This window comes from Adiantum capillus-veneris, chromosome 23 (genome assembly GCF_014529385.1).
Source record: "Adiantum capillus-veneris isolate H3 chromosome 23, ASM1452938v2, whole genome shotgun sequence".
Taxonomy (NCBI): Eukaryota; Viridiplantae; Streptophyta; class Polypodiopsida; order Polypodiales; family Pteridaceae; genus Adiantum; species Adiantum capillus-veneris.
In genome coordinates this window covers 66,008,144-66,152,322 of record NC_140953.1, presented here as the reverse complement: position 1 = coordinate 66,152,322, position 144,179 = coordinate 66,008,144, and the positions used below count along the sequence as shown (strand labels likewise).

The window sequence follows — 144,179 nt, the reverse complement described above, 5'->3', positions numbered from 1 at the left end:
TTTAGCTTAAAGTTGGCTTGTTATCAAGCCTTGACCACTGATCACTAAATACATAGCTTTCAAAGAAGCTTATTTTGCCTCATTCTACTCACTTTTCCTTCATGGAAACGAAGCTTCATGACATCGGGCTTTTGCCTGTTGTTTACTGGTTCTAACTCTAGTATCAATGATTCTTACCAACCTAGATTTTGACAGGGTTCTCTCTTTTGTTAATTTGTTGCATATCATCATTAGCTTTGAGGAAACTTTGATGATAAAGTTTTGATAGTAACTTCTCTTTAAACTACCCAAAAGTGGAGGTAGTTGGGTTATGGTTAAGTTTCTGGCACTCAAACTTAAGATGTGGTTGATGATCTGCTAGTTTGGATTTGGCTCTAATAGCTTGGATATAATTGACTTAAGTTTTAGCTCATCTGCTTACAATACTTTGCTTGGGCTTTCCTTAGTTATTATTATAGACTCTCTATGAGCTCTCCTTAATTGACTTTTAAAAATACTCTCTCCATATGAGAAGTTTCCCAATATGTGAATGGTTCCACTTTGGCCCATACATTATGTTGTAATTACAAATCAAAGCATTGAATACAAAGTTATCTTTTAGTTACAAAACAAAGCATTGCATAATTTGTTTTTGATTAACTCATGGATGGATTGACATTTTTCACAATACATGGTTTCTATATAAAGTAGTTTTTAAGATCACATGTTAGAATTTTGGCAGAACTACTTTTAAGGAAATGTGGGAAAAACTTGAGATTTGACAAAATTTTAATATTTAGGACAGTAACTAGTCTGATAATTTTTAAGTTTGACATGGATAACAACTGATAGGCTTTTTGAAGCTTGCCATACATAGCCAAGTCTTAACATATATGTTGTCTTGACTATATGGATGCATGTGAAAATTCTATCTTGACTTAAAAAGGTTTAGCGCGTTGTAGTTTCGACTTTGAAGACCCCTGATGATTCAACCAAAATGATCTCAAGAATTCTGCTAGTTTTGTACAAAATCATTAGAATGATACCTCATTCTTATTATGGTGTATATTAATGAATCAAAGACCGAGTCATTTCTGTACAAATCCTTGCCTAGTCACCTAAAGCTAGTTGTTTTTTGAACGCTGTGTTCTTTTGTGTATATGTAACGAAATTATCTTTTCAACACACACGTCCCAAACACAAGGCTCTCCCAAAAAACTGGATGGACTAGGACACTGGCTTTAGATTATTCTTGTCTATAGGCTTTAATTGACCCAGTGTCTATAATTCCTTGCTAGGTTAGGTGGTCTTTCCTTGACTATAGACTAGGTTCCTGCTCACGGCTATTGTAGTCTTTTGGCTCTGCCGGTTTTAGGTTACAGGTTAATCCAAATTTGATCACCCACTTTTAATTCTTGTGATTTTAGGTACATGCTATTATTGAAATGACTGCAGTTATGTGGTTTTTCCATGTTCTTGAGTAAAAATCATAATATACATCATCTAAAGACTATGAATGACAACCGTAATTTTTTCTACTAGCTATCAAAGTCTTAAAACTCCTACTAGAGTACAATATTCCTTGAAGAATTTATCAAATATTGTGTTGATAAGAATGGCTTTACTTTATTCAGAGGCACTTTGATGTGGCACATCACTATACTTGACTATTTTACTCTCATCAACTTGATGAGGGAGTAGGCCCATACTCATGGGACTATTCCCTTAACATTGATTTTGGTGCCTGGGTAAGGGTGGGCATGCACATACACACACGCACACTTGGTCACTTCATTTGGATGTGAGTGATAAATCTAGCTACACACACACACACTTACACTTGAGCTACTAGTAAAGCTGAAGGCTGTATTATCTGGTGGAGGATTGAGTAGCTACTTGGCATTTCCTCAATGAGTGATTCTGGCTCATGATATGCATGATGAAGCTGGTAAATTTAATGTACCAAAATGTTTACCATAACCCCTTACCTTTTGATCTCCTCTTAAGATATAATGATCGAGGATTACCATAAGTCTCTACTTGGCACTTCTTACCTATGGATGGAGTGACCTCCTTGAATGGTACTCCTTGCCTTACAATCTAACCCTAGTGGGACCCTCCCTTACTTAAAAAGAGTAATAAGGGAGGGATGCAATGTGAGTTCTCATTTGCTAGCAAAAAGTGAGCAACCGTTTTGATGCATCCCACCCTCATCACGATGGTCTCTTGCCTAGTTGTCCCCCTAGTTCATTTGCTTGGCGGGCATTTCTTGGCCACTTACCTTCTCTCCCACCCCTCGGATCCGCCGATTGGTGTCTTGGATGTGATGAACGATCTTGTTTGCTTATTATACCTAGTTTGGGATTCAATGCTACACACACACACACACACACACACACACATAGTCAATGCTTGCTGCTATGGGTTTTTAGATCTGCACATTTTCCCCTTGTACTACCCTTGATGGCTATACTACTTGGGTTCAATATGTTTGCAGGTTCTTTCCTCCCCACACACACTGTTATTGATTGGATTTGGGCATGACTAGGGTAGTGCAATGCAATAAAGATCGAGGAGCTTTCTCCTACCTTTTTCCTTTTAAAAACAAGGTGAGGGATTCTTCATCCCTCACTTAGCTTGGTTACAATTAATGAGAAAAAAGGAGTGCTCACCAAAAAATTGTTGAAAACCACTTCAAAATTTGATAGAAAAGAAAATCTCTCTTGACAGTCTTTTTAATGGAAAAAATGTCAAATTTTATTGGGTTCCCGCAAGGAAACCTTGTAGCCTTGAAAAAAATACATGGAGGGTCATGAGAGGGGAGCCCTAATTGGAATTGTCTCAGCTTACAATTCTTCCATTCGCAAATATGCAAATTAGGAGGATGAAAAAACGGAAATACTTGACAAAGGATTTGAGAAAGATAGTGTAAATATATGTGAAAAAATATTGCATAGATTTTGAACTTCCTAGGCTTTGAAAAAGCATAGAGAGGGTTCGTGTGTGATTAGGAAATGGTTTTTTCTTGGCATTTGAGGGAAGCCATACTAGCTACAATAGGATTTGATGCACACATGCCCTTCTTAATGCATTTTTTTATTGTATGAAGGTCAACACGTTAATGAGTCTGTCTATTAGAAGAAGGGCTTGTTTAAAATGAATGCTCTCTGGCACTGCAAGCTCTAGGCAAGAAGAAATCCCCTGGTTGGATCAGGCTAACAATGGAGTTATTTAAGGAATTATGGGAGGATCTTAGGGTCCGGATAACACGCAGGGCTAACAAATCCCTCCTCAAAGGTGCTCAAATGAAAGCATTAAAAGGGGCCTAATTAAACCAATTCCTAAACAATTCTACTACTACCAAATGAAGCACTAGAGGCCCATTGCTATGATGTCAGTGGCTTATATTATTATTGCCAAATCTATTACTCTCATACTATTTGGGGCCTACTACTGGCTCTACTTTCTCTTTCCATTACACAGAATCTCCTCAAGATGCTTCATCATCTCCAATTAGCATCTCCAATCAACTCACGATTTAAAACCATTGCTAATGGACATGATTTGACCTCAGCACGTAGGAGAACAAAGACTCAAGCTTAACCACTAGGCTATACGCCTGTGTTGCCCTATGGTTTCCCCTTAAGCATTAAAAAAAAACAATCCCCCCTACCCTAGCCCCGTACCCTTTCTCCTTTACCTTTCTTTTCCCCACCCTTCCCTTTTCCTTTCTCTCCTCCCCCCCCCCCCCCCCCCCCCCTAAACTAATTAATTAATAGGTTTGTGAAAACAACGTTTTGGCTCCCTACTCCCCTGCTAGACAAAGCGACTACCACCCATCGACATGGATTTATTAAAGGAAGGTTGATCTATGACAATATTCTTGTAACAATGGTCTAAATTGAATACGCAGCATTCTCCAAACAAGAGTGCGTTCTCCTCTAGCTTGACTTGGACAAAGCATAGTACCGGATCACATGGTCCTTCATAAAAGATGGCATGATTTTTTTGGGCTTTGGCCCATGTATATGTCGATTGGTACTCACCCTTAGTGTTGGAAGATACAGGCTGAGCTTCTTTTTAGAAATAGAATTGTGGGAGATTTTGCAATTCAAAGGTCAATCAAGAAGGGTTGCACATTGGTCCCGTTGCTATTCGCCATCGGCTCTCACCCTCTACTTGTAATGCTTGAAGCTAGTGTTGCAACATGGGAGATTGAAGGGTTGTCCTTACCCAATAATAAGCAAAGTCCTAGTGTATCTTTTTGCGGACGAGTCGCTGTTTTTTTGGAAAGTCTGCACTTAGGTGTTCCAAAAAGTCCTGGAAATTGTACAAACTTTTGCCACTATCTCAGGATCAAAGTGCAACGATGAGAAGTCGAATGATTTCACTTTCAAAAAATGATTCATTTAACCCGTCTGGTGGATAGGAGGAATTTTGACAAAAGGACAAATCTTTTGACACTTGGGAGCCTCACTAGGGTTGGCATAACGCACAAACAAAAGATTCTAGTGGGTTTTAGACAAACTAAAGGCCAGATGGAAGTATGTGTTACTTCCCTTTTCGAGCAAGTTAAAGTGATTAATTCGTTCATGCTCTCGTATATTCCCTTCACTAGGTAAATCCTAAAGATGGCCAAGTGCAACTTGAAAGAATTCTTAGAACCAGTAAAAAGGTTCTTGCGGAAAAGAACACTAACCATTCGTTGCCCTAGCAATGGGCGAAGTGGGAGGCGGTTGCTACGCTAGTGGAGCAAGAAAGTATCGGGATGATTAACCCGGTTGTTCATGCAAAAGCCCATTGTGTCAAGTTTGTGGTATCAATTACAAAGCAGGACCAGACATGGGCTATTATGAAGAAGGATATGATGGAAAAAACTAAGTTTGTCTCCCAAGGAGGGTAATGGAAAGGGGTAGAATCTCATGACAAATTATTGACCCCTAAATGGTCCACCTGACGACTAGGTGGCTCAACAGGAGAGCTTGTGATGAGTAAGTATAACAAAGCAATGGAGGCCCTAGAATGGGATGAGGTTACAAGATGTTTCCAAAATTCCATAACAAATCGGTCCCCTTGAATTTCCAAAGTAGATGTCGCACTCTTGAACCCATATTGGAGAGAAATATCCAAAAAAGTGAACAACAGAGGTCTTCGATGGTCAGCCCATGTTTTGGGATATCAACAATAAGAGATGGAAAGAAGTAGACCAATTGGCTACTGAATACCATTGAAATGACACTAAAACTGCTGGTGAACATGATTGTGGAAGGGTTGGGAAAGCCTGTGATGCCTATTTGCGAGTCAAACCTCGAGTAAAAAGTCTAGAGACGACCCAAATGTAGGTAGTTTGGTATCCCACATACCAAGAGTATAGACCACACTTAAATGTTCAAGATTGATTGGTTCTCCCCCCTTAACAAACAATGGAGCTTGCAATGGTCGTAATCAAAATGGGTAACATCTACAAATAACATGTGGAACCCACAGTGGCCTTATTCGATGAAGATATTCTTGTGGAAGGTGTTTGGGGGGCATTGCCGATAGGAGTGAAGGTCATGGCCAAAGGTATTGGGTCAGATAGGTGTTATGGACGTAAAAAGGAAAGTGAGAACCTCTCTCACTTATTCATCAGGGGATGCCCAACGATTTGTGGCCTAGAAGGAAAGTTATGCAAATGGGTCCAAGGGACCTAGAAGATAGGGTTATACTAGCACAATCTATTCTTTGGAGGGATGGTGATGAAGGGTCAAGCGATTTTGATCTGCACACAACCAGTCAGGTTTTGCTTTTTTCAACATGTCTAGAAGGCCAAGAACTGACAAGTATTTGAACATGATCGCTCTATTGCAAGCTAAACGGAGATTATCCAAGAGATCAGGGAAATGGCTTTTGCCATGGAAAAAAGGAAGTTTTTGAAAGAGTGGAATCACGCCTTGCCTCCCGCTTTGAGGTGATATTGGATGCCAGCTTGCCTAGGGCAACCCTTTTAATTTGATATGTCGATAGATATCTCAAGGCTTGCTACGGGCTTGAGGATGCCTCAACTCACAATTGTGAGTCTGGACAAGAAAAAAAAAGAAAAATTTCTCGGGTGAATTGAGGAGAGACCTCTGCTATGGGGGTGCACCCAGGGGAGGGGGCCATGGCTGGGCCTCTAAATTTGCATGGCCCCGACTCTCACTGTGAGCTTCACTTTTTCAAAACAAGGCTCATAGGGGGCTACACACAACCATATGAGGAAGCAAACTCTAAGGGTGCATATTTTTGGCTTCGAATGAAGCCTCTCTTGAGAGCTAGTGCTGATTTGTTGGGAGCAGGAAATGCTTACCTAATTCGAGGGCTACAATGGCTCATCAAGTCCTTGTGCGCATGTGGGGGGACGTAGGGGCTATTAAATCGGACAGAAGGTCTTCTTGGGGTGGTAGCTCTCAATTTTGGCAATAAAGTCTCAAGTGCAAGTGGGTTTGGAATCGGTTAGCAATTCCATTTTTTTGGTGTGGATGTCTCTCTTGCTTTCCTTCTGTGTACGATGGTCCGGTCACTTGTGGAGCAATGGGGAGGATGTCTTGGTGTTCGTGTAAACAGAGACTTTGTTGCATACTAAGTGTTGTCGACCTTCGAGGTTTGGATGTGATCCATTCTCGGTTCTACCATCATGTATGTGCTTCATGATTTATGTGCGGGTATTGTGCAGCAATGGCTTGTTGGGCCGTGGTCAAGTAGGTTGTCTGCGGTCACCTAGTGTAAAAGCCCAAGTCAGCTTGTTGGTGGTTGGTTTGTCCTCGTAATTCTCTATGTCATCCCTGGGCCCTGGCTCTATTCGAGCAGGGAGGTGTTGTATTTCTTTTTTGCTATTATGCTTTGACATAGTTCTCCACTCATAGTTGTGAGCAACAAAAGAATTTCCTTTCTATAAGAAAGGGGAATAAAATAGGGTACCTATCAACGGAAGGTGAGTATATTGAGATGTTCAGTTAGTTAGTTTAGTGTGATTAATTAAAAATGGGAAAGTACTCAGTAAAATAGGAGCCTCTTCTAGTTTTTGTGTATTTTAAAGTATGTAGTGCGCTAAGGCTTGTAAGTAGAAATTGTATTGGGCCTTCTAGTATTCTTCACCAAATATATCGCCAAGTTAGGAGTGTAATTTTACGACGTTTTGTCATTGAAAGGCCAACCTTTTGAAGGAATGGGGGCTCGTCAAATCTTGATAGTGCATGGTGATACTAACAACCAAAAGAAGGTGGAGAAGCCTCAGGACTAAATGGTACGGGGTCTTGAATGAAGACCTCACCATGGGATCCACGAACGAGAATTGCATGCACAAAAGCAGAGGCACGCTCGGTCGTTCGATGTTTAAAATTTAAACTTGGACATATTTTGTAAACTCGGACATCCGAGGTGTAAACTTAAACAAGCATAAGTACACGTGAACACGCATCCATTTCAGTGAAATGAACACGTGTGCACGGTTAGCTCACTGGGCTGCCACAACTCTCGTTTAGATTTGAATCCCTCGGGGTGACCCATCGTCATTTTTTTCTCGCCATCCGATCGCCTCGAGATCCCTCCCAACCTGTCATCCGTCGTTGATCCCATGGCGGGGTCTTCATTCAAGACCCCGTGTCATTTAGTCACGAGGGTGGAAAAGGTGATATGAGGTAATGGGCATATGATTGCCTAGAAAGCCCAAGATAGACAATGATGTTGCCAAAGAGAAGGGTGGGTGAGTGATGCCAGAGGCACACTTTGTAGGTCATGAGCGGGAATGCCTTTACCAAAAAAGAGAGAGTGAGAGAGAGGTGGGTGAGGGTTTGTGCGGAGTCGTGAGAGGAGCTCTCTTGCACATCCAAGAGAAAGCTTTCATGGGTTTATTCTTTAATGGGCCTTATGTGCCCACAAAAGCTCAAGGTGGCATCATGTGGTGGACCTTGGCACCAACATGCTCCCTTCTCACTTTCTCCATGAACGAGGATGATCTAGGTATGTTTTGTCCAACCCTGAGATTACATCGCTTCAAAAGAGGGTTTTTGGCCTACATGAGGCCTTACTGGCTCCCTACTCGACGCTTTGGAACTTTTGGGAGCAACGATTAGTGTCACATGGCAACGATTTTCTTCTTTAGAAAGGCAAATCAGCCACATCATGATGCAACTTGTTTTATTCCTATTGAGAGGTGCCTTAATTAGAGGGTTGGGCTCTCTCTCTCTCTCTCTCTCATCCTTTTATGTTTTATGTAGGAATCTGTCTTCCTTCACTCGCTCAAACAAAACAAAGGGTTTTTCCTTGAATTTTTTAAGGGCATGCTATGGAAATGTCGACACTATACACGAAAATTACAATTTTGATGCCCAAATATTGACTTCAAAAATAATGTACGCTAAATTTAGAGGTGAGAGTTGTACTTTCAACCAATATTTCATGCCATAACTTGGGATATGTTATCGCCGACATTTATGCATGAGGTAAACGTATTCATCAATCGATATTAACACAAAAAATTGTGATTTTACTTATTACAATTTATTGTTACACGACAGTTCCTAGCCTTCCAGATGTGCTTAAAGTAACAAAACCTGACAATTTAAGTGTTGATGGTTGGCTCATGAACACTTTCCCACCCAAGAAGAGATCGTTCTTACAGAACCCAATCTTCCATGTCTTTTGAACCCACTTGTATGTCTTTCCTGCCAGGCCACAGATCCCCGGGTAGTCCTTAAACAAGTGGGGGAGGTTCTCACTTGCTGATTTTCATTGTGGGACCAATATCTGGACCAATACCTCTAGCTAGGACCTTCACCCTAGTCGACAAGGCCCCCTAGACTACCTTCCATACAAAGACCTTCATCCTAAGTGGCCATCTTGGGCTCCATATGTTCTTTACAACTGTCACCAATCTTGCCTCCGGCCATTGCTGGCCCCATTGCTTGTTCAGGAGGGAGAACCAATAGAGACTATGAGGATGTTGTACACCTCCTTGGTATGTGGTTTACGAAAGTGTCTATCTATGGGCCACCGCCACGCTTTCCAATCAAACCTAGACTCATAGGTCGGTAGGCAACAACTGTCAAGCCGTTCTAAAACTCTATTTTTGTCAGCAATCTTTTAGTCCCATTGAGATTGAATTGGGAGGCTAGTTGGTCAGATCCTTTCCAATCATTGCTACTGTAGTCTCGAAATTGGCCCGAATCCTTTGTTGTTCATTTTTCTAGCCACCTCCCTCCAAGTAGGGTTCAACACGATGCTTCCCACCTTAGAAAGCCAAGGGGACCATTGAGACATCGAGTTGTGAAACATATATCCCAAAAAATGAAAGAAAAAACACAAAAATAATTCACATGAATCTATTGGCCAAATATTTCGTTTTTCCACTACGAACTTATCTCATGTTCAATGAGATTGTGGAAGCTTTTTTGAATCTCTTAAAATTAGATACAACACGGAATCTCCATGAGGCGGACTTAAGGAAGCATCACATACCTTATCTTATAAGCATACAAATACCCACTAAGGCTAAGTGTCGATCAACTTTCCAAGGGAGGTTGAGCCCAACACCTTGATTTGGCATGGAGGCCACAACTTCTTGGGAGGTCACCCATTGAGTATTAATTCTACAACATGCTTAATGATAACTAGTGTGACCTGCATGTTGTTGCTACGACCAAGAAAAGCATGGCCATTGGGTCTCACTCACACACACACACACACAAGGAGGGTGTACTTCAGTCCGTATAATCACTCGAGGAAGATGGAAATTCCCTCTCTAGATCTTGAGATTAAGACTCGTCGAGTAGTTCTTTGATATTTGTTTGGATTGTCCTTATGACAATAAAAATTCTCTTCTTCTCCTCCCTCCCTCTCTGTCCTCCTCTCTCTCTCTCTCTCTCTCTCTCTCTCTCTCTCACTCTCTCTCACACACACACACATTTTTGAGTTTAATACTTGTTGACGAATAGATCTTTGGGATCTCTCTCAGTGAATAAGAAAATAAAACTATAATAACCTTTGAGTGTGATAGATTGGTTATCACAATTTCCTCTTAAATACCAAGTTTTAAATTCAAAACTTGTCAGCTAGAGCTTTTAGGTCTCTTGATGTATCCCTATGATATTAAAACTTCTCTCTCTCTCTCTCTCTCTCTCTCTCTCTCTCTCTCTCTTCAAGTTTTGACCAGATGGATCTTTGAAGTTTTTTGAAAATCTTTTTTTTGGTGGGTTGGAATTCTCTTTTTTTCCTCTCTCTCTCTCTCTCTCTCTCTCTCTCTCTCTCACACACACACACACACACACACACACACACACACACACACACACACACACACTAGCGTTCAAGCTCTCCGTTACCATTTCTATCTCCGTCCATCAATCTTTATCTCCCTATGGGAAAATGTAGGCTCGTACGGAGCTGCAACTATTTGTATGTGTGGGTGAATTGTCGTCATATAGTGACTCCACAAAGATGACGATTCTCTCTCTCTCTCTCTCTCTCTCCAAGTTTTGACCAGATGGATCTTTGAAGTTTTTTGAAAATCTTTTTTTTGGTGGGTTGGAATTCTCTTTTTTTCCTCTCTCTCTCTCTCTCTCTCTCTCTCTCTCTCACACACACACACACACACACACACACACACACACACACACACTAGCGCTCAAGCTCTCCGTTACCATTTCTATCTCTGTCCATCAATCTTTATCTCCCTATGGGAAAATGTAGACTCGTACGGAGCTGCAAATATTTGTATGTGTGGGTGAATTGTCGTCATACAGTGACTCCACAAAGATGACGATTCTCTCTCTCTCTCTCTCTCTCTCTCTCTCTCTCTCTCTCATTATACCTTGAGATCAAGATTTATCGAGTAGATCTTTTATATCTATTTGAATTCTTCTTATGACAATAAACATTCTCTTCTTCTTCTTCTTCTTCTCTCTCTCTCTCTCTCTCTCTCTCTCTCTCTCTCTCTCTCTCGTGCGCGCGCGCGCACACACACACACAAACTTTTGAGTTATGGACTTGTTGGATAGATGTTTGGATCGCTCTTAGTGAATAAGAATAGTAAACTATAATAATCTCTAAGTGTTGTAGATTGGTTATCATAGTTCCCATAAAGTTCTAGGTCTTAAGTTCAAGACTTGTCAATGAGGTCTCTGAATGTATTCCTATGACATTCAAACCTCTCTCTCTCTCTCTCTCTCTCTCTCTCTCTCTAAATTGTGCAATGTGTGGAAGCGTCGAGAGCTTGGATTTTTTGAAGCTCTTAAAGATAAAGTATAAAAGTAACCATCGAATTTGAGGGCTAGAGTTTCTTTCACTACAAGAGGTTGTGTGCTCTTGTGACGCTTTTAGCGACAAAAATACACTGGGTTTTTATAACTCCCGACGTTGCTAAAAGCATCGCTATCAGCGTCGATACGGGGACGTCGCTAAAAGCGTCGCTATGCTAGTCGCTATATGCATCGCTATAGACGTCGCTATATAATGATGCCTATAGCGACGATTATAGCGACGCTGCAGAGCCATCTATAGAGACGCTTATAGCGACGCTGCAGAGCCTTATGTAACGACGTTCATAGCGACGCCCGAGAGAATTTTTTTTTGGTGGCAGGGCATTCACCCATCAACCATATTGAATGTTTCATATATATTCTTCACCTTTGAAAAAAAGTGCAAAGGTAGATATAGACCCAAAATAGTCACCCACAAGACAATATAACCATTAACTCGATCATCCATAGTACGTATTGTTTGACAAATAAAAATACAAAGTGACAAGCGTGAATTGATGAAAGTAAATCAATGACAATTGTACACATAGGCAAAATCCTTGATTGTTAAACTTTGCAAATGTAATAGTTACAAACCATTGTCATTATTACATGGTTTTCAAAAAGACGTATAAAAGTCGTCTCATGATACATAAGCTATGACAAAAATAAACTAATGCTATCTAGCTATGGCTAAATTGACGTCGTCTAATCAGACGTCTCATCGCGTCCAAGCGGCGTATTTGTCGGATTCTGCAAAAAAAACAATAAGATAGCTTTTTGTAAGTATAAACATATAGCGACGTTTATAAAATAATACAACAAATAGAAAAGAATAAACCCTAATACTAACCATGCCACCGTGAGAACTCAGAATGTCTATAAGGGCGTTTAAGCCCTTCCTGCCTGCGTACTCACGCTCGTACGGTGTGGGATCACGTCATCTAAACGACCACTGTCAAAATATACAAAGAATCCATTATGTTAGAATTTAATACCCATAAACCCTAAACTATCAAACATAGAGAGCAATGCGAAAACACTTACAAAATCGGCCTCAAATGATGCCCACCCGCCGCTCCGCAAGTGGTGCGAGCTCCCTGCCTCTACTCGCGCTCTGGCTGCCTCCTTTTGTTGCTTCCACTTGTTGAGATTTTTGTGCGTTGCTTTCTTCGCATTATTCCAATCTTCTTTGGCCAGCCAATCTAGTCTGTTCAACCATGCTTGATTGTTCTTTGCATTTTGGAACGCTTGTGCTTGCAGTATTCGCGCATTCGAACCTTCATCACGTCTTCATTGAAGCGGTCCTCCCATGTTGGAACGGGAAACTTGTCATGAAACATGCTGATGACTTTGTCTTTTAAATCATTCGGTACTTCACTCCAGGTGTGTTTAGTATGTAGTGTCTAAACACCTGAGTGCAAAGACCGCGCATGCGCGAAATCACCTTCTTGCCTTCATCATCTAAGATGATACCGCCGCTGAAGTCGACGGAGTAAGGCAAGCCCTCTCGCCGCTGACGCGTGAACGTGGGTGTCCCGGCAGAAGTCTCTAGCGGTGTGTCAACAGGGGTACGGACGCAGGTGTCTCCACTGGAGTCTGAGCCCCAAAGCGAGGAGTGTCCACTGGAGTGACTCCTGGTGGAGTAGCTAGTGGTGTGTAGCTCTTAGGAATGGCAGTCAGCCGCGTAAAACCTGATGTCGATGGCAATGTCGTGGCTGGTGTTGGGATGTGCAAAGAAGAGGAGGGTAAAGAGCCTTGTCGAACACGAGGCGGTGTCGAAGCATCAGTGGCGGCACCCCCACAACAACCGCCACCGCCACCACTAGAGCGCCGACGCCTAGACGAGTGTGAAGATCATCTCGTCGACACCGAAGCTTCGAAGCACGTTAAGGACTCCGAAACAGAGGGAGATGCGGATGGAGTAGGAATGCGCAATGGTGCGCCAGAGCGATGACGCTCCACGTACCACTGTCTCTGTTGGGGTGACAAAGAAGAAAGAAACTCCTCATCATCCATATATGCATTAAACACACGAACATTTAAACTTAATATTGAATGAATGGAGTAGAAAACATGGACAAGTAGATAGATAGAGAGAGAGAGAGAGAGAGAGAGAGAGAGAGAGAGAGATAGATAGATAGAGAGAGAGAGATAGAGGAGGAGGTGCTCGTCGTCTCTGCTTGTGAGAACATACCTAGAGCATACGTACTTGGAGTGGACACAAAGACCATTAAATACAATGACGCAATGACCTGTTCTTCTTCTATTCAACTTGAGTGATGGAAGAGTCAAGTCGAAAACTCAGAATTTTCAATAGAGAGAGAGAGAGAGAGAGAGCGCACACAATCAAATCTTGCGTGTCGAAAAACCAGGTGGTGAAGCTGCATGTGGCCATGGATTGCCCAGGATGTGAGCGCAAAATCAAAAGAGCGTTATACAACATGGAAGGTACTTAGAGAGCCAGAGTTTTTACAAAACGGAGCAAAATTGTTCAAAACGGAGAATCGTACATGAACTTGAAGGTGCTTGTAGCTTTGGAATGTTCAAAGGCTAGCAGCAACAGAAAGCGTTCTTCTTCTATTCAACTTGAGTGATGGAAGAGGCAAGCCGATAACTCAGAATTTTCAATAGAGAGAGAGAGAGAGAGAGAGAGAGAGAGAGAGAGAGAGAGAGAGAGAGAGAGAGAGAGAGCGCACAATCAAATCTTGCGTGTCGAAAAACCAGGTGGTGGAGCTGCATGTGGCCATGGATTACCCAGGATGTGAGGAAAAATCAAAAGAGCGTTATACAACATGGAAGGTACTTAGAGAGCTAGAATTTTTACAAAACGGAGAAAAATTGTTCAAATACAATATTTATGGCTTTAAGAGATCTCTCTCTCATCCTCGCATAGCTCAGCATAACTTCCTATATCTATATAGAGCTCTCCGTTTAAACAGATGTCCTCTGTTTCATTTTGTAGATCCTCTGCATGCATCCCATAAAGAGTAGCAGCTTGATGTTCGTCTATACACGCATTTGTTACACAATTCTCACTATGAACATACCTGACACATTTTATGCCAGTCATGTGACATCAAACCGGTAAGCTTTCCTTCTTTAGTAAAACACGTTCGGAGCGAGTGCATTACGCCAGTGGGGGTCCGCAAAGATCGAATGGTCTCTTTTACTTTGCGTTCTTGGGCTCCTGTGAAAATCCACGGTGCTTTAGGGAGTTTTATCGATCCATGGGACGCTGTTTGCGGCCAATATTGCTCCATACGATCCACATTTCTAAGGTCAACTCTGGCTCCCAAAGTATCTTTCTTGCCGGTCAAATGGTCCCATAGTAGATTACCCACATTCTTGAATATGTGCATTGGATCGAGCAAGTGATTGATCATGAGTGGGGGCCAGTATGGTAGCTCGTACCATAGAGATAGTCTCTTCATCCCTGGGGGCAATTTGTCATGACACTTCTGCTTCTGCTCTAACCATGCTTGTGCAGACATCCTCAGTGGATCTCTTCCCAAAAAGCTGTCACGTAACACATGATTCTCTGGAAGATACGCTTGATGACCTTCGTAGATTTGATTCTTCAATGAGGGTGCCTTACGTGCATTCAGTCTAGGTCCACATGTGACACATGCTCTGTATCCGCTTTTTTGAAGCCCTGCATGTATACACATGATAATAGAGCAGCTTGAGAAAAAACAGGATTTACAGTGTCTGAGTGAGGAGTGTAAATAGATCACCTGAGCATTCTGTTAGTCCGGGATAGTCATGCATGGTCCACATTAGAATGCCTATGATCAAAGCATTCCGTCGACCTGTGTGTCGGCTCATATCCACCACTTCTATGCCAATCTACAATTGTTGTAGCTCTTCCAATAGTGGATGAAGATACAAATCCATATTCTTCACTTTATATCGCCCCGACACAATCAAGCTTAGCTATAGGTGCCCCTTCTTCGTAGTCAACCACGGGGGAATGTTGTAGTTGATGATGACAACGGGCCATACACTGTGAGATGTTGATCTTTGACCAAATGTATTTACGCCATCCATAGCCAGGCCTAAGCGCAAATTTCGAGCTACACAATCTGCACGAATCCGTAGCACACCATCCATCTACATGTTTCCAAGCTGCACAATCTGCACGAATCCGTAGCACACCATCCGAAGATTTATTCTCCTCATGCCATGATGCTAGGGCGGCCATGGACTTACATTCGAAGAAATGCATGATGCGAGGAAGCAGAGGAAATGTCACAAAACCTTTTGCAAAATTTTTGTTTCATGGAAATCTACTCGATATCTCTCGGAATCACATTTCGGACACTTCTCCATGTCTATGTATTCCCCTCTGAAAAGAATGCAGTCACTAGGACAAGCATGGATCAAATTGTAATCCATCCCCAAGTTTCGCAAAATCTTTCTTGCTTCCTCTAGGGAATCTGGCATCACATTATCAGCTGGTAGTATGTGCTCTTTGAGCAATCTACACAATTGTGTAAAAATATATCAGATCACATTTAGAGTTTTATTAAAGTAAACTAATTGTAATAGATCACCTGAAAAGCGGTGTGACGCTAGTGTCACTCCATCGAAACTTTGTCTGCATGTTGAGAAGAGCCAGGAGCGCTTTCAATCTAAACACACGTACTCCATTATACAATGGCGTATCGGCTTCACTTTTCATATCATCATAGATAAGCCTTTCTGAATCCATGATCGTCTCGATCATTTCATCAATCTCGGGCTCAAACATTGCCTCGTTGGGAATGTGGTCTTCATGATCATCCCCCGAGCTGTCAAACATTGGGCTCAAACATTGCCTCGTTGGGAATGTAGTCTTCATGATCATCCCCCGAGCTATCAGAGGCTACATCTTGTGCCCTCACATATGCTGCTTGACCAAAGAGCCTGTGAATACGTCTATTGGGTTGCAAGATTGCTGCATGTTGACCAGCATCAGAGTTCGACGAGTTATAATTGGGAAAAAATCGATCTATAATAGATGGATCGAACTCTCCAAATTCGCGAACGTGCTGCAAAGAAACGTGTCTTGTTCGTCGCACAGCATGCTTGCAATGATTACAAGGACATAAGATCCTCGTTGAGAGATAGGTGTTTCGGTTGGACGGCCCCACATCCTCGTCACTACTCATAATGAGGGTAAAAATCTTATAACCTGGACAACAAATTTAATCTTCTATTGGCATTCTTCGTCTTCTCTCTCTCTCTCTCTCTCTCTCTCTCTCTCTCTCTCTCTCTCTCTCTCTTTGTTCACACTGTAAACTACCTCACATTCTCTAGTCATGTCCAATCCCCACACACCTCGGTCTAGAGGTGCACGGAGATCAGAACCACCGGGTTATAATTTCGTCTTTATTGGTCAATGCCTATATTTGTGGGTACAAGAAATCTACACACCCACGTCTACATGATACTGCATGTAGTGGACAAAACCCCTTTGCCTCTTCTCTAGCTGTAGCATTTCACAACATCTTAACATCTTTTCACAGTAGATATTTGTCTGTAGCATGCAGGTACTCCATTCTTACAATGTAGCTGATGCCTGCTTTGCAATGTAGCTAATGCCTACTCAAAGCACTTAATTCTTACTCTAGATTTGACGGGTTGTGTAGTGTGTGTGTGTGTGTGTGTGTGTGTGTGTGTGTGTGTGTGTGTGTGTGTGTCTGACCCTTGGAATCGTCATCTTACATCACTAATTTTTGTGTAGGCTGAATTTTCTCTTCCATTGGCTGATCATGACGGCTTATTGTATGGTAGTAGCAATCGAACATGCAGGTGGAATTGCTAGTCTGCATCGACTATCGAGGCTGTGAGTGCAGGAAATTTTCTCATGTAGGAAAACGGAGTCTTTTTCCATGTTTTTCATATGAGCAAGTGTTTTTCATACAATGCTTAACATCATGAGCGCACCTTCATTGACATGCACTAATATCTGACCTAAATCTAAATAAATCTAGTCCATCAAACATAAATCTAGATCTAATTTAGTCTTAAACCCAAAATAAACATAAATCTAATCTAATCTAACGTAAATCTAAATCTAATGTAAATAAACATAAATATAATCTAATCTAACATAAATAAACCTAAATCTAAATCTAACCTAATCTTAAACTTAACATAAAAATAAATCTAAATGTAATCTAACCTAATCTAATTTAAATTTTAACATAATCTCTTTAATTTCTCTCTTTGTTTTCTCCCCTTACTTCTCTCATAAATAAAATAAACTTAATCTAAATCTAACTTAAATAAACCTAAATCTAATCTAATATAACGTAAATCTAAATCTAACGTAAATAAACCTAAATCTAATCTAATGTAAATAAACTTAAATCTAATCAAACGTAAATCTAACTAAAAATAAACATAAATCTAATCTAATTTAACTTAAATAAACCTAAATCTAATTTAACGTAAGTCTACATCTAACCTAATCTTTAACGTCTTTTGGGATAGTTTCCTACGACGTTAAAACTCTCTTCTTCTTGTGTGTGTGTGTGTGTGTGTGTGTGTGTGCGTGGGTGTGTGTGTGTGTGCCAATAAAAAGAGAAAAATGGTATAACCTTTCTATCACCCAAGTGTGGTAGATTGGTTATGCCATTTCCCTCTTGAATACCAGGTCTTGAGTTCAACTCCTCCTCGGCTAGATCTTTAGGTCTTTTAATTAGTTTCCTACGACATTAAATTAAACTCTCTTCTTCCCGGGTGTGTGTGTGTGGGTGTGTGTGCACGCCAATAAAAAAAAGAGAAAAATGGTATAACTTTTCTATCACCGAAGTGTGATAGATTGGTTATGCCATTTCCCTCATGAATAACAAGTCTTGAGTTCAACTCCTGTCGACTCGATCTTTAAGGTCTCTTGGGATAGTTTCCTACGATGTTAAGACTCTCTTCTTCTTCTTCTTCTCTCTCTTTGTTTTATATCTTTCTCTTTCTCTCTCTCTCTCTCTCTCTCTCTCTCTCTCTCTCTCTCTCTTTTCCTCTCTCAATGTGTGTGTGCATTCTTTGTTTATGCATGTGTGTGTGCATTTTTGGTTTATGCATGCTCTCTCTCTCTTTTTATCTCTCAATGTGTGTGTGCATTCTTTGTTTATGCATGTGTGTGTGTGTGTGTGTGTGTGTGTGTGTGAGAGAGAGAGAGAGAGAGAGAGAGAGAGAAAGAGGGGAACGGAACATGAGAGTGAGGAGAGGGAAGGAGCATACCTGGCTCTCCTTCCTCTCCTCGTGTGTGTGTGTGTGTGTGTGTGTGTGTGTGTGTGTGTGTGGAGAGGAAAGAGAGAGAGAGGAAGAGTGCGTTACCTTGCTTGCTCGAGCGCGCGCCGAAAACTCAGATCTGAGATCTGAGTTTTCGGATGCTCTCGGTTATTTTTTTTACCCCTGACGGCGTCGCTATGAGCGTCACTAAATTACAAGTAATTTAGCGACACCGTGGTTTTTCACATTTGAGCGTCGCACTCTGAGCGTCGCTACTATTAAGTATCTCTTGTAGTGACCTTCAGAAGGAAAAGTAGAGTCACCCTTTAAATGACACATTGATGTCTACAGAGCTCATCTCTCTCTCTCTCTCTCTCTCTCACACACACACACACACACACACACATTTTCTAAACCAAAGTAGAGTCACCCATCAGATTTGAGGACTAGAGTTTCTTTATGGCCTTCATAAGGAAAAGTAGACTCACCCTTTAAATGAGACATGGATGTCTCGAGGTCTCATATCTCTCTCTCTCTCTCTCTCTCTCTCTCTCTCTCTCTCTCACACACACACACACAAACACACACACACACACACACCTATCAATGTCTCATGTGTGGGTGTAATAGATTTTCAATAGGTGTCCCCATCCTCTCTTGGCATAGCATGTTCTCGAGGTGGTCGAAGTGTGATTGTGGATGTACTGGGCAATGAACTTTTCGAAATCCATCATGCCCTTCCATTTGGGGCTATTTAAGATCGCAAATATTTACGATAGACCACGATTTAGTATATTTTTTAACGCTAAAATTTCAAATTCTTGACCAGATTTCAAGCTTACTTTGAAGAAAATCGGCAAAATTTTGCAAATTTTAGTGTAAATGCCATCATTGTTCAAATTTTGACCTAGAATCCAAAATAATTTTATTGTGTTCTTATTTATTTTAAAATTTCTTCTATTAAAAAAACATTTTTGGCAATCCCTATTCAAGACCTCTCTCTCTCTCTCTCTCTCTCTCTCCATGCTCATGGTGTCCCACATTAGGTGTAGGTAGAGCTAATTTACTTTAAGAACATCAGACTTTGAGCCTTTACACAAAGCTACAATGTGCAATATGCACATCCTTGATGCTAATGGGACAATGATACATGAAAATGCAAAGTGTGAGGTTTTGGCTCAACATTATGTGATGCGTGGAAGCTTCAAAAGTTTGGTATTTTTTCAAAATTGATTATTGAATTGAGACATCCTTCAAATTTAAAGACCAGGTGTGTATTAGTGTAGAAAGAAAAGGAGAGTTCTTTATGGCATTCAAAATGCAAAGTAAAGCCATCCTTCAAATGAACAAAAGTTATCACCCTTCAAATTTAAATTTGAGCTGTGGAGTGAAACTCCATGGCCTTCCCTAGGACTATAAACATTATAAATATAGATAGAGTACTAAGGTTTTTGACTTTACATTGCCATAACTTAGATGCCAAAACTCAGAAGTCTTTTCATTTTAAATCATCTATTTTATTTGTTTTTGCAGTACTCTCTCTACTCTCTCCAACTCTCTTAGTACTCTCTCCAACTCAAGAGAGTTAAAATATATTATCAAAACAATATATACGGGACTCCATGCTCACAAAGAACATGTACCATTCTTTGGAGTAGCATCATTTGTAGAGTGCGTCTCAATCGACCATTTTTTTGAATTTGTGCTTCATCAAATGGGAAAGACTCTTCCTCATCATACATACTAAACACAAACAAAACATAACAATTTGATTCGTAAGAGACATGTTGAGAACCTAAACAAGTACAAGTAGACAAAGGTGCAACCAATTTGGTATCTAACTCACACAAAGTTTGCACCAACCCTCTTGGAATGCCTCTATCCTGCTCACTTTGAACTCTATCTTGCTCACTTTAAACTCTATCCTTCAAAAATGAATGATCTATAATACCATTCCAAACCCGCATAAGTTGCACATATGCAACAACGTATCAAGTACAATTTTTAAGCTCATATTTGTCTCCTTAGTGCACGCTAGGAAGGATTTGTAAAATGTAAGCTACAAAAATACATTTCAACAACCTCATCATCCAATGTTTCCCCTAATGCTTAGGCATAAAGCATAATACAAGCAATTAAACACACAAAAGTAGCGAATCGATTGCCTTGTCAAGACTCATATGGAGTCATAGACTCACAGGGTGTGCAACGCAAAAATTCCTAAGTTTCGCATGTGATCAAAGACCCCCTCTACACATGTTCTAGTTTTGAATAAAACAGTCACTCTTTCTTCATAAACTTATATGTTTAAAATATGATTAAAAATCTCCTATTGTGAGTGTAATTCTACAATTGATAAAAACTATAGTATACCCTCTTGTCACAAGTGTGTGACACCAACGTATCCACAAGGTGCACCCTCCAAGTATAGAAACAATGCTTTAATGGGACACCTATTTAGTGGATACATAGCACACATGATAGCTTCAAGACAAAACTAAGATAAAAAATCTTGGCTTTTTGAACATAGATCATGCATCTTTGTAAGTGTCATATTTTCCCCCTCAGCAACACCATTTTGTTGAGGAATATATGGAACTATGCATTGGTTAAGTTTATCACTTGACTCGCTATAAATGCGTTGAATTCCTTGGACATATACTCCCCCTTGCCCCCCAATAGTACAATATGATACAATTTTATCCATAAGTATAAATTTCTTAAATCACATAAACACTTCAAAAGTTTCCCTAATCTGATACACCCATGCATGGATGGACTAATATCAATAAAGTTCACAAAGTACAAATGATTCCCAAAAGATGGAGTATGCATTAGACTACAAATGCTAGTTTGGACAATCTACAATTTGTGACTAGCCCGTATAAAAGTGTCCTTAAAAAACTTGATAAGCTGCATTGTACCCAAAATACAATCTTCAAATACATGTTTCAATGGTGCTTCAAGATGGGACAACAAAGCAACCATATCAGCAAACGTAACAAACTGCAAAATTTAGATAACCAAAATGTGTGTGCCAAAGTTTTGCAATTAAAATAGCCTTCAAATAAAAAATAGCACAAATTTCTCGTAATCAAGACTCAAGAAAGAGATTTTAGCTACCGAGCTTCTTGTTGTATGTATGTGCATCTACAAATGTGTGCTTTCATGCCAAAAAAAAAAAAAAACTCCCTTCTTGATCCATTGATAATTCATTCCCCTTTCTTATAGAAGGGCAATGTTTATGGAATGATAGCCTAATGAAGATTTTGAACATCATACGATGAAATAAATGCCTTGACAAGGGCAAGTGGCATCAAAAGCTATTGTTGGCTCAACTTCCTACTAAATTCAATAAGGTGTAGTTTTGGGAGTAGTCTTACAATTATGCGATTGAAAGCTTAGTTGTTTCAGGTGCTCTTGTGTGCACACTACCTAATTGTGTGTCTCTCTATTTTGAAGAAATCTTTTGTAATGTAGGTTTATAAATTTTTCCTTCCAAAAATTGTGTGTAAGAGTCTTTACTGCAAGTGATCAAGTAATCATGGAGTTGCAGGGTAGCTCCACTATCAACCAACATACCTATGCCTATTGGGAGATGTCATGGCTAGACTCGAGCATGACTTGAATTTGTAAATTTTTGGTTATGCTAATATAATTCACTCACAATTGAGAGTTTTGCAAAAAAAACAAGAGTCTTTATGACAAATCATAATTTTTTTTTTCCATACTCACAATTGTTAGTGGAGATGTTAGATTAACTAAGTAGAGGAGTATTGCCATACTCACAATTGTTAGTGGAGATGTTATATCAACTAAGTACAGGAGTATTGACTACTCTCAATTTTTAGTGAAGATGCTATATTAACTAAGTAGAGAAATGTAAAAATAACCTAAAGCACAGCTTGTGCCTTGAGGGAACAACATTCCCAAGGAGGGGCTGTTGGGTTACAAACTCAAGATAGTTTATAAGATAGATACAATGGAGGGTAGCACCCTAGAAATGGGTTAGAGAGCTTCCTTCCAGACTTCAAAGCACAAGAGTTTTCCCGTGGCAATGAGAACATCCCTGTTTTCTTGTTCAACATCTAAGAGTCTAGCTATCCAGTGGTTTGGGTGCAGAGGCGAGATAGGAAGGGGTTGTATCCAGTCGTTGTAATTATTTTTCATGATGATACCCACACAAGAGGGAAATGGTTTGTACTACTTGAACCAACTCAATAGAGTTGCTCCTTTTCCCAGTATATATTATCATTTCCATCTTTTATTGGATAATCTCATTGAAGCCAGTAGAGGAGAGGTAATTTTCAAAAATATGATGGTACCTAGTCCTCTAGACTTGTTTAAAATTGCAAAGGAGACAACTTTCTTGTAAGTAAGAAGAGACTAGTTTTTCAAAATCTTCCCTCCCAAGATTAACTCGTTCTTGAAGATATAATCCCCTAGGTCTTCTAAATTCACTTGCAAAGTTGGCCTACTAAGCCGCTTATAGTCGGGGGCATTCTTTGTGAGCATGTGTGAAAGATCTTCACTTGTCGTTTTGCATCTTAAGCACCTACGTGATCCAATTCTGTGTCTAGAGCATTAGTGTCAGTCATAATAGTCCCTCATTGGATGGGGCCACTTCCCCACCTAGATTCTAGACATTGCTTATGCCATTATTTATTGAGAGGGGAGAACCAATCTATCAAGCATCAGGTTGAAGAAAATTTCCTTGGTTTGCAGTTTAGGAAACGTTTTGATCATAGTCCAAAACCAAGCTTTCCACTCAAATTCAGACTCGCAAACAGCATCAAAACTTAATCGAGATCTGTGACAGATCTATTAATTATCAGGCTTTTAATTCCATTGAGGAGAAATTGAGTAGTCAACTGGGTAGATTCTTTCCATCTCGTAATGCTACCATCCCAAAACTGAGCAAGATGACATTAACATTTTTACTGATCTTTCTAGAAATCTCTCTCTAGAATGGATTTACTAATTCCCTTGCCACTTTAGACTAGTGTGTTATGGAGTTTTGAAAATATCTGGCGGTCTCCCCCCACTCAAGGTTCTTTGCATCTCTAGAACACTTACGAACCAGCTCACTCATGATGCCATCCAATCTCAAACTTGCCCATCGAGGTTCCTGTAGCTTGCAACAAATCACAAAGTTACAACAACCTTATTTACCATCCTCATATGGTGAGAGAAAAAAATAATTCACCGAATACTCTTTCTTGTCAATGTTGATCTATAGAGTGCATTTAATATCATAGGAATTAATCCAATTCACTTGAGCAGCCAGTCAAGGCTCATAGAAAACCACTTCACCTATTATATGTTGGTGTTTAGTTTTTATATATATCAAAGGTTTCTTGCTTTGTAAGTTTTTTTGAGATAGCAAAATTGGATGATATGTGTGCAAACCAAAGTGGCTTGATTATTGAAAACCTTTCCTCCCATGACCATATCATTCTTGTCAAAGTAGATCTTTGACGTTCTCTACACCCATTTGTAGATTTTGCTTGCAAGACCTCTCGTGCTTGGGAAATCCTTGCATACATGGAGGGGATCTTTGATTGCTGCTTTACATCCTAAGAACACGTCTATTTATCCCTTTGATCCTTGTGGATAATGTCACCATAGCACCTTCTAGATAAAGAACCTCATTGTGCTAGGCCATGGAGGATCCCAAATGTTCCTTGGAACTACCTCCCACTAGGCCTCACGTCATTGCAATCTCCATTGTCTGTTAAGCAACAAGAACCAATATGCTTTGTATCTTAGTTTAATGAGGTATAATCTCTTTATTTGTGGCAAAGCAAAATTCCTATTATTAGGCCATTGTCAGGCTTTCTAGTCAAATTTTGACTCAAAGATAGGCGCTAAAATATTGGTCAGATCTTCAACCACTCTGTTGATCAGTATCCTTTCATTCCCATTGAGGTCGTACTAGGTTATTAGTTGGTCTGCTTCTTTCCACTTAAGGTTTCTTTTGTCCTAGAATTGAGTTACATGTAGTAATACCTTATTGTCAATTTTCTTAGCAATTTCTCTCCAAAAGGGCCTTAGAAAATTACGTCCAATATTGTTGATTCAGGGGGGACAAATGGGTGATGGAATTCTTGGAGTATTTGGTGAAATCTCCCCATTCTAGTTCTTCCGATGCTTTGGCAAACTTGTGCACTAGCTCACCCATGTTCCCGACTAGTTTCAAAATTTCCCAGGGTGGTGCTAGTAGCTTGTCCCAATACTTACCTCTTTCCATGAGCTTTACCTTGTCTATCATATCCCACTCCATGCTAGCGCAAGCCTGATCCTGTTTCACTATTGCAACCATAAATTTGTCACATTAGGCCTCCTCATTTGAGTAATTATTGCCTTCATTGTGTGGACCATGTATGCCTCTGTTGGTGTGTAGTTGTTGGCAGTCTTTGAGAGTACTGGGTAGTTTAAAATTGAGGGCCTCCTACTCCTCCATGCATAATATGTTTCCTAGGATTTTCCTCTTGGTATTGGGCAATGGGTTGGGTTGATCCTGAGGTGTTGTGAAGCATTCATGTAAGTGGTTTCATTTTGGGTCCATTTCTCAAACCATTGTTTTCTCCGTAATGGTTGGCTCTTCAAGATGAGAAGCACTTGATCTGTTATTACTTGTACATCCTTGTAGTAACCCTTCGCATTGGGTTCTAGTGCTGGTAGAATCTTCTGTTACCATATACATGTGGTAGTGATGTGTGTGAACACACTAGGACCGCCGGGGCATTTTTTCCCTCTTTAGGAGGTTTTTTCCCCCGTGCATTGTATATACGCCCATCACTCTAGGGCTATCTATCTTTCCATTGCACACTAAGGAATACACTCTCTATTGTGTACCTTGAGCTTCCTTCGTCTTCTCCAAGCTGTGTGTGTTTCTCTGCAACCCTAATTCCAACAATTGGTATTAGAGCAGGTCACGTCCTCCCGGGCTTAGTCGCCAGCTGCTCCAGCACACGCCTGCTCACTTTCTCCGATTTCAGTGAGCTTTGGCAAGGGTTCGCAGGTCGACAAATATTTTGGGAAAGCTCGAAGAGCTTGGTCTGCTCAGAATTTTGATTTGGGCTCATTTCGGCCTCCGTTTCCACTACGGGCAGTACTGCACAGGTTATTTCGTCATTTTGTGCAGATTTTTTGTCAGTGCCGTTTTCTGCATAACAGGTGCCTTATAGTCTTCCACGGTTTGTGCTATATAGCACAAGTTGTTCCCGCTCCATTTCTCCTATTTTCGGGCAGTTTTCACATCAGGTGCAGCATTTACCATGGCTGACAACAACAACACAGATGTGTTCAAGATGTTTACTGCTGAGGACAGGTTGGATGGGGACAACTACCCTATGTGGGCTTATATGATGCAACACGTTCTTGTGTCAAAAGGTGTCTGGAACATTGTGCAGGGCATTGATGTATGTCCTGGTTCTGAAGATGTAGGCGATATTGAGGATGTTGCAGGTCTTGCTGCAAGGATTGCAACTGTTAGAGTTGTTTTGCCTACAGCAGAACAAGCTCGTTGGGATGTTAAGGATGCGCAGGCTCATGCATTGATTGCGTTGTCTGTGAAGCGCACCATTATTCCTCACATCCGTTCAGCAAAATCTGCAAAACAGGCTTGGGATATTCTAGCAGGTCTTTATGCAAGCCGCAATGAGGCTAAAATTGCTTTGCTGCGTAAAGAGCTAGAGTGGAAGATTATGCATGAGGAAGATGATATGGACACTTTCCTTGCTAGTGTCAAGGATATCAATGAGCAACTCATTTCTGCAGGTGAAGTCATTTCTGACAGTTCCCTTGTGCAGACTGTTCTTGATGCCTTACCAGATTCCTACCAGACTTTTGCTAGTACTTGGAGACTGATGACCCAAGGAAATCCTGAAGTTGTCAAGTTTGATGCATTATGCACATTGCTGTTGCAAGAGTCACTTTCTAGAAAAAACAGGACTAGGCAGCGTGCAGTTGAACAGGCTTTTATTGCTTCTCAAAGAAAGGGTGGTAACAGTAATGCAGCCACTTCTTATGGTTCTGCTGCGAGTGGCAAAAATTCTGTTCCTAATGCTTCTGCTGGCAGCACTTCGTCTGGCAATTCTGGTGATAAGGGCAAAAAGAAGATGCGTTGCCATTATTGTAAAGCCAATGATCACTTGATCAAGTCGTGTCCTAAGTTGAAGGCCAAAGAGGCTAAGAAGAAAGAGGGTGGTTCCACTGCAAATGCTGGTTCCACTACAAATGCAGCCATTGTTGAGTCTTCTGTGAAAGGAGATTGTGATGCTGATGTTGATGCAGAATGGGCTTTTAGCGCAGAGTGCACTTACAATCCTGCTGTCCATGATGCATGCTTGTCAGTTGCTGCAGATTCACATGTGTGGTATTTCGACAGTGGTGCTACAAAGCACATTACCTCACATCGTGAATTGTTTACCTCTCTCGAGTCTGTCCCTCATGGGAATTCAGTCACTTGTGCCAACAACGCCTCTTATCCAGTTCAGGGAGTTGGAAAGATTGTGCTCACTGCTGCTAATGGCAGTTCCTTCACACTTGTTGATGCACTTTATGTACCTGGGATCAAGAAGAATCTATTGTCTGTATCCGCACTTGCTAGACTTGGACTTGTAGTCAAATTTGTGGATGACAGATGTACAGTTCATGATCTCAGTTTTGGTGATGAAATTGTTGCATCTGGGCTTTTGTGCCGTGGGCTGTATAAGCTCACTTTGTATGACAAGTGTGGACAAAATTTTGCAAATGCTGTTGCAGATTCAAGGGCTATTTCAGATGCAAAACTTTGGCATGCACGTTTTGGTCATCTGAATTTTGCCAGTTTGCTGCGTTTGCAGAAATCTGATATGGTTGCTTCTTTGCCGCCTCTTGAAGCACCTATCAAACATGTTTGTGAAGGCTGTATTCTGGGTAAAATGCAGCGTTCTAAGTTTCCAAAGGATGGTTCAGTTAGGGCCACATGCAGGTTGCAGCTTGTACATAGTGATGTTTGTGGGCCCATGCAAACTCCGTCCTTGGGCAATTACCTGTACTTCGTGACTTTCATTGATGATTACTCCAGGCATGCATGGGTATTTCCGCTTAAAGCAAAGTCCGAAGTTTTTATGTGCTTCAAACAATTTTTGGCTATGGCTGAAAATGTCTCAAAATGTACTATGGGCACCCTCCGTTCCGATCGAGGGGGGGAGTATATGTCTCATGAATTTAATGCATTTCTGGCTAGTCGTGGGATAAAACACCAATGTACAGTGCCTTATACACCTCAGCAAAATGGTGTTGCTGAGAGGAAAAACAGGTCACTAACGGAAATGGCACGATGTATGGTCAAAAGTCAAGCTTTGCCGCATTCTTTTTGGCTTGAGGCCATCATGTGTGCCACTTATGTACTTAACAGGTGTCCTACGAAAGCTTTGCAGTCTATTACTCCATATGAAGCATGGCATGATAGAAAACCTTCTATTGAGCACATGCGTGTTTTTGGTTGTTTGGCATATGCTTTGGTGCCACAAGTGCAGCGCAGAAAATTGGATGATAAGGCTGTCAAATGTATTTTTGTTGGTTATAGTGCTGAAAGCAAAGGTTACAGGTTGTATCATCCGCAAACAAAACGTATTTTGGTTTCACGGGATGTAGTGTTTGTGGAAGATTCTGTTCAACCCTTGCTGTCATGTACTAGAGACAGTAATGTAAGCTCACAGGACATTTATGACACTTTGTTGCCTCTTTTCAGTGGTGGAAATACGAATGTAAGTTCCAATGAGGCAAATGTACAGCCTATGGGGGTTTCTGAAAATGTTTTAGAACAGCCTATTACTGATGCAGATGTACATGATGTACTTGATGAGGAAAGGGCTGAAAATGAGCAGGCTAGAGGTATGCCAAAATGGCTGGTGCACACTTTGCGTGACAGTAAATTGGATGCACCTTTATCTAGTCGTACTCGTTCAGGCTCTCGCCATGCATCTTATGCATCAGATTGTTATGCTTTGGCTGTGTCTAGTTTACATGATGTTGAGGAGCCTCTGTCTTTTGATGAAGCACAGAATTCAGAAAATTGGATTGCTGCCATGAAATCAGAATATGATGCACTTATAGAGAATGACACATGGACTTTATGTGATTTGCCTCCTGGCAAAAAGGCCATTGGTACCAAGTGGGTTTACAAGTTGAAACGCAAGCCGGATGGTGAGATCGATCGCCATAAGGCTCGACTTGTTGCAAAGGGTTATGCACAACAAAAAGGCATAGATTATGAAGAGACTTTTGCTCCCACTTGTCGTATGACTACTGTGCGTTTTCTATGTGCATTGGCAGCTCATTTTGGTTGGGATGTACATCAATCAGACATTGTTACTGCTTTCTTGAATGGTGACATATTTGAGGAAGTTTATGTAACGCAGCCTCGCGGTTTTGTCATAAAAGGACAAGAGGACAAAGTGTGCAAATGTAAGAAGGCTTTGTATGGGTTGAAGCAATCTCCTCGTGCTTGGTATGAGAAAGCTGACACTCATTTGGTTAAACGAGGCTTTCGTAACAGTCCAACAGAAAGCACATTGTATGTAAAGCGTGAGGATGATGTATTTCTCATTGTGGTTCTTTATGTTGATGATTTGCTGATCACTGGACCAAATGAGAGACATATTGCTGAATTTAAGGCTGATTTGAATGCTACTTTCAAGATGAAAGATTTGGGGCTGTTGCATCATTACTTGGGTATACAGTTTAAGCAGTGTGATGGTGGTATTGCCTTGTGTCAGAAAAGTTACATAGAGACATTGCTATGTAAGTTTGGACTTGAGGATTGCAAACCTATTGCCACTCCCATGGAAACAGGTTTGAAGTTGAGTCTACATGATGCTGGCGATCCTGCTGATGTCACTCTTTACCAAACTGCTATTGGCTGCCTCATTTATGTATGCAACACGAGGCCAGATATTCAGTTTGCAGTCTCGCAGGTCAGCAGATTTATGCATAGCCCAGGGTCTAAGCATTGGCAGGCTGTCAAGAGGATTTTCCGCTACCTTAGTGGCACTTTACATCTTGGCTTGTTTTATCCCAAGGGGGGATCATTGCCGCCAGACTTACATGCTTTTTCGGACTCAGATTGGGCTGGTTGTTTTGACACGCGAGTGTCCACAAGTGGTTTTTGTTTCATGCTTGGCAGTTCATGTATATCATGGTTGAGCAAGAAGCAACCTACTGTGGCCACTTCGAGTTGTGAGGCTGAGTACAGGGCAGTCTTCACAGCTACGGTTGAGTGTGTATGGCTCAGACGCCTTATGGCTGACTTGGGTGTTGGACAAGACACTGCCAACACTATCTACACTGACAGTCAGAGCGCATTGGCAGTTGCGAGGAACCCAGTTTTTCATGCTCGCACAAAGCACATTGAGGTGCATTACCACTATGTCAGGGAGAGGCTCTCAGCAGGAGAGATCAGCTTGGCTTATGTGCCAACACAGGACAACCTTGCAGATCTTTTCACAAAGGCATTGTCTCGTGAGAAGCTTGAAGCTTTCCGCAAAGCTTTGGGCTTACTCCCCTTTGTGGACTGATCCTGTCCTCAGGGCATGGCACTTCCCTTTACTCATGTGCCAGCTCTCGTTCACCGCATCACTCCAGGGGGGATTTGTTACCATATACATGTGGTAGTGATGTGTGTGAACACACTAGGACCGCCGGGGCATTTTTTCCCTCTTTAGGAGGTTTTTTCCCCCGTGCATTGTATATACGCCCATCACTCTAGGGCTATCTATCTTTCCATTGCACACTAAGGAATACACTCTCTATTGTGTACCTTGAGCTTCCTTCGTCTTCTCCAAGCTGTGTGTGTTTCTCTGCAACCCTAATTCCAACATCTTCTTTCTCTATAGTAGAGCTTCCTATTTCCTAAGAGGGAGTGCCACTATATCATGTCCAAATTTTTTGACAAGCTCATATGGCTTGATGATTAGGAGTTCGGCCAATTCTAGCACTGTCATACTTCATGCACTCCTTCTGTGAGCCTTCTAGCATATCCTCAATCCATATCCTTAGCTCATGTCTAGCATCTGTGTGCTCTGTTTCTTCTTCAAATTCATGGAGACCTCCCCTGGATGATGTGCTTAGGATGTCCACTGGGGATAGATCTGTACTCTCAAACTCTATCATCTGTTGATTATGTGTGATAGGCACAATAGTTTTTTTTTGTAGAGCATTGATCTCTAAAGCTTTAGCTTGTACCTCCATCTTGTTCATTTATGCCTGCTGGGGGGTTAGCTCTCCTATGCTTTAGCTAGTTGGTCCTTGATCTCTTTGATTTCTTGCTCCCTTTGAGAGTTTGTTGCCATCAAATCCACCATAAGGAGCTACTACTGCAGTTTCTTCGTTTCCAACTCCTTCTTCAATGCTTTAATGTCTTCAACATTAGGCATAGGTGCTTGAGAAGTCTATGTAGGTGCATGTACATATTGGTTTTCTAAGTGGGTGGACAGGGTTTCACAACATCATATGGATCGCAAAGCTTGGATACTTATTTTGCTCCCCCTCCAACACGGCAAATGTTGGTGCAAGATTGAAGGCGGTGTGCCATTATGTAAGTGAAGACTTTTCCGTTTTCTTTGAGCAACTTGAAGCCTATTGGAGGTAGTTGGAGATTGCCACAAAGGTGAGAGGCAATCAATTTTTGAAGTTACCAAAGTTTCTTGAGTGCTTGCATCCGAGGATCAAAGATAAGGTGGAAGACGATGGTGATACCTATGAAGACATGGTGTATCTGGCCAAGATAAAGAACAAAAAGGTGAAGCGAAAGCTGGAGCTCGGTTTGTTGAAGACTTCAGATTATGTGCCCGTTGCAAAGCTAGTAGAGTATTCTATGGTTCAACCAAAGGCAGTGCCAGTTGTGCAAAATGTAAAACCCGTTAAGGTAAGGCCAACATGATTATGTTCCTTGGAGGTTTCCAGTTTATGTTGTGCATGTGCCAGTGATGGATGAGCTTGTCAAAGAGGATAAGCCCCTCGTTGAAGTGAGCCGGTGTGCCAAAGAGGTAGCAAATGTGGGGCTTCTAGAGCAGATTGAGGAGGTTGTTGTGGAAAGTGAGCAAAGCCTAGATGAGGGTCAAGCATTTGTGGAGCAACAAGTGGTTGAAGATGTTGATATCGAGGCAGTGTATGATGCTGATGAAGATGGAGAGGCCAGTTCCAATTTATAAGAGACAAGAAAAGAAGATAGATTGGATGAGCCCACATCCTATGGTGAGGAGACCGGGTCTGATGAGCGCGTGATAGTAAAGGTAAAGCAGCCTGATTATGGAGTCAAGGTGGTCGGCTTCAGGTAGAATTTAACATCTAGGGAATCAGATAATCAAGCCTCAAATGGCATGCAATGGAAATGAGGACAAAAAAAGGAGTTTTATAAGGTATTTTGAAGTTTTCAAGTGGGGAGCTTGGAGGGCCATTGGAGGGAAGATCCCCATGGGACCGCCACATGGCATTGCCGCATAGTACCACATACGAGCACAGGGTTAATCATCTCGGGCTTCATATCCCAGGGCGTGACATAATTTGAGGCATGAGCACGAGAGAGAGAGAGAGAGAGAGAGAGAGAGAGAGAGAGAGAGAGAGAGAGAGAGAGAGATAGATTTGATGGTGTAGCCATGGCGGAATGCCTTTCGGCGGAGTAGTGGTTGTGTGTATGGCATCCACGGGCGGTAGTGGGCGCCCTCTGGCAAATTTTCGCACCGCGGTAAGAGTCGCAATGGAGAGCCCACAAATGTGGCTAGAAGAGGAAAGTGTGTAGGTCTAAGTCATGACTAAAAATATGAGCGAAGCAAGTTTGGATGTGACCAAAACTTGAGCACTCTCTAACAACTTGAATTTGTAATTGTTTGGTTAAGCTAATATAGTACACTCACCATTTGTAGTTTTGCAAAAAAAAAAGTAGTTTTAAGGCATCTCTCTCTCTCTCTCTCACACACACACACACACACACACACACACACACACGAATCCTAACCCTGCACAACAACCCTTCTCTCTCGTCGAACCCTAACCTTGCCTGCAAAGCAGCCCGCTGGGTGCGAGGGCGGCACCTGGCTTCACATGACTACTCGATAGCTTCGCCCTTCCACCTCGCCAAGGCAACGTCGCAGCCCTGCAACCCCTGGTCTCCCTGTGTACCTGATTCTGCTCTATGACCCTGCTCTATGTGCGACCCCGCTACCCCGCTCTGTATCTCGCTCTACAGTCGCAGATTCCGATTCCTCCTTGCTCTACAGTCGGTCGATCCCAGCCAGTCAAGGTTTTTATCACAAGGGAGGTTTCCCACATAAAGGGATAATTGACGGGCGCACACAGTCCCACACAACAAATCTATGTTGTAGGTTCCATGGCAGAACGCAAATGAGCACCCCCGACATCAAGATGTACTCATTCTTTTGTGGTCCCCCCTCAAGTGGATCCGCTGGACCGCATCCAAGCCGAACTCAAGGAGTTGAAGGTAGAGAATTCCGAGCTCAAAATGCACCTCACCGCCCTCAAAGCCCAACTCCCATCTCTCAAATCTCATAAACAAGCAGACACAGATCGCATTTTAGCCAAGGCCAAGGAGGTAGAGCACACATTTACCCAAAATATGGCCTCATTAGCCACTCAAACCCAAGAGAATGCTTCCATTGTCTCCTTCAAAGTGGAGGAGTGCTTGCAGGAGCACCACCATCGCGAATGTCTTGCATTGACCGTTCACATTGGTGGCTTGCCCTCCACTTGGTGGGAAGAGGGTGACAACTTTCTTGACACATGTACACTAGTCAAGCTCAACGAGGCCATCCAGCCCATCAAGTTCGATACCTCGACCATCGAGTGCGTACACTGTGACCACCGCACCAACCAAGGGAGCCTTGTCTTCAAAACCAAAGAGGACCGCACGGCACTCCTAAAACAAACTCACCTTCTAAAGGGTACAACCATATGGATTAGTGAAGCTGTAACGCCCATGCAATTCAAGATGAAGAAACAAGAGTTGCAAAAAGTAAGAGAAGCACGGGCTGCAGGTAAATGGGCCATCTACCGTGATGGTAGAGCCATCATTGAGGAGTTTCGGGCACAAAAAGGCCCATAGTATTCTCTTGGATACCCCCCCCCCCCCCCCCCCCCCCTTCATTTTTCCCATAGCCACCTTTATCACATAAGCAACATGTGTTGCAGTTTTGTTGTAAACACCCCCAACAACTTTTCTTCCCCCTCACTTTTATTTTCTTATTGCCACACTTGCCTTAGCCGTTGTAAATTTGACACCCTCTTTGTTAGAGGAGTGCTTTTGTATGCCCGTTTTTTGGTCCCATGGGTCATATTTGACCTCCGAGGACGATAATGAATCTCTCTCTCTCTCTCTCTCTCTCTCTCTCTCTATGTCTAGGTTTAGAGACTTTGGATAGATCTTTGAGGTCACTTGGGATTTTTTGTATAACATCAAACCTTCTATTCTTATTCTTCTTCTTCTTCTTCTCTCTCTCTCTCTCTCTCTCTCTCTCTCTCTCTCTCTCTCTCTCTCTCGTGCACGCGTCTGAATCACTTCCAATTGAGGTTATGGATATGGAGTCTCTCTTCCAAGGGGTTCACCATGGAAAATTTATCTCACCACGTAAGTGGGGGGGTATCATATTTATATGGGGGGTGGGGGGGGGGGGGGGAAGAAGTAAGAAAAGGAGAAAATGAGAGGAAGCTTTTGTGTTTCAAAATTCATGGCTTCCCGAAATAGTTTGGCCTCAAACTTGTGAGGCATTAGCTACAAACATACATGCAAGGACTAACACTGCTTTGTATCAATTGCTTGTTTTGTGATTATAGTTCATTTGTTGAGGGATAAAAGGTATAAAGAGTTTGTATAGATGCAAATTTACACAGAGAACCTAACAAAACTTTATAACCATATTTTTTGAGTGATTTAGATGGGTCAAAATTGGACGAGTAGCTAGAGTGCAGGCTGAATGGGTACATAGTTTGAAAGTCAAACTAAGACACATTGAGGGTACATCTAGTTATCAACCGAAGTGGTTAGTACGTTGCCAGTCACTATGCTACACGCTTTTTGACTAATTTTACTCAATTAGATTATTTGAGACCTAAATTTTATATGTAACATAAGGGTATGACAGTTTTCAGCATTGATTATTGTATAAGCGTAGAAAGGGGGGTCATATTCCCTAATATGAGTCATATATATGGGCTTTATCAAAGTTGTCTGCTCGTAAGTGAAATCCCATTTTGTATATAGAGTGAATCCCCCTGGAGTCTCTCTCTCTCTCTCTCTCTCTCTCTCTCTCTCTCTCTCTCCTTGAGAGAGAGAGAGAGAGAGAGTCATGGAGTACATTGTTAAGATGCGGCAAAACCCCTTCACATTGACTTCCAAGAATTGTATGGGAAACAAGTAAAAAAGTCCAAAAGACGCACAAAACAAAAATCTTAAGTTCGGGATGGATGAAAGACATTAAGAAAGGGTTTGGAAGATGAAATTCATTACACGTGATTCATCCTCAATAGACCAAAGTAAATGAGGCTTTTTTATAACGTCAATGTATCATGGCTTCGTAGATTTTTGAAGCTCTGAATCATGCTACATACATTACATCACATATGTAGCACCCGACTACAAAACCATTTTCTTGTCTGAACGAGGGAGCCCACACCCACCCTTATGTACTCGAGCCCATCCCCTTGAGTGTGACCAGTTGCATTATTGGCTCCATCTAGCTCACCTCTCATTCTCTATGATGCGAGATTGGGCATTGGGACACCAACGGGGAGTCTCATTGACTATGCACTTTATGCCCTCCTAAAGGTCATGAGTCGAAGTATTGCACCCCACTTGAGTTCTCAGCTTTTGATCACATTAGAGCTTGCTTTCCCCACATTTTCAGCCATGAGATGTCTCTACACTCATTACTCTCCCAACCAAGATGAGGACTCTCTATTGCAAAGCTTATTTTCCCAATTCTTGATCATTCAGCGTTACTTATTATCAACTCCACACACCCACACTAGAGGTCATCTTTGACCTTTGAGCCGGATAATGAAATGGGGCACTTGAAACCAAGTCTTGAGAGAGTGCAAGGGAGAGGTGCCACATGGAGGGCAAGCGTGAGACTAAGCTATTCTTATGAAAATGCTGATCCAATTACATACAATACTATAACAAGGAATATCAATAGGTCATGGCTTTATATTTAATCCATCAAGGAATAAAATCATGATTTAAAGAAACATAAAACTCTATTTTTTGAAGAGTGGGTTTGGAATATTTTAATTTTAATCAACTGAAAACAATGGTGTGATATTTCAATTACATCAAGGTGGAATATTAATTAGAATCTTTGGACGTTGAATATTTTGATCATTATTAATTGGTGGTCTAGTGAGCCCAAATTTTTTTTGCAAAACTCACAATTGTGAGTAGATTATATTAATATAACAAAAAAATTACAAGTTCTTGTCATGCCATGATAGCTTCCTAGGGTCATCATTACATCGGCTCACAAGGAGCCACCCTTTGGCAAGAGATCTAAGAGAGTTAGTCATAGCAATGCCTAAGGCCTTGTTCCCCTCATCTAAGTCATTCTATTTCCCGATGGCAATAATGGGTGGTCTAGCGAGCTCCATTTTTCCTCGGAAACATCGAGATTCAAGAAAACCTAGAAAACCTTGAGATTCAAACCTTGGTTACAAATTTTCCCTCAAACGACAAGACTAAACTTAATTTGAATAACACTTTCTTTATTTACAATTGACTATCTCAATTTTGCATTTGAAGTTTTCTATTAAAGATAGCCCTGACCAGGATGCTCTTCTTATCTTGTGAGCCAATATTTATACCCACTTCAACATTATTTAATACAATTTCAAAAACTATACCAATCAGTCGCTCTGGTAATTTCTTTGCAATTCTTAATAGGTGAATATGTTAAATAACTCACATTTTTACACTATTTTATGCTAAATTCTTATCGGAATGTTTCCTCTTTCCTATTGTCATGATCGGCTAGTTTCAATTTCCAACGGTCCAAGGCTAAGCTGAGGCACACTTTTCCCAAACACTTTAAATAATAATATTAAATATTATTAGCAATGGAATTGATATGTACCATATTTGACAATTGGTTTCATGAAATTGGTGCAAAACCTTATCAATTTAGCCCTAGGGTTTTGCACCAGAAGCTCTTGAGTTTAAAACATTTTGGAATCTTGAAATTGTTTCTTGGGGGATCACTATTTATAAATTGTGTATATGGCATGCATTCAAGGATTATTTCTGTTTATGTGTGAATGTTTGACAAATAAAATACACCCCTCTTTTATTCATTCTATAAGTTTTTTTCAATACCATTTTATGGTACCCTTTGGTATGTGAAAATTTGAGAAAAATAAAATTTAATAACCTGTACTCACGTGATAATCACATAACCATTAAGTGAAACCCCACCCTCGACAACGGCCAGAGTGCTTATCGATCTTGAACTCAAGAGTTGACGAATAGATCTCTAATGTACATCTTGGGATTGTTCCTCCGATATCTCTCTCTCTCTCTCTCTCTCTCTCTCTCTCTCTCTCTCTCTCTTGGTAAATTCTTTATCATGTTTTCCTAGTAGGTCTTGAGTTTGTCGGGATTAGTTCTATGAGATCTCTTGGGATTGTTCCTACGGTGTGTGCATGTGAATAAGAAGAGGAAAATGCAATAACCTTTGTATCACCCACATGTGCTACACTCATTATCCAATTTCCCTTTGGAGTAATAGGTCTCGAGTTCGGACAGAACTGTGAGGTCTCTTGGGATTGTACGTAAGGCGTAAAAAATCTCTTCTCATGTGTGTGTGTGTGTGTGTGTGTGTGTGTGTGTGTGTGTGTGTGTGTGTTGAGTTCAAGACTCGTTTAAAAGAACCATGAGATCTATTGATATTGTTCCCACAGCGGAAAAAAGACTAAGACCAAGAAAATGGAATAACCTTTCTATCACCCACTTGTGGTAGATTGGTTATCCATTCCCCTCTTGAGTAATAGCACTTGAGTTCAAAACTCGTCGCATAGAACTATGAGGTCTTGTGGGATTGTTCCTACGGTATTAGCTCTCTCTCTCTCTCTCTCTCTCTCTCTCTCTCTCTCTCTCTCTCCACACACACACACACACACACACCCAATGAGAGGAATTGAACTTGGCACCCACACAACCTTTAGAGTGTGACTAGGTGAAGACCATGTTGCCCCAAATTTCAATACAATTCTATGATGCTTTTCATGGGAATATCAGCCCCAATTTGGGGGTGGACCCACTAGCTTGTTCAAGGATAATACAAAAATCTTGTTAAGGAATATTCTATTTTACAACAAAGTTTAATAATCAAGGTTCTTCAAATAACTATAGTTGGTTGGAAGATTATATTTGGAAGTGTCTAGCAAGAGATGATAACAAGGAATGGGTCTCTCTCTCTCTCTCTCTCTCTCTCTCTCACACACACACACACACACACATACAAACGCGGTTTTCTTTGGTGTTTAGCTAGAAGACTAATTGGATCCAACTCCTAAGCAAAGGAACGAGCAAGGGGGATTAGGAGAGTGTGGCGATAATCATTAAGGGATTAATCAAGAGTATTTATAGAGATTGTGGGCGTGAGTGATGTCTTCTACGTCGCGAGAGAGAGACTGAGAGTCTAGACAGAGCGCGATAGAGATGCTTAATGGCATGCATGGGTTCGGGCTTCTGAGTATGCATTGAGTGCTCTTCTCTCTCACACTCATTATATGGCTTCCCATCACCAGCTTGCCATTAATGCTTCAACAGCTACCTCCTCCTGCTCTACTGCTACGTCCATCAATGGCAAGCACTACTACTCTCTCAGATCTTCTAATGCAGAGAATGATGTGGCCAAGTGTGAAAGCCAGGAGGAGAGCAGGGATGATGCAGATCCCAAGCTGAATCATGACCTTGGTATAAACAATGAGGAAAGCTGCAGTGATGGAAGCTCAAGTGCAGCCAATCATGAAATCAATCACAGCAGTACTGGAGAGCAAGTGGAGGTCAAGTCAAGCAGTAGCAAAATGGATGGAGATGTCAAAGGCGCTGATGGACATAGCCCCGATCCATACAGCAATGCCGATGTAAATGCCGGCACGGATATCAATCCTGCACCAGCGCCGGAGATAGCTAGTGCAGTGCCAGGAAAGCTGAGAATGAGAAGAAAGAAGTTTCTTGGTGTTCGCCAGCGGCCCTCGGGGCGTTGGGTCGCAGAAATCAAGGATACCACACAGAAGATCCGCATGTGGCTCGGCACGTTCGACACCGCCGAGGAGGCGGCACGCGCCTACGATGAAGCAGCCTGCCTGCTGCGTGGCTCCAATACCCGCACCAATTTCCTTCCCTCTCCGTCATCTTCATCCCCTTCCTCTTCGCCACTCGCTTCACGTCTCGCCCATTTGCTTCGAACACGCCGCAGCCAGAGCAGCAGCGCTCCAGGGTCCCCAGAGCTGCCAAATATATCGGCCGCCACCATGCAGGCGCCGGCTATGCAGCCTAATCCAAGCAGCCCAGGGATTGTAGCATCATCCCACATCAATCCATTACTGCCTCCTCCTTTCAGGGGCTCTAGCCAAGGCCTCCAAGGGGGTAGACATTTCCCGAATCGTTTCCTCAGTCACCCGTTCTCGGGCCCGACAGCAAAGCAGAGCTTAAACAGTCATTTCCTTCATCACAAACATCAACAAAGCCTTCAAAACTTTTCACACAGGAAATCATTGCTGAACCATGGATATTCCTTGCAACATCTCCACTCTCATGATGCTGAAGCTCAACCTAGGGTTGTCCAATCATGGATTTCGGAAGCTCGCAAGCCGGCCAATGACAGTCCTCCATCATGGAGACCATATTCCAAACTTGAATCTGAGTCTTCCGACTCCGATCCTTCCTCTCCCCAAACTGACTTTCTAATGAAATACATGCCTAGAATATCACACCATTTCGATGATGATTGCCAGGTTATGACGATGAGTGACAGCAATGCCTTCCATTCATCCGAGCATCTGGCATTTGATTACATGAGCCTTTTATCTGGGCAGATTCTAAGCAGCACAAATCTACATGAGAGTGCTGATCAGGAGATGGAAATGGATGACCATAGCCAAATTTTTGCAAGAGACAAGCACCTCATCAATGCAGAAGATATCGACGATTTGACGCACGATCAGCATTCAATGAAGAGCAGTCATTACCACCATAACTACAGGGGTTCAGGCAGCTTCATGAATGCATTGCTGGGATTCAATGACGACATCATATTGGATTCGTCCGATCACACGAAAAGCATAGCACCTTCATTTGATCACAACAAGGGCTTACCGTTCGCAGATTTCAATGTGGACTCTTCTCTAGCTGGTACAAGCCTCATGCATGTGGATGATTTTCCACTGATAAGTGAGCTTTCAGGGAAGCTTGAATTAGCAGAGAGCAATCATGATTACACTAATAATCGCAGCAATGACGCGAGCAATCATAGCAGCAGCAGTAGCAGCAGCAATATGGGCAACAATAATGGTCATGATAAAGATGACAAGGTGGGATTACATGCGAGTGCGAATGCCGACTTGGAGATGAAGAGATTGCAATTCGAGCGGAGGGCGTCGACTTCCCTCTACACATTGACGGGGGTGCATGAGATGCTAATGAAGCAAAATTCCATGTCCAAGTCCGGGGTTGGCAGCAATAATAATGTTTTAGCAGGGAATGTTACTGCCACTTCTTCATTCAATTTTTTGAGTACTTCCCCTTCTTACATCCATTCATCACCGTGGAAACCATTGTCAGGGTCATCCTTGTCAATTTCCAATGGTGACGAATCGACAGCAACAGATGCAAATGTAGTCAGTGGAGCTTTAATGATTGCACAATCATCAATGCCCGCTAGATCAAGTTCCCCATCGGACAACATGCGCTCTGACACCACAATTAATGGCACTACAACTAGTAGCATAAGCAGTAATAACTCAGATGCTCAGAGCCAACAGGAAGCTGCCATGTGGAATTCATGGGACCTTGCTCCCCTCTGCACTTTGGTTGCATGAGAGAGAGAGAGAGAGAGAGAGAGAGAGAGAGAGAGAGAGAAAGAGAGAGAGAGAGAGATGATTGATTAATCATCCTTGATTTGTTATAATTTCACAGATTAAAGTGTAATTAACTCTAGACTATGCAGAACAATTACTGGTGGGTTGGTCAAGTGATTATATGTAATCCTTGTGATATTGCATTTATACCATAAATTCAGATTTTTTCAATATCTTGACACAATCCAATGCATCATTAATGGTGGTTGCAATCTGCAGGTATGGTGTACAACACTCTGTTGATTGTAGAGTGTAGATTGAATTTGGCTTTCGATTAGTGGGCATATAAAACTCATAATTAAGCAATTTGATCTCAGCGCAATAATTTCAATCTTCACTTAAGCTCATGTACGAGGGTGCATGGATTGGGTTCATCAATGTCTGCGTAATGTGTGCTAATTAAGCCTTACATGCTAATAGAGGAAGATTAATCGTGAGTGATTAGTGAGTGCTAATTTTCCATTAACTGGAAAGAGAGTTTCAAGGTCAAAAGTGCAAAGACCATTCGCCAAAAATGGCTCAAACAAGTCGTGCTTGACGACGAAGGCGAATCCCTACATTTCTACAAGAGGGGTTGTAGGTTCACACCACATGGCTCGTCAACCGACTCACGACCTGCGCACCATCAAATATCGGCCAGGCTATCTCAGTTCTATTTATAGTCTTCGAAGGGCCCGTGTTAAATAGGCCTCAAATATATATTGGTAAAGTTTTAAACTCAAGACCTCCCATATTCCTCTCTCTCTCTCTCTCTCTCTCTCTCTCAACTCTTTTGTCTATTTTACATGCCTCTATATTACATCTTTTGATTTCTTACAGAGCATCTATATACTTTTGTATATGTTGTTGGGCTGTGTGTGTGTGTCTCTCTCCGCACACGAGACGTTCAAGAGCCTCCATTCAACAGATTTTGATCAAGAGCTTGGGCCACTTCATTTTGTCCTCAATTGTATTGTGCTTTGAACTTATCACAATGACACCCCCCCCCCCCTCTTCCCCCCTCCCTCTCTTTTGGAAAACTCTTTGTCTATTTTACATGCTTCTATATCACATCTTTTGATTTCTTACAGAGCATCTATATACTTGTGTGTGTGTGTGTGTGTGTGTGTGTGTGTGTGTGTGTGTGTGTGTGTGTGTGTCCGTACACGAGACGTTCAAGAGCCTCCATTCAATAGATTTTGATCAAGAGCTTGGCCCACTTTAATTTGTCCTCAATTGTATTGTGCTTTGAACTTATCACAATGACCCCTCCCGCCCCCCTTCTTCTGCGTCCATACTACATAAACATTCTCGCTTGTGTTTCCAATGGTATCTATTATAGATGTAGCTTGCAAGAAGAAACTATTCATCACACTTTTTTCAATTGTAGACATAATGTCGAGTGTATAGAAGAACTGCAAAAAGTTAGTGCTACAGGTCATTCTCAAGTCTCTTGGAGAAATTTACTTCTAGGTGAATGCGCATGCTAGTATATGGATGCCCCTCTCTTTACATGTCTGAGAGGAGCCTACTTGTGGCAAATTTGGTCTAAGAGGAATAAAGCATGCTTTGAGTTAACACATTCCTCTTCTACTGTTCCAATCTCTCTTAGCTTCATTTATGTTATGAAGGAAATCAAAGGTCAAGTTAAAGATGCAGATCAATGTGATGTGAAGGACGTACAAAAGCCCCTTAAATGGTAGAAATGGAGATCAACTATTCTAGATTTGTATCAACCCTCAAGACTTCTTGTTATCCAAAACTATCTTATTGTCCAATACATGATCTGATAAGATCATTACATGCTTTGCTCATTGTACTTTCACCAAGTTTTTGTTGGTCAGGATAGCCCCACTACAAGAAATCACTCCATTACCGACGCCAAATTAGTGATGTCGTTGGTGGGCATAGGTATATGCATTGCTAAAACTGGAGGGAAACCCAATTTTTTTAAAAGTAAAATTTTTAAATATTGATGTTGATATCGACACCCATATCAACGCCTATAGCGACACCGCCTACAAAATAGAACTTGCAACTTCTTTTTTGTGTTTTCGCTCCATTTTTGCCTCTTCTCCTCTTACTCTGTACTAGTCTCTACTCTTCTCCTTAGATCTGCTAGTGTTGGGCTCACCTGGCTCAAGATATCCACTCACACACTCCCTTGCAACAAGAAGGTAAGATTTTGTTCGAGATTCATGGTAGATTATTACGTTTTTGCGTGTGTGTGACATTGTGTGTGTGTGTTTTTTTCCCCCAGGTTTGGCAGCACTCAAACGCATTGTGCTCACATAGGTTGCATGTGAGTGCCATATTCTTTTCTTTTCTTGCATACACACACACACACACACACACACACATAGACATAAACACGTACATAAATACAAAAGCACATATATTCACACATAATTAAACACACTATGCACGCATGCACACATACATTTTCAAAGAAAAAAAATAAATTATATATTAAATTCGTTCTTTTTAAATTTTGACTAAATGTTATCATTCACAAACAAACATATTGAAATTTGGCAACAATCAAAAATATTTTTAAAAAAATTTATTGAGTAATTTCAACTTTGATTAGTTTATAAAAAAATTTATATGCAGTTTTATTTAAAATTTATGATGTACTTTTAAGTTGTGGCTTGTCGTAGGTGTTGTAAATGTTAGTGTTAGAGTGTGATCTTGATACAGCTTTAATTTGACCATCTTAACATGTTTAGGTTAAATTATTAGGGTTAGCGCCTTAGGTTTAGGTTTAGGTTATAGTGTTAGGTTTGAGTTTAATTATTAGGGTTTGAAGGCACTTCCCTCTCCCAATCATTGAAGAAGAAGAAGAAGAAGAAGAAGAGAATTTTAACGTCGTAGGAAACCATCCCATGAGAACTTAAAGACCTATCCTTTGTCTGAGTTCTGTCAAAAAGTGAAAATCTAAAGTTCCAAATCTTCTCACTCTTTCCCTCTCTCTCTCTCTCTCTCTCTCTCTCTCTCTCTCTCTCTCTCTCTCTCCCCGCCCCCCCTCTCCTCATGCTTCTCCATCTCCACCTCCAATTTAGAGCAATGGTTCTACCTATGTGCAATAATATTTCTCTCTCTAGTATATCCATTTCAAAAGACACTAACTAGCATTCCCTCCCTTTCTTCCCTCCACAACATCATCCAAATCTCATATCTCTGATTTCTCTCTATCTCTTTCCTCCATAGCCAACATCCTCTACTTGTAGTTGCTCCATTGATAAATCACAATTACACCTTCTCTCTTTAATTAGCTTGATCAAGCTAACTCAAACTGCCATTCAATACACTTTTGTTTCAAGACATTATTAAGAGGCCAAAATGATATTGCCCAACTGCTGATTTGGAGAAATAATATGTAACCATGCGAATTGGCACATCCAATTCCAATGTTGGAGATCAGCTACAGCTCATTGGATACAAAACAATCAATTTATGGGTTGATGGTTATATTTACCACAGCAATCCTCTAACCAATGCATCACCATCATTTCAAAATGTAATTGAGCTATTGCGTTTTGTAGGTGATGGAAGAGAATGCCTATTTGGCTATTGCAGGAGATTTTATTCTATGTTCTTTGATAAAATGGAAGCAAGAAAGCGACTCTTTGTTGCATACTCTTTGTTGTAAGAGTGTCAAGGACATTCAGCAATTCCAAGAGGAAGCCAATGAGAAGACCAAGCAGCTCAACAAGGAAATGGAAAAGCTCAAACAAAAATTAGAGCAAGAGCGGCGATTGGACAACTATGTTCAACTATAGCACATTGCATGTAATATGCGACATCGAATTGATCATCTCACACACATTCCACTTGGCTTCCACGTTTATAAATGCAAGAGAAAAGCGTTGGCCATGCTATCTTCAGGTGGTAGATCTCAAAAGAAATGTATCCATCAAACTAGGTAAGGACAAGGGTGCATGCTTTTGACATGTATTCTATAAATTTTGCAGGCTATTGAAACTTTATTATAACCTGCAAGCATCTGGCTCAAATAATAATGAAAATCAATTCCGATGCTCAAGCATCAGAACGTATTCCCGGGGGATTCACCAAGAGAAACTTATCGTACCATGTAAGTGCAATGAAAGGGGGTTCTTTGGGAGTTTAGATAAGCGTATAAGTTAGGGGTAGGCCCCTAATAATTTCTCCTTCGTTCATAAAACATAAGGGAGTGGGGTTGCGATATATACTTCAAGGGGGGAATAAGGGGTATTTGGGGGTAGTGGCAGAGATTAATAACATACATGCGTGAAAGCATGTTAACGTGTCACGCTTTTTGTGCTAGTTAGCATTTTCAAGTTAGCACATTTTAAAAAAGTTGGGCGTCCACTAAATTTTCTACAACTTATATCAAAATTTGTCGGAGGTTGTATATTTGGATGCCTTGTTTCAAAAGCTTTTTATTGATATATCATATGTCATAGACCTTGGAGATGTAGCTCATGTTATTGTACTAGTTAGCATATGTCCAAATTGTACTAGTTAACATTGTCCGGGACATGAAAAAGTGTGACACGTTAACATGCTTTCACCCACATATGGATATATAGATCATGGTTTTTTTATAGTGAAGAAGCCAATTATTGCTAGTGAATTACATTGGTTACCCCGTTGCCTGCCCCTATAAAGAGAATGCAAGCCAATATGATTAAGGTATTGACTTTAAAATTGTAACTTGTATGGTATCAAATTTGGCTTTTTTTAACTTGAAGGTGAGAAATTATACCAAAACCTTATAAATAATTTAGGGGAATAATAGTTTTAGTAGCTACATGTCGTATAAGTATAGAAAGGGGGTTCATTTTTACTTCACATGAGTCATAAATAGGGGGTTTTCCAAGACTCTCTGCTCATAGGTGGCATGTTATTTTCTATAGAGAGTGAATCCCCCGGGAACGTACGTACTCTACTACAACACATCTTCAAGACAAAGGAGCTTGTGGAGCTATTGGATGACCCATCCAATACTAACATTGCCAAATTTTTGTACCACATATATTTTAGTGAAATGAAGAACATTGTGTCGCCTTCATGATGGAGATATGTAATAGTGCAAGAATAAGTTGGATGTTAGGGTGCAGATCAAGCACATGACCTTGTGAGTGTGTTCGAAGTCTCTATCAACATGCACGCCACTGCCAACCTCCATGCAAAGGCCTTCCAAAGCTTTCTTGAGTCCATGGAGCATCACATGGAAGAATATACCATTGTGTTTGAGGGATCCAACACGGTCTGGTTGCATTTCCTCAAACACCTCTATATGCAACTGACAAAAACTTTAGCTTTTGCCTAATGAGGTTTGTTAAAGGGCTCATCAAACAAGACTCTAGGATAGAGAACAAGGATGATCTCATAGACTTGGGCATGGGGTGTATAAGTACGTAATTCATAGCTTGGGACATTGGTTTGGTTTTACTAATGCTCGAGGGCATGGAGAAGGGAAAATCAAAGAAATAAACCCCTTGTAACCATTATGGTGAAGAGTTAAATAAGGTTTCCAAAGAAATTACTGAGCAGATGGAAGCATCCATGGCACTCGTCCTCTTACAATAGCCTAGCTCCAATGAGGAGGAATATCGGATGATAGAGGGAGATGAAGTGGGCATGACCTCCAATTACTCACTTTTCATGCAGTGGATGTGGATGGTCATCAATTTTTATTCCTTGACAAGATTGCTACATCACTTGGACTCAGAGAAGATGAGTTGCTCTCAGTGCTTGCTATCTATGCTGGCATGAAGGATCCAAGTGGAAAGGCAGAGTCGGCCAAATTTGAAATTGATTTTGAAGACCAAAGTCTCCCGGCAAGACTCTTTTACCTCCCAATGAAATTATTTTTTTTTTTGTTCAAACGGTGGCAAATCACTCTAGTGGATAAAATCATGTGTCTCCTTCTATGAAAGTGTGCCAAAAAGTGCTTTCCACCTATACACCAACCACTGATCCCAATGGGTGGAGATGATTGCTCTAGCATTGACCTTACAAGGAAAGCTCTTGAAGAAATGAACGAGGATACTAAAGTAAACTTCTTACACCTCAATGATTGTCTACTCTTTTCTTACAATTAGTGTTAATGAGCTTTGAAATGTTCCACAAGCCACATACCATGTTGATAAGTTCACAATGCAAATTGGAGATTCTCTCGCAATGTGTTCATTGTTATGGATATCTCTTTGTGGCATTACCTGAGCCACTTAGGACCATCCATTTTTTAAGTTGCTCACACACAGTTCTGCAGAGCTACTCAAGTGCAAAGCATTAAGTGTCGTCCTTACTGAAGATTCCTTTACTCTTAATGCATAAAAATGTATATTATTGGATTGCAAGGCCACCCTATATGCCTTTACAAGAAAGCATCGTAGGTCAATCCTATCCCATTGTGCCTTAAACCTAGGTCAAAGGGTGACAAACTCTGAAGATATTGTAAAGACCCTTGGTATTAGGCCCCCATGGCCCCGTTTTGACAAAATTTCGCCAGGTGATATCTCCTAGCTACCCAGACTACGTGATCGCGGGTCAGTACTTAAATTAAACAACTTAAGATGTACAATTACTTTAAAAACACAATGTAAAAAACTAATTTTACAATTGCATGGTAGAAATCAATTCATTCATATTATATGAAAATATTACAATTCTCAAAAGAGAGGTTGCATGGGAATAATATAATTCTTATGGATGCAACCTTCGGTTTGCAAGTTGATGGAAAGGGCTAATTATGTGTTTTTAAAGTGATCCACTTTGCATGCACCATACAAGAAACAGCATCTTGGAATAATTGCACCAAAATAACCTCTAAGATGTCTTATAGGGCCAATAGGATAGCACATTTTATCCTAGTTATTGAATCACTATATTCTTTGATAATCTCTCTCACTACTCGAGAGAAGGTCATTTTGGAATGATTGGCTCGGTGCTCTTCTAATGTTTTTTAATCTCCCATGAGCCATTGTTCCCAGCCTGTCTGGCTGATTTTGATGAGCTAATGTGAGTAGTAATAGTGTGCGTCACAGATCATGCAATCAATGCATGAGGTTACACATTTCTAACATCCTAACAAGATCGCTCATTCGTAAGCAAATGAACTCTAGTAGCAATAGACCTGTCGGAACCTACAACATCCTCAGTAGAGCTTGTATCCACAGAAGGCGGACGTATATCAATGCCTTACAAAACATTCTAAATGCCCTTTGACACAAGAACATGTGTCATCATGTAAAGCCCACATTGGGTATAGGCGCTTGCCCAATTTTTCCTTTACTTGGTTAGCCTAGCATGCTTTTTGCAAACTCTCAAAGAAGAGAAGACCACCACCAACAAAGAAACAAATCAGCATTGTCCCTATGATTGCAACAAATAGAACAAGTTCTTGCTTTTTTTGTACACGATAGCAACCAAGATTTGCAACAAATAGAACAAGTTCTTGCTTTTTTGTACACGGTAGCAACCAAGATTTGCAACAATCAAAAGCAACCAAATGCTTGACATTGAGAACATGTGATTCTACTCAACTTTTGGTAATCAATAGACTGAAATATTTAGCAACTTGTTTTAGAAGCATCCAAACTTATAGTTTCTAGGACAACTAGGACAACTATAGGACAAGGTAAAGCTAGCTTGGAAGAAAAATTGATAGTGCAATCGAGTTTCCATCAAGATGTCAAATTTCACGACGATTGATACGATTTTTACTTTGCGGCTCTTCTAGCCCATCAACGTGTAGTTAATTAACTTGTTTGTGTGTGTGTGTGTGTGTGTGTGTGTGTGTGTGTGTGTGTGTGTGTGTGCGTGTGCGTGTGCGTGTGCGTGTGCGTGTGCGTGTGCGTGTGCGTGTGCGTGTGTGTGTGTGTGTGAGAGAGAGAGAGAGAGATTTTAACATCGTAGGAAAAATCCCAAGAAACCTCGGAGATCTATCTGAGTCTTGAACTCAAGAGCATTTTAGTAAAAATCATTGAGCTTACATCTTATGTAGTGCACCAGGAGGGAAATTCTGAGATGGCTGCAGTAGTGAAAGGATTTGCACAAGGTAGAGAAGGTGTTGCAACAAAAGGGCTTAGTTGCTCTTCATTTCTAGCCTCATCCTGTTGGCCCAGCTCTACTAGTTTACCCTCGGGACTGTTTGACACCCCCTTGTCAAGTGGGATCGACAGTCCACGATCTTTGGAAGATGTGGGCCGTCTATTTATTCTCAAGAATAAAAATATTTCGGCCGTGTTGAGCCCCCGTGACTTGAACCCACCACCTACCACACTTGACGTTGAGGCTCTTTCATTAAACTATCGTGAGTGACTTGAAATGAGGTGAGAATGTAAAATCATTTGCAAAAATAACGGGGTGGTGTACACTTAGGGATCACTTTGAAATAGGTGGGTTCACAAGGTGATCACATCTCGATTGAAATTCTCACAGGGATCACTTGGCGGTCACTTGATGTTCACATTGAGTGTACTTGGGGTTCACTTTAATTGTGATCACTTGGAAATTAATCTTCCATCCGATGGTGCAAAACCAATCCCACTGCCCCCAATTAATAGGGACCATTGGTCTAGGCTAACGAGGGAGGTGTCAAATAATCACGAGGCTAGTTTACTACGTATGTATGCACTTATTTTTTTCACTACAATTTTGTGTTGGTACTCTCCATGAGTACGATTTCACACCCCTTTTACGAGAGAGAGAGAGAGAGAGAGAGAGAGAGTTACCTACAACTTTATATGGAACAAAAAAATCTTTTGGCTTTCCATTTTCATGTCTTTTCATTTCCTAAACTCACCCTTCACTTATGCGCTTCGGATGTTTTGAAAGGCTTTTCATTTTCCCGAGATTGGGGAGACCTATAACTTTAAAATTACAACACACATACCGAAACCTTGTAGGTGGAGGCAGCCGACTCTTAAGGTGACTCTTCCCGGCGAGATAAGGTCGGCCAACAAACCACATTTTGGGCTCAAAATTGCAAAGATACATTTTTTAGGGGTTGCTATGATTGACATATTCGAAATTGCAAACATACATTTTTAAAGGGTTGCTATGATTGACATATTGAAAGCACTCAAAAAGGCTTTTCTAGTGTTAAAGTTGCTTGCCAATCAAGGTAACCTAAGAAACAAGAAACTTGAATATTAAGTTTAATGTTACTTGCATCTATTCCAATCTCCCGACATAAATTTGAAGCCGAGTTCAAATTGCATTGTTTCCACACTACCCTAGATGACGTTCCTAGACATGTTTATCACCCATGCAAGACATTATAACGTGGTATAACAAGCCATCTAAGGAAATCAAACCCCACGAATATGTTCTATGTTTGAGGTTGGGTGGATGCATGAATAGGTGGCCTGGTTTTAATCGGTTGAAAGTTTCTTTTGGAGGCTTAAAATTTAGGGGGTATGAAACTGGTGTTATGGGCAAGAATTGTTTGAATTAAATAATCGTGTGGAGGATACAAAATCTTAAAAATCATGTGGAGGATTCAAAAACACGTGTGGAGTCCACAATAGAACGAATGTTCAGTCGAATGTTTTCATGACTGTGACTTCTCTGTATCTTTGTGCCTTTCTCCTTCTGCATCTTTCTCAGCTCACTCTACAGCCCCCTGTGCACGCTACTTATCCTTCGCTATAGATAGCAACCTAAGAAAGAGCCCAAGGAATGCAACTTGACAGGTCTCCCCCACAAAGACCTGACATTCTCCCATGAAGGTATGTCACCTCTCTCTGTCTCTCTCTGTGTTGTGTACAGCGGGCCTGTATGTGTAGTAGAGTACTGAGGTGTGGATACATTGAGTAATGAATATGGATTTATTCCTCTCAGAGACAGAAGTTACAGCCTCCTCCCAAAATCAGCCGCTTTGTTCACCCCAAGGATGTGGAGGTGTCATTAAAGGCATTCTCCACGACAAAGGAGGATTTTCACAGGGAATATGGGTTAAGTCTTGAGGGGAAAGATGTTAGGAAGTTGACAGATGTAGATGTGTCCATATCCGACTAAATGAAAGTTTTCACGTGTCTTCCAGTGAAGGAGAAAAAAATGCCGGTAAAAACAGCATGGCCGGATCACTACAAGGAACTCTACCAGCTCTACAAGCAGGTGTACCAATCCAAACCACCAAACTATCTTCTGGGAGTCAAGTTTGCACGCGGATATGTTTATTTCGTATGCACAGGTCCGGTAAAGTGGGCTGAGTTTGCATCTGAGGTGGTGAAGAATGTGACCAATGAAGGTCACTTAGATACGAAAAGAGAACAATGGAAGTTAGAGACTTCCCAAGTATCCACAGGAACCCCAAGTGGCTCTGTCATCTTCTTAGTAAATACCCCATCCGGAAGTACACTAGTCGGAAGTGGGATTTTTGCGACTACTCAGTCTGCGTTTAGTGTTGAAGTATCCACTTCCTTGCAATAAATTCTTGTTGAGATTCAGTGGTCAAATCTGTTGCTGATGTACACCGTTGCGAGGGTGCCCTTGACACCATCCGAATGCACTTCCCTGACGATGCCAATGTACCAACAGGCTTGCTTGACAGCCTCCAAGAAAAATTTGACTAAGCAAAAGCCACCCTACATCAGGCACAGGTATGGTTTTAACTCCATCTGATTGTAGTATAATACCTGCAAAGTACCATACGGTATGATTTTTCATACCAGTAGGATTATATCATATTCGGTAAGGGTAGATGACAATACCGGTAGGATATTAGCATACCGGTAGGATTATACCCTACTGGTATGATTACATCCTACCGGTATGATTACATCTTACCGGTAGGATTTAGGATATAATCCTACTAGTATGATAACATCCTACCGGTATGGTTAGATCCAACCGGTATGATAAAATCCAGCCGGTTTGATGTTATCTTTCCGGTATAATGGTATCCTACCGGTATGATGTTACCGGATGTTATCCTACCGGTATGATGTTATACTATCCAGTATAATAACATTATACCGGTGGGATAACATCATACCGGTAGGATGTAATCATACCGGTATGATAACATCATTATACCGATTGTCAAGAATTCATACCGATTTTATACATGTTTGACATTGTCGGATAACAGAGGTCTCTTGCCTATAGGAAGAATTATCCAAATGCTTGGACCGTGAGGAAACCTTTGGTCTCTATGTCACATTTGTGACAGACATGATTAGTCAACCAATGCTACCTGAAACCATAGTCTTGCCTGCACGAGTTTCAGCTCCTGGACATAGTGTTGTTCTCATTGATGTGTGCAATGCTTGTGGTGTAAAAATTCATGATCACAATCGCTCAAGCCATGTTGTTCTATTGCCTTGTTCACGTGCATACCATGCATTCTGCTATGCTCACTTGGCTGAGAAAGGAAAGTGCATGCTTAAGGATTGCCCCGGAGTTATTTCTGCAGAAGACCAATCCCTTCTAAAGAAGAAGCCAGTTGAACCATGCCCAAAAACAGGTGAGAAAATTGTTTCAATGGGTAATCAGGTGGTTGATTTTTGTCTTCTCTGATGTTTTTTCAGGTGTTTGATTTTTGTCTTCTCTGATGTTTTTTCATAGTCAAGCTGCTTCAGAACTACTGCCGGTAAAGACACATGGAACGATGCAGTGACGCCTGCATACAAGACACCTGTGGAGGTATTGCTTGATGAAACTGTCCCTGGTTATACTGAGAAACCTGTTTCAGAAACAAAAGAAGAAGAACAAAACTTTGAGGTAAAGGAGCAGAGTATGACTGGTGCTGAGGGGAAAACCCAGAATGAGGAAGACGATGTGTTGCTAGACACTGGCGTGCGGGTGACAAGATCAAAGACCCCGAGAAAACGAGGCCAACGTGGCAAGAGTAAGTTATTTCATTGATTATGGCTCTAATAAGTGATCTTTTGCTGCACAGCTTTAGAAGTTTTTTCATTGATTATGGCTCTAATAAGTGATCTTTTGTTGCAGAGCGTTCTAAAGCTGATGGTCGTGTAGATGTCAGACTGGAGGGAAGTCCCGAGGAGACCCTTGCTCAGCATATAAGAAAGGCAAAAAGAAAAAAATTTGAGAAGACTGGAGATGAGAAGCCTGAAATGGAGCAAAAAAGCAAGGAGGAGGAAGAGACCCAAGGGCAGCCAGAAGAGGAGATGGACATAGAAGACACTAAGGAGATGCAGAATACCGGCACAAGTTCTGGCACAAGTTCTGGAACAAGTTCTGACCCTAAACCCAGAGCCTGCAAAAGATTATAGTTTGCCCCCCTTATGTTTCTTTTTATGTAACCACTTCTGAAATTAATATAACTTTCTTTCCCATTCGACGTCTCTTTCATCTTGTGCCTAATTTTTGAACATTGTGTATTTTTATTGTATGATTTCAATCTATAGATATGTCCTAATTGCATATTTAAATTTGAGTCTTGTGTAATTTTGCATCTGCAGATATGTTTTCAGTTGAAGAATGGCGCCTTGCAGATAGGTTCAGGGCTAACAAGCAGAATGGCAGGGCTGACATTCGTGCAATATGGAATTGCGTGTTGTCTCCTGCAGTGCTCGTGTTTCCTCTATGGTATAGACTAATTAAAAGAATCCCACTAATATGGCCAAGGCCACCACCTCCGTTGAGCGTCCAGCGTAGGGTTCTCATTTTGGACCTTAATGGATTACTGCTCAAGAATTTTGATGGAAAATATGGTGAAGAATTGCCCCATTGGCCAGAAATGCGGTATGTTGTTGAAGGCGATACACAGTTTTGGGTAAGGCCCGTTGTAGAAGTGTTTCTGAATTTTTGTTTCAGATGGTTCGAAGTGTGGATATGGAGCTGCTACGAGTTTGAGAAGCTCAAACGCACGCTAGCGACAGTGTTCCCTGACCACCACAAAAGATTCAATAGAGTGGTAAGTCAGGCGCAGTGCACAAGGGCCCCTTTTAAATTGGGCGCGACAGATAAACCGGTGTTCCACAAGAATCTCGAAAATTTTTGTGACCTACCACCTGACACACTTATCTTTGATGATTCTGGATATAAGCTAATGTTTAATCCATTGGGGTCATTTCTTGTTTTTCCCAAGCTAGAAAAGCAATCTAAAGAAGTGCGCGCCTGTTTTCTGTCAACCACTGTCATAAACTGGCTGGCACACTGGTTGTACTCTAAGGATAGAATTGAGTATACAAAGAGGACTGTAATTTGTGCAGACGGGCACACTGGTTGTACTCTAAGGACAGAATTGAGTATACAAAGAGGACTGTAATTTGTGCGTCGTTTTTATTGGAAATGGCGGATTGAATTTTTCAAGAAGAAAGGAACATAATTTTTTTTATAAAAAGAAAGCTTCATAAAGTCTGCGAAGTGGGCGACTTTTGTCGATGGATGTAAATGGAGAATTACTTAGCCTTCTTGTCAATAAATGTAACAAAATTCATGTATAATACATTTACAAGCAAGTTGCACGGAAATACGTTGTATTCTATATTTGACGTATCTTGCAAATAAAAGAGAGAGAGAGAGAGAGAGAGAGAGAGAGAGAGAGAGAGAGAGAGAGAGAGATAGAGAGAGAGAGAGAGAGAGTCGGATAGAAATAAGTGACTTTTATGATACCGGTATGATTCTTTGAAGTGACAGGTATGATACCGATATGATACTGAGAAGTGACCGGTATGATATTGAGAAGTGACACACACACACACACACACACACACACACAGACTTATACTCAGAAGTGATTGGTATGATACCGGTATGATACTGTGAAGTGACTAATATGATACCGGTATGATACTGAGAAGTGACACAGAGAGAGAGAGAGAGAGAGAGAGAGAGAGAGAGAGAGAGAGAGATTGTTATGATACCGGTATGATACTAAGAAGTGACACACACACACACACACACACACACACACACACACACAGGGAGGGAGGGAGAGGGACTGGTATGATACCGGTATGATACTGAGGAGTTACTGGTATGACACCGGTATGATACTGAGAAGTGACTGGTATGATACTGAGAAATGACACACACACACACACACACACACACAGAGGGACTTGTATAATACCGGTATCATACTGAGGAGTGACTGGTATGATACCGGTATGATACTCAGAAGTGACTGGTATGATATTGAGAAGAGAGAGAGAGAGAGAGGGAATGTATGATATTGGTATGATACTGGAAAATGACTGGTATGATACCGTATCATACCGATATGATACTGGGAATTGACTGGTATGATACCGGTATGATACTGAGAAGTGACTGGTATGATACCGAAATGATACTGAGAAGTGACAGAGAGAGAGAGAGAGAGAGAGAGAGAGAGAGAGAGAGAGAGAGAGAGAGAGAGAGAGAGAGAGAGAGAGAGGGAGAGGGAGAGGGAGACAGTTCAATTTACAGTTAAAGGCAGATATACACAAAATTATGCATTATGCATTTCTTAAGATGGTTACAGCTCAAAAGGCATACTATTGCATACTATTGTAGATAGACTCACTGACATCAAGTGATATTGTATATAGTTTTGAGTTGTTGGGATGTGGTATCATGGGGATTTTGATTTCCCGAACAAGATGTGAATATATGAACACCTCTGGCCTATGAGCTTTTTGTCCAAAAGCTCATAGGTCTGCTCATTTATCATACGATAGTAAAACCCTTTGATAGCATAGGATCCTCGCCCAATGATATTGCCCCAGTCATCTTCAGCGTCGGAATGAAACTCCTGAATCGCTGCAGTGCATTTCACTATATAGAAATCCACTTTTTCTTCATTGTCATTTGGTGCGGGAACAACAAAATTATCACCAACAATAAGAGCTTGACTGAGGGTGTCATAGTGTCCTTCATACGCTGTATCCTCATTTATTTCGTCATCATTGTCTTCCCCTTCTTCTGTAGGCTCCAAAATAAGGTATGTCCAGAAAGGAACGTGTGACTTGCTCACACATCTCCTCCACTTTTCCTGTTTACATGCACTACAGAAACAAGACAGTGAACGTGATCTCAAAGCAGTTGTATCATGCTATGAATATGCAGAAACAGAGTGCATTGAGCGGGTATTTTTTACAGCCATCGCATCCCAATTTTTCCCCTTTCGACATCTCCCAATTCAATCTCCCAAAAAATCCTGCTTACATAACGGGCATGGGATGCATAGGTGGCTGTAGCACCATCTGACAAGGTCCGTCTCAATAATGCCACAACATCTGCAGCACAGTCTATCTTTGGGCAGTTTGGCTGCAATTGGTATTGAGTTAAAGACCTTTTTATCAATGCTCCCGCACCGTCGTGTTCTCCCTTACCATGGCCAGATCCAAAAAAGTTCCAAGACATTTTCCATCCCGTAAAAACATTGTATTTGCAATTTATTCAGTGGATAGAAAAAGATTAATATACTCTTGGCACGATAAAATTACCCAAAAAAAAACACGTATTATAATATTAATGCCAATATTATAGGTCTCTATAGTAAAACCACCTTCAGATAATGTTTGTTAGAACATGGTATACCTGGCAAGGAAATAGAATGGTCTTCTTGCTTTGAATTGTGAAGCTGCTCCATCAGACCATACCCAATGACACCTTATGTTTAGACCAAATTGCTTTAGCCATTCCGCATGTTTCAGAAAACAGTGTTGAACAAAATGTCTGTCATGTTGCTTATCATCTGAAATAAAGAAGTGAATTGTCTTGTGGATGTCACTTGCATAATATAAAAATCAGAAATTATTGAAGGCTTAATACAAAAGAAATAATACTGATCTAGGGTGATGTCGTTACCTACAATTCGGAAATATGTTATGTGCACAAAAATAGTTACTTGATTTGAATACCAGTGCATGGATTGAATCTCATTTTGTTCTTTGAAACTATAATTTTCAGCAAAGTCAACAACTGACACAACAACATCTTCTGGAAAGCTTTGTATACATTCCTTATATTGTTCTGCTTGCCATCTATACACAAAATTATGCATTATGTATTTCTTAAGATGGTCTTTGAACATGACTAAGAGATCGTGGCATGATATTTCCTTATGCGACAAGACTTTCCTTTTCTTCTTCAGACCGTCATGCGCAGTTCCTACTTCTAGGTCCTCAAAAATCTTCACCACAATCTTTTTAGCAATAAATGCAGCCTCTGCAGCACAAAAGTCTAACTTATCCGAGCCACACCTTTTACATTGACCACTCAAGCAGGCAAGGGCATGGAAGGTGGACGTATCTGATTTTGGACACAGTATAGAGTCCAATAAGGCTGTTACACTTTTGATAGGGTTTTTTGGTGCCTTGCATCCACCATTGTCTTTGCATATGTTGCATTGACATTGGCAAGCTTTTCCATGCATACCGAATATAGAACTTCGCATGTTATTTATGGCATCCTTTAGGAAGGACATTTGAACATGTGAAATGCAGCAGCAAGTATATCGGTCTCTCAATTTTCGCACAAAATATGGCTTCATGTACTCAAACGCCCGTTGCCTTATTACAATTTCAGGGTATTGTTCTTTGAAGTTGAGAAAGAGCTCCACCTACAATGAAAGACATATATGGTTAAAGAACATTGAAGAAAACTGCAGGTTTTTATTATCTTTGAGAAAAACTGTTACATTACTATAAACCAGTATTTTTATTTCAAACCACTATGTTTTTTCACTTAATTGGTTAGGTAAACCAGTATATATGAACACATGTCCTTGGTACGTACCAGTGGTATATAAGTGTCAGCCAGTTCAAATGTTCTGACTGCTGATGTAAACCAGTCTTTTCATTTAAAACCGGTATGTTATTTACCTAACCAGTACATGTGAGCACTTAACCACGATGTATACCAGTGAGAAATAAGTGTTAAAAAAATGAACACATATCCTTGGTACGTACCAGTGGTATATAATTGTCAATCAGTTCAAATGTTCCTACTGCTGATGTAAACCAGTCTTTTTATTTAAAACCGCTATGTTATTTACCTAACCAGTACATGTGAGCACTTACCCATGATGTGTACCAGTGAAAAATAAGGGTTAAAAAAATGAACACATGTCCTTGGTACGTACCAGTGGTATATAAGTGTCAATCAGTTCAAATGTTCTGACTGCTGATGTAAACCGGTCTTTTCGTTTAAAACCGATATGTTATTTACCTAACCAGTACATGTGAGCACTTAACCACGATATATACCAGTGAGAAATAAGTTTTTAAAAAAATTAACACATGTCCTTGGTACGTACCAGTGGTATATAAGTGTCAACCAATTCAAATGTTCTTACTGCTCATGTAAACCAGTCTTTTCATTTAAAACCGCTATGTTATTTACCTAACCAGTACATGTGAGCACTTAACCACGATGTATACCAGTGAGAAAAATGTGTTAAAAAAAATGAACACATGTCCTTGGTACGTACCAGTGGTATATAAGTGTCAACCAGTTCAAATGTTCTGACTGCTGATGTAAACCAGTCTTTTCATTTAAAACCGGTATGTTATTTACCTAACCAGTATATTTGAGCACTTAACCACGATGTATACCAGTGAGAAATAAGTGCTAAAAAAAATTAACACGTGTCCTTGGTACGTTCCAGTGACCAGTTCAAATGTTCTTACTACTGATGTAAACCAGTCTTTTCATTTAAAACCGCTATGTTATTTACCTAACCAATACATGTGAGCACTTAACCACGATGTATACCAGTGAGAAAAATGTGTTAAAAAAAATGAGCACATGTCCTTGGTACGTACCCGTGGTATATAAGTGTCAACCAGTTCAAATGTTCTGACTGCTGATGTAAACCAGTCTTTTCATTTAAAACCGGTATGTTATTTACCTAACCAGTACATGTGAGCACTTAATCACAATGTATACCAGTGAGAAATAAGTGTTAAAAAAAATTTACTGGATATGTAAACCAGTATTTTCCTTTCAAACAGATATGTTTTTTACCTATCTAACATGACAAACAGTACATGTGAACACTTAACCATAATGTATACCAGTGAGAAATAAGGGTTAAAAGATTTTTACTGGTTATGTAAACCAGTTTTTTACCTAACCAGTTTATACATATCATACGCGTGTGAAAGTATGCGTCTGCAAAACGTATGTTTTAGCAAACATACGCGTATGATAAAAACTATGTTTCCATTTATATTCTCCTTCACATCCAATATTTATCTACTCTTAGTCTAGGACCAAATACAGATTCCCCTTATTTCCATTTATAACTTCCTTTATATCCGATTTCATATCTACTCTTATCAACCCAATTATAGTGAATATAGTCATGAATGCAAATATTAAAAAACAAAAATGGATATAGTGAAGCAAGTTATTACCTGAGAATGTTCAAGAAGATGCACAGGATGTTTGACATATGAATTTCTTCCAATACGCTTTCTGTACATATCCTTCTTATTGGGTGAAACACGAGTGTTAGACATCCAAAAAGAGAAGATCAACTCTTTCTCATCAGGTGTTATGAAACCACGATCCATGGGCTATCGAGCACACAAAGAGATTGGAAAATTGCCATCACTTGCTGCCCTCAACCGATTCTTTGCAGCTATGAAGTTCCTCTTGTGCAAATTTAGCAACTTAGATGCAGCTGAAACATTCACTTTTGAGGTAGATGTACATTCAACATTCATAAGCATTGTGCTGATGAACCTTTTAAGAAAGAGCTCCTGTCCGCTCTTGGGTAATTTGATTGCATCTATTGTGTTGCGTATGGCTTCAACGAAGGTTGTTTGTGCCCTGGGCATTTCAAGGTCTCCAAGAGAAGGATGATTGACAAACTTGCACAAAATATCTGAGCGTGATGCAACATCGAGGGCCTTTGTACGCCGATTGAAGAGCATAACAAGGTCATTGCAAAGTCTTTGACGCTTTGTATCATCAGCACCATTTTGATCATTATCTTCCTTACGTGCTACCTGCTCAAGCTTGTTCTTAGCACGCTGCTCCCTCTTTCTCCTAGCATGATATTCCTTGACCACATCAACAGCATACCTAGCACACAGTTCACAGTGAGGCTGAGAGCAGTCACATACAGTGTGAGATTCTTGCTCCATGCTGGAGAGGGAGAGATTGAGCGAGGTGATAGGCCTACAGAGAGCAAGAGCAGTATATGACAACAATAGATGTGTGATAGGCCTACAAAGTAAAACAGCAATCTGTGCTCCTACACAGAGAGTTAGAAAGAGACAAGGAAACAAGAGAGTGGGAAGACAAAGAGCTGGCTGACGGGCATAGTTAAGAGCTACATAGCCGTCTTCTATATTTGAAAAAGAGACGTGGAAATAGTAATGGTGTAAAGAGCTGGCTGACGTGCATAGTTAAGAGGTACAGAGCCATCTTCTATATTTAACAAAAAGCTGTGGAAATTCTATAGTTAATTAAAAAGCTGTTCAAAAGAATATATCGAATTGAACTAATAGAGATGGTTTTATGTACCGGTTATAAAACCTCTGTCCGGGACAAGGTTTTTGGTCCACCTATTCATGCATCCACCCGGTTCCTTGCAATTTGCATCATAGTAGCTAAAGTATCTGATTTTTTTTTTGGAATAATGCCCTTTTCATCAGCAACATTTCTTGCCATTGTACTGCAAACAAAACACACACACACACACACACACACACACGCACTTTGGAGATTTCTCCTTTTGGGTCCTGTACAAATCGATAAAAAGGATGCTCCAAGGTATCACAATACTACAAAAATAGAGAGTAGTTTTGAAGTGTCAATGATGCAGTTCAATATATTTGACCAACCATTAGCTACTGCATTTAATAATAAACCACCATCGCCACAAGATTCACTTGACTAGCATTGTGTCTTACAATCTCAGATCTGGCAAAGTATAAATAAGTATAAAGCTTACCAATCCTCCTGCCAAAACCCACCATAACCTTGCCATTCATTAGAGTAAGAGTACAATACCTAGATAAAAATCATTGCATTCTAATTCGGGCCTATTATCTAGGTATTGTACTCTTTGCTCTAATAAATGGCAAGGTTAGTGTGGTTATCGGCAAGAGGATTGGTAAGCTTTATATTTATTTGTACTTTGCTAGCTTTGAGATAATAAGACACAATGCTGGTTAAGTGAATCTTGTGGCGATGAAGGTTGCGGTCACCAATCCTTCAAGCCTACCCAATGCTTCCAGCTCTACTCTGAATCAATAATTTGCGTATATTGGAGGGGGTCTAGGCATCATTGATTTTCAAGACTTGCCACGAGCAATTGGATACCTGATCGCATTTGTCAAGTGGTGCAGTCCAGGAAGCAATAGAGCAAGAGCGGGCCATGAATAAGCCCGATAATTTGGACTCCATGCCCATGTGCATGCAAGGATATTTGAGTTTCATTGCACATACATGCCAACTTCTTTAAAGCTCACACATTTTATGTTTGCTTCATTGCTTTTGATCAACGATGACTCAACGCTCACATGGCAATGTCTCAATCCGCTTAGTATTTCAAAGATTGGCCTTGCTATTAAAGACCACAGAGAGAGAGAGAGAGAGAGAGAGAGAGAGAGAGAGAGAGAGAGTAAAATCAAAGTAGATTTTAAAATTTCTTAATGTGCCTTGAAATAGGTCTTCAAATACAAACTGCAGTAATTTATAATTGAAGTGCAAGCTTGTTAGAGCTTTTTTCCCCTAGTAGATGCATGCATGTGTAGTAAACTAGTAGCACAGAGAGAGAGAGAGAGAGAGAGAGAGAGAGAAGAAGAAGAAGAAGATTGTTTTAACGTTGTAGGAAACTATCCCAAGAGAAGAAGAAGAAGAGAATTTTTAACGTCGTAGGAAACTATCTCAAGAGAGTGAGAGAGTCCTCATGAGACATGTCTCGAAATAAGGGTAGAAAAGTTGGCATTGGCCTTCTGGTCCACCACCATCAATGGCACATTAACACAGCTTCTTGCCCCTATGTGCTCAATGTGGCGTCCATAGAAAGCTACAACAAGACCAAGTCTTTCCAAGGAAGATGAAAAAATGACCATTGAACCTCGCTATGACGGGAACGCAAACCAAAGTTGACCATGTATGCACATGCCTACATAAGCACACATTTTGCTCACATGCCTCCGTGCATGTGATGTACATGTGTACAAAAGATGCATGCTTATAGAATGAACAATAGCCAACAAGACTTAAAATCCAGCCAGCATAAATATGGCATTTTATTGAGAGACCCGTAGTCGATGTGCATTATCCAAGATCAAGTAGCACCGGTGAACAAAAAGGCAAAGAACTTGATTGCCTACTTCACCTTCTTGAAACAAGTTTGCTTGTGCACGTCTTCACAAGCGGACAATATCTCCATGCTTGTACAATAAATGTAGGCCGCAGAGCTTCATACAGCTGTAGATTTTCTCTCATTGTTTTGCATTGGCTTTTGATAGCAAATAGACCTAGAGCTTCTCTAAGAAATGGCCAGCTTGCATATCTCAAGTGCCTATGAATTTAAGAAAACAAAATTTTTCGTGATCAAATACGAAGACCATAAAGGCACTTGTATGCAATATAGATGACACAGAACCACAAGCTGCTTTCAAGGACTCATATGCTCTCCTTCGTATGAGCTTAGTGTCCGGTTCGGGAAATGGTGAAAGACAAGACCCATTTTTTTCCAAAAGGGATACACAGCAGTAAAAAAGACATGGTTCTGCTGAAAAAAGTTCTTAGGTGAGCAATAAATCCAATTTTCCTTTTTTTAGTATAGTAAAAAAGACATGGGGATAACCCTTAGTAATTCTCTGTGGGATGGCAGGAGGTAAAAAATCTAAATACATGTCATCAAGCATGTAAGGGGTAAGCTCAATGCCACAACCAAAATTTTGACCCGACTTTAAAAAGTCAACAGGTCTAATGCTTTCTCACTTGTGTCAAGTGTCCGGAAGTCCTTTTAGTAGAAGCCACACCATTTTAAGTAGCCTTTGGAAGTGTGGATGCCAATATCACAAGTGCACCATATACAATCAAAAGCAACCCAATACTGTTGACAAACAATGCCTCCAGGCTGAACCTTCCAATCACCTTATTCATCATTAAGAATGTCAATTTCTCAAGAAGCCCAGTTTCTGCAGTTCCCAAGGCCATACAATAAATGATTAAGCCCATAAATACATGCCAGGGCAGGACAGACGTTCGGGTCTTTCCTGCAGCCCCAGGGTACCAATATATCGCATAAGCGCAAATCCACTGCAAAATTCAAGACCAGTAATTAAGAGAAGTGCACGAGTAAATCTCTACACTTTTGAAATAGTGTAAAACCTTCAAAAAGATTTTTGGATGCAGAAGTGAAAGTAAAAGAATTTCAAAAGCAAGGGAAGTTAAATGCTATGAGAAATGAAAAGCCTTATGTAACTAGAAAGTCTGAATAACATGGTTGCATCCATTTGCTTATGTAAAGCCCCAAACCATAGTCACCAAACATACCTTAAGTATTCTATCGGTTTGTTCGCCTCACACACTATATTTTCTAAAATGAGAAAAAGTGTGGTGGGTAGAGCCATACTTCACACTTTCAAGTTCTTTCTGATAGTTAGATAGCATCATAGTAGCCTCACTTGAAATATCTGCCTAAACTTTTATCTTTGATCAACAATGCAGATAAAAAATATTTTTTAAGTTTGTTTCCATACCTTATCCAAGGGTGACAACAATACGCGCATCAATCCATACCTAATGTATGGCACCTAACTACCTTACTATATAAGGAAGTCAAAAGTCATTAAATTCTCTATGTAAGGGAGGCCTCACGTTGTCGGGGGCTATAAGGTTCGAAAGGTGAGCCGGGTCAGCACCGGGCTGCTAGCTGTGGGAAAAGAGAGAGAAAAGGTATACCACACTGCACAGTAGAGTAATTATTGCTTGGAAATGCAAACGGAACACGAAACCAATTGAATTTGATAACACGATCAAAAACCGACGCACGATTGCCAATATAAGGTGCAGCGGAAGTGAATGTTGAACTTTGCTCAAGATGAGTGCTCCGAACTGAGATCAAGGGTTCCTTTTACTTACGGAAGGCTCTCCCTTCTGTTCCTTTATTGAGAGTGTGCAAATGATCACAAACAAAGTGAATGAAGGTGTTGAGACTGAGAGAGAGAGAGAGAGAGAGAAGAATACGACACCAGACGGTTGTCAAACCCTCCTCCAAGGGGCTTTTCCCCCCCCCCGTCATCGCTCTCCTCTCCCCCCCTTCGCCCTCGCGCTGCACGCTGCCCCCCGCCTACGCGCTGTCCCTATCCCGCGCGCGTTGCTGTGCCTGCGCCCAGCCAGCGCGCAATCCAGCCAGCGTGCAGTCCAGCCCGCTGCCCCCCGCCTACGCGCTGTCCCTATCCCGCGCGCGTTGCTGTGCCTGCACCCAGCCAGCGCGCAATCCAGCCAGCGTGCAGTCCAGCCCGCTGCCCCCCTCTCGTTTGCTGCCCGCTGCCCCCCCACACTTCCAGCCCCCCATATCCTCACGCCCCATCCTTTGCGGATCCCCCCCCCCCCCCCGCCGCCGCCCCGAAGGCCTCGCTTGAATAGCCTTGCAGTGGATTTCACATTTGGACTCTACTCGCCAAGTTCTCAGGCGTTAGCCTTCTCGCCCTCCCTTTTCCTACAGAGCAGCAGACACAAATGGAGGCTCATGGTCTGCCCCAGAGGGACTCCTCAGAAGCCCCGTCGCCCGACCCAGCTGAGCCCACCATCCGACTTGCTCCTTCACCGACAGAGCAAGAGAGCCTCGCAGCAGAGGTGGAGCGCCTCCAGGCAACCTCCGTCATCTGCAAGATTCTCGGTACCCGACCCAACAAAGGAGAGCTGCACGATCTTCTCCAGGCCCGCCTGCTCGCAAAGGTGGGCAAGATCTTGGACGTTCAGATTCTCGGACGAGGCTACTATCAGATCGAGTTTAAGACCTCCAAGATGGCGTCCAAGGTCATCGCCATGAGTCCCTTGACCATCCGAGCAGTTCGAGCTCACTTTCGACAATGGAGACATGGTTTTGACCCTGCTTCAGATGTTCTGGTAGAGGAGGCATACATTCCCATCTCTGTCTGCTTTTCTGGTTTGCAGAGGGAGTACCTACCACTTTTGTCCAGGATAGGCTCAGCGATTGGGATTGTCCTGGAGACTCCTCGCACGACAGCCTCTAGCTGCTAAGGCAGCCGGCATTCCCTCAGTTCGCGTTCTGGTTAGGGACACTAACACTCTCCCGAAGGTCATCCTACTTCCTTGGGTGAGTGGGGGTTGGTTTAGACAGAGCGTGGAGTATTCGGGCCTCCCAAATCAGTGCTTCATTTGTCGACAGATGGGCCATCTTGCGAAGGCCTGTCCACGGAGGAGGCCCCGACCTACACCACAGGCCTCCCCAGCCTGCAAGGACTGGCCAGCAGCCACAGGTAGAGACACAAAGCACACATGCAGATCCACCCTCCGAGCCTGGGGCTCCAACGGAGGAGGGATGACAGCAGGTTCGTGGTCGACGACGGCAAGGGCCACAACGACAACCTGGCACTCAAGGTGGTCCTCAAGCGCCTACCCAGCAGCAGTGGGTTCCCACGGAGAACCGATTCGGTCCTCTTGAGCAGGACGAGGTCCCTGCTCCTTCCCTACCCCCACCTCAGCTTTCCCCTCGACAGCCCCCCCTTCCCCGCCCCTCTCCTCATCAGCTCTCCCCCCGCCTCCTGCTCCCGCCGCCGCCACTCCTCGCCCCTCTCCTCCCCCACTTCCCCCTGCTCCTGCAGCCCCCCCTTCTGCTCCAGTTCCACAGTCGACCCAAGGGGCAGGGTCATCACCGGCTGCTAGGAGATCTCTTGGCAGCACCTTTCCCACGGGTCGCTTGGCAAGAGAGGGACAGCCTTTTTTGCGACCCCCTCTACCGGCACAGACATCTCCCTTTGCAGCAGTCCCTCGTGGTCTGACGAGCTTCGACATTCGGCGCCGATGGGACTTCTTTGCCTACGATTTCACGCGTTTTCTCGGCGACTCCTCAGCAGACCTTGAGGCAGCCTGCTTCAGGGTTCATGTTCTATTCCTTGCAGCTAGGGGGATAGAGGCCTTGGACTCGGCGGTTGGCTTCTTTTTTTCCCTTTGCGGCAAGGACCAGACTGAGTGGACTCTCGACTTAGTGTCGGAGTGGCTCCACACACAAGCCCTAGAGTTCTCTCACCATATGGGAGACCTAGGAGTTACAGACATGCTTCAAACTCTATGGCCATTGGCCAAGTTTGTTGTGACCCCTCCAGATGCAACAAGATGTAGACACATTGTGGTTCACTTCTTTGCTGATACACAATGCCCGCCATGCTATGTACACATTCATGAGGACTCTTGGACAGAGGAGGTTGCTATACGCACAGCTCGGTCTACTTGGGCTTGGGCCAGGCACTCTTTGTAGTCACGCCTATCTAGAGGACGCTCGAATGCGGATTACTCCCCATCCAAGCCAGCCTCGAAGATAGCACGTTTAGCTACTGCGGCAGCATCTGTTCTCTCTCGCTCCCCATGAGGATTGTCTCATGGAACGTGCAGGGACTAGGTGGGCCCCAGTTTCAGCGTCAGAGGGGCCGACTGCGTCAGGAGCTTTAGCGTTGCTTTGTGGGAGGAGAGATTGATCCTTATGCTACAGGAGCATCATCTGTGTGAGAGCCGCATTAGACGATGTGGTCAGCTCTTGCGTGGACGATATGATACTTTTTGGTCAGCTGCTTTTGGACCTGGAGGCATCCAGGGTGGGGTATGTATGACTATTGCGGATTCTTTGCAGCAGGCCATTGTGGGCTTTCTGAACATATATGCGCCCAATGTGGCGAGTGCACAAGCAGAGTTCTGGTCACAGATTGTTGAGTCTCTGCCGCAGCTAGAGCAATGGTGCATAGGGGGTGACTTCAACATGTTGGAGGACCCTTCTGACAGGATTGGTGGTAGCCATGCTACTGTGCATGGAGTTAAGCTGGCAGCTTGGGAGAGATTTTGTATGACTACGGGTTTCGGATATGTGGCAGCACTCTAGCTTTGTGAGGCCCCCAGACAGCCTGGCCTTCTCTCATTCGGACCATAGAGTGGGAGGAGTGAATCTATCGCGGATAGATCGCTTCTACACTAGTGACCACTTCTGTGACTTGGGTGGGACAGTTGGCATTCGGACTTCCTTCTCGGACCATGCACCAGTGATCCTCACAGTGGCAGATAGGCAGAGAAGGGGGAGCACGATGCTTCGCATCCCTGAGAGGGTCTTGATGGACTCTGCACTCAGAGAGCGAGTAGAGGCTCTCTGGACAAAGAGTTTGGACATGCAGGATTCTCCCGTTGACAGAGTGGCCTCAGGACTAGCTCAGCTTAGTCGTTTCTTTCTCCAGGAGTCTCTCGCTCGCCTGGCTGCAGCGAGAGAGGAGGAGCAACGTCTCAGACGGGGTGTTGCTTCCCTACAGAGGATGCAGGAGCAGCATCCAGACAGTCCTTGGTTAGAGGAGCAATTACAGCAGGCTCGCCAGGAGCTTGTTAGCACAGAGGAGCGGCGCCATGAGTTTGCTTTCCATCGACGGGCATCTCAGTGGACACAGGTGGGTGACAGAGTGACTAGTGCTTTCTTCGAGGCAGTGGGACCTTGACATACGCATGCCAAGGTCAATCAGTTGAGGAGGCCCAACGGGTCAGTTGCTTCTGAGCCAGAGGACATGCGTGCAGTTGCTACTGACTTTTATTGTGAGTTACTATCTGCAGAGCCTCAGTCAGAGCGTCAGGATGCATGCAGAGAGCAAGTGAGGGCACAGATGCCTTGTCTTGTGTGACTGAGGAGATGCATCAGAGGCTTGAGCTGCCACTTCAGCTTGAGGAGTTGCACAAGGCTCTTAGTGCACTCTCCTGTGGTAGCTGTCCAGATGAGGATGGCTTGACTCCCAGCTTTTTCTTGGAGTACTAGGACTTGCTTGGCTCAGATCTTTGTAGTGCTTTCCAGTACATCTTGCACACAGGAGAGATGCCTGACAGCATGAGTGAGGGCCTAATCTACCTCATTCCCTAGGAGGGTGGCTCCTTGGATGAGATTCGACAATGGCGCCCCATCACCATCCTCGAGTCAGCCTACAAAATTCTTGCCAAGGCTCTGAGTTTGAGGATCCAGCCACTTCTAGAGAGCCTTATACATGGGACTCAGACACAGATAGGTTTTGTCAAGGAGCGCAGTATCCTTGACAACATCTTTACTTTTTGGGAGGCTTCTACCCTAGCGTGGCTCCGTGGTGAGGATCTGGTGATTCTTCTTCTCGATTTTAAGAAGGCCTACGACAGAGTTGATTGGGACTTTCTAGAGGGCACTCTACGCACGATGGGATTCTCAGATGCTTGGATCAGAGGGGTGTCAGCTTTGTACAGACGGGCACACAATCAGGTACTTTTGTCAGGAGGTAGAGGTGATCGTTTCATGCTCACACATTCGGTCAGACAAGGCTGCCCTCTTGCCCCCTTCCTCTTTCCATTCTATGATGAGGCGATGAGCAGGTTTTTGGTGTCGCAGCAGGTTGGTTTACGAGGCTTAGCACTCCCTATTCGGAGAGATGAGCTACTGGACGTTGAGTTTGCTAACGACTCAGCCTTGTACTTGGATGGCCAGGAGGCCAACCTTCACAAGTGTGAGCAGGCTCTAGAGACCTTCTGTTGTGCATCTAGCACACTCATCAACTGGAGAAAGACAGTGGCATTCTCGGTTGGTAGTGCTCCTGTGCCCGATTGGATGCCAGGTGAGGGTTTCAGGTGGATCCCCCCAGGGACTGCAGTACGGTACTTGGGCTGTCAGTTTGGTCTGGACTTGTCTTTCAAGCAGCAGATTGCCCCCCTCCTCCTGTCTATCAGGAGGAAGTTGTTACATTGGAGCTCCGTACGACTTTCTTTGGCTGGCAGAACTGTAGTGGCCAACCAATTGTTGTTGGCAGCTATGTGGTACATCAGTTCTTGCTGGATCTTCTCGAGTTCTTGTATCAGCCAGGTAGAGAGGCTGATCAGGAACTTCCTTTGGTCTGGACGTGACACTCAGATAGCCCGGGCGAAAGTGGCTTGGCAGGTCATCACTCTTCCTTGTTCACAGGGAGGGCTTGGGATCATAGACCAAGCATAGCAGAGCAGAGCCCTTGTTGGGAAGTTCATCGTCACAAGACTTCTTCTAGGTGAGGATCCCTAGAAGGAGTTCTTGCTACAGTGGCTTCGTGCTAGGGTGCCTCAAGCAGGAGGCCCCTGGCGACCTTCGACTAGATAGATCTTCACAGAGATGCGCAGAGTGGGTTTGAGCAGGAGAGTGGAGGACCGCTTCGCTATGAGTTTGCTTCGATCTTGGGAACATTTGCGGCGAGGCCTGGAGCAGCGGCAGCCTGCTTGCACGGGGAGCGCCTACGACAACCCCTTGTTTGGAACCCCATGGTTAGCACTCAGAGAGGCCACTTGGTGGGTAGCCAGCCTCATGTTTCTTGGGGTCCCATGGCAGCGGGTCCAGCACGCTCTTTAGGTGACTGGTTACAGTTTTCAGGCTTGTCAGAGGAGTTGCAGGGCTTTTAGCTACAGGGCATGACAGGGTACAGAGCCTGTGCCAGGACATCTCAGAGGCAGTACCAGCTGAGTGGCTCACACCTCTCGAGCCAACAGCGCCCAAATGGATGGGAGCCTTCACGCGACTGGAGGTTCTCATCTCAGTTCGGGCTTGCTCAGAGACTCTTCCCTCCCTATTTTTTAAGTTACAGGGTGGGGGACGCTTACAGCGAGTTGCAGTAGAGGCCCTGCAGGTGGCAGAGTGCTGTTTTTAGAGGATTCGAGTGGTGGGCATCTGTGGGAGAACTTGTGTCATCGATCCTGACCTAGCAGCTCTTGAGACTGGACATTGGAGGTTGTGGGCCTTGGAGTGTTGTCCACTGGCACGAGTACAGTGGGACCCTAAAGAGTGGCTCTGGAGGGACCCTTTCTCTTCTGCAGACCACCAAGGTGTCCCTTTCTTTCAGTACACTGTTCGACTGGGACGTCACATACTGGCAGCACAGAGAGAGGCTCGCCCTGCTGCAGCACCTCATTGGCAGGAGAAGGGTCTCACAGCTGAGTTCTTGCCAGCTTTTTGGGAGAGGTTATGGGACTCCAGACAGCCGAGGCGAGTCACTTTGTTTCAGTGGCTGGTCGCACACAGAGCTACAGCAGTTGGGAGATGGCTTGTGCATAGTGGTCTCTCGGCCGCATGTGCAGCTTGTGACCACCTTGTGGAGAGTCAGCGTCATTGTCTTTGGGGCTGTCCTTTGGCACAGCATGTGTGGCTTCGTGTTCTTCGGCTGATGCCTGCTCTTTCCACGGCTCGGCAGTACACTTGGGTGGCAGCGGCTTAGTAAGGGTTCCTTTTACTTACGGAAGGGAGAGCCTTCCGTTCCTTTAGTGAGAGAGTGCAAATGATCACAAACAAAGTAAATGACACTGTGAATGAAGGTGTTGAGACTGAGAGAGAGAGAGAGAGAGAGAGAGAGAGAGGAATACGACACTAGACGGTTGTCAAACCCTCCTCCAAGGGCCCCCTTCTCTATGGCAAGAGAGGTCTATGCTATTGATTGCACAAATCTGGTACAATGGTCTAGAAGCAATGGATTGGCCGACGATATCGACAACAATGAGGACGACGATGAGACGGGCTGAATCTGAAAACGCTAGGGGCTGATGTAACAGACTTGGACACTCCAAGTCGAGATTCTACCGCGACACCACAAGAATTCACTTCAAAACAATTCACAGTTCACAATTGATTCGACACTAGCCCAACGGAGTTCTGTGCCTAGAGATATTGGCCCAAAATTCTGGCGCCCCTTTTGGTATTTCTTTTTGTATTAATCTGCAACTCAAAGTACAAGGGAGTGGGAGGCTCTCACTCTCAAACTTTGCATCCAGATGCTCTGAGAAGTGGGAAGCCTGCCCATTTATTTAAGCGTTACAAGGGATGCCCAAAAGCACAGCCCCAAAAGCTGCCATTGTTTAAAAATAGGCTTAAAATAAAAAGCAAAGCCCAAAAGCTTCCAAAACTTTGCGTAGAATTCTCCTTGCACAAAAATAAAGCAAAACTTGCGTAGCTTTTTCTCAGCCCAACCTGCGTAGGCTTTCCGTACACTACCCAACGCTTTTGGCGCCGCAATTCGCGGAGGGTCCATAACGACATGCCATGTCAGGATTTTTCCCGCGTTTCGGGCATGTGTGTGGGTACGCCACGTCACATGTTTGTGACATACCCCCCTCTTGAAAGCATTGTGATCGCCCTCGATTACGCCTACAAAACAGACAGAGGCCATAAACTGTCTTAGCAGACACTGACTGTTAGTACCGACACACTAGGAAAACACATCTAGTACATATACCAATAGACAGTCACATCATACAATATCACAGGACATCACTTGACATCACATGACAAATCACATTCAACATTCATTCGGATCTCAGACCATGATTTATCGGCAACGCAATCAGCAATCGCATCTAGATCCACTCAGGACCTCATAGATCCCGATTGACTAGTCCCTATCACAACCATGTCTATCGAGATCATTCAGACCAAAATGCTGCAGTCATTTCATCTATCAATTCCTACACTTAATCAAGTCAAGAACAAATCAGTATCATATTATCGGGAATTCCAGTTCATAAAGTCATTACAGCAGAATATTGTCAGCTCTCAGTATCCCTAAAGCTCAAAGAGACATCAGTGACTCTAGTATCAAAAAATCGAGGCATCTGTTGACAAAAGAGCGGAGTAACTCCCCTCTTGTGCATACCCGCTGCACCAGATATCCGGCCAAGCTAAATTCGGGATTCCATTTGGAATAGACTGCCAAACCAAAAGCTTCAAGGTAAAGATTCACAGTCTCAGGAGTATCTGCTAGGTCCTTCTTCTCCATCCACTTCGCATCCAATGCAGGATAGTTCTTGAATTTAACCAAGAAACGCCTTATCACTTTACCCTTAATCTTTCTGTCTTTATGTGCCAATATCTGTTCTGGAACAAGGATCTCCTCGTTTTCTTCCAATGCAGGATAGTTCTTGAATTTAACCAAGAAACGCCTTATCACTTTACCCTTAATCTTTCTGTCTTTATGTGCCAATATCTGTTCTGGAACAAGGATCTCCTCGTTTTCTTCCACTTCGGGTTGCTCATCAGGCTCCCCATCTTCAGGCACCTCGCCTTTAAAAGGCTTCAAGAGACTCACATGAAAAGCATTGTGAATCCTCCAAGTGTCGGGTAACTTCAGTCTAAAGGAGACATCATTTATCTTTCGGAGATCTGGAAAGGTCCGTAGTATCGCATACTTAGCTTTGGAAAAAGGCTCTCCTTTCCCTTTTTCTTTCGCAGGCGTGCCCTCTCAAAATGTAAGAGCACCCAATCGTTCTCCTTCAATTTCAAATCGCGACAATGGCGATCTGCTACCTTTTTCTGTCTTTCTTGAGATTTCTGCAAAGCTTTGTGAACCTTGGCAAAAGCCGTGTCCAAGTCACGCGTATACTCGTCGGCTTCAAAAATCTTATCTTTCGTGCTTAGGAAGGGTGGAACCTTCGCAGCACCTTCAATAATCTCAAATGGCGCCTTCCCCATCAAAGAGTGTATCGTGTTGTTGTAGGCAAATTCCACAAAAGGTAAAGATTTTTCCCATTGAGTTTTTTGATATAAGATGTAAGATGTAAGACTTCAATGAATCTAGTACCACTCAATTGGCAATCTCGGATTGCCCGTCAATCTACGGGTGGAAAGATGATGAGAACTGCAACCGCGTGCCAATGTTCTCCCAAATAGCCTCGTGAATCTAGGGTCCCTATCAAAGACAATCGTCTCGGACATGCCATGTAATCTGAAGATCTGGGCCACAAACAGTCTCGCTAAGTAATCCAGCTTGACTGTTTTCTTCACTGGAATGAAATGAGCTTGCTTGCTAAATCTGTCAATAGTAGTCCAGATACCATCATGACCACTCTGTATTCTCGGGAGATCAAAAATAAAATCCATTGCAATACTTTCCCAGGGGCGGGTGGGTATGGGCAAAGGCTGTAACAATCCCTGTGCTTTATGCCTGTCAAACTTGACCTTCTGGCATACCAAGCAACTGCGCACAAACTCGTCCACATCCTTCTTGAGTCTCAGCCAAAAGAAGTATCTCTCTATCCCTTTCAAGGTGGTAGCAATGCCACGCTGACCCGTAAAAGGTGGACAGTGGCATTCGGTCATAACCTTTTCCCTCTACGGCTGTGTAACGCACAACATAATTTTCCTCATCAAGTAGCCATCCCTAAAGAAATATCCCCCTACTATCTTCCCATTCCGTATCCGAGTGAAAATATCTACAAAATCTGTATCTATGGCATACTAATCGACTATATCCTCGAAGCTCCTATGATGTATTGCGGAAATAGCCAGAACCAACGGCTCCCGGGACAAAGCATTTGCCACCAAATTCTTTTGTCACTGCACGCGGACAATCTGAAAGTGAGACTCTGACAAGATGTTCGCCCACCGCGTTCGCTTTTCCGATAGCTGCTTCTGTGACAAGAAGTAGCGTAAACTATGATGGTCTATGAAGACAGTAAAATACGCTCCGAGTAGGTAATGTCGCCACTGAGTAAGAGCATGGATAACCACCAAACGCTCTTTCTCATAAATCTATGCTATCAATTCCGGGCTTGAGAAAAATCAGCTCTCGTAGGCAATGACATGGCCTTCTTGCATTAAGACCGCACCTAGACTACGACCACAAGCCTCATAATATACTTCAAATGACTTCTGCAAGTCCAGCAAAGTCAAAACTAGTCCTGTAGTCGATTTCTTTTTCAATGTCTGAAAGGCAGTCACCTCTGTGGGTCCCCACAAGAAAGGGACTCCTTTCTGTGTCAAGATATGCAAAGGGGAAGCAACCTCTGCAAACTTTCTAATGAACCGCCTGTAGTACGAACACAAGCCCAAGAAGCTTCTAACTTCATGGACATTCTTCAAATCGGGCCAATCACGGATAGTGTTTATGTTGGCCGGGTCCATCTGCACTCTTGCTGCTGAGACAATGTGTCCCAAAAAGTCTCTGGTAGGAAAAACTCACTTTTCTTCGCATTAATCACCAACTTGTGATCTCGTAATGCCTGAAAGACCTGAAGCAGATGTTCTCTATGTTTTGTCTCATCCTTGGAGAAAACAATGATGTCGTCAAAGAAAGTGCCAACAAATAGTCTGTACTCTTGAAAAATCCTGTCCATCAGTCGGTTAATTGTCGTCGGAGCATTGGTTAGGCCAAAAGGTATCACCAAATACTCAAATAACCCAAAAGTCATCCGAAAAGCTGTCTTGTAGACATCACGCGATTCGGATCTAATGATATCCACTCTTCAAGTCAATCCTACTAAAGCACGAGGATCCCTGTAGTCGGTTAAGAATATCATCGATCCTAGAAGTCGGAAATCTGTTCTTGATGGGTGATTTTGTTGAGAGCTCTATGATCGATGCACATTCTCCAAGAAACGTCTTTCTTCAATACCAACAACATTGGAGAGCAGTACGGTGAAGTACTAGGCTGGACAAGACCCTTTTCCAAGAGGTCTTTCACTTGGTTCATAATCTCTTCATTCTAGGCTCGGCTCACACGGTAAGGTGGCCGTTTCGGTGGTGTGCTTCCAGGTCTCAGATCAATAGTATGATCCTCAAGACGAGCTGGTGGTAACTCGCCTGGCAGGCCCTCTGAAAAGCAATCGGCATGAGTGTGGAGAAAATCTTGGTGTTCTTTATCAAGTTTAGACATATTTGTCCTATCCTCATCATTCAACTCTTTCAAAAAGATCGAGTAAACAAACAGAATGGATTTCATTAATTTTGAAACGGCCAAAGCCGATACAATAGGGACAGACTCGCTCTTAAGTTTTACATCAAGTACAATAGTTCGGCCCTTCTCTGTAGTCAAAGTCACTTTTCTCGCCCGATAGTCGACCACGACGTTGTTCTTGTGGTACCAGGGAATTCCCAAGAGGACATCACAACCTTCCAAAGGCATTATGTAGAAATCCTCATGCCCCAAATACCCCTGACAATGCAACTGAAGTTTGCCAATGACACGTGTAATGCCTACGTCCCTTCCGAGTGCCGCTAGAACTGCCTCTGCTAGTGGTCCCATCCGATCGGGTGTGATCAAGAGCCGCGCCGCCAATTCAAGTGAAATGAAGTTGGCCTTGGCTCCTCCATCAAAGAAGATCAAGGCTTCTTGGGTTTTCACTTTGCCCCATGCTCAGCGAATTTCTGTACTCTCGTCCATCGTGCTTGGGTCAGTACCCACGCAATCTGGAACCAAGCCTGTTTTCATCTTGCCTTTTCGTCCACATTCCTCGGCTGCTTTCGAACCCTTTGGCCTGTCTTCATCCTTGTCGTTTTGTTCTTTCTGTGTCTTTTTAGGGCACTTCGCGGAGGTATGCACAGTTCCCCGCATCCAAAGCACTTCCCCTCTTTGATGTAGAGAGCTCTCTCTCGAGGAGTGAGTTTGAGTCGTGCATCCTTTTTTTATTCCCTGGGTTGCTCTTCCTCTTTCTACTTTCATTGTTCGAAGTCTATTCGGTCCTTTGCATCATGATTTCATCTGTGCGGTAGATCAAACTGCCTGAGTGAATGGCAAAACCCCGTTTCGCATGACTCATCAGTTCCTGAATAGAATCTTACTTTTGCTCTGAGCAATGATCTCGGATCTCTGTAGAAAGACCCAAGGTAAACCGCTCAATCTGTTCTTTGAACAAGATCTTCTTAAATGAAGAGGCTGGTAGAAAAGAGCTCCAGAATCTCTCGCCATATGCGTCCAAAGTATCCTTCTTCGTCATCCGAAGATGGTTCCAAGCAGTTCGTATGTCTCGTTCGTACTCTCGAGTCAACCAAGAAGAAATAAAAAGCCTTTTAAATTTCAGCCATTTAACTCGCGCTGTCTTGTTCAATAGAAGCGTGGACCACCAAGTTCGAGCATTTCCCTTGAAGTAAGAGGTAGCCCTCTGAATCTTGGAGTGCTCTGAGTAACGCCCTCTAGAGAAATCTATGTCAAATTGCTGTATGAAAGCCAAAGCCTTCGAAGCATCTCTATAACCAGAAAACGTGTCAAATTTAATTGACTATCCACCTTCCTTAAACTCTCGAACTTTCTTGCTTTTATCTTCCAGAAAGCCATACTGGTTGGCTTTATAAAAATTCTTCTTCTTTGCATAAAAGCTGCTGCCGTCAGAGTCCGAACTATCCAAAGACGAGTCCTCTATAGAACTGTCAACCACTGGGCAAGATTTAGACTTCTTTGTCTTTTTCTTTGCTTTTTGCTTCGCTTTTTGCCTTTTCTGTCTTCTTCGCTCGAGTCAGAGGAGCTAGAAGAACTCGAAGAAGAAGAAGAAGAAGAATTGGGTACTCCTTCAAATCGAACACGCTTCTTCTGCTTTCTTGCCAATGCAAATGTAAACTGACAACCCAAATAACCCGGGAAGTCAAATCCTTTCTTTTGCTTTTTGTCGTGCTTTTTTTATTTGTTCCGTGCGTCAAAAAGCTGAGAAATCCGTGCATCAACCACCTCTTCTAATTCTTGCTCTGTATACATCCTTGGAGTAGGTGGTTTCTTGAGTGTCGGTTTTGACGGGTGGTTCTGTGGTTTGCCGCCACTGAAAATGCACCTCGTCGAAGGAGGTCTGGCTCATAAATTTTGCAAATTTCGGGTCCTTCGCAAAATTTAGCATCGTCTTTGTTGCATCGTCGATCAATCGTCGATGCTCCATCTCTTTGAGCTCCGCCTGAGTAGGCCGAGACGAGCCATACTCCTCGCGTGAAACCTCTTCGTGATCTCTTCCAAGTTCCCGCATCTCCGGATGCAGAGGAAGTCGACTGATCTCTTTCTGAAGCCATAAGTGCCGCGTAAAAAGGATCGGATTTCCCGTTAGGAGAGAAATCGGCCGTGCTCTGATACCACTGTAACAGACTTGGACACTCCAAGTCGAGATTCTACCGCAACACCACAAGAATTCACTTCAAAACAGTTCACAGTTCACAATTGATTCGACACTGGCCCGACGGAGTTCCGTGCCTAGAGATATTGGCCCCAAAGTCTGGCGCCCCTTTCGGTATTTCATTTTGTATTAATCTGCAACTCAAAGTACAAGGGAGTGGGAGGCTCTCACTCTCAGACTCTGCGTCTAGATGCTCTGAGAAGTGGGAAGCCTGCCCACTTATTTAAAGATTACAAGGGATGCCCAAAAGCAGAGCCCCAAAAGCTGCCATCTTTGGCTTAAAATAAAAAGGAAAGCCCAAAAGCTTCCAAAACTTTGCGTAGAATTCTCCTTGCGCAAAAATAAAGCAACACTTGCGTAGCTTTTTCTCAGCCCAGCCTGCGTAGGCTTTTTCGTACACTGCCCAGTGCTCTTGCCGCTGCAATTCGCGGAGGGTCTGTACGGCATGCCACGTCAGCATTTTCCCCGCGTTTTGGGCTTTGCCGTCAGCCAAAGAATGTGTGTTGTGTGTGTGTGGGCACCACGTCTTACAACTGAAATCTGCAAATCTGCTAACTGCTGAATCCTGACACTGTGTCGGTGATGACGCGACATCGATGCACTGAAAACGCAGATGCTGAAATCTGTGGACAGCGGGCTGAAACTGAAAACGCTGGCTGATTTGACCGTGCGGCGAGGATCTGCTACGGGTAGGTGAGATCTGCGAGGCTAGGGGCGGGATCTGCTGTGTCTAAGTGCTGAAAACTGAAAACGCTGATGCAAGGGCTGATCCAACGCCGGAAAATTGCAAAATGCTGATGCTATCTGCATAATCGCCTAGTCTGATCTGCTGAAAAAACGCTAGGCTGATTCTATTGCAAAAACGCTATGCTGATTTGCAATCTGCTAACACCATCTGCTGGGATCTGAAAACGCTGGCTGATCTAGAATCCAAAACGCCAGGCTGTCTTGTAGCTGAAAACGCTTAGTCTTCTGCCGGTCTTGCTGAGAAGGTGCACTACCAATTGCTAGAAATCTGCTGCCTCTTCTGCCAGAAAGTGCTAGTACTAGGTTTTTATTTATACCTGCTTAGCAAAGTTGCCCTACCCAGTTTTCCAACAAGTCTCTTATTAATAATAAGTGAAAAATGGATAAAATAGAGAAAATGGATTCTGTGCACTGTAAAATGCCCATGATGGGTACAAACTGTAATGCTGATGATCATGCTGTGTGCAACCAAAGGATATGCAACTACTCTGAGTGTCTGGACATGCACGGCCTGCGCACAGGCTCACAAAGGTGCCAGAATACTTCCTAAGCTGACCTGAACTCTGGACCTGAAGTAGCTTGTCCACATGCACATAGGGTTAGATGTGCACGTGACAGCCAAGGGGTGTCGTTAACAGCAACGTTAACTCAATTGATTGTAGATTAAGGAGTTTTAATCTCCCTTTACAAAAGCTAAGCCACATTAAGTTAGACTCCACTGAGTTCGAGCGTTCGTCGATGCTCTGTGTTGATGAATGTAAAGTTTTATACGATTATGAAGAAGAAAGCAACGGCGAAGCTCTCCCTATGCTTGTCTTGCTCGCAAAAACTCCTCCTTGCTCACTTCCTTGCTCCCAAAGTCTTCTTGCTTGCAAAAGACGACTCCCTTCCTCACAAAGAACGCCTCTTGCTTGCCAAAAACTCCCTCTTGCTTGAGAGAGAGAGGCCTCCTTGGTTGCCAAAAGAGTTCTTTTTCTCTTTGCCCGTATCTCCTTCTTTTACTCCCCTTCTTTCCTTATTTTTAGCTTGCCCTTTTGCATGTGCGAGCACCTCTCTATTTAGGCTTGCTTGGAACTCTAGATTACCCCCCTTGAGGGTTGTTAGAGCCCCTCATGGGGTTTAGTCCCCTCAATGAAAAAAAGATGGCCATTTGATGGCGGGTGTGTGAACCATCGCCTAGGCGGACGCGCCACATCATCATCTGCTTCCTAGCGCCGTCGATGGGGTGGCAAGAGCTGTCTGAGCTGATCCACACACGGCACGGCAGCGCCGGAAGCAGCGCCTGGCGCAAGCCCTCCATAGCCACTAGAGGAGAGGACTCCCTCTCTCTCCCCTTTGCTTGATCAAGTGAGAGTCACGGCACAATACTTACAGTGTGCTAGTTCAGGTTTTTGCACCCCATGTGGGTTATTCGTGCTGCCACGTGGCAGCTGTATAGCCCTCAGCCTCTTAAGGCTTCTCGAAACCACCACATATATTAAAGAAAAACTTAGTTTTTCTCCCCAGCTTCAACCATCTGCAGATTAATGCTCAGGAACTCGATGACCGAGCCGTCAAGCCCAGTGAAACTCCATCACCCTGACTTCAAACTGCTTGGCCTTCCAGACCCGCCAACCGAGGCAACCAAAACCGAGAGAAGTTATATGGTACCTCACCGTTAATAACTGACGTCGACTTCAACTCGCATTATCTTATTGATCCGCACTCCGATTGACAAGCCATAAATTCCTATGGCCTTCACTTGCCACATACTTTGCATACAAACCCTGACGAGGCTGCAAAATCTTCTGATGGCACACCAACCAAGGCGACCAACCTGGCACAGAACTGCCCCCCCCTCCCCCGATGAAACTTTATTTAGCAATATCTTGGAAACCGAAGCTCCAATTCCCGATCTGAAAAGCTCGACATGCATCATATGATGAGCACTTCAGGTCATGTACTCGCTTCATCTCCGATCTTCCATCTAAGGTTGCCCAATCCCGTACAAATCTGCAAACCCCCATAACTTCTCATCGTAGCTCCAATCGACGAGCCGTAAAGACAAGTCTGTAGAGCACCTCGAGTACTGTACTTCTAGTCTATAAACTCCCATTTGTGATCACTTCAAGCATACTATCTTTTAGCATTAACAGGATAACTTTTGGCTCTTTAAAGCCACATCCGGCATACATTTAGCATAGAATTAGCTTGTTATCAAGCCCTGGTCAACAATCATGTGGACTTCAATCAAGCACAATGTGCATCCTTCTGATCTTTTTCCCATCATGGAAGCGGAGTTGCACGACATCCACCCCCTCTGAACCTACACAACCTCCGGTCTATGCCAACTGCACTTAATCAGCATTATCAAAAGCATCATCAAACACATCGTCCGATGCATACATATCATTGTCTTCTGGAGGTTGATTTGAAATGAGATCTTCAAGAACAATCGCGCCTTCTTGCTTCTTGAACAACTTAATCATTTTTCCTGCAATAGGCACCTTGAGCACAGTGCCATCAAGCTCACATAACTTATATGTTGAATTATTATAAGCATGTAGCATCACATATGGTCCAAACCATCGTTTAACCATCTTCCGCATAGCAGTATACTAATTCTCCAGGCTACTGTCATAAACAAGTACCGAGTCGCCATCTTTGATAGCATAAGGTCGTAGTCTATGCTTTCCATCGAATGCTGCTTTATTCTTCAACCTTGCCTCCTTTAGCTTCACTTTAGCCTGCTCAATATCTTCTTGACGCCTCTCAAGTTGGCGAATACGTAGAGCAAGCAAATCTTCTGTAGACATACCCTCTTCCCATGGCAATATAGTCCAAGACATAACCGCCTCCTCTATAGACATATTGGGTTTTTGCCCGTACATCAACTCATACGACATAAAACCTGTAGCAGAATTGTGTGTAGTACGATCAGCCCACAAAGCAAATGGTAAGAGTTTAGGACAATCACCAATATGCCCTTCGCATGCTTTGCTAAAGCTTTAACAATAGACGGATGCCCTCTTTCGCTTTTTCCATTACCCTCTGGATTGTATGTTGTAGTGATAGCCAATTTAATGCCCAAACGAGCAAAGAAATCATGAGCTTCATCTGCATCCAACTCTCCTCTATCAGCAATAATTTTACCAACACATCCGTATCTGGAAATCACATCTTCAAGCAAGAACTTGCATACTGAACTGGTAGCTTTGGTATGCAAAGCTCTGCCTTCAAGCTGGTTAGTAAGATCTTCTCTGGAAAGAACAATGTATCTCATTTGCAAAACACCTACTAGCATTGTAATTAGGTCCACCACCCACTTGTAATGCATGGTGGGGTGCAATCCATCTCGATGTCACACATTAGAATATTGTTCGCATGCTAAGCACGTCCCACAAATTGAGCCACATCTTTATACATACCTTTCCACCAATATCGGTCCTTGATCTTGACAAAGGTTTCCCACACTCCTCTGTGTCCAGCTCATAAGCTCTCATTAAACTCTTTTATAATTTGTTGTTGAGTTGCTTTGTCACAAACAACCCACTGCGGTATGCCTCCTGGACGCTTTGGCTGCTTCCATAGATGTCCATTCCTTAAAAAGTAGCCATAGGCCTTTCTCCTGATCCTCTTATAATCTTGGTCACTCCATCCTTCTTGTCTAGTGAGTGTGCTGAGGGAGCGGCTAATCATAAGTCACTCTCCCTCGTAGAATTCTTTAGAAAATACTTCAAAAACATGAGCAATAGCACCACAATCTCAATATAAATAAGAAGTGTAGAACTTCAAGCCACCATCAACACTTGTGGTAAGCATCTCTTCTTCATCTTCAAACCTGGCCCTTGATAACAAATCTGCAACAAGATTATCCCTACCTGCAATAAGACAAAATTCAAGGTTAAGAGATTTAATATAGGCTATCCACCGTAGCATGGCAATGTCCGGAGTAGAGCAGTTTGCAATCATCCCTATTAGTGGCAAGCAATCTGTCTCTACCACGACTGACGCACCAATAGAAACTTCTTCCCAAACAAACCTCTTTCCTTTCCTTAGCAATTGATAAAGCACCTCTGTAACATGAGCAAAATATAGGAACCAAAATCATTTGGTATATACGCTTCCTTTTGATGATATCAATAATCTCTTCATGGAACTCGCGCTTGGCAATTCCCAAGGTATCGAGCTCCACCTTGCTATTAAGAATGCGCTCTTCAAAGACCTTCTTTAGATCTGTAGCCAATCCAATGTCAGATTTGAGCTTACAAGAGGGTCCCCTAGGCTTACCTTGCTTCTTGTTCTTTGGCGCCTCCTCCATGACCACTTGGAGAGCAGATTTGGAAGCACGCCCTTCCTCTTTCTTGCTACTAGATCTTGTTGCCCTTTTGGATGTCCATGCATTGTCTTCATCTGTTTCGCTTCTCTTCCACCATAGCCTAGTTAGCTTGAGACTTAGAAATAAATGCATATATCGAAAGAGAATCCACTAAGTCAGTCCACCCCGTGTTTCCTGGTATGCAGTTCCCCATCTGACGTGATTTCCCATAAGTCAACTTACCTGCTTCTATTGTCTTCAAAGCATGAGGCCATAGCTAGCCCTTAGGACCTGCACCTTTATCATCTCCCATTTTAAAGACCTGCTGTCCATATGTAGCTGCTTCCACAAGACCAACATTATGTTGCATTTCTACTACTAACTTCTTCATTCCACCTCTTCCAAAGTTCAAGCAAAGCAGCTCACCTGTTGCCCTTAGATGGAATCTTCTTATCTTTCCAAAAAACCATGTTTCCTTTGTAAGCTTCATCAAAGTCATCACACTCCTTCAGTTTTAACATATCTATGATCTTCATTGTCGCACCACATGCATCAATCCCAATTTTTGCGCGGAGGTTGCTACTTAGGCTCAGAGGTAGATCCCTTTGCAGCTAATCCTTCAAGTTTCACAGCTTTTGGATTCAAATTTAATCCTTGAATACCTTTCACCAGTTCATAGAGAACGGGCTCCTCCACCTTGGGTACTGTTGAGAATGATCTCTCCTTAGTGTCCTCTTCAACAACATCCATAACATCGGCTACAATCAGCTTGTCAACCCTCATCTGTCGTTTCTTCAGTGACTTTCTTCCAATCAGACGGTAACCCTAATTCACCTGTTGAATCTTCCAACAATTGTACCAAACTCTTCTAAATCTGCGGATTAGCAGCTTGAATAAACAATTCAACCTTCAAATCCTTCATCGAACGTTGCTCTGTCGAGGATAACTGGTCAAATTTCTTCTCAAATTCTCGTAACAGCTGGTGTGCAGTTAGATTTTTATTCTTCTCCCCCACTTCATGAAGCTCTGTCTGGTTACCCTTTGCAAATCCTTAAGAAAATATTCCTCCTGTAACATCTTCTTGAATTCTTGCCAATTTGGTCCTTGAGTCGCCTGAATCTCTTTAATTCGGCCCCTAAGTTCTGGCACCGCAATTAGATGAAATCTTTCCACTGCATTTTGATCAACAATTCCATTATCTTCCATTGCCTGCTTATAGATATTGCAAAATTTAGAAATATCTCGACCTTCAAACCGCAGCAATCTATCTATAATCGTTTGTCGGGCTTTACAAATCCACTCTTCCAAATTATACTGCTGCTGGGCAGCTTGTTGTTGTTGCATACACGCTGCAAATTGTTGCATCACCTGTCGCATGGATACCTCTTGCGGTGTAGACATCTTTCTCAGTAAAAATTTCCCACCCCGGCTTTGTTTCGCATTGAGTTCACCAAGTTGTCGGGGGATATAGGGTTCAAAAGGCGATCCAGGTTAGCGTCGGGCTGCTAGCTGTGGGAAAAGAGAGAGAAAAGGTTTACCACACAACACAATAGAGTAATAAGTGCTTGAAAATGCAAATGGAACACGAAACCAAACCGAAGTACGATTGCCAAGGGGTGCCGTTAACAACACCGTTAACTCAATTTATTGCAGATTAAGGAGTTTTACAAAAACTAAGCCAAATTAATTTAGCATGCACTGAGTTCGAGCGTTTGTCCATGCTAGGTGTTGATGAATGTAAAGTTTTATACGATTATGAAGAAGAAAGCAACGGTGCATCTCTCCCTATGTTTCTCTTGATTGCAAAAACTACTCCTTCAAAAACTACTCCGTGCTCGCTTCCTTGCTCCCAAAGTCTCCTTGCTTGCAAAAGACGACTCCCTTCCTCGCAAAGAACGCCTCTTGCTTGCCAAAAACTCCCTCTTGCTCGAGAGAGAGGCCTCCTTGGTTGCCAAAAGAATTCTCTTTCTCTCTGCCCGTATCTCCCCCTTTTACTCCCCTTCTTTTCTTATTTTTAGCTTGCCTTTTTGCATGTGCAAGCACCTCTCTATTTAGGCTTGCTTGGAACTCAAGATTACCCCCCTTGAGGGTTGTCACGACTCTTCATGGGTTTAGTCCCCTCAATAAAAAAAAAGATGGCCATTTGATGACGGGCGTGTGAACCATCGCCTGGGCGGACGCGCCACGTCATCATCTACTTCCTAGTGCCGTCGATGGCAAGAGCTGTCCGAGCTCATCCACGCACGGCAAGGCAACGCCGCAAGCAGCGCTTCGCGCAAGCCCGCCATAGCCACTAGAGGAGAGGACTCTCTCTCTCTCTCTCTCCCCTTTGCTTGATCAAGTGAGGGTCACGGCTCAGTACTTATAGTGTGCTAGTTCAGGTTTTTGCACCCCATGTGGGTTATTCGTACCGCCACATGGCAACTGTATAGCCCTCAGCCCCTTAAGGCTTTTCTCAAAACCACCAAATATATATTAAAGAACCTTAGTTTTTCTCCCCAGCTTCAACCATCTGCAAATTAATGCTTAGAAACTCGATGACCAAGCCGTCAAGCCCGTTGAAACTCCATCACCCTCACCTCAAACAGCTTGGCCTTTGTCAATTTCCGACCTTCCCTTACCCGCCAACCAAGGCGACCAAAACCGAGAAAAGTCATTTGGTACCTCACCCTTAATAACTGACGTCGACTTCAACTCGCATTATCTTGCGGATCCGCACTCCGATAGACAAACCGTAAATTCCTATGGCCTTCACTTGCCACATACTTTGCATACAAACCCTGACGAGGCTGCAAAACCTTCCGATGGCACACTGACTAAGGCGACCAACTTGGCACAGAGCTGGCCCCCGATGAAACTCCAACTAGCAATACCTTGGCAACCGAAGCTCCGATTGCCGATCTAAAAAGACCGACGTGCATCATATGCACTTCAGGTCCATGTACTCACTTCATCTCCGATCTTTCATCTGCAGTTGCCCAATCCGGTACAGATCTGCAAACCACTTAACTTCAAACCGCAATAACTTCCTCACTGTAGCTCCAATCGAAGAGCCGTAAAGGCAAGCCTGTAGAGCACCTCGAGTACTGCAATTCTAGTCTATAAACTCCCATCTGTGATCACTTCAAGCATCCTATCTTTTAGCATTAACAAGACAACTTTTGGCCCTTTAAAGCCGCATCTAGCATACATTTAGCATAAAATTAGCTTGTTATCAAGCCCTGACCACTGGTCAACAATCATGTAGACTTCAATCAAGCACAATGTGCATCCTTCTGATCTTTTTCCCATCATGGAAGCGGAGCTGCACGACAACGTGCCTGCAATTGTATGTCTTTTTTCATCTATCCTTCTTCTCTTGATCTTTCCCTTGAGTTTACTTCTCCTTGTAGTTTCCTTGAAGTTTATGAGTACGCTATGACCACAGATAATAAGACACATGCAAGTACCTATAGATCCTCCCCAGCAGAAGCCGCACACATGCACACACACACACGAATAAACAACACTTGAGACAGCATATAGATTACCATACCTGGAGTCCAAACAGTAATACAGTTGTAATTCCAAGCCAGGAATGCAAACTGTAAAAGTTATCTATCCCTTTAGCATTGTGGAATCTCAAGGCTGCCCATATCCCAAACACAGCCATCCAGAAACCCAGCCCTTGGATTGTAAGGTGAACCGCCTTCTTGTAGCTCTTTGTGCCATGTACACCCCTAAATACCAAAATTGCTGCGACAAGAAAACATAAACCGTACACATTCTTTCAATCACTAACACTTGCAGGAACAATATCAGGTAGTGAAGTATGGCTTACCTTCACTTGTCAAAACAATGTACCCGACAACCATCAACACTGGGTGAGCCTGTAAATTGTACAAAAAGAAGATTATGATGAGAAACAAATAACGAATAATTACACACTTAAAACAATTAAGAGCTTCACTCACACTAAAACAGAAAGTTCCAGAAAATGAAAAATAGCCCCTGAGGCAGTCAACAGTATAAAAGCACAACCATCCAGGCACTCTAGGATGAATGTGTTAAGACTTTGGCATCTCTCTGGATTTGTCCAGACAGTCCCCATATCTCGTATGGACAGGGTCACAGGTGATAGGGACAGATGGCTGTATTGTGGCTGTGCGCAGCTGGCGCAAGGTAGACTTATTCTATGTCGGGTCATGTGTGACCTAGTATACCCCGGCTTCCCGCTCTGTCCATAGCCTAGTAGCCTCCTATAGGCTTGGGATATTTTATCTTAGGCTTGCCCTGTTTTGCCCCTAGGCCCTAGGAGCCTATGATGCCCGTTTCCAATATTTATCATGTCATGGTGTGGGTCAGGCAGCCTCTAGGAGTATATGTGAGGGCAGGGGGTACCTAGAGGCAGTGTGTGTGCTCATCAGATTCCCCCGAGGGCAGCCCATTAGGACACCTTAGGGAAACCCTATAGATGGGACAGCCTGGCCTTTTTCCTTGGCAGCAGCCAGCGTTTTTCCGTGCAGCTTTAGGTTTAGGGCAGCCCCTAGGATATATTGTGGATACCTTGTGGCATGGGCAGTCCCTCATGATGGGGGATGAGCAGCCAGGTGATCTTCCGTAGTCTTTTCTCCTCAAGGCACCTGTTCAAACCCGATCCATGCAAAGGCAAAGCATCTGAAAGATTGTGCATGCCTAGGAGAGCAAAGAGCCTTAGTCCTTTTCATAGTAGCCATGAGTTTCAAAACGGGTTTCAGAGGTTTTGGGAAGTTTCAGTCCATGTCTGAAATGCTGTCCGAAAGGTTTTGTACACAACTTCACCATAATCCTTACAACCTCACCATAAATGTCGACAAATATCCATGGACACTAAATGATCATACACATTGAACAGCATGTAAAAGTCCGATATGAATAAGGTGTATTATGTGCTAGAGAACTCATGGATTACTTGAAACTCCAACCTCAAATAGAATAAATGGCAACAACATCAATGAAAAATTTTCTCTTCAAAGATATGTGGAGTTTTAGAATCGTTTCCCCAAAACCTTTTGTGGAAGAAACAGGTTCCTTGGCAACTATGGTTCTTTTAAGGGCACCATACATGGCAGCCTTGAGGCATGTGGCTCTCTCCCCTATATCAGTCTTGGGTGCCAGGAGGAGATACAACAGTGTTTTGTTCTTAGAGCAAGCTATGGTTGATGCCCATGTTGAGGCTGAACCAGAGGTCTCATGTGCAGGAGCAGAAACAGGTTCCTTGGCAACTATGGTTCTTTTTAAGGGCACCATACATGGCAGCCTTGAGGCATGTGGCTCTCTCCCCTATATCAGTCTTGGTGCCAGGAACCATGTTTTGTTCTTAGAGCAAGCTATGGTTGAAGCCCATGTTGAGGCTGAACCAGAGGTCTCATATGCAGGAGCAGAGGGCAGTAGTAGTTTTCTGTGCCAAGGGTCTATCCATCAAGGGCATTTCACATCTATGCTGGACCACCCTTGAGCACTTGTATATGCAGCTTTGTTATCAGCATGGAAAGCCTTTCCCAGATTTCTCTCTTGGAAATTGTCAAGGCCACCGTGGAGAGGACTCAACCAAGAAAGGATAGACAACCGAACCCCACCTCCAGGGAGTCAAGGAGGAACTCAAAAAAGGGTGGGTGGATGCCATGAAGGAAGAGGTCTAAGACATGCTTTTAGCAGGACCTCAACCCACCGCCGCCCCCCCCCCCCCCAACTCAAGCCACCATCTGTACATAATTCGCAGCTACAGAAAATTCTACCAAAAAGAATTAAAAACTAAATACTATTACAGGGGCGAGGAAACTTCAGCAGATGCAATGAAATTACGGAGTAAATCTTGTGCTCGGCTTAGCTTTGTTTAGCATGTATGCCAAATGTAATGCTCTTTCAAGGGCTTGACAGGTTTCCACATCAAGAAACCGTCTCTTGTAATGCATTGTTCGTAGGTTTTTTTCAACAAAGCAAAGCAGAGCAAGATCTAGATCGTTTGGACAGATGGAATGAAAAAGTATCTTGGGATGCTTGTCAAAAACGGAAAATGTGGAGCTTAGAAGGGTCGCTCAAAGTCATTTCAGAGAGCAAGTTCGTAATTGGGATTTGCCCAAAGCAGCATACGATGTGTGTTCATTTTTAGGTCTGTGTCAAGCATATAGTTCGCATATAGAAAATTTTGCACGCATTGCAACATCAACGACTGATGTTTTGAAAGAGATTAAAACTCGTTGTCAACGTGTTGTCTTGCCCGAGGTACCATGGAGGCTTTCAAAGATTTTCAAGGTTGCCATGACTGAAGCTCTGTCTCATCCTCACCTCTTGGGATGACCCTCTCGAGGTATAGACAGACGCAAGCAACGTCACCATAGGAGCTGTGCCGCAGCAACATGGCCTAATTACTCAATGTACAAAAAGAAACTTCTCTCTATCATTCATTCTCTAAAAGCATTGGAAGCATATATTGTATAGTAGAGAATTTATTGCTCGTACTAATCATCAAGCCCTCAAATGGCTCTTGTCTATGTCTAGTGCACATTGGAGTGACCGCTAGGCAAGGTGGTCTCAGTTTTTTGAGCAATTTGGTGGTTTGATTGAAGATGTTCCTAATAAAACTAACCCCGTTGCAGATGCGTTAAGTCACGAAGGACAAATCTTAGCTCTTGAGTCAAGTTCCACGGTCTCCATTCAAGGAGTATCTTTTGACAACATGAAAAATCAATATCCAGATTCCGAGTTCAATGGTTGCAGGCTCTTGCCGTCCAAGGACCTAGCAACTATCTCATTTGAGATGGTCTCTTGTATTTTCATCACTGTCTTTGTGTGTTACCTTCTCTAGGCAAGCTATATTGTCCGATACACATGATGCACTCACGGGTGGGTCCAGAGGCATGAATACCACTTTAGAAAAAGTAGAAAGATTCTTTTATTGTCCTAATATGCAAAAAAGACGTGTTTAAGTATGTCACACGGTGCTCCATTTGTGATGTCACATGCACATCTAACCCTATGTGTACGTGGACAAGCTACTTCATGACAAGGGTTCAGTTCAGTTAGCTTAGCTTTTGAAGAGTGACAAGAATCCCAAGAAAGAAGAGCTTGTCCAGACTCCCCTTGTTTCTCTTTTCACTCATTGAGAGCGGACCGTGCACTTAGCGACCGGCCAGTCGACGTGAGGTGGGAAAAAGCAACCTTGGTGTGAGCGCATAGACCTATTTTCCCTATTTTAGCCAATTTTCACTTATTATTTTTAAGTGACTTTTGTTGGGAAATTGGGTAGGGCAATTTGACTCAACAACTATATAAGTAAACCTAGCGCTAGCACTTTCTGGCAGAAGAGGCAGCAGGAACACCTTGTTCAACAAGCACCTTCTCAGCAAGACCTTCCCGGCAGCAAGCCTAGCGTTTTTCATCAGCAAAAGCCCAGCGTTTTCAGCCATCACTAAGCCCTGGCGTTTTTGCATTGCAGATCAGCCCGGCAATAGCAAAACAGCAGAAGCCTAGCGTTTTTGCATCAAGGACCCAAATCAGCCCCTAGCCTTTTTGGATCTGCACAGCAGCCTAGCGTTTTGCATATTCATCGCGACAAGATCATCATTAGCATCAGCGTTTTCAGTTTTCAGCATCAAGACTCCGCACCGCAAGTCCCGAACCTCGCAGATCTCACCTTCCCGCAGCGGATCCTCGCCGCACGGTCAGATCAACGAGCGTTTACAGTTTCAGCCCTGAAAACGCAGATTTCAGCATCTGCATTTTCAGTGTGTCGTCGTCATCACCGACATAGAGCCAAAATTCAATAGCTAAAGATTTGTAGATTCAGCCATTAGCATTTTCAGATTTCAGCCCGTCTCGTCGTCATCGACATCGTCGGCGAGTCCATAGCATTGTAGAGATTTGTGCAATCAATAGTAGACCGCTCTCGCCATAGAGAGTGGGGCCTTCAGAGGAGGGTTTGACAACATTCTGGTGTCGTATTCTTCTCTCTGTATCTCTCAATCTTAGCATTTTCATTCACAGTGTTTGCCACTTTGTTTGTAATCATTTGCACTCTCTCACTAAAGGAACGGAAGGCTCTCCCTTCCGTAAGTAAAAGGAACCTTGAGCATAGTTCGGAGCACTCAACTTGAGCAAAGTTCAACATTCACATCCGTTGCACCTTACACAAGCAAGGTCTTTTGATGTCGCTGCCTATTCCTGAAGGCCCATTCCAGGACATTTCCATGGATTTTGTGACTAAACTTCCACCTAATTTGCATTCAAGGACGTTTCCATGGATTTTGTGACTAAACTTCCACCTAGTTGCATTCAAGGAACACACAACTTGTTGTAACAATCCTTCATCGTTTCAACAAGTTTTGCATACTCATTGCCACAGTCACAACACAAGATATAGCCAATTGTTCATTTAAGCATCAGTATCCTCTTTGTAGTTTGCTAAAGTCGAGTGTCAGATAGAAATGTCAAGTATACATCCCATTTTTTGGCAAGCACTCTTAAAATATTTTGGTACTAAGTTGAATTTCTCCTCAGCTATAATGTGCAACGGAAGTGATTGACGATGAATGCTCAGGAAGGGTACTCAGTTCGTACTCAACGTTCCTTTTACTTCATGAGAGAGTTTCCGTCTTGATTGTCTAGCTAATTTTGAAAAAGAGAGTTCATAAGCTTGTTTTGGAAAAGCAAGGCGGTCGGCTAATTTTGGAGCACACCCCATTTGCCATGCAGCACAGCGTAGCAAAGAGCTACACTGCCTGATGGCTTTATCGTACCAAGCAACAATTGGACTACATAAGAAGGTTTTTTTTCCAAGAAAAAGATCCTTCCATTAGTTGATAAAACTGCCCATAGGGCTACAAACCGCCTCTACTAGAGAGGGCTATAACAAAGGCATGGGGAGACTCTCCCAATGAGTAAACAAAATATGTACAATGAGGCTAAATCACTAAATGGGAGGAGGGAAGAGCCACACAAGTGGCCGGTAGTGCCATCTGGGTCCACCCTGGACCATGGAGAAGAAGAGCCCTGGGCGCCAAAGTCGCAAGAAAGCCTCTCTACGCTTCCGCATGCGGTCGGAGCTGCCCTAAAGTCTCTCAAACTGACCCCTGAGAGTATGAATCAGCTTCAATCAAAATTCACGAACAGTCTCTGTCGGTGGGACAAGGCAAACCTCGAAGATGCGGCAGCAGCGGGTCCGCCAGATAAACCAAAGTGCCAAGCCACAGATGAGCTCCCAGCACACCTCTCTCATTGCACCACTCCTGGGGGGTAAGCTCTGTGGCAGGCTGAAGTGTAGGTCGGCCCCCTTGAATCACAATCATCCTACAAGTGGAGGCTAACTCAAAATGGAGCGCAGGACCCATGAGGGTGGACTAGGCTACAGCACCCCAAGTGAATTGTTGCGCGGTGGAAAGAGCTAGCATCAGTCAAAGTACTCGAAGCCAAACCTGTTGTGCCATGGGGCAATCCCACAGACAGTGACGCTGACTCTCCAAAGGATGGTCACAAGTTGCGCATGCTACCGACAAGCCACTATATACTAGCAAGCTCCCCACTATTGTAGCTCTATGTGCAGCTAGCCACCATAACAAAGTGACTCGCCTGGGCTGTCTGGAGTCCCACAACCGCTCCCAAAAACCTGACAAGAACTCAGTTGTGAAACCCTCCTCCTGCCAATGAGGTGCTGCAACAGGACGAGCCTCTCTTCGTGTTGCTAGTATGTGTCGCCTCAGTCGAACCGTGTACTGAAGGAAGGGGGTCTCCGGGTGACCGGCTGAAGAGAAGGGGTCTCTCCAAAACCACTCTCTAGGGTCCCACTGCACTCGTGGCAGGAAGCAGCTCTCCCAAGCCCAAAGCCGCCAGTGGCCTGTCTCAAGATCTGATAGGTCAGGATCTATGACACACGTCCTCCCATAGATGCCCACTGCACGTATCCTGAAAAAACAGCACTCTCCTACCTGAGGAGCCTCTACGGAGACTGTGTAAACAACCCTCTCCCTGGAGCTCAAAGAACATGGGGGGTACGGCCTCTGAGCAAACACGAACTGCGATGAGGACCTCAAGTCGAGTGGAGGCCCCCATCCATTTGGGAGCTGTTGTCTCTAGAGGGGTGATCCACTCAGCTGGTAAAGCCTCTGTAATGTCCTGGCACATACTTTGCACCCCTCTCATGACTCCTAGCTGGATGCTCTGTGTCTCCTCGGGCAACCTTGAGAACTGAAGCCAGTCGCGCCGAGAGTGCGGGCTAGGCCCTCTGCCATGGGACCCCAAGAAACATGAGGCCTACTACCAGCCAAGTGGCCTCTCTGAGTACAAACCATGGGGTTCCGGGTTGTCTCAAGCGCTACTCCATGCAGGTGGCTGGTGCTGCTTGAAACCGGCCCGTAGGCGGGTAGACTTTGGCTTTCACCCGAAACTTTACTTTAGACTTTAGGACACAGAGAAACTTTGCAACCAAAAACCTGTAACGGGAATTGACACTTCAAACACACACGGCTTGGAAGCTAGAGCGCTATCAAGCAAACGCCAACAAGTTGTTGGCCCCAGAAACTGGTGCCCCTTTTGGTATTTCTTTATTCTTAATGCAAAGAAACGATCCGATCACTTTCACCTAGCTCCGACCAAGCTGTTCGGACCTGTCCATGGCTGTGATTGCAGATTTTTGACCCAATTTCGCCAACATAACGACGCAAAATCCTTGTAGGTCAAAAGTACACGCCTAGGACGCTTTTCCCCGCATTCTGGAAGCTTTACGGTGAGCTGCAGGTCAATTTTCAGTGTGCTGTGGTATTATTAGTCAAGGGATGTTGGAAAAGATGCCGTGCTCGGCAATGCCTTGGTTGACACTTATGCCCATTGTGGTGTACTCCAGACAATCAAGAAGGTTTGGGCTGTTTTCAGCAGATATGCCCAACAGGGTCAAGCCCGAGAAGCTCAGGACTAGGAAGCTTTGGACTGTTTTCAGCGGATGCATTGTGCAGGCGTGTCTCTATAGATGCAAGCTACTACGCTTGCATCTTGAAGGCATGTGGTAAGATGTTAGGCAAGAAGATTGTGGTGGCAGATGCCTTATCTAGGCAACCACATGTGGCAACTGTCTCTATTGCTTTTCAGCATGAGTTAGATGCGATACGTGATCAATATGTGACTGATGATGATTTTATGATGCTCTTCTTAGAGGCTTACATCCAGAGTATTACGTTCTAAAAGATGACTTTTTGACACGACAGGGCAAGCTTTGTGTCGCGAAGATTTTAAGAAAGAAGATCCTTATAGAGAGTCATGCTCCACCTTATGCTGGTCATAAGAGGTATTGACAGTTTGATTAACGCTATGAAGATGTATTTCTATTGGCCTTCTTTGGGCAAGGATACAGAAAATTTTGTCAAGAGTTGTTTGGTTTGTCAGAGAGTATCGAGGAAACCTTCTTGGTCTACTTCATCCCCTCTTGATTCCTTTGTCTCCGTGGGAAAGCATTGCCTTGGACTTCATGTTTTATAATCCGAGAACTCGGTCTGGGAATGATGGTGTTTGACCATCATTGATCGATTCAGCAAGCAAGCACATTTCACTCCGGTTCAGAAGAAGATTACATCACAACAAATGGCTAAGATGTTTTTAGTCCATGTCTTATGTATCATGGGATGCCAAAGTCTATTGTTAGTGATGGCAATCCAAGGATGACAGGAATTTTTTGGTAAGCTTTAGGGCAGAATTTACAATCTATCTTCAAATTTTCTTGATCTTATTATCCACAGAGAGATGGACAGTCAGTGGCAGCGAACTTGACACTTCTTAATTTGATAAAGTGTTATGTGTCAGACAATCGAGTACAGTGGGAACATTATTTTCCTTTGGTGAAGTTTTCTTATAACAACACCATTCATAGCTCTACTGGTAAAGCACCCTTTGAGATTGTTAAGGGAGCAACCTTCCACCTATGGTAAGGTGATGGAAGACATATTTCAAGCTGACAAGTTTGTGGAGGATTTGGATGTTGCTTATGAGCAAGTGAAGACAGCCATTCAAAAAGCTCACGATAAGCAAAAGAAAACTACAAATAAGTATCGACGATGACTCCGCTTTAATGAGGGAGATTGGGTGCTTTTGAGATTGGATGTCCAGTGAAGTAACACTTCGAGAGTGCACCACAGCATGGCAATTTAGAATATCACAAGATGACATAAATCAGCAGTAACAAATTCTTCCTTGTGCAACTGCAAGATTTTTTAAATAAGAAAGCCCCTCCAACACTGGAGGAGAAGCATAAATCCCCCCTTCAACACCGGAGGGGATAAAAGTGGCGGAGGAAGGGCACGTTCCCTATGGTATTATTTAAATGTGGAGAATGGTGCCTACTCTACACCATAAGTATGTATGGTTTTTCTTTTTTCTAATGGGCATAGGCATCCCAATGCACGAAATGCATCTTCTTCCATCTTTAAATTTTACTATACAAATTTTCTTCTCTATACATCTATAAATGCAAAATCTCATTTCTCTTGCAAGGTCGTGGAGCTTTTCATTAAAGCTTGGATGAGAGATACTACCAAGCCTTCAGAATAAGAGACGATATGGGAGGAAAGGTACAACACTGCTCCTCTTCTTTATTCACACTATTTTCACAATGAATCAATCAAGGCAAACTAGTTTTACTTCATGAGAGATATGCAAAGACTCAAGAGAAAAGAGAATGATACTGTTAGTGAAGGTTCTATGAGTGATAGAGAGAGAGAAGACTTAACACCAGATGGGGTCCCAAACCCCCCTCCAAGGGCCCCCCTCTCTATCGCTAGAGAGGTATTTGCTTTAGATTACGCAAATGCTGATACAATGGTCTTAGATGGTGATGGGATCTTGCCGTAGATGCTTGGATGCGAGGCTAAGAGCAGAAAATGCAATACGCTATGGATATTGAATGGAATTTGCAAGCTCAATGAGGCTATGGGCTGATTTTCTATGGCCAACGTCGAGGTTGGGCAGAAAATTGAAAAACGCTGGCTGATCTGAGGGTTGAATCTGAGAACGTTGGTTGATCTATCACCTTGGGCTGAAAACTGAAAACGTTGGTGCTGATGGGGTGCTATAGGCTAATCTGCTGCAAAAACACTAGAGATGTTAAGCTACTGCGGATACTTGGTGTTGGTACTCTAGGTACTGACTTATATCTTAGAAGTGACCCCTAGGGTCACTTATATATGGAATTAAAGCTAAGTTGTGAGATGCCAATTAAAACCCACGATTTGGTAATTGCTGGCTAAAATGTCACTTATTGATAAGTTGATGAACTACTAATGAGAGGTGCTTCACATGCAAATAAATACCTAGGCTAGGTACTAATGCAACTATATGGGAACACTCCCCGATGCCTACACCTAGCACACATTGGTTGTGTCACAAGACGAGGCACCACGTGCCAATAGAAAAGAACAGACTGAACAGACTTTTAGCACTTTAATAACAACTGAACTTAAAGAGAGAGCACACGCGACACGGAGTGGCGGAATTCCACCCCAGAGAGTATTGGCTCCAAACCTTGGCGCCCCTTTCGGTATTTCTTTATATTGCATCAACATAGTACAAGCTAGTACTCCAGACTCTGCACCTTCTCCAGGAAGCCTGCCCGAGAATGAGCCCTAGCCTCATATTTAAGGGCCCTTGGCCTGAAAAGCAATTACAGTAAAAAGCTTCAAACTCAAAAGCAACTGGCCCAAAAGCTGCCATCGTAAATCACGGAAATCCGTACAACTGCTACATCAGCAGCCAACGCAAAACACGAAAATCCGTACAATCTGCCACGTCATCATGGCAACTCAAATTGCGGAGATCCGTACAGCTCTGCCACGTCATCAGTTGGTTGCGCAAGCTTTTGTGTGTGTGTGTGTGTGGGTCCTGCTTTATTTTAATTCCTTTATGACTCTTGGGCCCCATCGGGTGGGGTCCCATAAGTTGGTAGGACATCTTCTGTTGCTGTTGCTTGTTCTTCTTAGGGTTTGAGCCCCTCGGCGGATGATCTGCACAGTGGCTCCGTTCTTCAGTGGCTTGACACGTCTCCAGTTTGTGACATCCCCCCTTCTTGAAAGAGAGTAATCGTCCGCGATTACAGCATATCTAGAAAACAGCTCAACTTAGCTCAAAATTTCCGAGGGACATTCCAAACGACAATCCGAGGGACAATCAATTTGCTCTTTTTTTTTTTTAAAGGAGTTAGCTTCTCCTTTCGGCTCTTTTGATCAAGGAGTTGGCTTCTCCTTTCGTCCATATCAGAACTCTTAACATTCCGGTGTAGTAAAATTAGCCATCACACCTAGACCGCACTGATCTTCCGTAGGCGTCTTGATGCACTAAAATTACATACCTAGGCAATCTCATCAAATTAGGAATATTCAGTGGTTGGCACATCACAATGCAACACAAATGCTCACATATGCATGTTACAAGACTTGGAAACATAAAGCCGCTCATGAACACTCCCCCCACAAATAACCATCCCGGTCTGGGCCATGAGCTGCTCAACGACTCCCTCATCACTCCTTCCACAAATAACCTAAAAGGTCCGAGCCATGAGATATCAATGTGACAAAAACGCGTTTCATGCAGATGAAACCCTGAAACGTTTTGCCGAAACGCATGAAACGAACATGCATTTTTTATGAAACGTTTAAAATTGGGGCTTTTTTTCCAGAAACCCAACGTTGTTATGAGAGAGATGATGCCATCTGATGAGAGTGGTACTTCATCTTCGAGTGGTCACATTGAGATGGATGCGACTTCATACTCAGATTCTACATGATCCTAGTGATGACTTTATAGTGGATAGTTAGCGAGTAGCTACTATGTTGGATGGCTTATGTATTAGAACTTAGTTTTCATTGGTCGGGATTGCTATTATGGAGTCTGGACACATTTTGATGTGGTTTCATTGCTCGTTTTGATTTTAGGCTTCGGTTTTATGCATTGGTTTTTCATTAAAGTTTGAGGTCTAGCTCCAGTTAACAGATGATTGTGGTCCCTAAAACTTATGGTTTGTGACATTGAATTAAGTTTGAACTTTGTTCAATACAAGTACTTTGCTAAATGAATCAATGATGCATCAGTTATGATTCATGAAACTAGTGGCTGTGTTTTAACTTTCATCAATACTGAGCATCTCTTTGATCGTGCTCGCTTGAAGTCGCTTCTAAGCAGTGAGCATCTCTCTCTCTCTCTCTCTCTCTCTCTCTCTCTCTCTCTCTCTCTCTCTCTCTCTCTCTCTCTCTCTCTCTCTCTCTCTCTCTCTCGTGGACATTAAAGTCTAGAGTCATGTGTGCTACTTTGTACACATATTTATCATATAAATTTAATGTTGTTTATGAAACCTGTTTCATGTTTTTGACGCTATGAAACGAAACGTTTCAAAACCTCGAAACCCTGAAACCACGAAACGTTTCATGTCACACTGTGAGATATAGAGGCCTTGTGTGCCACGTAGACATGCTTCATCAACTTCCAGAGCCAGTTTTCTCCTCCTCCCTAGAGAGGGATGTCTAGAATCCTAGGAGGATTTGTTCGCAGGACCTGCATGTCCGGACAAGTCCATTTTCCATTTTTGAAACCCTCTTGCATAAATGGTTTGTACATGAGTTTTGACAGATGTTATTATACTACGGTGAGCATCTGGCATGATGTGCATGTAGTTCTAGGTTAGAGAAATCCAACGAGCCATTCCCTGCGTCGATCGGAATCTCGGGTGGGCAGATGTGCGACAGTTTCACCCAAACGGATACCCCCTGGCTCAATTTTAAGAAATCAATTTATTGATTAGTTTGTTGAGTAAGTTGGTGGACAGCTGCCCTACCTAAGGCCTAATAAGCTTATAACCTACTAACCTCACCTATAAAAGGGCCCAAGGAGCTAGCGCTAGAGATCAATTGGAAAAGCGCTAAGTTAAGGAGCAGAAGCAGCCAACGTTTCTACAATCAGCCCCAGCGTTTTCTGATTTCAGCCCTCCTCCCCGCGACATTCTTGTTCTGGTGAGAGAGAAGTAGCCATAGAGGGAAGAGAAGAGAGAGAAGAATGTTGTGTTGAGGAACTGCCATTTTAAACATTATTAACATTTGACAAAATATGACACAAAGTGTTCTTCTATTTCATCTTGAGAAGAGATCTTCATAAACTTTTTGGCTATACAAATAAGTGGCAACGAAGAAATATCCTTCTCCCCCAATAGCAACACGTGCACGCCATTGGCATCAAATATCAAACTATTATGCTCATAGCCCATGGCATTGGATTTGAACATCAAAATATTATGCTCATAGCTATATGCTCGTACTTGTGAGCTTGTACATAGGACGTGTATTTCCAGGCACTTTAGAGTAGCTGCATACCCTTTGATTGCACACGAGCACAACTGTCACAAACTGGAGACGTGTCAAGCCATTGAAGAACGGAGCCACTATGCAGATCACCGATCGAGGGGCCTAAACCCTAAGAAGAACAAGCAACAACAGAAGAAGAAGGCCTACCAATTTATGGGACCCCGTCCGATGGGTCCCAAGAGTCATAAAGGAATTAAAATAAAGCAAGACCCACACACGCACACACACACAAAAGCTTGCGCAACCAACTAACAACGTGGCAGAACTGTACGAATCTCCGCAATTTGCGATGACATTATGGCGTGGCAAATTGTACGGATTTTCGCGTTTTGCAATGATTGCTGACATGGCAGCTGTACGGTTTTCCGTGATTTACGATGGCAACTTTTGGGCATTGCTTTTGGGCCAGTTGCTTTTGAGTTAGAAGCTTTTCACAGTAATTGCTTTTCAGGCCAAGGGCCTTCAAATATGAGGCTAGGCTCATTCTTTGGCAACCTTCCTCAGAAGGTGCAAAGTCTGGAGTACCGGCTTGTACTGTGTTGATACAATATAAAGAAATACCGAAAGGGGCGCCAAGGTTTGGGGCCAATACTCTCTGGGGTGGAATTCCGACACTCCGTGTCACATGTGCTCTCTCTCTCTTTCGGTTCAGTTGTTATTGAAGTGCTAAAAATCTATTCGATCTGTTCTTTTCTATTGGCACGTGGTGCCCCGTCTTGTGACGGTGGTATCAGAGCATCAAGCATGTGCTTTTCTGAAAGCATACCACTCCTACAGAAAGGGCAGACAGAGCAAACCAGAGACTACTGGAATTTTATTTGAAGTATCTTCGGGTCCTGACCCCGGACTTATTAGCCACTCCCACCGTTACTTCATCGCGCATCGGACACGCTCCCGTCTTCATCGCTCTGTCTTACAGGGCATAAGCCATAAAGAACCCAACAAAACAGCAAAACTGCAGCAAACAGCATTTTTCCTTGCGTTTTTGGCAACAGCAGATTTCAATCATTGGCGTTTTTGGACAGCAAATAAAGTGCATCAGTTTTCAGCCTTGGAGTCGGTCTCGTCATCCTTGTCGTCGACATCGACATAGCCTAGACTTGCATCAGTCTCATACATCCACTTTGTACCAGTTTGTGCAATCAATAGTAGACCACTCTCGCCAATTAGAGTCGGGCCTTCCGAGGAGGGTTTTACAACGTCTCTGGTGTCGTATTCTCTTCTCTCTCTATCTCTCAGTCTCATACACTTTCTCGCACTGCGTCCATTCACTTTGTGTGTCCATTGCACTCTCTCATTAAGAACGGAAGGCTCTCCCTTCCATAAGAAAAAGGAACCTTGAGCACAGTTCGGAGCACTCATCTTGAGCGAAGTGCAAACATTGATTCTGCTGCACCTTACATTGGTATGAGAGCTTTGGCAGTGTTCTTTATCACTCAAGGAAAGAACCACAAGAACCACAGAATTTTTTTTGCTTGTTGAGGTCGCACGAACCCAAGTTCACTTGGGCGTGTCGATTCCTAATCGTGTTTTTGAAGAGTGACAAGAATCCCAAGAAAGAAGGACTTGTCCAACCTCCCCTTGTGCCTCTTTTCACTCATTGAGAGCGGACCGTGCACTTAGCAGCCGGCCAATCGACGTAAGGTGGGAAAAAGCAACCTTGGTGTGAGCGCAAGGCCGCCAAGGGGTGCGCCCGCGGAAAGGAGCAGGACTCGGGTGAAGAGAAGATCCTTCTCGAACACAGATTGCAAGCGAAAGAAGAACCTCAAGAACCTCAAGAACTCAAGACGCTCAAGAACCGAAGAACCCAAGACCCACAAGAACCCAAGTTCCAGGTGAACTTAGGAACCCAAGATCACAGTGTATGGTCATCACTCGAAGCGGAATGAATACTTCGCTTGAAGGTGATGAGCATGGGAGAGACGACGAAGAATTTTCCCCACCAAGAGGTTTTTCGACCCTCCCCCTTCCCCATCTACGCCACGAGTTGTACCAAACCCTATGGAGGCGATGGTCAAGTCGATGTTGGAGATGACAGCACAACAACAAGAAACGAATCGCGTTGCGATGGCACAACTAGAAAGAAAAGCAGAACAACAAGAAGCGGCTCACATTGCTTTGGAACGCGAGCGCGATGCACGAAAAGAAAGAAAAGCACAAAGAAAGGAGGAAGCCGAAGCAAGACGAGCGGCCTTGGAGGCCAATCGTGAGATTCAAAGAGACCTCTGCACTCAAGAATTGGTTCAACAAGTTCTTGCCAAACCAGCCAAAAGATGTTGGTAGTTTCTCAAGTGACGCAAGCCGTGATTCGGACTCCAACAACCTAGTCACAGAGAAGATCCATTTCAATAAGTATGATGGTAAGATGGATGCTACGGTTATTCATTCTTGGATGCATCAATTTAATGCTTATATTGCGACAACTAAGAAGACAAGAAATAGCAAGGTTTTGATGGCAGTTATGTACCTTGCCGGTGATGCCATCAATTGGTACCACGCATGGCAAGAGGCATAGTTAGCCCCGCACCTAGAGGAAGCCGATGAATTCACGCCCCTTTCCTTCAATTGGGTTGATTTCCAAAACAAGCTCAAGGCACGGTTTATGACACCTCAGTAGCTCGCACGATTGAAGGACGATTGGCGCGCTCTCAAGTAAAATGGTATGCCAGTTATGTCTTTCTCTAATAGTGTTTTGCAGCTAGGTACCCAATTACGCAAGTCGGGTGATGAGCGCAAAGAGGCATTCCTTTTTAGGTTAGACGAATATATCAAGTTTGATGTAGAAGTCTTCGATCCAATCGATCTCAACAAGGCGGTAGCGATTGCTCTCGCACAGGAGATGAAGCACAACAAGGGAAAGCCTAAGGAGAACAAGACTTCCACAAGTACCTCTCAGACTTCTCCGAACCCTCATAACGGTAAGAATGGTAAGAACGGTAACTCTTCTAACCAATCTTCCAATAGTCTCTCAGAAAAGAACTCTTCCAATGAACCTAAGGGTAAGGCTAACACAATTGCTAAACCTAAGCTCACTCCAGATGAAAAGGTAGCACAAAGAATTCTAGGAGGATACATCACGTCGGACGAGCAAAGCACTTATTCTAAGGAAGGTCGTTGTTTTCATTGTCACATTAAGGGTCACATAAAAATAACATGTCCTAAGCTTGACTTTAATGAATCTAAAGAATCCACAGAACCCACTTCCTCTGTCAATGCAATCAATGACAACACGAGTGTGCCCCAAGTTTCTCTTGACCCTCCCATTGATGAGTCTCTCATTAAATGTTATGGTCATATGACGGGGCAACGTTTTGTCATATTGTTTGACCCAGGCAGTATGCATGATGTGATTAGTCCCTCTTGTTGAGAAAGCCCGCCTAGAAGTTAGTCAGAAATCTCCTCTCGAGGTCTCTGGCTTTGCTCCTGGTATGGACTCTCTCATCACGAAAGAGTGCCTTGATGTGTTGTTTACAGTTCAACAAGTTGCTTTTCATAGAAAATTTTTTGTCTCTCCTCTCTCAGGATGTGATATGATTTTGGGCATTCGATGGTTTCGTGAGCATAACCCTCTCATTGATTGGGCGGAAAATACGTTCACTATCAATGCCAAAAGTGACTCTCCCATTGTCATTCGTGGAGAGCAAGTTGTTCATTCTCCATCTCTCATTGCTAATGTGCAGGTAAAGACTGAACGGATTCAGGAGAAGGAGACTCTCTCAGTCTCTTCTTCTCCAAAGCATGACACACAAGATTTGAATGATAATGATGAGCATGATGATTTGGATGACAATGACAAAAGTATGATGATTTGCATGATCAAGATGTTATTTCTCACAAGCATGATGAGTTGCATGAAGAAGATGTGATTGTTAACAAGAAGGATGAGTTAGTGGATACTTTTTCTAGCGAAGCTAACCTCATTGCAGATTCGACCAATCACGAAGAACCGATCTTGGCTCTCGAGCCTAGGTCCAAAGAACCTTACAGGAAGTACTATATGTTCGAATGATTTGTCAGCACGCATTGTACGAGTGTTTCATTCGTGATCGTTTCCTGTATTTTCGTCAACGTCTTTATGTGATCCCTTTTCCTAGGCATCACATATTGTAACGTTGAGCACGTTTCACTCATGAATTAGCACAATTGTATGCGGATTGTTCATAAAAAGCTGAAAAGTATGTATGTAAGGAAATCCCATTCCATGTCTCTCCCTTGGCACGACACAGTTGTAGAAAGAGCACATGAAAAGTATATGAGCACCAAGAATGGGCATTTCCGTTGTGAATTGCCATAGTTGATTGCTTTAGATCAAAAGAGAAAGATTCGATCTCTTCGCGAGTGTGTGGTGAACGGTTTGGCACTCCGTCTCTTTGTTCATCTAGATTGCATGCACAGTCTTTTAGGAAGACAAGATTTTTTCCAGTCACTTTACATGGAATAGGTATGTTCATGGTTTTGTGTTGGAAATGGTTTCACGAATTTTCAACCATGGAGATTGTTGAAGGAGAAAGAAGCATGACTCTAGATGAAGTTGAAGCATCGAAGGAGCCTCAGAAGACTTTGTGTCGCTTTCGGCGCGGCCCAAAGAAGCAAGCGTTGCGGACCTTTATGAAGTTCAAGTACCGCACGACCCACACATCAAAGTGGGCCGGCGAAGAGTCCCTTCCAGGATTCCGGATGTTATTGGCAATCTCCCTCGACGCCATACAGTTCGGTACCAGTACCTCACTTTGAATAGGAGGGGATGTCACATGACACATCCAACCCTGTGTGTTCGTGGACAAGCTCAGCACGACAAGGGTTTCGTCAGTCCAGTTAGTCTAGATTAGCAAGTGTTCTGGCACTTTTTGTGAGTCTGTTCGCAGACCGTGCATGCCCAGACACTTAGTGTAGATGCATATCCTCTGGTTGCACACAGCATGATCATAAGCATTCCCATCAGATCCATCAGAATCCTTCAGGGGAATTTTCCAATGCATTTTGCCTATTTTCCCTATTTTTGACATTTTTCACTTATTAATTTAAGTGACTTTTGTTGGGAACTGAATAGGGCAAATTGGGTAAGATAATATATAAGCAAACCAAGGCTAGCACTATTTGGCAGAAGAGCAAGGAGAACACAGGCCACAGGCAGCAAGTTCCCCCTCTCTCTCTCAACAAGACTTTCCCCCTTGGGCGATTTCCTCTCAAGCAAGACCTCCATCTTCATGGCGTTTTTCAGCAGAGCTTCATCGCCATAAGAACCCCCAGCACCTAGCATTTTTCAGCCAAGCCTCATCCCCATAGACCACCCAGCCCTAGCGTTTTCAGCAAACCATTATAGCCCACTTCCTTGGCGTTTTCAGTAGCACCATAGCATCAGCAAATTCAGCGATTAAGCATCAGAATTTCAGCGTCTAAAGACCAGCCAAATCAGCGTTTTTGGAGCACTTCAAAGGCCCACAAATCTGCGTTTTTTAGGGCAGCCAAAGACACGAAGAACCTGCAGCAAAACAGCGTTTTTCCTTGCGTTTTTGGCTGCAGCAGATTTCAGCCATTGGCATTTTTGGACAGCAGATAAAGTGCATCAGTTTTCAGCCTTAGAGTCGGTCTCATCATCCCCGTCGTCGACATTGACATAGCCTAAACTTGCATCAGTCTCATGCATCCACTTTGTACCAGTTTGCGCAATCAATAGTAGACCACTCTCGCCAATGAGAGTGGGGCCTTCGGAGGAGGGTTTTACAACGTCTCGGGTGTCGTATTCTCTTCTCTCTCTATCTCTCAGTCTCATATACTTTCTCGCACTGTGTCCATTGCACTCTCTCATTAAGAACGGAAGGCTCTCCCTTCCATAAGAAAAAGGAACCTTGAGCACAATTCGGAGCACTCATCTTGAGCAAAGTTCAAACATTCATTCCGCTGCACCTTACAACCAAACTGCAAACAGCATGGATGCTCGTAGAGCGAATGGCTGGATATGCAAACGCCGATGTCCTCGAAGGTTACCGACCAGCCTAAGCTGCCTCTACGTGGAAAGATTGGCGAGAGCAACGCCGAATGGGAGATGAAGATGGACATGTCCTTTGGAATGACCACGAACCATGGCAAGTCCTTTGTATGATGTCTTAAGAAACCACCAAGTAACTCCTCAAAGATAGAGGCTCCTCTTGGGGCTTCGACCAGATTGTCGTCTTATGGAAGCTCTGGATAAATCCTCGTCTCTGCAACGGATGTGGCTACGAATGTAGTCTCACAATGCCTGCGGAACTCCCGCGGTAGTTGCCTTGGATTGGAACCCTTGCTCCGGATTGATGGCTATGGATTGCTAAGAAGATGCAGATGGTGTGGACCCAATATGCTACCAAAGATGTGTACAAATCAATGACGATGCAATGCCTCCTCTGGAATGATGGAATTCTCCAAGAAGATGGGAGAGATGGTTCTTCAAACAACACCAAGACCCAAAGTTGATAGGCTGATCTAGATGGCGCCTTCCTTTGTCGTCATAGGCCGCTAACAAATCCTGATCCTTCCAATCAACATCTTCAGGTTTCCAATGTATGTCTTCAATGGTGCAATATATCATGTCGAAGAATTTTTAACTATAAATATCCATGCTAGGATTTCTTTATGTCGAGGTGATCGAGGGCGCACACCAAGTCAACTACCCTCTCGCAGGCGCACCACAACTGTAAACCCCCGTATATAGTGTTTGCCTTTCCTACGCTCAAGGCGCATGGTCCTACGTGCAATGGTAGGTCATGCAGCTTCTTGAGTGAGAGAAGCGTCCAAGGGCGAAACGCTACAACACACTCAAACACGAGGAAAAAAATTTTCCAAAGATTAGCGGATTAGTGCAAAATCTTCAAAGCTCTGATACCAATGTCACGTGCAACGGAAGTGAATATGGTGATGATCTATATTTACACTTCCACAAATCCTTCTTCTTCTTTTCTTGCGTTAGTGATTTCTTTTAGCTTCAATGATTGTTCCTTTTACTTTTCCCTAAAGAGGGCTAAGAGAATGCAATAGAGATGTGTAGAGAGAGAGAGAGAGAGAGAGAAAAAAAGAGAGAAGAAGAGAGCGGTACCCGATGGGGTCCCAACCGACCCTCTCAAGGACCCCCCATACCGTTGCTGATGTGGTATTTGCTTTAGATTGCGTAAATGGAATGTACACACAATGCAATACCTCAATGCAGATGCTACTGACTCGAGCGATGACTATCGCCGCGGTAACTCCTCAGGAAGAGGCACCTCCGGGGCTGATTTGATGCACCTTGGATCCTTCTAGATGTGGGATTGCCGATGGCACCACGGGGCTGATTTGCACTCCCGATGTGAGAGGAATGAAGGGCTGTAAACGCAGATCTCAACAATGCCGATGATGGACAGCAATGGACCACTCGATGTCGGCGAGGGAATGGCCGAGGAGAGGCTCGATGGGCTGCCGAAGTACGAGGTTGCAACGGGAATATGCGAGTGCAATTTTCAAGCCGTTCCGTCGTAGGGAGGAGGGTTGAAAACTAAAAACGATGGACTGATCTGCTGCTGACTGATCTGAAAACGCTGGAGCTGATTGCAGAAACGCTGGCTGCTCCTGCTCCTTCACTTAGCGCTTTTCCAATTGATCTCTAGCGCTAGCTCTTTGGGCCCTTATAGGTGAGGTTGGTGGCATAAAACGAGCCTTGAGCTTGTCTTGGAAGTCAGCCCAGCTGTAAAACAGTAGTGCGTTAGCCGTGGCATGCTCAACATGCTCGGCCAGCTGTGTCTCTTGCCAAGCTTGATACCAATTAATGGCATCACCCGACAAATACATGACAACAATCAAAACTTTATTGTTATTGTTTATCTTGATAGTAGCAAAATAAGCGTTAAATTGATGCAACCAAGAATAAATCACAGAAGCATCCATCTTACCATCATACTTACTGGAAGAAAACTTTTCAGTGACCGGATTGTTGGGAGTTGTCGTCTCTGTCTGGTCTATGTGATGACTCGTCAGCCTCCTTGAGTATACCGCTCTTCGAGAAGAGCACTTGCAAGACCTAGTCTTGCATGTGTTGGTCTCGCAACGCCTCACGCTCTAGCTCCATAGCTGCCCTCTTTTCTTCAGCCGCTATACGTTGAGCTTCGCGTTCCCTTTCCGCAGTGGCCCGCTGAGCTTCTTGTTGTAGCATCATCTCCCTCATAGACTTTACCAAAGCCTCGATAGAATTTAGTGCAATCCTGTAATGTGCAGCGGAAGTGAATGGTGTATGGCTCAAGATGAGTGATCAGCCGTGCTTAAGGTTCCTTTTACTGACGGGAAGGGAGAGCCTTCCTTGACTTAATGAGAGAATGTGCAATGACCGGAGTGGAATGCAAACTGAGTCAAAGTGTAAGAGAGTGCTAGAGAGAGAGAGAGAGAGAGAGAGAGAGAGAGAGAGAGAGAGAGAGAGAGAGAGAGAGAGAGAAGAGACAACACCAGATGGGGTCCCAAACCCCCCTCCGAGGGCCCCCCTCTCTATTGCTAGAGAGGTATTTGCTTTAGATTGCACAAAGTCTCGTACAATGCTTCTAGATGTTGTGGTACTTGACGACGACGATGACGATGTCAACGACAACGATGGTGTCCATAACGACGACGAGGTCAATGCTGAATCTGAAAATGCTAGATGCTCTGCTATGGATCTGCTATTGTGGTTGTACTGCGGGGCTGATCTGCAACCGCCAGAGTTGTGCGAGAGCTAAGAATGCAAAACGCTGGCTGATCTCTGCTGAATCTGAAAACGCTATGTTGTTCTTGGTTCGGATGGTCGATGCGGCGAGGATCTACTACGGGATGTGGTGGATCCTCGAAGCTAAGGGCTGAAAACTGAAAATGCTGGTGCTTGTGGCTGAAAACATTGGGTCTGTGGTCTAAGAAAACGCTCCGAACCTGTGGGTCCCTGCCTACTCTGCTACGGGTGCTTGCCCTTCTGTGTCCTGCTTCTTCTGCCTCTTCTAGGCGCCTGAGGGGCTGCATTTATAGGTGTTTTGAAGTGGGTCAAGCAACCATCATTCAGCCTCCACGATTTGGGAATAATCAATAAATTCACTTTTAATAAAATGACCTGTAAGAGGTGTTTCCCAGGCTGTCACAAGCTGGGTCAATGCGGTGGAAAATGTTCATGCTTGGAACTGAGTATTGGTACTAATGATCATGCTATGTGCAATCAGAGGGTATGTAGCTGGACATGCACGGCCTGCGCACAGGCTCGCATGGGTGTCAGAACACTTCCTAGGCTACCTAAACCCTGCAAGTAGGAACAGCTTGTCCACGTACACATAGGGTTAGATGTGCACATGACTCCCCCCCCTTTTCAAGGTGAGATAATGGTATCGAGCTGTATGGCATCCGTAGATTCCGCCAACGACTCTTGGGATCCTGTGAAGTGCGCCTCGCCCACTCTGCAGCGTGGGTCGAGCCGAACGCGACACAGAATGATCTGTTGCGGCTCCAATGCTCCAACTTCGTCTATGGTTGCTAGTTCACCTTCTTCAAAAAACTAATTGAGGGATATCCCTGAAACCACTTCAAACACAAAACCATAAATGTATCCGTTCCATGTAGAGTGACTGGAAAAATACTATCCTCCCTAAATGACTATGCATGCAATGCAGATGAACAAAGTGACGAGTGCCAAACCATTGACCAAACACACGCAAAAATTGAGATCGAAACTTGACTTTTCGACCTAAACCTATCAATTGTGGCAAGTCACAACGGGATTGCCAATGCTTGATGGACAATCATGCTCGTGCTTTTTCTGTGAGGGTGTCATGCCAAGGAATAACGTGACAAATCGACTGACAAAAGGGACAATCGCGAAACATGGTGAATTCCTTGAATGCAAATTTTCGTTCTTTTCGAGAGTGATCCGCATGCATCCGTGCTCATCCGTGAGTGAATCATGTGCATCGTGCAATACAGCATATCTGTGAAAAGGGAACACATAAAGACGGTGATGAAAATACAAGAGACCATCACGAATGAGAAACTCGAACAATGCATATTGACTAATCATGAGAAGACCAAATACTTCTTGAATCGGTTCTTTTAACCTCGACTCGAGAGTCAAGATCGGTCCTACGAGACGGATTGTATCTGCAACAAGGTTAGCTTTGCTTGAAACATCATCATCCAAACCACCAAATTTCTCCTTACCAACAATCACATCCCTATCATGCAAAAAATGTGTGTCGTGCTTCAGAGAAGACATGACAGCAAAAGAGTTATGTTCATGCAGCGGCTCATGCTTTTCTAGATTGTGGGACTGTGTACTGAGAAAAACAATCATACTACGTGTTTTAATCTCTTTCGAATCATGAGAGTGAGAGACTAATGGCAAAGAAGGAATGTTCTTATCACAGCGAAGGACCGCGGGAGATGCTCCTTCAACTGTGTGTGTGTGTGTATGTGTGTGTGTGTTTTTGTGTGTGTGTGTGTGTGTGTGTGAGAGAGAGAGAGAGAGAGAGAGAGAGTTTTCTTTCCAATCAATGCGTGGATTATAACCTTTAATTCACTTAATGCCAAAAATCAAATCACATCCTTTGAGAGGAGAAACCACAAAACAACGACGAAAACCGACATTTTGAACTAATACTATCACATCAAGACATTCATGCATGAAAGAAGAGTGCATGCCAAGAGAAAATCAAAGATCACAATGGGATCTATGGGAAGAGCTTCGAAACGTGCGATCTTCACGAGAGTCACTAACATCACATCATGCATACTACCCAAATCAAACAAGATCACAATGCGTGACCATAACACAACATGAGAGACTCATTATACATGATCATGAGAAACTTCAGACACTGAGTGTGCTCACTGAGTTCTATGGGTCCTTTTGTGGGTTCTTTAGGGTCTTTTTTCTTAGGACAATCTCGTTTCATGTGACCTTTAGTGTGACACTCAAAACATCTTTTGTCTCGTGCATATTCGGCTCGGTCTTTAAGAGTTAACCAACCTCCTACAATTCCTTGAGCAGATTTTTCATACGGTGTCAACTTAGGAGGTCCTGAGTTTTAGCCTTCCTTTATCATCATTATGAAACTTCGGTGCTCTAGGTGTAGAAGAAGATTCAGAAGAAGAATTACCATCTTGCTTACCAATGGTCTTACCGTGCTTACCATTCGGTTGGTCTTGCGAAGTACTCGACTTGTTCTCCTTCGGCTTGCCTTAGTTGTGCTTCATTTCTTGTGCTAAGGAGATTCTGAGGGGGTTAGTCACCTTTTGCCATATATATATTACTCGTTTCATAATATACCCTCTCTAAAACCTTTCAAAATATTTGTTGTGAAAAAATAAATCCTACAAATACAACTCTAATCTACTTTTGCATTAGATTTTTTTAGCAGGCCACCATGATTCTTCACCTTGTTTTTGAGACTCTTCATAGGAAGATCTGTACTCCTATTGAAGAAGAAAATAGAACTAGGATTTCACATGATCTTGTGGGCTCTCAAGATGAAATCATTCATTATTTTTATACACAAGTGCCTCTATTTGTGGTGAATTGTTTTGTTGAAGACTCTTAAAGATGGAACTCTACTGTAAAAAAGATCAGACTATACAAAAATTGGGGTACTCCATCCAAAAAACGGTAGAGGTGTATACTGGGAATTTTTCAGAGCTGAAAACTTGCACATCGAACTTGATGTACTCGTCTAACTCAAAGAGAAAAGCCTTCTTGCGATCCATCCAACTTACGCAATTGCACGCCAATCTGCAAAATACGGTTAGAAAGAGACATAGCAAGGGGTCCATTCTGCTTAAGACCACGCCAATCTTCTTTTAACTGATCAAGGTACTATGGTGGTATGAAGCGAGCCTTGAGCTTGTTTTGAAAGTCGACCCAACTGAAAAAGAGGGGTACGCCTTCCTCGGCATGCTCAAGATGCTCAACTATCTGTGACTCTTGCCAAGCTTGATACCAATTAATGACATCACCCGCTAGGTACATGGCAGCAGTCAAAACTAAATTGTTACTTGTTTTCTTGACAGTTGCAAAGTAAGCATTAAATTGATGCAACCAAGAATGAATCAAAGAAGCATCCATCTTACCATCATACTTACTAAACGTCAACTTCTCAACGATTGGGTTGTTGGAATCTTTGTCTCTACCTGTGCTACATGATGAATTGCCAACCTCCTTGGAGTGGCTCGGGCTTCAAGGAGAGTACCCGTAGGAACAATTGCATGTGTTGGTCTCTTTGTGCCTCTCGCTCTAACTCCATAGCCGCTCGCTTCTCTTCGGCCGCTATGTGTTGAGCCTCGCGTGCTTCCTCACGCTCGAGCTCCATAGTTTCCCTTCGTTTTTCAGCCGCCAGGCGCACTTGCTCACGCTCACGCTCCATGGCTGCCCTTCTTTCTTCCATGGCGGCACGTTGCACCTTTTGTTGTACATCATCTCCATCATCGACTTGACTAAAGCCTCCATAAGATTTAGTTCAATCCGTGGCGTAGATGGGGATGGGAAAGGATCGGGGAACAATCCTCCTGGTGTAGAAACTTCTTCTCCTCAAACTCCACTCTCATCACCTTCACGCAAAATATCCATTCCGCTTCGGGTGATGACCATGCACTGAGTTCTTGGGTACTTGGGGTTCTTGGGTTCTTGAGATCTTGAGGTTCTTAAGTTCTTGAGGTCTTGAGTTTCTTGAAATCATGAGGTTCTTGAATTCTTGAGGTACTTGGCTTGCAATCTACGTTTAAGAAGGCTTTTCAATGTCAGGTGCAGCAGAAATGTTTAAGGATTTAGCTCGGATATAGTACTCCGCACAAACACAAGGGACACTTTACTTCACTTAAAAGAACTGAAGTGAACTGAATGAAAGAGAGAGATAGGCAAAGTGAGAGAAAAGAGAGACAACACCGAATGTCAGGTCCCAAACCCTCAAGGGCCCCCTTGCTCTGTTGCCAGAGCAAGTACTTTCTTTATTCTTGCACAATGCTGATACAATGATGCTAAATGTTAAGATGTTGATGCTAATGGTACTGATCCTACTCATGCTGAGTATTGAGGGGTATTGCGGGGTACTAAGGTATAGCGGGGTCCTGAGTGTCGACGACGATAATAACGACGACGACGACAAGGTATTGATGGGTTCTATGTTGACGACGATGACGACAATGACGAGCGACTGAGGGGTTCTATGTCGACGACGATGATGACAACGACGGGGTACTGAGGGGTTCTATGTCGACAATGATGACGAGGTACTGATGGGTTCTATGTCAACGACGATGATGACGACAACGAGGTATTGCTGGGTTCTATGTCGACGACTCCGAGGTACTGAAGGGTTCTATGTTGATGACGACGACGATGACGACGATGTCGAAGCTAATGGGCTGAAATCTAAAAATGGTCTTGATGCTCGTGGCTGAAACCTAAAATCGTTGGGAATGCTGATGGGAATCTGCTAATGCGGCACGGCTACGGATTGATCGGCTGTCGTCGTGGATGACGATGGCTGAAAAGTGAAAAATGCTGGCTGTTTTGAGGGCTGAAAACTAAAAACGCTCGGGTAGACACTGCGAGGACTGCGACCACGGCGAGGCTATGGCTGTCCGCAATGGATCTACTGCACGGTGCCGAGGGCAAAGCAAAACGCTGCTGCTGGCTGAAAACGAATCTTGTTGTCTGTGTGCAGATAGCTAGTAGGAACGAGGAACATGCATATGAAAGCATTTGGAAATTTTGAAACTGGACATCGACTCTTTTGCAACGAGGTGAACCATTTGCTTGACATTTTGCCTGTTTTGCAGGTGAAATCGAAAATGACAAGAATTTGCATCTGAAAGCAATCGGGAGCAACGACAGCTCAGGAATGAATCCGTCAATTCAAGATAAAAATGATAAATTTTGTTTTGAAATTTGAATGAATGAATGATGATGCATGAGGAATATTGAACGATGATGAATGATTCTAGTGCATCAAGGTTCCATATGAATGAGATGACTGGATATTGTGTTGAGCGCATCAAGAGTTCCTACGGGATGAGATGGCTACACAGGGATCTAGGTGCATCAAGACTTCTCGACGGATGAGATGACTAGATGATTGAAACATTGTGTTCAGTATGAACTAAGTGTGTGATTTGTGAACTGCATGGAAATTTCCCAAGATGAATTTGATTTATGTATGAAATAAATGTTTTTTGGAAGAACTTCCTAGTTTGTGCAGATAACATGTGAAAATCGAGAATGAGATTGTCACAAACTGGTGACGTGTCATGGCCCTGGACAGGTGGGGCAGCAAGGGACACACACACCGGCTGGCAGCACCCCGCGGAGACAAGCTGACGTGGCAGATTCCGAAAATCGCGCCGAAATTTCCGCTGACAGGTTGACCTGACTCAACATACGGAATTCCGTGATTTACGGGCAGGCTATACGGAAAGCTGGTTTTGCACAGCTGAATTCTATGCGAGCCATTTTTGAGAGGCTTTTGGAACCTTGCTTTATTTTAAGTTGATTTTTAAAAGAAGCTTTCGATTTTGAAGCTTTTGGGGCTCTGCTTTTAGCATCCCTTGTAACCTTTATAATGAACCCAAGGGGGGCTCCATCTGCAGAGCATCTGGATGCAGAGTCTTAAGAAAGAGCACCCGTGGGAGTTGTATCTTGCTCGAAGATTAATATAAAAAGAAATACCGAAAGGGACGCCAGTCTTTGGGGCCAATATCTCTAGGCACGGAACTCCGTCGGGCCGTGTCGAATCAATTGTGAACTATGAACTGTTTTGAAGTGAATCTATGTTGTGTCGCGGTAGAATCTTGACTTAAGAGAGTCCAGTTTGTTACAGTGGTATCAGAGCGCAGAAAGATTCTTGTTCTACGGAGGATCCGATCCTTTTTACAGCGCACACAGCTTTTGAGAAAGAATCTTCGGGGCCCGACCCTGGACTTATTAGGCACTCCCACCCTTCATACATCGCGCATCGGGCGCGCTCCCGTCAAATCTAACAGAGATGACACCTCTCACTGGGAAGACAAAGAAAAGTTGAAGATCCGACACGGGAACTGAAGAAAAGAATGAAGATTTGGGCAAATTTTTCCCAAACAAGTTTGCCAGAAAAGGAGTACAAAAGTCAAGTGCAGATTGGCATATATGTAAACAGATTGATTAAGTACTCCAAGGACCCGAGATTGGTGATACAATGAAGAATTACCCGATTCATAAGATTTACTCAAGATGACATATCGCCATTGCCTCTTGTCACGTGACACATCCAACCCTATTTGTCCGTGGACAAGCTACAGCACGACAAGGGTTCAGTGTCAGTCCAGTCAGTCTAGATTAGAAGTGATCTGGCACTTTTGTGAGTCTATTCGTAGACCGTGCATGCCCAGTCACTTAGTGTAGATGCATATCCTCTGGTTGCACACAGCATGATCATAAGCATTCCCATCAGAATCCTTCAAGGGAATTTTCCAGTGCATTTAGCCTATTTTACCTATTTTTAACATTTTTCACTTATTATTTTTAAGTGACTTTTGTTGAAAAGTAGGTAGGGCAATTGTGCTAAGTTTGTATATAAGCAAACTAGAGCTAGCAATATTTGGCAGAAGAGGCAACAAGAGCCAAGCTCAGCAAGCAACTTCTCAACAAGACCTTGGTGGTTTCCCTCCAAGCAAAGAACCCCATCACTAGCGTTTTCCTCCCACAAGAATCCATCACCATCCACAAGCATCCCCAGCGTTTTGCATCAAGCATCATCGCCCAAGCAAACCTCAGCATTGGCGTTTTTGGCATCAGATCCTCCTGCAAGCAGATCGCAACAGCTAGCGTTTTTTGTTACCATCAGCCTAGCGTTTTTGGAAATGATAAAACCCTAGCGTTTTGGATTTCCCCAGCATTGGCAGACATCAGCCTTTACAGCCTTCAGCCCGGCGATTTTCAACATTAGAAGACCTACAAGATCAGCCCTAAAGAGTAGCAGATTCAGCCCTTAGGTCAACTTCGTCGTCATCGTCAACATAGCCTAGACTTGCATCGGTCTCATGCATCACCATTGTACCAGATTGTGCAATCATAAGTAGACCACTCTCGCCGACGAGAGTGGGGCCTTCGGAGGAAGGTTTTACAACGTCTCTGGTGTCGTATCTCTCTTCTCTCTCTATCTCTCAATCTCATACACTTGCACACACAGTGTCCATTCACTTTGTTTGTGATCATAGCATTCTCTCATTAAGAACGGAAGGCTCTACCTTCCATAAGAACAAAAGGAACCTTGAGCACAGTTCGGAGCACTCATCTTGAGCAAAGCGCAAACATTCATTCCGCTGCACCTAACATTGGTATCAAATCACTCAAGGAAAGAACCACAAGAATCACAAAGTTTTTTTTTGCTTGTTGCGGTCGCACGAACCCAAGTTCGCTTGGGCGTGTCGATTCTTAATCGTGTTTTTGAAGAGTGACAGGAATCCCAAGAAAGAAGGGCTTGTCCAGCCTCCCCTTGTGTCTCTTTTCACTCATTGAGAGCGGACCGTGCACTTAGCGGCCGGCCAATCGACATGAGGTGGGAAAAAGCAACCTTGGTGTGAGCGCAAGGCCGCCAAGGGGTGCGCCCGCGGAAAGGAGTAGAACTCGGGTGAAGAGAAGATCCTTCTCAAACGCGGTTTGCAAGCGAAAGAAAACCTCAAGAACCTCAAGACCTCAAGAACCCCAAGAACCAAGACACACGAGAACCAAAGTTCCTCGTGAACTTAAGAACCCACAAGAACCCACGACTTCAGTGGATGGTCATCACTCGAAGCGGAATGGATACTTCGCTTAGAGGTGATGAGCATGAGAGAGGCGAAGAAGAATTTTCCCCACCAGGAGGTTTTTCCGACCCTCCCCCTTTCCCATCTACATCAAGGATTGCACTAACTCCTATGGAGGCTTTGGACCAGATGTTTATGGAAAGGAAGTTAGAACGCGAAGCAAGAAGAGCAGAAAGAAAAGCAGAAATGGAGCGCGAACACCAAGAAAGAATGGCAGCCATAGCACGTGAGCGCGAGCAAGCACGCTTTGAAGCCAAAGAACGACAAGCCAAATTGGATCGTGAGCGTGCAGAAAGACAAGCAGAAAATAAAGCAATACAAGAACAGAGCGACCGACAAACCAAAGAATTCTGGCGACTCTATTCTCAAGTTCAGGCACAGATGCAAGAGATTTGGGGAAAGGAGACTCTCTCAGTCTCTTCTTCTCCAAAGCATGACACACAGGATTTGCATGGTTCTAAGAAGCATGATGATTTGAATGACAATGATTTGCATGATAATTTGGATGATAATGATGAGCATGATGATTTGCATGATCAAGATGTGATTTCTCACAAGCATGATGAGTTGCATGAAGATGACGTGATTGTTCACAAGGATGATGAGTTAGTTGATGCTTTTTCTAGCGAAGCTAACCTCGTTGTAGATTCGATCAATCACGAAGAACCGATCTTGGCTTTCGAGTCGAGGTCCAAAGAACCCCCACAAGACGATTTGATCATTCAGGAAGAACCGATCTTCGCTCTCGAGCCTAGGTCCAAAGAACCCTCACAGGAAGTATTATATGTTCGCATGATTGATACGCATGCATTGTTCGAGTGTTTCATTCGTGATCGTTTCCTGTATTTTAGTCAGTGTCTTTATGTGATCCCTTTTACTAGGCATGACATCTTGTACGTTGAGCACCTTTCACTCATGAATGAGCACGGATGTATGCGGATTTTTCATGAAGTATGCATTCAAGGAAGTCACATTCCTTGTCTCTTCCTTGGCATGACACATTTGTAGAAAGAGCACATGAAAGTATGAGCACCAAGCATGGGCATTTCCGTTGTGAATTGCCACAGTTGATTGCTTTAGATCAGAAGAGAAAGATTCGATCTCATTGTTTGCGTGTGTGTGGTGAATTGTTTGGCACTCCGTCTCCTTGTTCATCTACATTGCATGCAGAGTCTTTTAGGAAGACAAGATTTTTTTCCATTCACTTTACATGGAATGGGTATGTTCATGTTTTTGTGTTGAAAATGGTTTCAGGAATTTTCAGCCATGGATACTTGAAGAAGGAAGAAGTATGACTTTAGACGAAGTTGAAGCAAGGAAGGAGACTCAGAAGACTTTGTGTCGCTTTCGGCACGGCCCAGAGAAGACGGCATTGCAGACCTTTCTGAAGTTCAAGTACCGCACGTCTACACATCGGAGTGGGCCGGCAAAGAGTCCCTTCCAGGATTCCGGATGCTATTGGCGATCTCCCTCGACGCCATACAGTTCGGTACCAGTACCTCACTTTGAAAAGGAGCGAATGTCACGTGACACATCCAACCCTATGTGTCCGTGGACAAGCTACACCACAACAAGGGTTCAGTCAGTCCAGTGAGTCTAGATTAGAGGTGATCTGGCACTATTGTGAGTCTATTCGTAGACCGTGCATGCCCAATCACTTAGTGTAGATGTATATCCTCTGGTTGCACACAGCATGATCATAAGCATTCCCATCAGAATCCTTCAGGGGAATTTTCCAGTGCATTTAGCCTATTTTACCTATTTTTGACATTTTTCACTTATTATTTTTAAGTGACTTTTGTTGGAAAGTAGGTAGGGCAGTTGTGCTAAGTTTGTATATAAGCAAACTAGAGCTAGCAATATTTGGCAGAAGAGGCAACAGGAGCCAAGCTCAGCAGGCAACTTCTCAACAAGACCTTGGTGGCTTCCCTCCAAGCAAAGAACCCCATCACTAGCGTTTTCCTCCCACAAGAATCCATCGCCATCCACAAGCATCCCCAACGTTTTGCATCAAGCATCATCGCCCAAGCAAGCCTCAGCATTGGCGTTTTTGGCATCAGATCCTCCCGCAAGTAGATCACAGCAGCTAGCGTTTTTTGTTACCATCAGCCTAGCGTTTTTGGAAATGCTAAAACCCTAGCTTTTTGGATTTCCCCAGCATTTGCAGACTTCAGCCTTTACAACCTTCAGCCCGGCGATTTTCAGCATTAGAAGACCTCCAAGATCAGCCCTAAAGAGTGGCAGATTCAGCCAGGAAAGACCATCAGTTTTCAGCCTAAAGAAACCTCAGTTTTCAACCCTAAACCTGCGGATTTTCAGCGTCAAAGACCCACAGAAAACAACCCCAAAATCAGCGATTTTGGCTCGGTCGCAGATTTCAGCCCATAGCGTTTTTGGACAGCAGTAGGAAGATTGCAGATTTCAGCCCTTAGGTCGACTTCGTCATCGTCGACATAGCCTAGACTTGCATCAGTCTCATGCATCACCATTGTACCAGATTGTGCAATCATAAGTAGACCACTCTCGCCGACGAGAGTGGGGCCTTCGGAGGAGGGTTTTACAACGTCTCTAGTGTCATATCTCTCTTCTCTCTCTATCTCTCAGTCTCATACACTTGCACGCACAGTGTCCAGTCACCATTGTTTGTGATCATAGCATTCTCTCATTAAGAACGGAAGGCTCTACCTTCCATAAGAACAAAAGGAACCTTGAGCACAGTTCGGAGCACTCATCTTGAGCAAAGCGCAAACATTCAGTCCGCTGCACCTAACACTTCTCCTCTCATGCAGGGAATCAAGCCGAAAAGACAGACAAGTGCAGAAAAGCAGAACATGTACTCGCAGAAAGACATGGACAAGCGAAGCAAAAAGAAAAGCTTCGAAAAGGGCAAGAAAAAGGCAAAGAAGCCTAGATTTCGCCCAGTTTCTATCAGTTTTACCGAGGACTCATCCTCAGATACTTTGGACTCCGACGATCACATGTTTTATGCAAAGAAGAAACATTTTTATAAAGCCAACCAATATGACTTCCTGGAAGATAAAAGCAAGAAAGTCAAAGAAATTAACAAAGGTGGGCAGTCAAGTTGAATCCTTTTCTGGGTTCCGTGATGCTCGAACATGGTGGTCCACTCTTCTATTGAGAAAGGAAGCTCTGGTTAAATGGTTGAAAATTAAACGGCTTTTTATTTCTTCTTGGCTCACTCGGGAGTACGAACGAGATATACGAACCGCTTGGAATCATCTTCGGATGACGAAGGGAAATTCTTTGGAGCTCTTTTCTACCAGCTTTTTCATTTATGAAGGTCTTATTTAAGGAACAGATTGAGCGGTTTTGCTGCGGACTTCCTACAGGGATCCGAGACTATGCTTGGAACAAAAGTCGAATTCTATTCAAGAATTGATTGGGTCATGAGAAACGGGGTTTTGCCATACACTCGAGCAATCGGACTTACCCACTAATGAGATCTTGACTCAGAGAACTCAACACACTTCTAATAATGAAAGTAGAAAGAGAAAGAGTTCCTAGTGTCACCAACGTGTGACTACTATCTATCCTTTTTATTGATTTCTTTCTTATTATTTATTTACTCACTTTTTGGAAACACCCCTTGGGAAATCTGACTGCCCTGCATTGCATAGCTAGTGTGGAACTGTTCAGAGGGACTCCAGGCCTGAGGGCAAGAGAGCACTAAGGTTGGACAAAGACTATGGTTAGCCAAAGTGGGGTCATTGACTAGCCAAAGTGGAATCCTTTGCTACAGAGGCTACATTTCAGTTATGGGTGTGGCTGCAGTGTACAAAGGGGGTCAAATAACCTAGAAAGATACAATGGCAGCATCTCCTAAAATTTAGGGAACTGCTATTTTGGGCCGAGAAATGTGTTCGCGTCATTACCTCCGGAATGACAAGAGGAACATTTTATTGCTCTGCTGCCAAGTCAACTGACGCACCAGTTGAGATATTTTTAGCCCCGTTGGCCAAAATCGGAAACTGGGCGAGGTGTCACTCTGGGAGCATTTCTGCTACTCCTGCCAGAGAAGGGGGCGCCTAAAATGAGAGAGGAGGCTGATTTGCAGTTTGTGTCACAGGTTAAGAGCTATGGAGTGCTTCCTTTCCCTCTTATGTACAGTGCGGTGCCAGGAGTGATGCCCTGCACGCTACGCATTGCCCTTTCTCTCCTCTATGGCAGTATGTTATGCCCCTCTAGTGGGCTTTTCAATTGACCAATGTATAGTTGTGTGGGTTCATGCACGATTGCCGAGGCAAGAGCATCTTGCACAGGTACTGGATTAGCTAGCGGCTAATCCCCCGTAAACAGGTGAATTCGGAGAGGTTTCACGTGCGAAATCTCGTCGGATTCAAAGGGCAAGTAGCCCTACAGGTGCGGGAGCTCGAGGACTTGCTACGGATGAGACCGACACGCGAAACGGAGCCCGAAACAGTGAATTACAGCCTGCTGTGTATTTTTGCAGGTTTAGGGTTTTGGCCCTAAACGGACCCTAATACCCCCAAGAGGTTCGGGGACACGAGGGGACCGCTGTACAGGTGATCTGGCGCATTTTCAGGGCAGAAAACAGAGAATTCAGCGTGCTGCAGATTCTCACCAGGTTTTGCAAAGTGTCCGTATGTGTCAAGAAAGTCATCCAATGCGTGGGAATACTGACTGTGAAGGGTCCTAGTACAGTTATGCTGCCGAAATCAAGCCAAAACAATTGAAATTCAGCCAAGATTGTGCGGGGCAGCTTGCAAGGAACCACAGCTTTTATTCCCTCTGTTAAAGAATAAAGAAATACCGAAAGGGGCGCCTAATTTAGGGGCCAATCTGGTGTCGGTCTTCTCATACAGGTGCAATCTAGCAACCTGTATCCCTTTCCCCTTTGTTGTGTCTTGAAAGTACAGGTAAAGTGGGCGACAAATTAAATGGGTGAAAGCAAATAAGGTTTAAGTATAAGGTCTACCGCCATTTTTGGATTGAACAGGCCGGTTTCACCCAGAACAAAGAAAAGAAAGATAAACGTCCCAAACAGACTATCTCAAAGAGGGAAAGTGTTTTGGTTGCGGGGAATTTAGAAACATCATCGCAAAGTGCCCCAAAAAGGCACAGCACGAACAGACTGAAGACAGGCCAGAGAGTTCTAGAGCAGCAGAGGAATGTGGCAGAAAAGGCAGATGAAAACAGAACTGGTAACACATTGCGTGGGGCCCGAACCGAATCAGATGAACGAAACTACAGACTTTGCCGCACTTAGGGCAAAGTGAAAGAACAGGAAGCCCTCGTTTTTCTTTGATGGAGGAGCCAAGGCCAACTTCTTTTCACTTGAATTGGCAACTCGATTTGGAATTACGCCCGATAGGCTCAGGCCACAGGCGAAGATAGTTCTAGCAACACCCGGACGAGATGATGCCATTACACCGATCATTGGCAAACTTTGTTTGCAATGTCAGGGGTGTTTAGGGCACGAGGACTTCTACGAATGCCCTTGGGAGGTTGTGACGTCCTCCTCGAAATCCCTTGGTACCATAAGAACAATGTCGCGGTTGACTATCGGGCTGAGAAAGCGACTTTGACTATTGAAGGGCACACAGATTGTACTTGATAATATTCAGCTTCTTTACTCAATTTTCTTAAGAGAGTTAATTGAAGGTTGAATATGTTTTGACCTTAATAAAGCACGCCAGGATTTTCTCCACACTCATGTCGATTGCTTTTCAGAGGGCCTGCCAGGCGAGTTACCACCCACTCGTCCTGAGGATCATACCATTGATCTGATACCTGGAAGCACACCTCCGAACCGGCCACCTTACCGTGTGAGCGGAGCCCAAAATGAAGAAATTATGAACCAAGTGAAAGACCTCTTGGAAAAGGGTCTTGTCCAGCCTAGTACTTCACCTTACTGCTCTCCAATGTTGTTGGTTTTGAAGAAAGACGGATCTTGGAGAATGTGCATCGATTATAGAGCTCTCAACAAAATCACCATCAAGAACAGATTTCCGATTCCTAGGGTCGATGATATTCTTGACCGACTACAAGGATCCTCGTGTTTTAGTAGGATCGATTTAAAGAGCGGATATCATCAGTCCGAATCGCGCCGAGAGATGTCTACAAGACAGGTTTTCGGACAACTTTTGGGTTATTTGAGTTTTTGGTGATGCCCTTTGGCCTAACCAATGCTCCAGCGACATATAAAAGGATAATGGACAGGATTTTTCGAGAGTAGAGACTATTTGTTGGCACTTTCTTTAACGACATCATTGTTTTCTCCAAGGATGAGGCAAAACATAGAGAACATCTGCTACAAGTCTTTCAGGCATTACGAGATCACAAGTTGGTGATTAATGCGAAGAAAAGTGAATTTTTCCTACCCAAGATACACTTTTTGGGACACATTGTCTCAACAGCACGAGTGCAGATGGACCTGGCCAAGATTGACAATGTCCGTGATTGGCCCGATTGGAAGACTGTCCATGAAGTTTTGAAGCTTCTTGGGCTTGTGTTCGTACTACAGACGGTTCATTAGAAATTTTGCAGAGGTTGCTTCCCCTTCGCATATGTTGACGCAGAAAGGAGTCCCTTTCTCGTGGGGATCCACAGAGGTGACTGTCTTTCAGACATTGAAAGAGAAATTGACTACAGGACCAGTTTTGACTTTGCCGGACTTGCAGAAGTCATTTGAAGTATATTGTGATGCTTGTGGTCATAGTCTGGGTGCGGTCTTAATGCATGAAGGCCATGTCATTGCCTATGAGAGCCGATTGTTTTCAAGGCCGGATTGACAGTACAGTGGGTAAATACTCCCCCCGTAAATAACCACAAGGGTCCGGGCCATGAGTAAAAAAAAACAGCACTTTTCAAACGTTCAATACTCCCCCCGCAAATAACCACAAGGGTCCGGGCCATGAGTATGAACAAGCATTCTCAAACATCATTTCTCACTTCTCCACCCGGGAGTAAAATCACCAATCATTGAAACCAGTATCAAACCAGAGTCGAACAATTCAAATCGGCACCAAGACAGGTTCAAAATAGATACCATCCATTTCAAACAAATTTCAAACAAAGATTCAAACAATACTTTCTCAAACAAAGTTCAAAAGTATCTAACTATAGAACAACTAGAGAGTTCATTCAAGGTTTTGTTCGGACAACCGAACTTTGAGGACGACTGGCTTGCCCTTTTGCATCACGGTGATGGTTCGGTTCCGAACTTGGAGAGTCGCATCATTCTTGTCATGCCAAGGCATGCCTAATAGAACGTCACAATTGCCCAACTTCATAATGTGGAAATCGGCTTTTCCATGATAATCTTGGATAGTCACTGGAAGAGCACCAATGAGTGGTACCACTTTCTGAGTTTGCCCTGTGGCTAGCTCAGCTTCAATTTCTCCACCCTCTGCATCATAATCAAAGTCCATCTGCTTCAAGAATTGTGGATGGATAAAGTTCTCTGTAGCTCCTGGGTCAAAGAAAATTAGGGCTTTCAAACCGTTGACTTTGCCATATGCTCGACACAATCCATTTGTACTTTCAAGGCGTATGCCATAGATGTCAGGTACTAATCCAATGGCCGGTTTAGCTCGTTTGGCTGGAGATGGTCTTGGGTTTCTGTCGACCGTCGACGCGGGAGTCAGCTCCGCAGGTCTATCAGTGCGTTGGGAACAACCAAAATAGTTATGTCCTGTTTGAAAGCATCCAAAACATCGGCCTTCTTGTAGTAAGGTGTCTCATTGTTGAGGTGTCAAACGAGGCCTTTGTGGTTGACTTTCACGAGACTCTCGAGAATTTGTTCGTTGTTGCCGAGAGTTGTGGTTAGCGGCCGGAGATTCTTCTGTGGTAAACTCTAGCTTTCCCTTCATCAGTTTGTAGCCGACCGCCGCATGGTCCATAAGTTCTTGCATGGTAGAGACTTGCTTGGATAGACAATATTCTTGCAATGGTGATGGTAGTCCAATGGTGTATCGCTCGCACTGGGCCTCCAAGGGAACAGATCTAAAAAAGGACACCGGAAGGTATACGTCGAGAAACCTTTGGTTATATTCGTCCATGGTTTCGGTGGCAAGCATTTTCAAGTTGCCCCACTCTGCCAAAATCTGGACTTCAAACATTGAAGTCATGTAACTACGTGCAAAAACTGTCTTGAAAGCTTGCCAGGTCCTTGGAGCATGTTGTTGTGTCACGATTGAACTCCACCATTGCATAGCATTGTCTTTAAGAAATCCCGCTGCTCGAGAAATCTTGGATTCTTCTGTATAGTTCCCCAAAGCATAGATGTTGTCGAATTGCTGTAGGTACTGCAATGCTTTCTTGCGATCTTTCACCCCAGAAAAAGTGAAAAATTTGACTGTCGTGCCACCATCCTTGAAATCTTTGGGTTGGTAAGGCGCATATCCCGAGTATGGATAATAAGGGTATCCATATGGGCTCCAACCATTGTACCCTGGTGGCGGTGGTGGTGGAGGTGGGGGCAATGGCGGTGGCAAAGGCGGTTGCACTGGATCAGGGTCAGATGGCTGCACCATATTCCTGAAGACTCCCCCGATTGGAACAGACGGCTGAGAAGGTTGCCGGTTAGAAGCTCTCGTACTTTCTGGTGCCAGAGGAGGGGTACCACCTGGGGCATCAGAGGGGGTAACATGTAGTTCAAAAATTGTTGAAAACTTTGCAGCATCGGAAGATTCTGCTGAGGATGCCGCGAAAGAATGTCTTGGAGTTCGTTGAGCAGGAGCTGCAAATATTCTGCTGAATCCATGAATTCCAAGTATTCGGTTCTTAATTGGCTTATGCCCTGTAAGACACTGCGGTGAAGACGGGAGCGCGCCCGATGCGCGATGAAGTAAGGGTGGGAGTGGCTGGTAAGTCCGGGTTGGAGGACGAAGATATCCTCGAATAAAGCTTTGTCTGCTCTTTTGTGGGACCGGTATGCTTTCAGAAAAGCACACGCCTAATGCTCTGATACCACTGTCACAAGGCGGGCACCACGTGCCAATAGAGAAGAGCAGACTGAACAAACATTTAGCACTTCAATAACAACTGAACTGAAAGAGAGAGAGAGAGAGAGAGACGACACGCGGCACGGAGTGGCGGAATTCCACCCCAGAGAGTATTGGCCCCAAACCTTGGCGCCCCTTTCGGTATTTCTTTGTATTGCATCATCAAAGTACAAGCCGGTACTTCAGACTCTGCACCTTCGTACTGAAGCATGCCAAAGAATAAGCCCTAGCCTCATATTTAAAGGCCCTTGGCCTAAAAAGCAGTTACAATAAAAAGCTTTTAAAACTCAAAAGCTTCTAGTCCAAAAGCAAATCCAAAAAGCTGCCAGCATAAATCACGGAAATCCGTACAGCTTGCCACGTCATCAACCAACGCAAATTTCGGAAATCAGCCTGCTGCCCTTAGGGTTAGGGTTAGGGTTTCTGCAATTTTAGGGTTAGGGTTTTCAGAATTAGGGTTTCAACAATTAGAGTTTCCAAAATTAGGGTTTAGGCCCCTCGGCCACATCTGTACGTTGACTCCATTCTTTAGGCTTTGACACGTCACCAGTTTGTTACAGGCATAAAGCACAGGGATTGTTACGACCTTTACCCAGACCACCCACCCCTGGAAAAGTATTGCAATGGATTTCATTTTTGATCTCCCGAAAACCCAGCATGGGCACAATTGTTTATTGCCCAGATATTCAGATTACATGGCATGCCTGAGACGATTGTCTCCGACAGAGACCCCAGATTCACGAGTTTCTTTTGGTAGGCTATGTGGGAGAACATTGGCACATGATTGCACTTCTCGTCATCGTTCCACCCGCAGACTGACGGGCAATTAGAGATTGCTAATTCAGTGGTACTGAGTTTGTTGAAGTCTTCTTCTTTGAATCTGACGACTTCATGGAAAAAGGGTTTTTACCTTTGGTGGAATATGCCTACAAAAACACGATTAACTCTTTGATGGGGAGGGTGCCATTTGAGATTATTGAATTTGCTACGAAGGTTCCACCCTTCCTTAGCACGAAAGCCAAGATTTTTCTTTGAAGCCGACCAGTTCACGAGGGACTTGGACTTGGTCCGGAAGGGTTTGCAGAAATCTCAGAAAAAGACGGCAGATATACATCGTCACGATTTGAGATTGAAGGAGAACGATTGGGTGCTCTTACTTTTTGAGAAGGCACGCCTGACAAAGAAAAGGGGAAAGGAGCGGCTTTCTTGAAAGCTTAGCATGAGATACTATGAACCTTTCCAGATTTCCGAAAAGATAAATGATGTCCCCTTTAGACTGAAGCTGCTCGACACTTGGAGACTTCAAATGTTTTCATGTGAGTCTCTTGAAGCCTTTTAAAGGTGATGTGCCCGATGATGGGGAGCCAAGTGAGCAACCCGAAGTGGAGGAATACGAGCACATACTCATTTCAGAACAGATATTGGCACAAAAAGATAGAAGGTAAAGCGACATGACAGTTCTTGGTTAAATTCAAGACCTACTCCGCATTGGATGCGTTGGATGCGAAGTGAATGGAGGAGGGGGACTTGGCAGATACTCCTCAGATTGTGAATCTTTACCTTGAAGCATTTAGTTTAGCATAGTCTATTCTAAATGGAACCCCGACCTCAGCTTGGGCGGAATCTGGTGCAGCGGGTATGCACAAGAGGGGAGTCGCTCCGCTCCTTTGTCAACAAATTGCCTCGATTTTGATACTAAAGTCACTGATGTCTCTTCTGAGTTTCAGGGATACTGTGAGCTAACAGTATTCTACTGTATGACTTTATGAACTGGAATTCCCGAACATGATACTGACTTGTGCTTGATTTGTTTAAGTGCAGGAACTGATAGACGAAATGATTGCAGCATTTCGGTCCGAAGGATCTCGATAGACGTGATTGCACTATGGATTAGTTAATCGAGTATCTATGAGGTCCTGCGTGGATCTAGATGCGATTGCTAAATACGTTGCCGATAAATCATGGTCTGAGATCCGAATGAATTTTGAATGTGCTTTGTCCTGTGATGTCAAGTGATGTCCTGTGATGTGACTGTCGATTGGTACATGTGCTAGATGTGTGTTCCTAGTGCCTGCTGAGACAATTTATGGCCTCTGTCTGTTTTGTCAGTTTATTTCTTTTTATATTAATATTCGAGCAAGATACAACTCCCACGGGTGCTCTCTCTCAGACTCTGCGTCCACATGCTCTGCAGAGGGAGTCCCCCCTTGGGTTCATTATAAAGGTTACAAGGGATGCTAAAAGCAGAGCCCCAAAAGCTTCAAAATCAAAAGCTTCTTTTAAAAATCAACTTAAAAATAAAGCAAGGTTCCAAAATCCTCTCAAAAATGGCTTGCGTAGAATTGAGCTGTGCAAAAGCAGCTTTCCGTACAGCCTGCCCGTAAATCACGGAATTCCGTACACTCAACCACGTCAACTTGTCAACGGAATTTCTGGCGCAATTTCCGAAATCTGCCACGTTAGCCTATCTCCGCGGGGTGCTGCCAGCCGGTGTATGTGTGTCCCTTGCTACCCCACTTGTCCAGGTTCCCCACTTGTCATGAGCACATCAAGAGTTCCAGCGGGATGAGATGGCCACACAACTAGAGCTGAATGATTGAACCACTCAGTTCAATATGAACTCATTCTGTGATTGATGGATTGGGATCCTCATAAATGATTACTCGCACATGACATTGTCACAAAATGATGACGTGGCAGTACTGCCCGGACACAACGAATGACGTGGCAGAAACCCGTAAAACACACTAACAGTTGGCTATACGGAATTTCACTTTTTGCGCTGAAATCTTTTATTGGCAACTTTTTGACCGATTGCTTTGGGACTTGATGCTTTTGGGACTTTGCTTTTAAAGCACACCCTGTAAGAATAAATAAGCCTCACTCTTCAGACCATCTGGACACAGAGTCTAAGAGTAGAGGTCCCCTTGGGCGTTGTACTTTGCTGAAGCATTAATATAAAAAGCAATACCGAAAGGGGCGCCAGATTTTGGGGCCAATACCTCTGGGCACGGAACTACGTCAGACCATATCGAGCCTACTTTTAAGTGTGATAAAGTTGTGAAGTATTTTCAGTGATTCTCTCGTGTGTCGTGTCGGATTTCCAACTTGGGTGTCCAAGCCTGTTACAAACAGTGTTTGAGTGCAGATGGAATGATTGACCAAATGACTACAGCATTTCGATCTCGGAAATCTATGGACATGATCGCAATATGGGATTAGTTAATCCAACATCAGTGAGATCCGGGATGGATCTAGATGCATTACTAAATACGTTGCCAAGAATCATGATCCTAGATCAAAACAAAATCTATGGACATGATCGCAATATGGGATTAGTTAATCGGACATCAATGAGGTTCGCGATGGATCTAGATGCGATTGCTAAATACATTGCCAGGAATCATGGTCCTAGTGTCACGTGACACATCCAACCCTATGTGTCCGTGGACAAGCTACAGCACGACAAGGGTTCAGTCAGTCTAGTTAGTCTAGCTTAGGAAGTGTTCTGGCACTTTTGTGAGTCTATTCGCAGACCGTGCATGCCCAGGCACTTAGAGTAGATGCATATCCTCAGGTTTCACACAGCATGATCATCAGCATTATCATCAAAATCCAACAGAATCCATCAAGAGCATTTTCCAGTGCATTAAACCTATTTTCCCTATTTTGATATTTTTCACTTATTATTTTAAGTGACTTTTGTTGGGAACTGAGTAGGGCAATTTGGGTAAGATAATATATAAGTAAACCTAGGCTAGCACTATTTGGCAGAAGAGCAAGGAGAACACAGGCCAAGGGCAACACGTTCCCCCCTCTCTCTCTCAAGCAAGACTCCTTCCGTTGGGTGGCGATTTCCTCCAAGCAAGGCCAGCATTCGACCACCATCTCCCTGGCGTTTTTGAGCATCCAGCCATCATCGCATAAGCTCCAGCATCTTGGCGTTTTCAGCACTCGGTATCATCACCATACACCACAGCAGATCAGCGTTTTACCCTACAGCAAATCAGCATTTTAAGCCTCAGCCTGCATCGTTTTTCAGCCTCAGTGCAGCGCTTATAACCAGCGAATTCAGCAAGCATATAGCCTCAGCGTTTTTCTTGCAACCTAAACCAGCGTTTTGGAGAGCATATCTCAGCCTAAAACCAGCGTTTTTGCATCATCAGATTTCAGCCCTTTTGGCGTTTTTGGACAGCAGAGCAAGCACTCAGTTTTTCAGCCATAGAGTCGGTCTCGTCGCCCACGTCGTCGACATCGACATAGCCCCTAGACTTGCATCAGTTATCAGTCATCCACTTTTGTACCAGATTGTGCAATCAATAGTAGACCACTCTCACCAACGAGTCGGACCTTCGGAGGAGGGTTTTACGTCTCTAGTGTCGTATTCTCTTCTCTCTCTATCTCTCAGTCTCATACACCTTCACGCACAGTGTCCATTCACTTTTGTTGTGTCCATTGCACTCTCTCATTAAGAACGGAAGGCTCTCCCTTCCATAAGTAAAAGGAACCTTGAGCACAGTTCGGAGCACTCAATCTTGAGCAAAGTTCATCATTCATTCCACTGCACCTTACATTTCGGAGCACACATCTTGAGCAAAGTTCATCATTCATTCCGCTGCACCTTACACCTAGACTCTATGTGGTATGATCTGAATGTGATTTGATGTGACTGTTGTCTTTGTACAATACAGTTCAGAGCACTCATCTTGAGCAAAGTTCATCATTCATTCTGTTGCACCTTACACCTCTATGTGATATGATCTGAATGTGATGCGATGTGACTGTCGTCTTTGTACAAGTGTTGGATTTGTGTCGTCTAGTTCGTCAGTACTTAGAGTCAGCATCTATTGAACTAGTTTAAGGCTTACGTCTGATTTTGCAGACATAATCGAGGGCGATTACAGTTCTTTCATGAGGGGGGTATGTCACAAAATGATGACGTTGCATGACAACTCGTGGACAGAGTAGGATGACGTGGCAAAAAACTGTACGGACAGACAAACAGATGCAACAGGGCAACAGTATGGAACTCCTGAAATTCACGCTGACGTGACGGACGCTACGGACTTCTATGATTTGCGTTGACAAGTGCTAACGTGGCAGCCCGCACGGATTTCCGCATGTTGTGCAAACTGATTTTTGGGGCAGATTTTAGACCAGATGCTTTTTGCATTGACTGCTTTTGAGTTGAATAGCTTTTTGGGCTCTACTTTTGAGGCAACCCTTGTAAGAATAAATAAACCCTTTGGGGCCTCACTCTTTAGGCATCTAGACGCAGAGTTTGAGAGCAAAGGACCCCTCGAGTGTTGTGCTTTGCTCAAGCATATATAATAAAGAAATACCGAAAGAGGCGCCAAGTTTTGGGGCCAACACCTCTAGGCACAGAATTACGCCGGGCCGTGTCGACTTAAATTTTGAAGTTGTGAAGTATTTTAGGTTATTCTCATTCTCTCATGTGTCGTGCCCGATTCTCGACTTGGGGTGTCCAAGCTTGTGACAGAACCACCTCTGAGCAAACATTTTATTGATAAGTGACTTTTCCTTTACCCTTGTTGGAATGCAGGTAGGGCCAATGGCTAAAGGATCTATAAAAGAAACCCATTGGGCGCTAGTTGAAGGCAAAAGGCACAGAGGAGTAAGAGCCCCAACTGTACCAAGCCGTACCCGCATGACCAGCTTCTTCTAGCGTTTTCTCAGCAAGACCACCAACGTTTTAGGACATCAGCGTTTTCAGCCAGCAGTGTTTTTGTTCACCATCAGCGTACTGCCACAGAACCTCATCAAATCAGCCTTTCTTCGCCGCAGTCAATCTTCTTATCGTGACAAGGTCAGCGTTTTCAGTTTTCAGCCTTCATCGTCATTCCCGACGACAGATCAGCCCCTTAGCTTCGCCGCACAACCCAGATCTCATTAGCATCCCTAGCGTTTTCAGTTTCAACAGATTCAAAGCTTAGCCTCGACCTCGTCGTCGTCAAGTACCACAGCATCTAGAACCATTGTACCAAACAACTTGTGCAATGTAAAGCAAATACCTCTCTAGCAATGGAGAGCAGGGCCCTACGAGGGGGGTTTGGGACCCCATTTGGTGTCATCTCTCTCTCTCTCTCTCTCTCTCTCTCTCTCTCTCTCTCTCTCTCTCTCTCTCTGCGCTATTCATTGCACATTCTCTCTCTAAGGAAGGCTCTCCCTTCCTCTAAGTAAAAGGAACCTTGAGCACTCACTAATCACTCGTCCTGAGCTTACACCATCATTCACTTCCGCTGCATATAACAAGCTTTTCTTGTGATGCCTTCACGCTTTGTAATCTGATTATGTCATCCAAAAGGGCACAAACCCTTCTTTTCTTGCAAAGGGAGAGAGAGAGAAAGAGAGAGAGAACTAGAAGTTACTCTTGTTCCCTCTTGAACAAGTCTTGAGTTCAAGACTCATCGGATAGATCTTTGAGGTAAATTCAAAATGGTCCTGTGACATTCTTCTCCTCTCATGGGTGGGTCGGTGGGTGGTTGTGTGTGAAAATAAGAAGAAAAACTGGAACAATTTTTCTATCACCCAAGGTTATCTAGCTCCCACTTGAATAAGTCTTGAGTTCAAAGCTCGTCGGTTGAGGTCTCTTGTGAATGTTTCTATGGTGTTAAAACTTATCTTCTCATGCGTCATATAGATCTTTGAGCTCTCTTGAGATAGTCCCTACAAAGTTACAACTTCACTTCCCTTCTCTTCTACAAAAGTCTCGTGTTGGATAGTACTAGCCAAGCTGAATTGAGTGTTTACAGTGCAGTTGGTGGCACAAATCAATTAACATGGCAATCGGTCAGTTGAAGTTGATAAGGAAATGTTTTGGGCTGTTCCTACCCAACAACAGGTCATAGATCTTCTCGTGGAACAGGTTCCAGATTTCTATTAGCAACTCTTTGAAGAGATTCATGTCCCTTAGCCATAAGAACTAATGTTGCAAATGCACTCAAGAGTCCAGGCATCTGAGGATTTCCCATATCACTGCATACAAATATGATTGTCTTCTCCCACAGAGGAGAGCTTTGTTTCACCAGTTACACTTAGGCCAACAACCGGCTTCAGCTGTTCCCTTTTCTCAAATCACAATCGATTTCTGATAAGTTGAAACTTGATGCCGTACAAACTCTCTCTCTCTCTCTCTCTCTCTCTCTCTCTCTCTTTGGGTGGGGGGAGGGGGGGGCTTCAAGAGGGGCTCACATTGAAAATCAAATCGTTGTGATCGGCAAGGGAAGGATTGTGAGCAAGGAAGGGAAGGCCTCCACGGAAGCGCAGGACCCACGCCAGTACTAAAACAGAGCAGGCAAGCCCCAGACAGTGTACCCACAGAAGAAGAGAGCTCACGGAGGGCCTCCACCATTGCTGCGGCCCTCCACCGGCTTTGCTCCCGCTTCTCAAGGGAGCTCCAGCAGAGGACTCGACGTGAAGCCTGTGCAGTGGGCGCATCTGTTCTTATATTATAAGTCACGGAGACAGCGCCAAAAACTGATCATGTATCTTGTTTGAGAGGGATGGTCATGATAATAATAGTTTCAACTCCTACTCTAAGGGTAATGGCGACAAAAAAAGAAAAAAAAATGGACACTTTAAAGAGAAGAAAATGTTTTAAAAAAAATAAAAAAGAAAATGTAGCAATGTGAAGGGGAGGGTTGAGAGCTCTCATGACGACCAAGAGATCTTATAGGCCTCTCTGCCTAGGGAAGATGCCCTTCCCTGGTTCCTAGGCCCTCTTGCTCACCCCACGGCCCCTGCTTCGACTAATGCTTGGGATGCGTCCAATCCCTTGCCTCACATCATCATGAGTAACGTAGCTACCCCGTTGTCACCCATGATGGCTTCCCCCCCCCCTCCCCCCCACAGAGCCTCTCACCCCATCCCAGGTGGAGCACCTCCAAGCCCCTCTACAGCAGTTTCTTCATCACCCTCCCCCTAGCCCCAACAAGACGTCTTCATCACCCTCCCCCTCAGCCCAGCAAAAAGGGATGCCGACTCCCCAAGACCTGTTGGGGTAAAGCCCCATGTGGCCGGTTAGGCCAGGTGCCCGTCCACTATACTTATTCATTATGTACATAATAGAATAAGGGGGCTCACATGTAGAGAGTGAGTTTTAGCTCATGCAAACACAAGGTATCCTCTCTTCTCCATCGTTGCACACACTCACACACGCTCTCGCTCGCGCACTTCAACTGGTATCAGAGCTCAGGGATTGGGAGCACCATTGGAGCTCAACGGGAAGCAGGCAGAGAAGCAGCAAAAACTGCAACACGTTTTTGCAGATCTATTTTGGCCTCTCAAAACGTCTTCATTCAAGCCGATTCCTACTCTTCACGACCGGTTTTTCGACCTCTTCAATACATAGTTTTCTCAAAATCTTTACCAATTTTGAGATATGTCACTCAGACTGCCTACACGTTTAGGATACACAGTTGCAGATTTTTACAGATCTGTTTCAACTTGTAAAAACAGCACATTTCAGGTCCATTCCCATGTCTCCCAACCGTTTTTTGCGCGGTTTTAACTTTGCAGAAGGAAGTTTCTGTAAATTCTGAGCGGTTTGGGAGATATGGGTTGACCGGCTGCAGGGTATTCGGAAAGTTGAAGACTATGTATGTCTATTGTGGTGATTTGCTACATTCGGAGAGCTCGGATTGAGCTCTCATTGAAAAGAGTGTGGGTTGAGAATTTCAACATGTTTATGCGCATGCATTGAGAATACTGTGTGGATGTATGCATTCTTGTGGACTCTCAGGATTCGAGAGTGGATTAATCACAGAGTATGTGCATTGACTTATGCGATTGAGCAGATTTCGGAAAGTGTGCTGCACAGATTTGCAGAGAGATGCTTGATGCTCGTTTATAGTGCCATGTGGATGCACATGATGTGCGCTTTTCGACGGATAATATTCTTCGTCTTGCAATGGCATATGTGGACTGAATTTCAATTGTTTTGAGCATCAATTTGTGCCATATTTTGGTTGGTTTGTATCCAAGTTTATGCTAGTACATGCCTCGCTTGTAGAGTGTGGTTGATACACTTTGTGTTTCGGATTAAAGGATTGTTTTCCAAGTTCAGGGTGTTACCATATACATGTGGTAGTGATGTGTGTGAACACACTAGGACCACCGGGGCACTTTTTCCCTCTTTAGGAGGTTTTTTCCCCCGAGCATTGTATATACGCCCATCACTCTAGGGCTATCTATCTTTTTATTGCACACCAAGTTATACACTCTCTACTGTGCGCTTTGAACTTCCTTCGTCTTCTCCAAGCTGTGTGTGTTTCTCTGCAACCCTAATTCCAACAATTGGTATCAGAGCAGGGTGCGTCCTCTCGGGCTTAGTCGCCAGCTGCTCCAGTACACGCCTGCTCACTTTCTCCGATTTCAGTGAGCTTTGGTGAGCGTTCGCAGGTCGACAAATACTTCAAGAGGCCTCGTAGAGCTTGGTCTGCTCAGATTTTCGATTTGGGCTCATTTCGGCCTCCGTTTCCACTACATGCAGTACTGCACAGGCTATTTTGTCATTTTGTGCAAAATTTCTGTCAGTGCGTTTTCTGCATAACAGGTGCCTTATAATCTTCTACGGTTTGTGCTATATAGCACGTGTTGTTCCGCTCCATTTCTCCTATTTTCGGGCAGTTTTCACATCAAGTGCAGCATTTACCATGGCTGACAACAACAACACAGATGTGTTCAAGATGTTTGCTGCTAAGGACAGGTTGGATGGGGACAACTACCCTATGTGGGCTTCTATGATGCAACATGTTCTTGTGTCAAAGGGCGTATGGAACATTGTGCAAGGCATTGATGTACGTCCTGGTTCTGAGGATGTAGGTGATGTTGAGGATGTTGCAGGTCTTGCTACAAGAATTGCTGCTGTTAGAGTTGTTTTGCCTACGGCAAAACAAGCTCGTTGGGATGTAAAGGATGCGCAGGATCATGCATTGATTGCGTTGTCTGTGAAGCGCACCATTGTTCCTCACATCCGTTCAGCAAAATCTGCAAAACAGGCTTGAGATATTTTGGCTGGTCTTTATGCAAGTCGCAATGAGGCTAAAATTACTTTGCTGCGTAAAGAGTTGGAGTCAAAGATTATGCATGAGGAAGATGATATGGACACTTTCCTTGCTAGTGTCAAGGATATCAATGAGCAACTCATTTCTACAGGTGAAGTCATTTCAAACAGTTCCCTAGTGCAGACTGTTCTTGATGCCTTACCAGATTCCTACCAGACTTTTGCTAGTACTTGGAGATTGATAACCCAAGGAAATCTTGAAGTTGTCAAGTTTGATGCATTATGCACATTGCTGTTGCAAGAGTCACTTTCCAGAAAAAACAAGACAAGACAGCTTCTTGCAGTTGAACAGGCTTTTATTGCTTCTCAAAGAAGGGGTGGTAAACAGCAATGCAGCCACTTCTTATGGTTCTACTGCGAGTGGCAAAAATTCTGTTCCTAATGCTTCTGCTGGCAGCACTTCGTCTGGCAATTCTGGTGATAAGGGCAAAAAGAAGATGCGTTGCCATTATTGTAAAGCTAATGATCACTTGATCAAGTCGTGTCCTAAGTTAAAGGCCAAAGAGGCTAAGAAGAAAGAGGGTGGTTCCACTGCAAATGCTGGTTCCACTACAAATGCAGCCATTGTTGAGTCTTCTGTGAAAGGAGACTGTGATGCTGATGTCGATGCAGAATGGGCTTTTAGCGCAGAGTGCACTTACTATCCTGATGTCCATGATGCATGCTTGTCAGTTGCTGCAGATTCACATGTGTGGTATTTCAACAGTGGTGCTACAAAGCACATTACCTCACATCGTGAATTGTTTACCTCTCTCGAGTTTGTCCCTCATGGGAATTCAGTCACTTGTGCCAACAATGCCTCTTTTCCAGTCAAGAGGATTTTCCGCTACCTTAGTGGCACTTTACATCTTGTCTTGTTTTATCCCAAGGGGGGATCATTGCCGCCAGACTTACATGCTTTTTTGGACTCAAATTGGGCTGGTTGTTTTGACACGTGAGTGTCCACAAGTGGTTTTTGTTTCATGCTTGGCAGTTCATGTATATCATGGTTGAGCAAGAAGCAACCTACTGTGGCCACTTCGAGTTGTGAGGCTGAGTACAGGGCAGTCTTCACAGCTACGGTTGAGTGTGTATGGCTCAGACCCCTTATGGCTGATTTGGGTGTTGGTGAGGAGACTGCCAACACTATCTACACTGACAGTCAAAGCGCATTGGCAGTTGCGAGGAACCCAGTTTTTCATGCTCGCACAAAGCACATTGAGGTGCATTACCACTATGTCAGGGAGAGGCTCTCAGTAGGAGAGATCAGCTTGGCTTATGTGCCAACACAGGACAACCTTGCAAATCTTTTCACAAAGGCATTGTCTTGTGAGAAGCTTGAAGCTTTCCACAAAGCTTTGGGCTTACTCCCCTTTGTGGACTGATCATGTCCTTAGGGCATGGCACTTCCCTTTACTCATGTGCCAGCTCTCGTTCACCGCATCACTCTAGGGGGGATTTGTTACCATATACATGTGGTAGTGATGTGTGTGAACACACTAGGACCGTTGGGGCACTTTTTCCCTCTTTAGGAGGTTTTTTCCCCCGAGCATTGTATATACGCCCATCACTCTAGGGCTATCTATCTTTTTATTGCACACCAAGTTATACACTCTCTACTGTGTGCTTTGAGTTTCCTTCGTCTTCTCCAAGCTGTGTGTGTTTCTCTGCAACCCTAATTCCAACACAGGGAGTTGAGACTTTGGGGCAGTTCATGTATGCTTGATTGTGGATTTGCGCATGATTTTCTCATGGTTTTGAGCATGTTTATGGCATGTATGGTTCTTATGGTTGGATAGCCAAATACTGTTGAAACTCTGCCGGATTTTTCTTGCGAGTTTATTTGTTTATGTGCATGGTTTATAATCGTGTTTTGATTACATTTGGCACTCAGTGGTTGCTTTGCCATAGTGTTTTGGCATCACATTGTGAGAGTGTTTGCTCACCGAATTGCGTCATTTGACATATATGTGGTAATCTTTTCAAGAGGGAGATTGTTGATGATAGTTTCATCGATTACCACATAGTGCTCTTGGATTAGAGTGGGTTTTTTGGCATCATTTGAGTGTTTTTTCTCATTTTGTTTCGTTACATTGATCGCCATATTTGTTGATACTTCTCTTAGACAACTTATGCCAGCTTATGTTGTATTTTGACAGTACTTGGTGTATGAGTTAGCCAGGCTTTGGCTATTGTCAGTTTATCGATTTATGCTTGGTCTTGTCAAAGGTTATCGCCATGGATTTGGCATGTACATCATTGTCAGGGTTTGTGCTTTTCTATACAAAGTTTGATGGTTCAAACTTTGAGCATTGGAAAACAGGTATGCATGATGCATTGACTCAGTTGGGCCAAGTGTTACCACTACAGGGCATGGATGCTAGGCCAGAGTCTATGACTGACGATGAGTGGGAGAACTTGGATGAGCTTGCACGTTCAATGATCATGTTATACCTTGGTGAGTCTGTCTATCGCATTGGTTTGGATGCATGTACTGCTAGAGAGTTATGGCAAAGATTGTGCAATTCTTTTGGCACAAATGAGTCTAGAGAGTTGACTACAGTCAAAGGACGATCTTGCAGACATAGAGATGTTGTGTGTTGGCATTGTGGTCATACAGGGCATGTACATAGGCTTTGTTTTCGACGGATGAAACGACGCAAGAGACAGCACAAGAGGGATGCTATCACTTTGGATGATGTGGAAGCAGATGCAACGTATGTGGCTACACATGACAAAGATGTCGCCTTTGCTTCCATGTTTACTCTTGACTTTCTTGTATCGTTTTTTGACGACACATTACCTTCGCATTGGATACTAGATGCGAGTGCTAGATTTCATGTCACGCCGAGTCGTGAGTGGTTTAGCACATATGCTAGTGGTATGCTTGGACGTGTGTGTCTAGCTGATGGTTCAGTGCATGACATAGATGGTGCAGGAGATGTCATACTATTGTTGCCGAAGGGTGCATCATACGTGTTGTGATATGTATGCCATGTGCCAGGTTTGACGCAGAGCTTGATCTCTATGAGTCAATTACGAGACAGAGGATGCCAGGTAGTGCTGAATAAGCACATGTTTAGATTGCATCATGGACAGCTAGTCATAGCGAGAGGTGCTAGTGTTGGCATGATTCATGCGATACGAGTACGTCACGTACGAGACGGCACAGTCTTCGTGAGTACGCAGTCATGCAGAGAGATGAGGCATGTCTCCTTTGTGGATAGATTGCATGATGCTCCGGTTTGTGAGCATGTTGAGCCAGTTGTGTAGACAGTTGTGCAATAGGGTATGTCATTCGTGGATACGATGACAGATATGGATGGCTTGAGTGTTGAGGATTCAGCCGTGATTTAGTCATTCATGGATATGCTTACGCCAGAGGCTGATGTGTGTGAGTTAGAGCTAGGCGTTGCTCTTGCCACACAGGGTTCAGGATAGACAGATGCTCTTGGTGTGCATGTGGCATGCGATGGATTCTAGGGATCGGAGTTCGGGTGTCAGGGTGATTTTCCTAGTGGAGTTCTAAGCCAGATTTGAATGAGATGGTCAAATTGGCAGATATTTCTAGGATTGCATCAGCATTTGGGAGTCTCATGTATGAGATACTCGTCTCGAGACCCGAGATTACATTTGTGGTAGGTGCATTTGCAGTGGGAGCAGTTAGTCGTGCAGTGACTGACGTTGGCCTTGAGCAGGGGCACTTTGCAGCGTAGATACCTGTAGGATGTGTGCGGATTTTGTGAGGAGTATGGTGTCGATCGCTCTATACTTTCTCTATGATTAGAGCTAGATGCACACAGATTCAGTAAGCCAGTGGGCGTTGGCTGAGGTCATACTTGTGATGGCCTTGTACAGGTTTTGTTTTCTCTCTCACGGTCACATTGGCCTTTACATGGGAGGTTGTTGGGGTAAAGCCCCATGTGGCCGGTTAGGCCAGGCGCCTGCCCACTATACTTATTCATTATGTACATAATAGAATAAGGGGGCTCACATGTAGAGAGTGAGTTTTAGTCCCTGCAAACACAAGGTCTCCTCTTCTCCTCTCTTCTCCATCACTGCACACACTCACCCACCCTCTCGCTCGTGCACTTCAAGACTCAACAAGAACGCATCCACGAACTCGTGGCAAAGATGTGGAAATACACGAAAAGCATACCCCCTCGCTTCTCAGCAAACAAGGCACGGGAAATTCTCTTAGAGCTACAGGAGCATGTTCGAGAGGCAAGCCTTCCATCACCCTACTTGCTTCTCAGGTTCGTAAACTTCAAGCTGAACTTGAGTCTCGAGCTGTCATTGGTCTGTTGGCTGGCCCTCGCCCTCCTATTGACGTCCTCAAAACCTAGATTAGGAATCACTAGGACACTAGAGGGGCCGTCGTAGAGTCCATCAAAGCCCTCCCTGAAAATCATTACCTCTTTTTGTTCAAAGACGAGACGATGGCCTTCGATATCTTGGGTCACGGCCAATGGATGATCCACAACTCTCTTTTGGTGCTCTATAGGTGGAAAAAGTAGTTTGACCCGTCTGTTTTAGCCATCATGAACTATTTGGTATGGGTTGAGCTTCCCAAACTTCCCCTTCATCTTCACCAGCATCTCAGACTTATTTCCTTTGTGGGTAGAGTCATTGGAGGAAGGCCCACGCGGGAGTTCAACCATGTATGGCACCCTCAGGTCCTTGTTGAAATGGATCTAGGAGGTCCCATGCAAGACTGCGTTGAGATTTTGGAGTCATTGGAGGAAGGCCCACGCGGGAGTTCAACCATGTATAACACCCTCAGGCCCTTGTTGAAATGGATCTAGGAGGTCCCATGCAAGACTGCGTTGAGATTTTGATTGATGATGGGGAGGTATTCGAGCAGAAGGTTGAATACAAGTATCTCCCCTAGTCCTCCTTCTTTTGTGGAATTGAAGGTCATTTCGTTAGAGGCTGCCCCAATCGCAACCCATGTCTCTATCCCTTCCCCTGCTCTACCCACAACTCGCGCCCTTGCTGCTTCATTGACATGGGATAAGACCCAAGCCTTTGAGCAGTCTCCTCTAGGTCGCCAAGGCAATGTGAATGGCAAGAAGGTACCTTGGCCCCAAGCTATCAAGGACAAGGGGAGACAAGCCAATCACTTCGTCATCCTCCCACCTCTCCAAGATGAATTTTTGATTCCTTCAACTCCAATGAGGGTGAGTTCATCCCCCCTACCCAATAGGATCAAGCCTTCCCCAACCCTAACCTTGTTTCCTCGTCATTGGAAGCTCAGGTGAATGCAATGGACCATGAGTCCATGTTGGATCTCAATAAGGACACATCTCCTCTTGACCCCACTCCTGCCTCGCTCTAGCTGGTACCTGCTAAGTTAGGTCTTCGAGCGAGCTCAAAAGAGAAAGATTTTTTTCGTTTGAGGGCCGCCTTCCCCTTCCTCCTCTTACCGCCCATGTGCTTCCTCCTCTTCCCTTGCTCCTCCTCCAACATCCTCCTCTCTCCATCTACTCCTCTAACCGCCCTCCCTTTCTCCATCTCCTCCTCTAGCAACCACCCTCCCTTCCACAAGGTCCTCCTCTTCTCCCACTCCCTTCTTCCTCTCTCTTTCCCTGTCACTCTATAACACTTATCCCTCTATGTGTGTGTGTGTGTGTGTGTGTGTGTGTGTGTGTGTAATTGAGGACCGGATTTATGTGGATCCGGTCCCCCCTCCAATAGGCATTGGTATTATTATTTCGCCCATCAAGAGAGACTTGGTACAATACAATCTTTGTGTTCCTTGTGACCAAGGTGATGCAATGAAGATGAAAAGCTTCATGAATCACGAGCATAACATAAAATTTGTGGGAAGCATTAACTATCCCAAACCTCAGTCCCAAGGTCTCAAACACCTTTGAAGGTGGAGAGAGCTAGCGGGGAATGAGGATAGGGAAGAGGAAGAAGAAACATTTCATAGGAGAAAGAATTAGTTCACTTATCATCACTCTTTTCGCTAGCATAGTAATGAAGATGGAGAAGATGGCAAGCTTAAGCATTGAAGATGGCTCTTGGTTGGATTTGCATTCCATAGCCAAGAGCGTTGGTGTAGGCTCTCAACTTCTCTACTAGCTTGGAGAAGGAGATGGAGCTCTTGCACTTTGCACTTCACACAATGAGAGTGTGTGTAGGAGAGTATACCCCCCAAGCATACCTCTAGCTTCCTTGGTCGACCCACCCCCTCCCCACCCCCCCGTCCCCTTGTAGCTCATGCTTGAAGCTCATTGGACCCCTCCAGGCCTAGCCAATCACAAGCAAGAGGCATATCAAGCAAGCATGCTAGTCTTGGGACAAGTGTCCCCCTTTCCCCTTTGAGAGAGAGGACTTGATAAATGCAAAGACAATAAATTAAATTAGCTAATTTATCATTGGATCCCTTGGGAGGCCAACCAATAGGCTTTAGGCACACCATGATGGCAACATGAGGAGAAGCTTGACAAGTGTCCCTTTTGCTTTCTTTGTACCAAGCTTGCCTCGTGTGAAGGTGTGTGTGTTCTCTCTCATATGACCCCATAGCTTTAGGGCTCGCCCCCTCTCTTGTAGGGATGGATTTGAGTTTTTGAACACCTTAGTCAGCAAGCATGAAAAAGCACCTCAAGCCTGGGTAGTGTTCTCACAAGCACCTTAGGCTCCCTAGTCGGCAAGCACGATAAGCACCTCAAGCATCTTAGTCATCAAGCACGACAAGCACCTCAAGCACCTTAGTCATCAAGCATGACAAACACCTCAAGCATCTTAGTCATCAAGCACGATAAGCACCTCAAGCTTAGGCCGGGTTCCCAGCCCTAGCTTACCTAAGGTCAAAGGACTTTTTAACACTAACCTTTGGCGGTCTTTAATGAAGCTAACCCTAGGGTCTTTAATCTCCATTAGCATTTCTCTTTGATAGACCATCTCCCATTTGGACCCATTACCTTTAGTCCTGTGCTGAGATACATCTAAAGCACATACCTATATTCTAACCCTTGTTCTCGTTTATTCTCCCACATTAAATGATCAGTTTAATATGAGAAAATCATTTGGGTTGGTTAGATATTAGTTTTTATGACACTCTGTCTCTCCCCCCCACCTCTGTGTGTGTGTGTGTGTGTGTGTGCCATTTCGCCCTTGCCTTCCCTCCCATCCCAGATTGAGCTCACCCCCCATCACCCCTCTCACCCCCCATCACCCCTCTCTCCTCCCTTGTCTTCTCTCTCTCTCTCTCTCTCTCTCTCTCTCTCTCTCTCTCTCTCTCTCTCTCTCCCCCCCCCCCCCCCCCCCCCTTGCCATCCCGCCCTTCCCTTCCTGCGCGTCCCAAAGTGAGCTCCATCCTCCACCACCCCTCTCACCCTCCTTTGTGTGTGTATGTGTGTGTGTGTGTGTCCGCCCTCAACACCATGCGGTAACACTAGTGCCTCTCGTTTTTGTAAAAAAGGGAGAGAAAGAGAGAGCGATAGCCAGAGGGGGGGGAGGGGGGATCATGAGGAAGAGAGAGATAAAGGGAAGAGAGAGAGAGAGAGAGGGAGGGTATTGTCTAAATAAACCTTTTACTTACCCCCTAATGTAAAGGGTAGATTTACAAAATTTCAGCTATTGCTATTTATGATCCAAAGTGTGCAAACTTTAGGCAACAATTAAGGTACAAAAATAGAAATGGGTAATTATTATTTTTAATTGAAAAGTTACTTACAAAGCTTAAAAATTCACATTTCAAAAAACTTTGAGCTATTAATTGTTTGCAGTATGGATTCTTAGAGAACCTTATTAAAAGGGCTCTAAAAGCATGCCTCCTTAGATGCATCTTGCTCTATCTTGCATATTAAAGAGATTCTTTTATAACTAGTTAATGTATTTGAAGAGATAACTATATATATATAGATATAGATATATGTATAGAGAGAGAGAGAGAGAGAGAGAGATTTAGAAATCTACTTTAAAAGGATGTTTGGTTTAACATTTAAAATATGATATGAAAATTTGACATTAATCCATTTTTGGCATGTACAAATGGCATTGCATTAACTTGCCTTGCTCTTTTTGCCTTGTCTAAAAAGAACTTTGCATTTTTTGGTTCCTATTGGATACAATTATAAATCAAAACTCTTCACCAAATTAAATCAAAACTCTTCACCAAATGTCTTAATTTCAAAGTGATTAGGTATCCACAATCGGAAAAAATGTCTTAATTTCAAAGTGATTAGGTCTCCAGAATTGGAAAAACTAAAGTGATTAGGTCTTCGCAATTGGAAAAAATGTCTTGATTTCAAAGTGATTAGTCTCCACAATTGGAAAAAATAAAAACTCCTTTCAAAACATCTAAAATGCAAAAGTGAAGGGTGAGAAAATTAAAAGCTTCTTACAATTGGGAAGTGAGAAGACTTTTATTTTATTCTATATAGAGGAGCCCATTTTATGAGAGAGAGAGAGAGAGAGAGAGAGAGAGAGAGAGAAGGGAAGAGTGAGGGGGAGGCGGAGAGAAAGAGGTGGGGGGCCAGAGAGAGAGAGAGAGAGAGAGAGAGAGAGAGAGAGAGAGAGAGAGAGGGCGGGAATGGCTTGGAGGGATCATGAGAGGGGGAGGGGGTTTGAATAAAAAAGAAACCCAAAGGCACTAGCAAAATCGCTAATGCCTTGGATTTTTGAGAGAGAGAGAGAGAGAGAGAGAGAGAGAGAGAGAGAGAGAGAAGAAGAGAATTTTTAAGTCATAGGAAACTATCCACACACACACACACACACACACACACACAGAGAGAGAGAGAGAGAGAGAGAGAGAGAGAGAGAGAGAGAGAGAGAGAGAGAGAGAGAGGAAATCCTTGGCTACTCCACTTGAGGGAGGGGCGAGGGGTAGCACATGCTGGTAGTAAAATAGCACCACTAACCACCATTGGCGGGCTAGGGTGGTAGTTATGGGTTCTAAGGGGCGACAATGGGAGGTAGTGGTGGTGGGATGAAAAAAAAGGAAAAAAGCTCGTTCCGTTGAGCTCGTTCCATAACTGTCCTCGTACCTACTAACCTTGTTCCTATGGAGGTTGCAATAGACAATAAGCACGCACACTCAAATGTAGCTCAGACCCCTCCTAGGGGAGGCAAATCGGGTAAAATTCCCCAAAGATCTAATAGATGAGAATCGTATCTTGGAACATCAAGGGCATTTTTGACCCCTGCAAGGCCAAGAGAGCTACCTCTACTAGTGTCAAAATCACCCTGTTGAAGTCATAAACTTACATGAAATCAAGGTCACTGGGGACGACCTGGTGAGAGGACTCCTTGAAGTCTTCAAAAACAAGGATTGGTTTGCTTCTAACCACCCTAGAGGTTTAGGAGGATCAGCCATTGATGTCCCCCCCCCTCACGAGGATTCATTGCTGACAAGGTAAGAACTGGCACCAACTGGTGTGCCCCTCAAATGCCCCATCATCTCGGTGTATGGGGGAGGCTCAATGGTGGATCGAGCTAGGCTATGGGTGGAGCTCTCCTCATTCTCAGGTCCCTGCATCCTTGTAGGAGACTTTAACATGATTGAGAGCATCCATGACAGATTCATGTGTCTAGGCAATGTCATCTCAGGGCAAGAAAAATCTCATTAGGACTCCCTCAAGGAAAATCTTTAGGTTAATGACATAGGAATTGAGGGTGAATTTACAACCAAGGCCAGCTTGCCAGGAAGGCTTGACTAGACAGATGTTATATTGACTCTACCACTGCCAACCTGTTTTGCAGAATCAAAGCCAAGGTGGCTAGAAGCGGTTGTCTGTTTGACCACTATCCCCTGGTAGTGACTCTTGATAATAAAGCCAACAAGGTCCGTAATCATTGGTTTCACACAAACCTGGAGCTCTTTCAACTTCCAGACGTCCAACAGGCTATTGAGAGTCTCTGGTCAAAGCATTTCTCCACTACCAAATCACCCTCTAAGGGCTGGTCAATTGTTATCAAAGAAACACAACAACTCCTCATCACCACAAGAAAGCATGTTAATGCTTTAGACAGCAACGTAGAGACAAGATCTACACATAACTCAATTATTTGGAGTCCAACTGCTCTTTGGTTGCAGACTAGACCAAGGTCTCCATGTTGAGACATAAGCTTCGACTGGAGGAAGAGCTCACCCTCAAACACAACTCCCTATTTTTCTAGGAATGGTGGGCTGGTAAAGTGGACCACCCCTCAAAGGCTTTGCTCGAAAAGTTTCCTAGGAAGAATTCCAAGAAAGCAGTCCCCCTTTTCTCTAATCCCTCTTGGCCCATCAACTCCTAGACTAAAAACATGGAGTATGCATGTAAACACTTTGAAACCTTATTTAGCCCTAAAGAGGCCATCACACTAGAAGTAAAGAGCTTCCGAGAGAAGGTATGGTCATGCATAACCAGGGTCATACCTCAAGAGTGCCTACCCCAGCTCAAACAACCTCTCTCTCTCTCTCTCTCTCTC

The 144,179-nt window shown here is 43.7% G+C and overlaps 2 protein-coding genes across 2 annotated transcripts; one reads left to right on the top strand and one right to left on the bottom strand.

The window, feature by feature from the left end:
- The first annotated feature begins 37,942 nt into the window (after positions 1-37,942).
- On the top strand, positions 37,943-40,746 carry LOC147427897 (uncharacterized). Its single transcript, XM_086497026.1, has one exon. The coding sequence runs from the start codon at positions 38,235-38,237 to the stop codon at positions 40,545-40,547; it is 2,313 nt and encodes a 770-aa protein (XP_086353152.1). The 5' UTR covers positions 37,943-38,234; the 3' UTR covers positions 40,548-40,746.
- Positions 40,747-62,240: 21,494 nt separating this feature from the next.
- Positions 62,241-131,190, bottom strand: LOC147427896 (transmembrane ascorbate ferrireductase 2-like). The gene is made up of 4 exons (XM_086496537.1): positions 130,907-131,190; positions 85,403-85,451; positions 85,118-85,317; positions 62,241-62,753 (listed from the first exon to the last, which is right to left on the bottom strand). Exons 1-4 carry the CDS (start codon positions 131,150-131,152, stop codon positions 62,478-62,480), a joined length of 771 nt encoding a protein of 256 aa, XP_086352663.1. The 5' UTR covers positions 131,153-131,190; the 3' UTR covers positions 62,241-62,477.
- Between the last annotated feature and the right edge of the window lie 12,989 nt (positions 131,191-144,179).

What these genes read in the sequence shown, in the direction of transcription:
- LOC147427896 (XM_086496537.1), bottom strand. Translation starts at nt 131,152, where the DNA reads ATGCGCCCACTGCACAGGCTTCACGTCGAGTCCTCTGCTGGAGCTCCC. An exon ending in ACAACGATTTGATTTTCAAT is followed by an intron (nt 85,452 to 130,906) that starts GTGAGCCCCTCT and finishes TACAATTTACAG; the next exon opens with GCTCACCCAGTGTTGATGGT. An exon ending in CATTGTTTTGACAAGTGAAG is followed by an intron (nt 85,318 to 85,402) that starts GTAAGCCATACT and finishes TTCTTGTCGCAG; the next exon opens with CAATTTTGGTATTTAGGGGT.
- LOC147427897 (XM_086497026.1), top strand. Translation starts at nt 38,235, where the DNA reads ATGGCTTCCCATCACCAGCTTGCCATTAATGCTTCAACAGCTACCTCC.